This window comes from Pangasianodon hypophthalmus, chromosome 19, assembly GCF_027358585.1.
Source record: "Pangasianodon hypophthalmus isolate fPanHyp1 chromosome 19, fPanHyp1.pri, whole genome shotgun sequence".
Taxonomy (NCBI): Eukaryota; Metazoa; Chordata; class Actinopteri; order Siluriformes; family Pangasiidae; genus Pangasianodon; species Pangasianodon hypophthalmus.
The window spans coordinates 8,032,850-8,166,235 of NC_069728.1; the positions used below are offsets into that span (position 1 = coordinate 8,032,850).

The following is a 133,386-nucleotide window of genomic DNA, read 5'->3' on the forward strand; positions in this document are numbered from 1 at the left end:
AGAAAATTTAAACCCACACCCAGGTACACCCAGACATGTGTTTGTTTGAACTTTACATTTAAACATTTTAATCACAAAGAGTTAAATACCTTTATGTATACCACAAATTCTGGTAAAATTTGGTCATTATGAAAACATTTCAGAATTGTCCTTATGTCCAATTTATTTTCCTGATAAACTCAGAATAAAACCAAAACCCCATAAATGTAGAAATACAAGTTCAGTGACAGTAATATACAAGTAACATACACACAGTATAAACATACTATAACTGTACATCTTTAATTGCTTTATACCTTTTACACCAATTTTTTTTTTGTCAGTTAAACAACACAGTTTATCAGTATGTCACGGAAATTCATGGAAAAACATTTCTGCCATCACTTGTGTTATAGCAGTTATAAACCCTCACCACTCTTTTTTTATCTCTCTTGAAAAAAAAACAACAACACAGCTTGTCATGTTCCTGAGAAACCAGAAAGTGCAAATCCCTCTGTCCTAAAGACAGACTTAAAGAAACAGCTTTACATTTGGCTGGTGCTAACACTGGAGACTTCTTCCATAAATGTTAAATAAATATTTTTTACAGAAAGCTTTTTATATATCAACGATCATATGTTTTTGTTAAATAACTGCACTTTTTTTTAATTGTTTATTATAAGACTTAAATCATATGCAGTGTCTGCCATACAAGTCATGTGAGAGAGCTGTTACTATAGAAAAAATAAGAAATTAAAATTAATATAAACCTGTGATTTACCATGAAGTCAGAACTATTGTCAGAGCTGCTGTTATAGAAAATTAATTAAGATCAGATCTGAACAAATTCAACAGTGCAGTGGTATAGGATCACATTATTGCACCATGGATTTATTAAACCATGCATATCTGTCATCATAATAGCCTGTTAAATCAGCCTGCACTTGCATGTTATTTATTTTCTTTTTTCTAAAAGGCTTCCACTGAAAATACAACACATAGCTGATGTAAACCACATCAGTTTAAAAGACTTCCAAAGCGTCATTCTGTGATTGCTTGAGAGTTGAAAAGGCTGATGGAGATTTAAAGCTACAGGATCTGGTTCTGGTTGAAGAAAAAGCATTGCTCTGCTGTAATCTCACAGCAGACCATTGGCTTAATGTAGCACTGCAATGTACAGGCAGCTTGCCTGCTAACTCTAGCTAGCTAGCTAATATATAATTTAGACAAAAGTGGAGGTCATTTTCAATGTTCTTTTATATAATTTTCACTGGAACTGTGTTCTCTGTGTATTTCATTATCTAATCTGTGTATTTTGTTCTCCAGCATAGCAAAAAGGTTTGACATGAACCAGTTGCTGGAGCACACTATGTAAACTCACACCACAGGTTAAAATGACACAGATCAGGCAAGCAGAGTGCTCAAATAACCGTTCTTAACCATCCTTCTCCGATATGTCTAAAATACAAAAATATGGTGAAACTCACCAACACCTCCTGTTGGCCTGTCAGACACCTTAGTGACTGTCAGGAGTGCTCTAGCTCAAAAATGTCTCATCTGAATTACAGGTACAAACTCCAGAATGAGGATAAATCGGCTGACTGCCATTATTAATTAGAGAACAAATTAGAGAACAAATAAATGTCTCACCTGTTCAGCAAGAACAAAGTCAAAACTGCATCAGTCCTGCATCAGTCCTCTTATAGTGTACTCACATTTTACTTACTCATGCTCTTTCACTCCTGATTGGCTGTGGCTCCTGTCAATCTTTAAATGTTGGCTAAAATTGAATCTTTCACGTGTTTTTGTTTGTTTGTTTGTTTGTTTGTTTGTTTGTTTGCGTGGTTTTGCTGTGTTACCATTCTTGTCCGTAGCACTTTAAAAAACAAACAAACAAACAAAAAAAACAGTTAGGCCCCTGTTACTTCTGTCAGATCCCTAAATATTTTGACAATGACAAAAGTTATTGTTATTTTAGCTGTCTACCGTAGTATATTGGAATTGAAGTTAAATAATAGATGTGGTGCTTGTCTTTTGTTATATGTTATGTGTACTATGTTAAATGTTACAGTGTGGGTGAATGGGAGGTCATACGGGGAGGGCTGGATGTAAGAACTGTTTGTGTGTGCACATATGCCTTGGAGATGCATCGACAATTTTGGTGTCCTTGACAATGACAACAAACCTTGAATCTTGAACCTTCTTTGCCTTGGGTCACTTTAGAAGTATGCTTTTGGTCATTGTCCATCTGCACTGCGAAGAACAGTCCAATGATGTCTGAAGCATGTGGCTGAATCTGAACGGATAATACAGATCTTTGTCTCATCTGTCCATAGGATTTTTTCTAGAACTGTATGGACTTGCCAAAATGATGTTTTTGGCAAATTCTAATCTGGTCTTCCTGGTTTTGGGGTTTACCAATGGTTTACTTATGGTATCTTGTGGTAAACAGTCTGTACTTCCTGGTGAAGGCTTCTCTTGATTGTTGACTTTGACACAGATACACCTACCTCTTGGAGGATGTTCTTGATCTGGCCAAATGCTATGAAGAGGTTTTTCTTCACCAGGGAAACAATTCTTCTGTCATTTACGACAGCTGTTTTCAGTGGTTCTCTGTGCCTGAGCTCAACTGTACATTCTTTTTTTTTCTTTTTTTTTTTTTTCGAGAATCAGTATGATGACACCAATAACTATTTATTGATTCATAGAGATTATGCAAGTTCTCACTCAGTTACCATTTATCCTAGCTTAAAATGATGATTGGAATTTGATAGGCACCTGACAGCCATATAATAAACAGTGATGGACTACAGGCATATGAGGTAATGAGGTCAGCTCTGTCTTTACTCATTCTATCATTCATGTGCTGCCATAAGAACCAGGTGGCTCAAAGCCAGAGGGCACTGGGACTACCGGCTCCAGGATGTTATCAAATCAATTCACTATGTGTCCTAGGTCATCAGTCTATAATACCTGGGTCACCTTACTATTATTAATCAGGCAGGCTAGTATAGATTCATGTGGCATGTACAGGTAGCCCATCTACTGACTAAAGAGTAGTCTAAATAATTAGCTGATCATATAAAATATACACTTTGTACATAGTGATAGCCCAAATTATATGTTTCATATGGTAGACCTGTACATATAGCTTTGACCGCATGCACATAGCAGAAAATAAGAAGTACAAAACATACAAAAAAAATATTTGCATATTTTCAAGGGGTTGGTGAAAAATCCTGCAACCATATGCTCATATGCTCAAAGAGCCAACCATACTGACAGCATTTGAAAAAATCATGACTGAGCTTCCATCTGCTGGTTATAAGTTGTATTACAATGAATTTGCAAACTATTTATTTATAAATGTCTGCCCACTAGTGCCATCAGAAGACTTCACAGGGGAAGAACAGGGCGTCCAGTGGCCTCTCACTTGTACATAATTGTACACAACAGCACATTTTTATCTCTCTTCTAATTTCTTTTAAAGCTTCTAATTCTTTTAAAATGACAATACATACGAAATATGATTTTGTACATATTTCATGTTTTCCTGTATGTTTATAGTTTGACCCACGAATAGCTTAAACAACTGAAAAAATGTTTAACTAAAAGAAACAGCCTGAAACCCTTCTTAACTGAGGTGCTGGGGCGACGCTGGTGCAAAGTCGCCTTCTGTTGTGGACAAGTGTATAAGTGGACAAGTGCACATGCAAAAAGTATTTCAGTAACATTAGTTGAATTTAAAAGGGAATGTAGATGTTTGTAGAAGTCTTCTATACTTGTGAACATACAGTGTCACAAGAACACTGTCAGGGGAAATCAATTTGCACTGCACCACTGTTTCTCTCTGCTAAGCACTGGGCACTCACTAGACAGCACATATGGGAACAATAGAGCATTGTTAATTACACACAGGTGGATGCTCATTTATTAAATCACCCACTCCTTTCTCCAAGAGTACCCCCTGCATTCACAAAAGACTGTTAAACCACGCCCCCTGCTGCCACAGGCAACTACAGTGGAGAGACTTTGCCAGGTTTGGGGTTCCTGAAACCCTAATAGCTTATATCAGGCCCCAGTTTGTATCAGAATTTTAGAATATTAGAATTTGTCTTGACATTATGGTTTTAATCATATCATCAGCAGCCCTTGGTACCCCTAGAGCAATGGAGAAGCAAGTTCTGAACAAAAATCAAGATCCTCAAAAAGCTTGTTAACTTGTTGGCTTACAGATCTACCTTACTGGCTCAGGAACTGTCAGGGTACAGGGTTTGTCTTAATGGAGACAAGGCTAAGATTCAGCAATAATAGCACCTCCTGAGACACTCAGACCTGAATGGCTGGGGGGAAAAAAGCTTAAAGGAGAAACAACAGACAAACGTATGGAACAAGACACAGAGCAAAAGATCTAGCAAGGACAAAAAAGTATAGCTCAGGACAACAGAGACCACAGGAACAGTCTAAGGACCATCGTCCACAACTCAATCCAAGGTATTTTAAGAAGAAATAAGGCCCATTGTATGGCTTTTCCAGAACCAGATCAGCCTGACCATAGAGAGGTTGTAACCAGGTCCAGCAGGATCTCCCATCCTCCACAGGCTGGAAAAAAAAACTTATGGAAAACAGCTAGATGAACAGTTGACCTGATGTCAAAAAAAAAAAAAAAAAAAAAGAAGAACCCCATTCAGCACTAAAGGTAGTCCAAAAGGTAGTCCAAAAGGTAATCCCTGGCCTTTAGCTTTACAGTAAAGAGGGGATGTAAGGGGAAATCTCACCTCAAGGGGGCGCTCTCAGACAGAGAACGAGCATAAAAATTACACTCTTCAATTTGACGAGCAGTAGAAATGTACTAAGCTCATGTGCAAGAGAAAGCTGTGTGTGTAGAAGGTCGTCTTTTTGTTGATTTTATAATAAAGTGCACACTTTTGCTTCTTCATGGTGCACAATAAATGGGCACACAGCAATACCTGTAATAGCATCAGATTCTCTATAATTCCAAATGCAATGTAGTGTTATAGGTATTATTCAAAAATACCTGCAAGGTGATAGTGGTGATGTAAATAAACTTTTATTACGTGTGAATGAATTGTACAGAAGTAATAGATCTCTGAGAGATGTGATTTGAGGTCAGAGTTGAGGTGGCATTTTGTTATTTTTGTTGTGTGTGCAATGCTATATATTGCAGTGCATGCTGGCATATACCTTCCTGATATTATATCAGCAGGAGACAGGAGAGAGAGAGACAGAGGAGGAAAACAATGTTTCTGAATTACCAGGAGAAGGATGAGAGGAATTTCACCAGGCTGACACAGAAGCATGAAGTCATATCATCAGAATTATATATATATATATATATATATATATATATATATATATATATATATATATATATATATATATATTTGTTATGTGAATTGTCGTTATTGGATTTGTTATATACATTATTAAATGCTCTGTGTGCTGTTTCTTGCATTTCTACTCATGTTTCTACTAAATCCAATCTTTCATTTTTGTTATATCAGATGCGAAAGAATGAAAAACACACAACAAATGTACCTTGGGTGTGGAACTATATTTCACAGCTGCACTGGGTCTGTGGTATCTGTCTGAAAAGAAAATACAAAGATGAATGACAGCCACAAAATGTGATGTTAGTTTTACGGATCTGTTATAAAGAAATCAATGTCTATACAGCGCTCCCATTTTTACTTGCTTAAATAACCCACTTTGTTCTAATGGGCAATTTAATTAGCACTGTAATAGAAGGCCAGTTGAACTTGTAATGAAAGCAAGTTTGGTTGCCTTTAGCTGAACCAGCTACTGAAGGTGCTTCTCCCACTGCAGTAACACTTATCTTTTCAGCTGAAGCTGTTCTTTCTCCTTTTCCAGCACAATGTGCTTTTGACTACACCTACAGGTATTTGGTTTTGTGCCCTGTTCAGGTGGAGCTCTTTGACTGGGCCCAGCATGTGAAGGCCTTGGAGATGAGTCAGCATTGGAGCAGGGGGAAGGATGTACAGGAGAGCCAAGTTGGGGTTAGGTAGATGTGAATTTTAAGCACACATTTACCTCTACAGGTATTCTGTCAGTTGTCCTTGGTCATAAAATCTCAACTACAATTTACTGGGGCTGTTGGTTGGGAGGTAGGCAGGTACAGGGTTTGTCATTTAGGTCTGCCAAAAGTTCATAAACAGTCCTGTTATCACAGATGGAAATCAGTGCTTCAATTTTTGTTGAGTGATGATTCAGTGCAGTGTAGGGGAAGATTCAACAAAGGAGTACGTAAACCTCACTCATCAATTGTCAGATTACTAAGCGCAAGTCATAGTTTCCAGGAAATGCACCCAAGCATGGAAGTGGGACTGATTGTTTTGACTGCATCAATTAATGAATACTCCAGTAAAACCATGACTCACCCAACAATAAATCTATAAGATGCTTACATGCTAAAAAGTGTTAGTAATGATATAAATAATAAAATGGCATTTGTGATATTGACCATGTTAACTGCCTTGGACAATAGGTCAGATTTTCCATGAGTCTTAGATTTTCCTTTCATCGAAGCACATGTTCAGACAACACACCGATGGATTTGATCTAAAATGGATCATCAGGTTTTATACATACTTGTGGAGTCCATGCCAGCTCGAGTGCACACTGTGCTTAAAGCAAAAACGGGACATAACTCTGAAATTCATGTAAATATTTCTAAGATTCTACTTTTCACTCACACTATTGCTGAAAATATCATTTATCATGAAAACCTTTGTGTTAAATTGACAAAGCATGCCAGACAGAAGCACTTTCACTAGTGGTCTCAGACTTTTGGAACCCACTGTGTGTGTGTGTGTGTGTGTGTGTGTGTGCCCAGCTGACCTTAGATTTGGGTAGAAATAGCAAGAAAAAAATATCTAAATGAGCAGAGGTCATTACAGGGGATTGAATGACAGGAGCTTCAGTCACAAAAATAGGTCAACTGGTTAGTGTTTCAACAAAAACAGTAGCTAAAGTGACGACTAAATTTAGATCTACTGGAAAGACATCACCAAATAGAACAGGAAAAATTGGCCAAAAGTAGGCATTCAATGAGGGTAATGCTCATGCATTAGCGTAATATTTAAGAAAAAAAAACCTGAAAAGCAACTGTTTTTCAGAGTGTGAGAAAAAGGTGTAACTTCCTGCCCCTTACTTTCAGTTTGAACTTTGTGAAGCAAGAACTTAATAACAACTGTTGTTGCACAATTGCAGTCAGTTAAGTGTGGAATTACCAGATGTTGTTATTTTGTTATTTCTGTTTTCAGAGTCAGATGTGCAAACTACAAGGCAAACTGTTTATACCACTAGTGTCAGGCCACCAGTAAGACACAGCTCAACACCCGAGTATGTTCTACAACATTTGATCGAACATGTAAAGAGTTAAAACAAGGGTCTGTGCTCGTAATCAATTTCTCCATGGTGTTTTTGTTAAAGAGCTAAACAACATGCCTCAGAGAAAATGTCACTTACTGAGACCTGCACATTTTCTGAGGGCTTGTGATGCTGCAGAAAACTTGCCACCAATAGTTTGCGTCTGCTTTTGTAATCTGTAATGAAAATCAGTGTCTTTCAAAGAGAGCAGACAACTTACGCAACATATTCTTTACCTAGGATGATAAAGACGACAGCAAGGGGCAGACCTTTTTTCTTACAAAGCCCTCTGGCAATGGAATAGCCTTCCAATTACTGTTCATGACTCAGTCTCAGATTCAGTCTCAATCTTTAAGTCTAGACCAAAATCTTATTTGTTTAGTCAGGCTTTTGTTAAATGCTTTCTTCTTTTTGTGTGTGTATCTGTGTGTGTGTAAACAAATACAAATACATTCAGTGGAATGAACATATAATGTGTTTTAAGCATAAATTAATGGTAGGCCTGGCCCAGATTCTGAACAAAGTTGGTCATATATTGATTGGAGGCTACTATTTCTAATTGTATAGTATTGCAGGAGGTTTTTACTTACATGAGGGGCAGCGGTCAGATATGAAGCAGGACAAACAAAGACCATGTTCATTACAATGAATGTACAGCATTTGTTCATTCATCCTTAGTAACTACCTGGGCACACACACGGTGGTTTAAATTAGACAACTTGCTTTTGGGAAACAGAAACAGAAAAAAATTAGTCCGAAAATATTGCAGACAGGTACAAATGCTGTGGATGGACAAATTCTTTCTTGGACAGCCTTAGGACTGCAATTGCTATGAGCAATTTTGCACTCATGTCTCACCTCTTGGTCCAAAGAGGTGTTGATACAAGTGAAGGAGGCCATCATTAGGCTGAAAAACGAAATAGACCTATCAGAGAGATAGCAGAAACTTTAGGAGTGGCCAAATCAACAATTTGGTACATTCTTAAAAAGAAGGAATGGAGAGCTCAGCAACACCAAAAGGCCTGGAAGACAGCTAAAGTGGATGATCTCAGAATTCTTTCCTTGGTGAAGAAAAACCCCTTCAAAACATCTAGCCAAGTCAAGAACACTTCAGTAATGTAAACACAGATAGTTTACCTCAAGATGCAAACCACTGGTAACACTCAAGAACAGAAAGGCCAGATTAGACTTCTAGAAGACATCTAAAAAAGCCTGCCCAGTTCTGGAACAAGACAAATGAAACCAAGATTAACTTGTACCAGAATGATGGGAAGAGAAGAGTATGGAAAGGAAGGCCTCATGATCCAAAGCATACTACATCATGGTTGTCAAACATGGTGGAGGCAGTGTTATGGCATGGGCATGTATGGCTGCCAACGGAACTGGGGCACAGGTGTTTATTGATGATGTGTTTATTGACAGGTGTTTATTGACCACTGATAGAAGTAGCAGGATGAATTCTGAAGTGTATAGAGCTATTCTTTCTGCTCAGATTCACTCAAATGCTGCAAAACTAATAGGATTATGCTTCACAGTACAGATGGATAATGACTCAAAACATACCGTGAAAGCAACCCAAGAGCTTCTTAAGGCAAAGAAATAAAATATTCTTAAATGTCTGATGACCTCAACCCAATTGAACATGATGTTCATTTGCTGAAGACAAAACTGAAGGCAGAAAGACCCACAGACAAGCAGCAACTGAAGGTAGCTCCAGTAAAGGTCTGGCAAAGCATGTCAAGGAAGAAAACTTGGCATTTGATGATGTCCAAAATAATTAAAAATAATCATAATATTTATGATTATGCTAGTTAGTCCAATTACTTTTGAGCCTGTAAAAATGGACGGACTCTGTAAAAAATGGCTGTAATTTCTAATTCCTTGATTGCTTCATTTCAAATCCACTGTGGTGGTGTACAGAGGCAAAATTATGAAAATTGTGTCACTGTCCAAATAGTTATGGACATTTTAGGTTTAAATCTGAATACAGATACAGATAAGGATATTTGGAGCACTAAACAAATACAGATAGTGGCATTGCATTTGTGTGTGTGTGTGTGTGTGTAGTGTGTGATTTAACATTACCTCTTGTGAGATAATGTGAATGTGAACATGAAACAACAGCTTAATACATACACGGTATATAAAATGTGTCACCCTGAACTGCAAAAACATTTTCCCCAAAAACTACGTAACAGGATTACCATAGCTTACTGCACGAGTGTCTGAGTAGACTGCAACAGTACATACACAAAACAGCTGCAAATTCAACTGACAACAATGCTCTGGTGATCCCTTTACAACATCCAATAATATTTGGTTACAAAATTTTCCAACAGTTTCCAAACTCATAAACAATATTTTCTAAAGTTGATGTATGAACAGATTAAACATAAATCTCAGTAATAAACACCAATAAATGGTAACATTTTATAATTTATTTCTTGCAGCAGCAACATAACACTAGAATTAAAAAAATAATTTTAATATAAATCTATACAATTATCTGAACACTGTACACTAAGTAAAAATCTTTGCATACTCAGTAGTAGGGCTAAGTAACATTTTATATTTCCCAGTCTAATTTACTCCCCAGTTTATTACATAACTTAAACACACAACTTAGTTCACATAAAATCCATCATGTGTCATTCAAATATAGTTATGTTTCATGCATCAGTTCATGCATCTATTATAACTCTTCACTTTTCTTCTCTCCACTTATTGTATTTTAATTTACCTGAACCATGTTTGATAATTTGGGACATCATGAATATTCTTGAGGTCAATTTCCTGATGCTGACCACACCGTCTTATATGTCTTACATGTCTTAAATGTCTTATATGTCGCATGAATTGAGGTTTTTTTTTTCTCCCCCAAATCAAACAGTTCCACAGGTGGGGCTTAGCAACTTATCTTAATAATCTTTGACTTTCATTTACCAGTCCAGACCATAAATGCTGCTAAGTTTAACTGTCTTTATTTGATGTCCCAGTACATCTGAATTCACTTTAATTTATTATCATATAAAAAACACTTTTAAAACTATACAATTTATTCATTTTTATGAAGCTCTTCAGAGGACAGTAAGGACTTTGTTAGAAATATATAAAGTTACATTTTATGTAGTTTATGGAGATGTGTAACAGAATGAGTTTCCAAAGGCAGTAAATAAAGAAACGTCAGTAAAAGACTCCTGAGTTTCATTGACTCTGGCCATGGTGCTGAAATGTTGTTAGATGTTGAAATGGAATTTGTCCCTGCTGAAAAATCTAGCTTGGTCTGACCAGCTACTGATGCTGCACTGTAGATGAAGTATTCCTAAGAAAATAACAACATTAAGGCAATTAGAAAATCTCTATCATTTATTGATCAGTTTAGTCAAGTAATAAGGACGATGGTCACCAGCTTGAGCGGATCAGTCTGTATTTTGGCAGTTGTTGTTTTTTTCTTTCCAGCATGGTTTCACCAGCAGAGAGCGTGCTACTCCAAAAAGCTTATGGCATCTACTCGGATGAGCACTCCTACTGATTTCCTAATCAAAGGGATCAAGATTCCTCTACAAACACGCGCCAGTGGGAATGAACTTCACAACATGGAAAGATTACTTTAGGGGCGTTATCCATCAGCCTTCATTTATTTCACATGGATCCATTACACAAGAGGCCCACCAAGTGATAAAATTAGCTTTACCTACCACTCCCTACAACCTACAGGCTATACAGGAATGGACAATACTTAGGTAGTTGCACTTCGTTACAAGACTTAAGTATTATTTTGGCATATTTATACTGACACATTTTGTATTCAGTTTCAATAATAATCTAGTATTTTTATTTAGAGCTCCAAAGTACTCCTTACAAATCTCGAAGATCTGTTGTTCTGTCATCTAGCCAGTGACTGTATGCTATTAAAAAATGGGCCAAGCCCAAAATGGCAAATTATTAAGCTTTTAAATGGTCTTAACAACAAATCATTGGTCAGGAAACTACCAAGAATTAAACGAATAGTTCAATGAAGTTAATATGGGATAGCTTTTCTCTTTAATTTCTTTAAATATTTAAGCCTTGTGGCTCTTGATGGCTGCATCAGGTGTGGCAGATAACCAAATAATCACTAATCAGAAAAAAAAAATTCACAGAAGATATTTTTGGAAAATTTTGTACACCCAGACATGTGTTAGCTTGAATTTCACATCAAACATTTTAATCATTATCATGATTTTACCTTTGTGTACAAGAACACCACATAAGTGAATTTTCTTGTTTCTAGCTTTTCCCCAGACAGTTCACTGCAGCAAAAGTAAACGAGCAAATGGTGGCACAGGAGCTCTCAGGGGTGTATTTGTTTCATTCTTGCTAATTTTCTGACCAATGATTTGTTGTTAAGACCATTAAAAGCTTAATATTTCCCATTTTGGGCTTGGTCCTTTTTTTATTTTTATTTATTTATTTATTTATTTATTTAGCACAGGAGTATACATCAATCTAATTGGCTCAATTTAGCATCCAATCTGTGTAGAAAAAAGAAACCCATCAGGAATTGTCAATTCGTCACTAGCCTTGAGTTGCTCATGTGCAGTGTAGTTTGCACTGTCGCTATCAGTGTGCGTTTGAATATGGATAAATCACCAAACTGCAGTGTGGAGCCTGAGGATGAGTGTCCTGACCCTACCTCTGCAAAATGTGTCAATATGCTGCACTAAGCAAAGACTCATACAAAATGAAGTATCTGCTGTTGCCTCCCTAGAAGGTATGAACTCCATCTAATTTGAAAAAGCACACTGACGTTGGATTGGTTAACAGAATGAATGAATAAATGATGTTTTAAATGAATTATGTTTTCAGGCAAAATGCTTGAGTCTTGTTTGTAGTATGAAGAGACGAGCAAGTCAGTATCATCCGTGGTGCTGGACGTTGTCATACTTCCCCACTTGGCTGCTGATGAAGAGGTTTGTGTGTTCGCACACTGAACTTCAACCTCCATAACAATTAAGTTTAGCCAGAATCTGAAGATAGCAGCTAAAGCAGTGCTGCCTAGCAACCATTCTATATGTCCAGGACCAAATCCTGACCTGAACCTCATCTCTGTTTGCTGACATAATGGTTTATATCTTATCTTATCTTATCTTACCTTATCTTATCTTATCTTATCTTATCTTATCTTATCTTGGAGACATTCTTGGAGACTCTCCTTTGCCTTACAAAAACACACCAGAAGTGAGAATTTCCTTCTTATTTTAAAAGTCGTTAGATTATTTGAGAAGCAGAAGTAAAATGAGATGAGGAGTAAACATAACTGCAAACTCACCCAGAATTGCAATCAAATCCTAATTGTTCAAAACAGCCAAACATGATATTCAGTGCTGTTTTTAAGTGCAAGCAGGAGCAGAAAATACTTCATTTTTCAAAATATGACCTTTGATTTGCTACTACAAATGATGGGTTTAGGTTATGTAGTCATTTATTCCACAGTTCATATATAGCCGCTACCTGAGGGCTGAAACAGCTGGTAGCTAGAGAGTAAGCTGATATAACGCTCTTTAAGGGAAATCACTTCATCTAAATCTAAACGCTTGCTTCCTAGGTCAGGTGTATTGTCTCCTGTCCTATAAGTGACCACTTGTGTGATGTAGGTGGTACACACAGGGCAAGTGGACCATCTCAGAGCCGCTCACGCGAGAGCAGCAGTGCTCATTGCCGCGTGCGCCAGTCTGCTCTGTATTTGGGGGTTTGTCTGGAAAAACTCAGTATTATTATATGACACATGAAAACTGGGGATAAAATCATGCATTCTGCACTCGCTTTACCTTACGCAAACCTCGCCTTTTTAATCAAATGACCTAATCATTGCCTTGAATTTGACTATTTGGATGTATCTCCTACCTCATTCATTGCATTGGCACTTCCTGACTTACCTCTTACTATGTCTGAAATTGAAGCATGGCCGTGTAACACTTCAGTGCAAGTTGCCAAGGCAAGTAGGCTCTTGCCATAGTTGTTCCATAGCCTATACTTGCCCCACTTTTAAGTTGCTTTGAATGAATAAATGCAAATTATATAACAAGCTGGACCAGTTAGCTAGTTTGGCACATGTACAGCAAAACTGTAGGCTTATATAGAGTCATAAAACAAATGATATGAATGGCATTTCATTGCCTCTGAGCGCAAACCGCAGAGAAGACTGACAGGCACGTGCTTCAAACCTTTCCACATGCCACAACTGCTTCAGCATGTATTCCTTACTCTCAGGACTCTACATCCTTTCAAGCATTATATTAGCAGAATTCATGGCTTCAGAAGAAGAAGATCTTCATATAATCATAATAATAATTCTATGTGGAAGTGGGCTCACTTGACTTATTATAATGTCTTCAGTGCTACAGTTGATCTGTCTGCACCTGAAATCAGATACGTGTTGAACCTCTGGGAAATTAATCACCGACTACTACTAACGAGTCCCAATAGATAGGTCTTGTGTAGTGGCTATCTGTATGGTCTTAGGTAACTGAATTATGTAGACAGAATGACCTAAGTGCAGCTTGTTGTGCCCTTGAGTGAAAAAGGGACTCCAGGGTCTCCATGTTAATGTGTGTAGTGTGGCAGTGGTAAGAAGTGTCTGGTTTCATTTTGTAAGATTCTTCATGAAATGATCAATTTAATAAATAATAAGCCTAATTATTTCGAAGATGCATGGAGCAAATAAACCTTAGGTGAGGTTCACTTCTCTTGTCAAAGCAGGACGCGTACATTCCTAACAGTGCTTGTTGGTTTCCGCCAAATAATTTCATTAATGACAATAACACAAAGAAATTCGGGTTGAACAATTTCTGTTCGTTCAGCTGAAGGCTAGAAGTGGTAGAGCAGATCATAAAAGATAAAAAGAAGAATGAAGCTGACCACGACAGGCTCACAGTAAAAATATGAGGACCAGCTTAAGATTCATAGTGATTCATATAACACAGCTTCTCAAATATTACACACTGCGTCAGAGCAAAGAAACATGCAGCACATCCTAATCCCAGATCCTAATGTAAGTGGACAACTTGTCATTATGTCCTTGTGTTTGGTTTCAGCGGAGGCTAAAAACGAATCGAGAAATACATATAACCATGTCGGGTTTTCTCAAATGGTAAAATCTAAGAGTAGAATAATTATAATAATAATAACCTGCAGGAGAAGACTCGACATGCGACTTAAATATCAGGAGTGCGTCCAGTACAACACCAGAGCCCGCATTTTGTGCGTTTGTGTGGTTTTGAACAAAGTTATCTATAAGAATTTGAGAAGAAATTAGATTTCCTGAAATGTTTTGGCGAAGGCTCAAAGCACAATGCATCCTTCCAGCTGTTTAGGGTTATTATTTAACTGAAAGCACACACTGTACACAACAGTGAAGCATCAAGTTCCAGTGATAATGAGGAACCTGCAGGATAATTTTCAGACCCCATTTGTGCAGTCCATTACAGTCCCTGGTAAATGAGTTCCTATTGTGAAGAGGAAAAAAAAACATGACACGACAGGGAACAGGGAAGACTGGTAGAGTTTTGCAGACGAAAATCCAATTATGATGATAAGGATGAGGATAATGCTTATCCTTCTCAGTAGCAGTGATTGTAATAATGTCTATAACAACAACAACAACAACAACAATGATGATGACAACAACAACAACAACAACTATAATAATAATAATAATAATAATAATAATAATAATAATGCGTATTTTATTTCTTATTGTACTAATACCAGAAAATGTAGGCTATATACTCCTTTATTATTTAATATTAAGAAATTATTTATGATTGGTTTGAGTAATAGCAGCAGTAGGTATTCTAGTACTGGTAGTTTGTGGTAAAACTTGGAGTTAGCCAGGTAGACTAATTTTTTTTTTTTCTTAGAGTGCAATGCTTTTTTTTTTTTTTTTTTACACTCCCTCCTCCTCCTCCTCTTCCCCCCATCCCAGAACTTTTGAAGGCTTTTTGTTCCCGTTGAGCTTGAGAGGCCATCATTACCGCTGATTAGCGCTGAACAGTTTGACAGCCTTATTGACTGCCAGAAACACTCTTTTCAGCTAACCTCTCTGCTTTTGTCCCTGCACAAATTCAATGAGCTTCTCTCTTCGTTCTGCTACTTCGACTGTTCCTCCATTTATGTCGCAGTGACAATTAGTTTGCCACAGCTTGCCACCCATTCCAGGAACAAAAGCGACATAAAAGAAGCTCTTGCTGTGTGTTATGACTTGGGCCTATGTCAGAGAGAAATAAACCACACGCATAATTGAACCTGAACTTCAGCAATAGGAAGAAGGAGCTATGATAATACCAAAGTTTGTCGCGGCATTGCTCAATGTCTGAGCCAAAGTTAGATGACCAGGCGATGTTTTATCAGCCTATAGTGCAAACCTGTGAACTTTCCTACATTTCTGTAGGTCTTCAGATGCTGTTACACTAATGAAAGAGTGGCTTTTGTAGACGAGTGGCTTAAAATTGTGAAAATTACTAAACGAATTAGGAGTATAACCAGGGTCAACTGCCAGAGGAAATATCTGAGCTATAATAAAAAATATGTTATATAAAACTATTCCTGTGCATTAAGTTATCATCTGATAATTAGAACCAATAATAGTAAATTAGAACCAGTAATAATATAAAGCCCTTATTATGTAGGTCTGTGGAACAGTGTAGTGTGTTATTCAGTGTTTAATAAATCACAGTGCATGTTTGAAAAGGTGTTTTTTTCCTTCTCGGATGTACACTATGGTTTTAACAATGGAGTTTTTTTCTGTGCTTGTCAAATGCAAAATCTTTACCATGCAAAATACTGGTATCACATATTCTTTCTTTCTTATAACAAACAATTCATAGAAATAATTAGAAAATCATTTCAGATTATAGAAAAGAATCAGTAGCCTGTAACCTGCATTGTTTAGAATAAAGTGCAGAGGATCCAACAAAGAACGCCTTAAATATTTGCTTCTAACAAAATAGCAAAACATGAAAAGAGTATCCCAAGAATGACAGAGCCTACAATATGTGCGTGAGGAGTATGGAATTTCTATTAGTGATATGTATTCAGCCTTCTCGTTTTGGAGCCGAGGCGCTGCGCCCTTTGGCTGACCTTCTCCTGTCAGAGAGAATTAGGGAGCGCAGTGCCACAAGGCTACAGTTAACACGAGCAGACACGCAGTAAGGTATCACCACTACAGCCCACATTTAGCCATCAACGCCCGTGCATGGAGCACACACCGTTTAAACATGGACTCCAACAACGCCGAGGCAAACGGTCCAGTCAGCTACCCGTCTGAACAAAGAGTCAGCTTTAAAGCGCTCACTGAGCAGATCTGAGCATGCACTGTACTTCTTTTTAATAAAGAGTTTACCAAAACCCGTATCACGAGAACTAAATGTGCTGCCTAGTCTGAAATGCCAGGCAAATCATTAAGGCAAGTGAAATGACACGGTCGGTTTCCATCAAATGGAGTAAATTCAAGTCTTTACAATGTTTAACACAGACAAGATAATTAATTTGGGTGATTATACATGAGTGCTCCACCTCAATTTTAACCAAATCAGACTTTTATCAAAAAAATAATAATAATAATAATAATAAATAAATAAATAACTGGCTTTGTTTTGTTTTCATATTTTAAGAGAGGCAAGCAGTAATAATAATAATAATAATAATAATAATAATAATAATAAGTAGGAAAAGGCTATGAAAAATAAGTAGGCTGCTATAATAATAATAATAATAATAATAATAATAATAATAATAATAATAAGTAGGAAAAGAATAAGAAAAATAAGTAGGATGCTATAATAATAATAATAATAATAATAATAATAACCTGAAGTATTAATGACAATACGTCTTTGATCATCAAACATTTTATTAACTTAACGTCCTTAATTAATTCAAACATATGTCCACTATTCATCGCACTCTAAAAGCCCAACGATTTACACCAAAAACGACCGGACTTGAAATAAGCAAGCAAATCAACGTTTCTATTAGAGCCACGAATTTTAATACTTAAACATCTTAGAAAAAAATGTCGACTCAACATGAAGTCCTTCTGAAAGCAAACAAAAAGGTGGTTGTTTTGCGTTGTTCATATTTCTCCGATGTATCCGATTTCCCTTAATGTAATCTGAACACGGACAGGAGGATCTCTCTCTCTCTTTCTCTCTCTATCTATTCCCCCGAATCTCTTCGTGTATTTCACACTTGGTTATGGAAAAAAAAAAAAGAAAGAAAAAAAGATAAATACATTTTTAAAGATAGAGCATTCCGTTTATCTCTGGCTGTTTTGACAGCCATCCAATAACAACAGAAACATAGCCTGTAATACGTTAAGGCAGGCACCGATGTGCTTGTTTGTCTTGATGATTGTCTGTCTCCAATTCCTTCGTTAATGTGTTAATTTCTGCGTGGTGATCCCGCGGGGAGGCTCGCGCCGCGGCGTTAGATGTCACATTCGCTGTCACTCGACGTGATGGAGATGGCGGAAGCAGCAGCTTGGCTTGACAGACCGGCTTCCGGGCTGGACGCGTTACCGAGCCGGTCCGCGGCGCCGTCCTCCGCCGTAACCGAGCCGTTAGTCAACACCTGCTGTTGTAACCTTTTCAGGGGGAATAATAAAGGTTTAGACCTGTGTCAATACGCGCGGGAAACTCTTTTGAAAAAATAAATAAATAAATAAATAAAATAATAATAATAATAAACTGTGCAGCCTGTAGGACATGCTTCAGTTTCCCAGAGGTCGGTAGTTTTAGTTTTAAGCATGTTTGTGAGAGGACAAGCTGATGCAGAATGATGTAAGACAAAGTAAACCGTCATGCACTAGCAGGATGCCCCGGAAGAACTCAGTGTATCAGCGCGCGAGCATCAGACAAATTTCAGCAGCACGAGCTTTTTTTAATTTTTTTATTTATTTCTTTATTTTCAACGTTTGTATGCTATTATGGGATTGTATGCTGTCATGGGATAAACATTTTAAAACGTTTATCAGTCGAATGTTGAATTCAACTGATTTCAGATGAATTCAGTTGAATATATATAAAATATAAACATATAATACATATATATTGCATTAAGCTTCTGCATTTCTGCCTGCATTATTAAGCTCCAAAAGATTCAGCAACTGGACTCATTTGGAACAAAGAAAGCAATACAAGCATAACACAAAACAAAACAAACGCGTAGCACCTCATTAAGATGAATCTCTATGTAATGATCAAAACCATAAACAGACTACAGCGAGGAGGCAGTAATCAAATAATAACTGGGCTTATGATTTGGATGGACTAGTGCATAAGATGTGTGCTGTCCATGTGTTTCTGTTGTGGCCTTTTCTATTTTTGTGGCAGTGAAACGACAGGCTCTGAAAATACTGCACTAGGCTGATGTGCTGGAAATATTACAAGGCTAAACTTTTTTCATGCTATCACTCATGTTGTCAGGTTATTAAATAATGTTTATTTTATTTTAAATAGCCTAAACATTGTCTTTAGTTTATAACAGCACAAGTCCTAGTGTTAGCTGATATGACAGTTTTTAAAGTATGTAAAAAAAAAAAGAGGGTTTCAATAATAATAATAATAATAATAATAATAATAATAATAATGGTGATGATGATGATATAGTCATAGGCAATCATGTCAAATGTGTACCTGGATGGGCTTAAGCTATTTTATTGAGTAATATGTGTGCACAGGAGGCATGTGTTATTTATTGGGAGTTGAAGAACACACCTGTTCTTCGCGGCTGCTGCTCTGTCCCTTTGTCTTCGGTTTTTAAACCAGTTGCCCACTTGAGTAGGAGTAAGTCCTGTGGCTTGTGCAAGCTCCCTCTTTTTGCTCGGGTTCGGATAAGGGTCCTGCAGATACCATTCCCTCAGCAAATGTCTGGTCCTTTCTTTGAAGCAGTGCGTCTTTTGTTCTCCGTCCCAAATAGTTTTGGGCAGTGGAAACTTCTTCCGCACCCTGTATTTATCTACCGGCCCTAGCGGGCGGCCCCGGAGCTTTTCCGCCTCCCGGTAGTGCGACTCGAGCCACAGAGCTTGCAGTTTGGAATGCGAGTCTTTGGTGAATTTGTGGTTCTCCAGGATGTGGTAAAGCTCGCGGAAGTTGCCGGTGTGGAAGGCCACGATGGCGCGCGCTCGCAGCACCGACTCGTTCCGGTTTAGCACCTCGCAGGCGGCGGGCGCCACAGGCAGCGACCACAGGAACCGACCGAGGCGCTCGATGTCGCCGCTTTCCTCCAGAGTCTCACACACCCCCGCTACCTGCTGGGGGCTGAAATTCAGCATTGGCAACTGAAACATGAAGGCTGCACTTTTTCCCCGCCTCGAGGTGCTCCGTCTCGCGTGCTCGCGCACACTTGTGTCGCGTTATGGTGCCTCTTCGTCTCTCTCCCTCTCCAACGCAGACAGGCAGAAACGCAATGGCGGAGAGAGGAGACGAGCCGTTAGAGGATGCTGAGATGAGAGAGATGGATGGTGCCACACTTGGCCGACTGTCTCAGCCTCGGAAGGCGATATGGAGAGCTGGAGTGAGCGAGAATATAGCGCAGCAGCGGCGATATTTTTGAGGAGGGGGAAAAGACGCCCTGTCCTTGTCTGATTTTCTATTGGACCTGGCAGATTGATTGCGTAGTTGCCATGAATTCCTGTCAATCACTGTCAAGCTGTGCCAATCACGTGGAATGGGGTGCAAATAGATTTCAGCACCTTTCAGCACCTCCCTGTGCGTTTTCGCATTCCTGGCCAGTCTTTATTTTGTGTGCATGTCTTCATTGTGTTTTGGTGTAGACTCTAAAATGTTTCATAGCTTCTGGACAGAATATTGGAGAGCACTGTCTGCGGTGTAAAATCTTGTTTAATCCACAGAACAGCCTGTCTGTCAGAAGCAGATCTCAGCTGTCACACATGGTCTTTCTCATGACGCGGCCCAATACACATGTGAGACGACAGAGAGACTGTCCTTTTGCAGTTCACATCTGATCCGTGGGTAGAAACCACGTCCGAAACGCTCGGACAAGGCAGAGGCTGTGAGATTAAAATGACAGAGCAGAATAAACCAGTTCGTCTTTCTGGGTTGTGAACTGTGCAAAGCAGCGGTCATACATGAACTGGAATGACGTCAGATTGAGGATGTAGGAGGACAAATTATGGTGCACTCAATTATGTATTAAACAAAAGGGACAGCAAGGAAGGTCGACAGTCAAGTGCAAAACTCATTGATCAGACAGATTTACAGCACACAGGATACAGCGTGAAATACAGTTTACAGCCTGGCATCTACTCATCATTTACACCAGTCATAAACTGATCATCTAGGCCTAATAGACCAGAACCTACACTACTGGCAATTACATTCACTTCGTTTTGGTTTAGACTGTTAGGGATATGTATAAGAATATCCATATTCCATACAGGCCTAGTTCATGGAGCTACTGTGCAGAAGTGTGTGCAGAATGGTGTAGCAGTTCTGTTAGATGATAGTGATAGATAATTGTGTTCTGTGAAATGATAGTGATAGATCATGGTGTTAAATGATAGTGATAGATAATTGTGTTCTGTGAAATGATAGTGATAGATCATGGTGTTAGATGATAGTGATAGATATAATGTTCCGTTAGATGATGGTGATAGATCATGGTGTTAAATGATAGTGATAGATCATGGTGTTATTGATAGATATAATGTTCTGTCAGATGATGGTGATAGATAATGGTGTTATTGATAGATATAATGTTCTGTCAGATGATGGTGATAGATAATGGTGTTAGTGATAGATATAATGCTCTGTTAGATGATAGTGATAGATATTGGTGTTAGTGATAGATATAATGTTCTGTTAGATGATAGAGATAGATCATGGTGTTAAATGATAGTGATAGATATTGGTGTTAGTGATAGATATAATGTTCTGTTAAATGATAGTGATAGATCATGGTGTTCTGTTAGATGATAGTGATGGATCATGGTGTTAGATGATAGTGATAGATATTGGTGTTCTGTTAGATGATAGTGATGGATCATGGTGTTAGATGATGGTGATAGATCATGGTGTTAGATGATGGTGATAGATCATGGTGTTAGATGATAGTGATAGATCATGGTGTTAGATGATAGTGATGGATCATGGTGTTAGATGATAGTGATAGATCATGGTGTTCTGTTAGATGATAGAACGATCCACAATATGAAAATATTGTCAGGCCCAGCTCGTCGTGTGAGAATGCCGTAAAACGGGTGGACAGGCGCAGTTTAGTGTCAGCCACAGTTCGCTTTGTGGTCGGGATGAGACGGTAAGGAAGACGGAGGATAGATAGCGCAGATGGTTTGAAGTGTCGGGTCAGATTATTTCACGGCTGCCTGCAGTAGAAAGTTCATTCTAACGGAAAGCCCCTGATACTGTGTGCGCAGATCCACAGAGTTCAGCTGAAGAAAGCCCCCTGGCCCTTTCTGCATGAGGAATGAGCCGGAAGTGGAGCCACTGTCTCAACCGAATAATGAGCAAATTTATGATCATTCTTAGGGTTATATTCATTACAGTTTGTGCAGATACATAGTTACATATTATATAGGCACAATTACAACAGCAACAACAACTACTACTACTACTACTACTACTACTAATAATAATAATAATCATCATCATCATCATCATCATATTATTATTATTATTATTATTATTATTATTATTATAAAAGTGGCTTTGTAATAATATAATATAATCGTATTATTATAAAGTATTACTATTATGTTTATTTAGAATGACATTATTATTATTATTATTATTATTATTATTATAGGAAGAAGGAGAAAGGGAAGAAAAGACTCTTGGTCCTGAGACTGTATAAACTACTATGGTCGGATACACTACCAGCATACATAAATCCTATGGACAATAATTTATTTATTTTCCCAGGAAAATGTAATATTTTATATTTATTGTCTTCAACACGTGACAAGATTATGGTTTTGTTACAGGAACACAGACAGCCCACCAAGACGAAGTGTAATCGAAATGAAACTGGGCCAGTGCCTTGATAAATAATAGATTAAAGTGCATCCCCAGTCTACAGACTAAACCTAGACTGTGGGACTGAAGAAAACGTTAACTGAGAGAGTGTATGTAGTGCTTTAGCTTTCAAACATTTAAAGGCGCCATAATATTTGATATGATGTCTGATGTACATGTGAAATAGCCATTGTGTCACTCGTAAGGACAGCAGCATAAAAGCGAAGCAGGCTTGTAATAAAATGATTAGGCTATTGTGGTCCATCCCTCCACCATAATTTCAACAACAGCTAATCAAATACTATTTTTGCACAGATTTGTTTCGGTCATTGGGGCTTTTTAATCGCCCAGCGCGAACACAGAGCTCATCCGTTAATCATAACCAAATACTCAAACGCCAATGAAATAATTCTAGCCTTAGAATAATTGACAATGTCTCGAGAGCGATTATTTTGTCATTGTCATAAGCTTTGTGCTCTCGGGGGACCAACTACCCAAAGCCCAAGGTCACTCATTAGAGTAGAACTAATGCGCGAATGTGCTTTGCAAACAATTTAACACTTAAAACTGAACTTTTCAATTTATCCTACACGCAGAGTAGGCTTCGAACAAAAAAACAGAGCTAAAAATAAAATATCAAATTCATTTAAAAGTGGCACTGCTGATCTATAATTAGGGCTTGGTAAAAATTAGTAGAAAACCTTAGATGCTTTAGATAGCTGCAGTGTAGAGACTTAGAGGCCAGAAAATAAGCAGGGAGTAATTTCATGTTATGTCATTCATTCATTCATTCATTCATTCATTCATTCAGTAAGCACTTTATCCTGGGCAGGGTTGCAGTGGATCCCTGGATGGGGTCACCACATCATCACTGAATATATCAACACCACATTTTTATGGAGTCATTGTCTCATTTAGCTTTCCTCTTATTTTCCATGATGAATAATGTGTTAGAGTAGGCTACTGTAAATAATAGCACACAACCAACCCTCCAAAGTCATAAATTCTACTCAGATTTTCTTCTCTAGGCCTACCAAGTGCCTACCTTTCCAAACACAGGCATGTCAGTCTACTGAGCATTAAAGCATCATTTGTGAGATTTTTTTCCCCATTCATTTGTGCTTGAGAATCACTTCCTGGCTTCAAGCTAAACCCTTTTTTCCTAGACAGTTAAAAATATTACAGCCATAAAGTCACAACTCAAAGATAGTTCATTCCTGTTTACCACAATAGTTTTATCATTTAAAGTGATGCGTGTTAATTATCTAGCAGGCTAGGTGTTACAGTGATATATGAATAATTTCATATGTCTACTACGACTTGGGCTGATTTTGCATTCTGCTCCATTTAATGCAAAAACATGTTTTGTTGTGTATTCCCACAATTCATTTCAAGAGCAGCAAACCAAGTGATCCCATTGGTTTACCTTCTGACTACTGAAAATAGTGACATTGCTGTAAACAGGTTATAGATGATGACAATGGCTGTGTCAGTAGAAAATGTGTGCATAAAAAGGGTTAGCAGTTTTAAATATTTATTGTGAAACCTGGGCAGGTGTCTAAAGCAGTTAGTGAAGATGAATGAATGAATGAATGAAAGTCAGTGCTTCCATGTGAAATTAGACTATTATTATTATTATTATTATTATTATTATTATTATTATTATTATGCATTTTTTTAATACTTTTATATAAAAGTATAAAAGTTATTCCTAGGCCATATTATACAAAGACTACAAATGTCCACATTCATCATTTGTTCCCAACACAGTAAGAATTTACAAGCAGCTCCTGAATATAGAACCAGCTGCAACACTGACCTGTTAAAGTAAATGAATGTGGACTGTAGCAGGTCAAAGGGTTGTTTATTATTTAGTTTAAACTTAAAAAAAGCATAATTTTCACATTTTCCTGAACACATGCATACCTAAGCCTTAACTTGCACAGCTGTTGGTTTTTGCAGATGACCATAATCACTTTCTTATATAGTAGCAGTCACAGTCTGAAGCAGCACCCTGCAAAAAAAAAAAAAAAGCATAAAATAAACAATAAACAAATTAAATAAAAATTTCCACCAAGCAATATGAGCAACTACATACCTTTCTAATCACCAAAAATCATTAATGCTATTTTCTCTGAAACCCACATCTGGCAAAATTATTAACACCTCTAAAGACTATTTAAATACATGTGAACAAACTGTCATTTTTGCAATCACATTTTTAAAAAATACTGTCTTCACAAACTCTGTTGATACTGTTTTTGCTGTTGACCAAGCAAGAGCTTTCATACATGTAAAAACAGACAGATGGCCATTAACATGCACAACAGAGGTAATGGATATAAAAAAAAAATCTATAAACATTTAAAAATTACCATTAAGAGCAATCTGAGTCATAATAAAGTTTCAAAGGTCTGCAACATTTGAAATTTTACCAGGAAATAAATACATAACCTCCCTGCCAAAACCTTCCCATGCACAGTAGAAGGCACAGAAGAACCAAAAGATGACAGTTTCAGAATTGCACAGTTTAATAGATTTTTGCCATTACAATTGTTGGTCAACACTTCCATTATAACAAACAGTTTAAAAGGGTTGCACAAAAGAAGCCGTTTCTGAATGCATACCACAAATTGCATAGCGTGAACTTCAGCAAGGGTCATTGGAATCGTGGTCAGATGAGAACAAAGTTGGATATTGTGCCTGAGCACACTATCAGTGTGTTTGGAAAAAATGTGGACTGCATTCAAGAAAAAGTGTTTGATACCAAGGGTAAAATATGAAGGTGAATGACGATGATTTGAGGCTGTTTTTTCACTAGTGGTACAGGAGCTCTTGTAAAGACGGAAAACAAACTTGGTGAATTATCACCAAGTACCAGGATATCGTAACCCATGGGTGCAAGGAGGTTCAAATTTGATTATATATGGATCTTTCAACATGATATTACACAAAACACACATCCAAATCTGCACATAAATGATTAGAGGAACCCTACTGAAGCATATTCTGCATGAACGAGTGGTCTAAAATTACTTTATAAGTGTTCTCCAACCCTCTTAGGTAATATAGGTAGAAGCTTAAAAATGTTGTCTCCAGGGATGGTTTTTATAAATTATGTATGATAGGTGTGCTGATTATTTTGAAAGAAGTTTTGCAGAAACCTAAATCTTACAGTATGTTGGATTTTTGTTGTTATTGTTGTTAAAAAATTATTATGGAGTCAGAGGGACAAAAATAACATTCTATAGTATGATGAATATTAAAATTGTTGAGCTGCTGTTTCATGCATGGTGGCATGAAAAATGTCCGACTACACTGTGACAGATAGGGCCAGCAGATTATGAGAGGGAGAAGGATTCAGACATGATAGAGTTTTAGATTTATTCAGTCAGCCGATTCATAATGGAGTTTGTATCAGAACCCAGCTGAGAAGTTGACGAGCTTGAGAACTCAAGATATAAGGCTAGTGAGTAGTGGGAGGTGTTTGTGTGCCTCTCTGTATTTTTGTATAATAAACTCGGTTACATCAGCTGAGAGCGAGCGATTCAAGACCTATGATGTGGGTTTTAGCTAGTGTGCTTACACAATCCGGGTGAAGATTTTTTGATGGGCTGAGGAACAAAATACACAGGGAACACAGATCTAGTTTTAAAAAAATGAGAATGACCAGACATTATAATTTTTTCTCTATAATATATTTTAGCTAGCTAACAAGAAGAAGTGGATTAGTGGCAGAAAGGTGCAGAGCCTCCAAATCTACCAAATGTTCTCTTGTAAGTAGCTTGCAATAGTATTTTTCTACCAGATTGGGTGAAATTCCAAAATCTTACATCCTTTAGCTTTAAAATAAAATAAGTGGCCCATCCACCTCAAGGTTCGATGTTTTGTGCATACTGAAATGCTTTTCTGCTCACCACAATTGTAAAGAGTGATTATTTGATTCTCTATATCTTTCCTGGCAGCTCAAACCAATCTGGCCAATTTCCTCTGACCTCTCTTATCAACAAGGCATTTCCACCCACACAACTGTCACGCAAATGTTTTTTGTTTTGTGCCCAATTCTGTGGAAACTCTAGAGACTGTTGTGTGTGAAATTCCCAGGAGATCAGCAGTTTCTGAAATACTCAAACCAGGCTTTCTGATACCAACATCCATGCCATGGTTAAAGTCACAGTGATCACACTTTTCCCCTTGCTGATGGTTGATGTGCACATTAACTGAAGCTCGTGTCCTGTGTCTACATGATTTTATGCATTGGGCTGCTGCCACATGATTGGCTGATTAGATAACTGCATGAATGTGCAGGTGTACAGGTGTTCCTAATAAAGTGGCCAGTGAGTGTATGTATGTACGTATATTGACGTTTGGACAATTATGACATTACCATAAAACAAATATAATGCCATTAATCCTATTTCATAATATATTTACTATTTTCAAGCTTGTGAAGATCTTAATTATTAGATAAAATCAACTTTTTTGTTGATTCTGTCAAGTAATTATGTGATTAGTATATCTTCTATACATACTGTTATATTGGATTTGATAAGCAATGTATAAAGACCCATGCCCAGAGAACTACACTATATGGCCAAAAGTTTGTGGACACCTGATCATCACACTTCTATGTGGCTCTTTTCTCTCTGTCTTTGTCAGTGATCAGTGATATCAGCTGATTGTGTACTGTATGTAATCTTATTTTTGCTGCTGATTCTTGGTTAAAAAAAAAAAATTTATGAGGGGGGATAGAGAAAGAGACTGTGTGTGCCCTGAGTGTGTTCAGTTATATTTTACTTTTCTGGCTTTGTATTTGATTCATATGCATTTTACCAAAATTGTTGTAGTGGGCACAGACAAATACATTCAAATTCATTAATTGCTCATTCCTACTAATGCATAGATGACAGAGAGCAGAGAAAAGTAAGAGCTTGGTTGATATTAGTTTACCCATGTGCAAATTTGTCAGTTGGGTAAAAGAGTGCTAACCAAGTTCAGCATTAATGCTCTGAAAAAGCAGAGACAACTCAGAAAAATCCACATGACCCAGTAAGAAGAGAAATACAACAAAGCAACAAAAGCACAACCATTTCCATTGTTAATTTTAAAGTATATATATATATATACATATATATATATATATATATATATATATATATACACTGGATATATCAGTTTTTCTGATAATAGTAGAACACTACAGTGTTTAAATACAACATATAGCATATAGCATGTACTATTACTTATAGGATATTTGCATCATAGTATACATCATAGTAAGCAACCAAGTCTGCTATTTATGGATGTATGACATTTGAGGCTATATATGTAATGAAGTAAAAGGCCAAGAGTTTGTGAACTCAGGTATGTCTAGAAATCTTTTATTTTATAGCCTCATGTTGTGGTAGCTTGACCCAGAAGCCTGAAGACACTCCCTACAGCTTAGCTCCAAACAGACTGTGCAGTGTTGCTGCGAGACTACGCAATTAAAACACTGACTAGAAGGATCTCAGCATAACCTGAGCCTGGCATGAGACAAATTAGTTGCCATGCAATTTCAGGCCACTGTATCAACAATTTCAAGTAGATGCAGAGAGCACTGCTTCCTGATTTGAAAACTGGTCTTACATGAAGGATCATTTACATAAGTGCTTGGGCAACAGAGGATTACAGAGACTTCACAGTTAACCTGTTTCCTTGCCTATCTATTAAGTGTTTTATTAGGACCAAGCATTGCAGGTTCGAGAGTTTCAGGGTTTGGCATGCTGGGTCTGCACTGTAACCCAAACCTCAGTGGGATAAAACAGCCCATGGTGGGTTGGTCCATATTGTACCCAGCAGAGGGTTTCCAAATGAACCCGCACTGGTTATTTTTAGCCCAGCTTTTGTAATGTGTATAGCTAAAAGAAAAAATTGAAAAGTAGCAAATTAGACACAGGCATACCAAGTGTCCTTTGTGCAGCTGGCTAATCACAAGGTCAACCTTTAATAGAAGTTTGTATGAAGAATAGCCTTTCCTAGAATACAGGGTGAATTTTAAAGAATTCTCGATTCAGGGATAGGCTAACAAGACATAGTAGTAGTGCCCTGTAGATACTTCACAAGAGAAATTCACAAGTGTCCATTTCCAGCACAATAATTGAAGACTTTGTGAGTTTACAGAGAAAGAAATGTGCTAAAAAATTTTTTAGCCTAAAGCAAAAAAAAAAAAAAAAAAAAAAAAACACAATACATCCTTTCCTTCAGAATGTGGCTGTCCTTTTACAGTGTCAAACTCCCATGTATGGTATGTATGTTTAATATAAGTCAGAAAGTACTGTCACGAAGGTGGCATGTGTGGATCTAGAGCTGCTGAATAATGGAGGAGGCAGTGGCTCCCATGCATGTTTCATAATGCCTGCTCTCCATGTCCATGCTTAGGGACTGGCAGAATTTGTGAGTGTCAGCTTGTCATACAGACGGGATGAGCATACACTCACTTCTGCCTGAAAGAGCATAACTCCATTTCTGCTTTCACAAGCATACAGAAGCCTCATGTGGCTCTACCTGGTTCTGTACTATAAATCTGCTTGCTAGACTCTTTCTTTCTTGTGTCAAGGTTTTAATGGGCCCAGACATCAAACTATTACACTTAGCTGGGAGGATTATCATCTTGATTCTTTCATCGCTAAAAGACTTAGGGAACTCAAGCTTGAGCTGTTCTTGCTAATGTGCCGCCATGAAAAACAAATCTGAAAATAGCAATTAGAAAATAGTTTCAATTAGAAATAGCAGAATGAGAAAATGAAGTTTTAGTGCTTCTGCAGTAGTTTAGTTCATCAAATTCACAAAATCAGATTCGCAAATCTGTGAAAAGTCCTGGATTGACAATTTGCACTACTCAATTTGTGGGAAATATTATGAAGGTAAAGGTAGGTTTAGGGACAGGGTTAGCTATTGTACCTTTTCTTGTTTGTATTTTTAAACTGAACAAAACCCTACCACATCATCCTTCATTCAAACTGGTACAAATATTTAATGAGAGCAGATTTCTGTAACAGTGACACAGCACCTTAAATAGTAAAGATGCCAACAGTGCAACTTCAGTTTATCCAGTTTTATGCAGATTAACATTGCAGACACTGATCATGTCTGGATTCTATAACACAATGAGATAAGAGGTCTTTACACTTATTCCCTAAAAGCAGGTCCCTCTTAGTATTAGCATCTATGAAGCAACTTAAAAACCTTGGCCTTTGAGCCCTACGCTGAGCCCTGGTTCCTGATTCATGTGTGTTAGTGTGTGAGTGAAGAAAGGCAGCACTTTAGGGAAGTATGTAATCTGTCATTCGGGATTGTTGGCTGCTGACCTCTGACTGACACACGCCCTGGTGACCTGCAGTGTGGGACAATAAAGCCATCTTAGTGTAGCTGAGCCTCTTGAGTTACATGTACTGTACCACTCAGAAGTTCACGCCAAAGGGGAGATGATGTTCACAGGTGAACAGCCTAGCCCACACAAGCATGAGTGACACACACACACACACACACACACACTTGTACTATCCTGGTGAGGACCTTCCATTGACATAATTATTAATTGCAGCTAATTACTGCTATGCCTGCACCTAAACCCTAAGCTTAACCTCATCAACCAAAAGGACATCTACTGGCCTTTTTTTTTTTTTTTTTTTTTTTTTTGTAAATAAAAGCTTATGTTTGGTCTGTTTGTCTTGTTTTTTCTTTGTGGGGACCAGCCAAATGTCCCAGACCAAAACTGTCAGATATTCCTATTCCTGGCACTGATGTCCAGCCTGAAGGACTGGTGCGAAGTTAGTGTTCCACTTCATCCCAAAGGTGTTCAGTGGGGTTGAGGACAGGACTCTGTGCAGGACACTTGAGTTCTTCCACTCCAACCTTGATAAACCATGTCTTCATGGACCACTTCTTGCACAGGGGCACTGTCATGTTGGAACAAGTTTGGGCACCTTAGTTCCAGTGAAAGTAAATTTTAAAGCTACAGCATACTAAGACATTCTAGATAATTGTGTGTTTCAAACTTTAAGGCAACAGTTTGGGTAATACCCACATATGGGTGTTATGGACAGGTGTCCATATACTTTTGGCCATATATTATCTTCTTGACAATTCAAACAGGTGTTTGTGGTCATGTTTATCAGTATTTTGCATCTTTTCAGTGCTCCAAATAGCCATAAACAGTCCCTTCCAAAAGTATTGGAACAGCAAGGCCAATTCTTCTGGTTTTTCTCTACACTGAAGACATTTGGATTTGACATCAGAAGATCAATGTGAGACGATAGATCAGAATTTCAGGTTTCATTTCCTGCTATTGACGTCTAGATGTTTTAAACAGCATAGAACATGGCATCTTTTGTTTGAACCCACCCATTTTTCAAGTGACCAAAAATATTGGAACATGTTACTGACAGATGTTTCTTGTTACCCAGGTGTGCTCTGTAAGATTGATTGTTTAAACAATTAATAGCTCTGAATATCTAAGTTTGGTTTTCACCTGTGAAGAGTCAATAGATACACACACACACACACACACACACATACATATATATATATATATATATATATATATATATATATATATATATATATATATATATATATATATATAATAATATAATATATATATATATATATATAATATATATATAATAAATATATATAGCTACATCACCCAAGTTCATAACTGGTCTCAACTAGAGATAGGACTGTTAGTAAATAGGACTGTTTTTTTAACACTTAAAAAATTTTAGCCTTTCTGTGATATTTTCAAAACAATCTGCACAGCAAATTCTTCGAGCTTCAAATCTGAACTCTCACTTGCACTTGCATGAAAGTTAAAAACTTCCCTTTCACATGACCTTTTTTTGTTGCATCCCATGGGATTCCAGTTTTGCTGCACACCTCTAGTCTCAACCAGGTGCCCTTTTGGTTACATCCCTAAGCAGCCAGGATCTGGGATATTAGGCTTTAAGAATCTGAGTTAAATGTACTACAGGCAAATAATAAACAGAGTCAAACAATTTATCAAAAGATGCACATGCCAAAAACATGCAACCCTCTTGCGTTCTAGTCTGACTGGAACAGTTGTATCACAGGTTTTGAGATCATCCCATTAGGCACAAGTGACAAAGCTTATTCAAGCATTTGAAGAGAAAGGACCCGGGTGCATGTTAATATGATCAGTGGATCTTAAGCAGAATTATGACTGGCTTGGGGGATAAGCTCATAAACCAAACATTATTGCCTAATCATGCCCTTGTATACGGCAGGAGAGAGGGTCAGTATAGCCAAACAGTAATGATACCAGGCTTTTTCAGATTTGGGTTCCTGGAGTAATGCCCAGTGTGTTAAGTGTGTTGGGGTTCTTTGCCTAAGACACAAAACAGTAGCCCAGGGAAGGGTGATATGTGCTCTAGGCTACCTTAATAGTGAGTGACTAACCAGCACTGGCAGACACAGTATTTTGGAGAGGGTTTCATTCTGCATTGTTTGTTTGTGTTTGGCCTCTTAGCCTAACAAGTGTAAACACAGCTTTAAGCAAAAATTTAATAAGTGAAAAGTGTTTATGATCTTCCAGCTTACTGCTGAAAAGGCCCTTTGCTGTTAAATAATAATACAGGTCCATATTTCGGCTGGAGCTGCCAAGGGCAATCACTCACATAGCTGTCAATGTTCTCTTTATCCTTAACCTATGCACCCAAATGCTTTTTTTTTTTACCATTTACCATGCGTAGCACAACATTTTAAACAACCTTGCAACTGTATTGAAGTAAAACTACACAGTGCTTTCATGTTAACTAAGTTCAAACAAGCCTGACAGAGCTCTTTGCCAAAATGCATTGAGCAGCCTCTTTATCATGAAGCCATATTACAAATAGTGCAGTGAGAACAAATTATTACCTCTCTTCATAGCCTCTTGGGTTGGAAATGAGCTCAGAGTTCCAGTTGTGTTGTGTGCCATTAGTGACTGAGAGCACTGCATAGTGCACTGGGGGGAAAAATGGAAAATAGGGTTAGTCTTCCTTATTTCTTTGAGACATCCTAGATTATAAAGCATTTAACAGCTAAATAATGATTATATGATGAAATCAAGTTTGTTATGTTTGCTTCCCAGTGTCTTCCAAGGTGCTCAGCAATGCTGAGTGAGCTGTTTGAAAGGATACAGTAGCTTCATATGCATCATGGGAGTGCTGGGTTTTCACTCCGAGATAAAAACAATCTGATACTTTTGGACACTGACCTGCACTTGGATTGGCACATCAAGAACATCCCAGTATCATGCAAAATGTCATAAGAGACACTATGCCCATCACCAATGTTCTTTCCTCTATTCTTAAATTGTTGCAACTTTAACATACTACTTAGTGTAAATTATTTCAAATTTCAAATCACGAGACCATATTACCATATCAAGTAGGTAAGTATGAAGGGCATTTGCTCCAAAGTTAGCAGATAATTTAAACCACACATATTAAATTTTATTCAATTAAATTTCTATATAGTGTTTTTAGTAAGAAATATTGTCATATAACAGCTTTACATAAATCTGGATCTAGATTTAGATCCCTAATGAACAAGCCAGAGGTGACAATAGCAAGTAAAAACTCTCTGAGATATCATCAGGAAGAAACCTTGAGAGGAACCAGAGACAAAAGAGAATCCATCCTCTTCTGAGAGACACCAAATAGCAGGATTATTAATCATTACTCTTGTACAACTGTATACTATAATTTGAAAAACTACTAAGTGTGTTTAACTGATGCTCAGTATCAGGGGTGGAATTGTACTTAAGTATTATTTTGGCACATTTATACTTAACTTGAGTGTTATTGAATTTGAATACTTGTATTCTTAATTTCTTTTTCAAGAAAAAGTTTACTTTTTACACCTTACATTTTCATTTAGACTTTCAAAGTACTCATTATAAATCTCAAAGGCCTTTTCTTTTCTCATCTAGCCAATGACTGTTCACTACACATCGGTCATATGGGTTCAGTTTAGCATCAAAGCAAATTCATCAATGTGGAAAATAACAGGAATCCAGGTGCTAATTTGTCTTCGGCTCTGACTTTCTCCTGCTACACAATGTAATTAACACAGAAGCTATCAATGTGGCTAAATATGTATGAGTTTTTGGACTGCAGTGTTGACCTTGAGGATGAGCGCCCTACCCCAGTAAAAAGTTTCAATATGCTAGAGTAAGCAAAGACTCATATAAAATGAGGTGTCTCCCTGAAGGCATGAACTCCATCTCATTTGAAAACGCACACTGAGGTAAGTTAGGCTAGGCAGCAAGTCAGATTGTAGTTAATGGTAAATATTGATTATTTACATATTTTACTTCTGATTAAGTCATTAGCAAACTACTTAGCTATAATTTGAAAAGCAAACTTGCATATGAGTAGCGTGTGACAAGCAAAATTTTAGAGATGGAATGCTATTTTTTAAGGCAAAACAGTGTAGCTGCATTAAAACTAAAATAATCTTGTAACAGTTTTAGATATGAAATTTTAAAAGGAAAATATGACATTAACTTAATTTCATAAGTTAAATCATTTACTTTTTAATACTTGACTACATTTAAAAGTAGCAGATTTTTTTATTTTTACTTGAGTATATATTTGGCTCGATACTTTCAACTGAGCAAGATTTTGACACATTCTATACTACAGGCCCCTCTGAAAGTATTGGAACAGCAAGGGCAATTCTTTTTCCAATTTGCTACACACTGAGGAAAGTTCGAAACAACTTAGAATATGGCATTTTTTGTTTAAACCCACCAATTTTTCAAGTGATCAAAAATATTGGAACATATGACTGACTGGTGTTTCTCGTTGCCCAGGTGTGCCCTGTTAGATTCACTGTTTAAACAATTAATAGCTGTGAAAGTCTACTCTTGGTCTGAGCCCCGGGTTTCGCCTGTGAAGACTGCATTTCTTGTTAAAAAGGATAAACCAACATGAGGACCAGACAGCTGTCTATGGGAGAAAAGCAAGCCATTTTGATGCTGAGAAAAGAAGGAAAATTGATCAGAGCCATTGCACAAGCACTGGGCTATACAACACAACATAACAAGACAACAACAAGAACAACAACAGCAACAACAATAAGACAATACAACAATTCAGAATGTCCTGAAAAAGAAATAAACCACTGGTGTACTAACAACCAGACATTGAACAGGTTGGCCAAGGAAAACAAAAGCAGTTGATGACAGAAACATTGTGAGAGCTGTGAAGAAAAACCCAAAAACAACAGTCGGTGACATCAGCAACAACCTCCACAGGGTGGAGGTGAAGGTATCACAATCCACCGTTCGAAGAAGACTTCGAGACAGAAATACAGGCAATACCACAAAATGCAAACCACTCATCAGCAGTAAGAACCGGGAGGCCAGATTGTAATTCAAGAAGAAATACAGAGATGAGTGACGAAAGTCAAAAGACAAAAGATTAACCTCTAGCAAAGTGATGGAAAGGCCAAAGTGTGGAGAATGAAAAATATGAGCTCATCAGTCAGGCACGGTAGAGGTAATGTCATGGCATGGGCTTAACCCAGACTTTCACCCAATTGAGCATGTACTTCATTTCCTGAAGAGGAGACTGAAGGGAGAAACCACCCAAAACAAACAGCAACTTAAAGAAGCTGTGGTACAAGCCTGGAAAAGCATCACAAGAGAAGAATGCAACAGTTTGGTGATGTCAGTGCGTCGCCGTCTTGATGCAGTTATTGCAAGCAAGTGATATGCAACCAACTATTGAGTGCTATATACTTTAATTTAGTTTAAGACTATCTGCTCCTATACTTTTGCTCACCTAAAAATTGGTTGGTCTGCCACCAAAGGTGCCATCTTAAAAGTTGTTTAACACATCTAGATGTAAATATAAGGAAATTCTGATCTATCATTTTATATTTATCTTTTGCTCTCAAACCCAGATTTATTCAGTGTATAGAAAAAACAGAGGCAAAAAAAAAACAAAAAAACAAGATTTGGCCTTGACATTCCAATACTTTCAGAGGGGACTGTATACTTTCCCTTAAGTATAATTTCTCAGTACTTTATCACCCCAAACCATGCTATAGGTGTAGGGTCAAAAAGAGTCAGAAGTTTATGCTGTCCTCCCTCATGGTTTGAACACAACATTTTGAAAATGTCTGTTGGCCTCCACATCTTCCTGCTCCCCAGTGTACATCCAGTGTACAGCATCTTGAGGTCCGTTCATGATTCCTGCAGTGAGTAACAAATTATTTTGCACTCTGTAAATGAGAACAGTCATGAGTGTGTTGGGCAGAGAGACAATGTCAGCCTTAAGAATGTGAGATCATGCCATAAGCTCGGCGACAGCGCCGCAATTCTGATGTCATGTGACTAACAGTGCTGCCTTTTCTAGGCTGAAAAAATGCATGGTTCACTTTGAAATATTTTGATTCATATTGGAAGGCATGTACGGTGATGGCATTATGCCACTTTACGAAATAAACCATAAACCTTCATTCTTTAATGAGCTCTTCTTTGCTTTATGTGACAATCAAGAAATTGTACGTTTTTTGCTTAAAAGTTGCTAGTGGCCCAAATACTAATATTGTCTAAAAAAATAATCTCTGCCGTTTAAATCAACAAATATCAAAAACTCAATGTTGTGTTCAAATTTCACACAAGTGTAACTGTGATTGAATGTTTGCCCTGCTGGCTCCGTATGTAAAAAGAGCTACAGTTCAGAATACTATTGTTGGCGCCCTTCTTTTGGACACAGTAGAGAAGGGAACGTTAAGAACAATTTCTTTCCCCTCTGTACCTCTTTATTTCAGAATAAGTGGTATGTGAGGGTGGGCAGGAAAGGAAGGGGGAGCAATCCAAGCAAAAAGAAGGATTGAAGAGTAAAAATGGGCAAGAAAAAAAAATGACATGCAGCAGTTGTTAGTCACCTAGCAACAAGTCCTCCATCAACCCCCCACCCCCACCCTCATGCTCCTGCAGCCTCTCTTCCAAAGTCTCCCCACTGTGTTCCTTAATTCAGTAAATGTGCTACGGATGTGCGCACCTCCTCCTCTCTCCCCCTACATCCCTTGCCCCTGACAAAGCACACTGTGAGGTGGGCTGTAGGACATAGGCCTCCACCTTACACACATCCACTCAGCCGTCCCATTGACCGCCGAGGCCTTTCTCCCAGCATACAGTGGGCTTGGGGACAAAGCATTGAAAAGAGGGGCAGACCAAACAGGGAAAACATTTGCTTGTAATTGTGATTGACTGCATAATTAAAATGATGTTCTTTTTTTTATGGGGGGCTCTAAATGCTGGGGAGGGGCAGAGGGACCCTTGTTAAAGCCTGCACTTTGTCACCTTGTAATGAGGAGAAAGCGTTCCTGCTGAGAAGAGGGGCAAATATTGAGATCGCTCCAGGAACAACTCAGAGCGCCTCTTCAAGTGTTTTCACAAAGAGGACAAAAATGCAGGGAGATCTCACCCATCTCACACTTACCCTCAGAAATAAGTAGGCAGTTGTAAGGAAACAAACGAAAATAGGCAGGAAAACTGAAAGGCATACAGACGGAGAGGGGGAGATGCTCAAACTCACACATATTGTACAAAATGGGTATCTGGGAACCTTCCATAGAGATCTGATTCTACACATTTAATAAAAGGTAACAAAGCTACACTTTGTCGTCTTGCAAATACGTTCTGCACTGAGAACATATTGACAGGCTTTGAGGTTTGAGCCAGTATATGAAAACACATGGGATAAAACTGTTATAACTGCTAATGGGATGTGCAAGTTTGTGTGTTTGTTCAAGAAACTGGCTACACACTAACACACTGGACAGTTTCTGCCTCCATAGATGCTTCAATTGAGACTTTCAGAACAACCAATTGGAGGCATTTGCCATCAAACTCCCACCCCAGGGGGCTCATAGGGAACATTCATGCTCACCCCCCTTCAAGGTCAACTTGTTTTTCGCTGCTTTCCAATTTCAGGATTACCTTGGCGACCATTCTCTTCTGTCAGTGGGCTGTCTAAACTGTTTCTCCCCTTTGTCCCAGACCTCTGTGGGTCCACTGAGGAACAGGGCTGTTGACATTGGGTGTCAGCTGGGTACACGGTCCCTGGCCCTGAACCAGAGGGACAGAGAATGCAGTTACCGCCAAACATACAGAAAGTCTGGGTAAATTATGTGATTTTTCCTTATGCATGTTTTGTTTTTCTGTGATTATTTAGTGATAAGCCAAAAAAACCCAGACGCCATGTCGATGAAAATTTCACCACTGGTTTAACAACAGTAACAGTACAGGAATGTGTACAGTATGGTCAAGCATGGCAATGGCATCTTGTGTGAAATTCAGTGCACAAGAATGGGACAAGCTGAAAAAGAGATCAGGGAAACAAACAGGCATAAAAAAACCTGATGTCAATTGCTTTAATCAGAGAGAGGCAGATGTCCATTATCAGTTCAATTTTTTTAATTAATTTTAGCACAGGCTATTAATAAAGAGCTACTAATAATATATGTAATATGCAAACTCCATTTGCAATAGCTGTACGATTAACAAAACACAGACTCATGATACACACAAAACTAGAGCAGTACCTAGTGAACCATGTAGCTATTGGAAAATCTTGTTCCATGCTATGTTTGCATAGTAGTGTTCTGGTGGAAAAGTTTATCTTAAGATCTGGTGGCATTTGCTGAAAAAATGTGGAAGAGTTCACTTTGTAATTGCCTTTTCTTGTATTTATGGCATCTGCCTATAATTTGCTGTGCAATGTGAATTTGCATGGTAGTTGCTATGTAGCTTTTGCATTTACCTCTGTTGAGAGAGGACCATGAATTATCTTTTTGCACTAGGCCTAGACACTGGATGTGACAGGCTTGCCAAAGGCAGTATAGTGTATTTAAAGGCAGGCTTGTTGGAGCGTGGCAAATACATCGGGGATTAATAAAACTCACTTGCACAGCATGCCACATGGGCATGTATTGAGCCCTGTGTTGAATTCCTTTCTTGCAAGCAGATTCACTGGCAGTCAGCTTTTATGAGAAGTAAGGCAGCTTAATAGGGAAAATTAAAATGTAAAGCTTAGCCAAACCTATCACTTGCTCCATTTTAAAGCTACTCATTGGAGGCTCATGTTTTGAGCATCACCTCTTTAAATGGCTCAGAAAAAAAATTACCAGACCTCCCAAAAAGAGGAACCAGCGCAGGTGAAAAGACCAAGGACTTTTTAAAAAATAAATTCAGTTGTCCTTGAGTCTACAATGTACCTATGATCACTTCGAGTGAAACAGTAAACACATAGAAAAACTTCTTATGAGGTCAGTGAACACATGAAAAAAAGCACATAATTGCCTAAATTATTTCTACATCCAGGTCTTAATATGCTTTATGTAAGTGAATATTGAAAGGATGATCTTTAACATGTTTTGGTACAATCTTATGAATATCTGATTTACAGTGTTAGTGGTTTTCATTAGTTGAGCTAATACTGAAAAAAGGGTTCTGAAATAAGAGAAATGTTCGCTGCATGGTATGTTTAAATGTATTTAAACATACACACACATTTTCAGGTTATTTTCCCACCATTTTAAATGAATTTATTCACATACAGAAAGATCAACTGTATGATATGCTACACTGTCGTTACTACTTGATTATAATTAGCAGTCCTGGGCTAATACTTTTTTGTCAAAAAAAACTGACATCATCCATATATCATATTTACACAAAGAGAAGTCATTGAGTAAATAAGTGTTTGTAATTAGTCTGCACAGCAGGATTTATTTTATGCTTTATCTGATTAATAATTTGTGTCTGTGGGGGATGACCTGCTTTAACATGCGCAGTCCACTGACTCAGGGCAACTTTTTTTTTTTAGCAATACAATTTTTAATTTTATTTGAGTATGAGTACGAGATGGCAGGAAAGTACTGGTGACTAAAAGAATTTTTTTTTAAAAAAAATTTTTTTCCATGTTTCCAAACAACAGTTACATTATTAACACTTTTACTTTACCTTGATAATCACATGGTAAAAAACCTGAGTATTATAGGATGAATACACTTATTATTGCCTTACTTAGTAATAAAATTCAATTAAAATTAAAATGAGTTCTAAAACATCAAGAGTACATAACAAACAGAGGTGGGCGTTAGGGTCATGGCCAGGTCAGGTGAGCTCCTGCTATGACAAGCCCTCGTATCTACAGTAATGTGTCTGGGCAGCAGGCAAGTAGAGTTGTGAAAACCTGCTTTTCTTCCCACAGCTCATCACATATCTCTCTGCACGTATTCTCAGCTGATGCCAATTAAAGAGATTTTATCTTAGTTTAAAAGGAGCGCTGGTCCTTTTAACCAGGTAGCAAGTGACTTCCTGTACACTTCTGTCCTTTCGTAAGAATCTTTTCACCTGTGCAAAGAAAAGCCCATTGATTGTATCCATAGCCCCAGAGACTGAAAGAAAGATGTATATCTGCTCCGACCAGCATTTCACTGAGGTAAACATTTTCTTCAATCATATGAATCCCATTACAAAAAACAGGTATTTTGGGTATTTTTGCATTAATGTTGAACAGACATCATTCATCTACATGCAATAAGCCTAGCATGTATAGTCTTCAAAACACGTCAAGGTCATTTTCCTCGCAGAAAATTGCTTTATGGTTTGAAATGCAATTTTGATCATAGAAAAACAAGAAGTGATTTACATGGCATCCTTTGTTGAACATCAACAATATGAAAACCATATTTTTCTCTCATTTTCTCTCACCACTGATTTTTTTTCTTTATCTCTTCTCTTAAACTCTTCAGTCATTCTCTCTCTCTCTTGCACACACACACACACACACACACACACACAAATTTGGCACCATATATATTAGAGTGTTGTTTTACGGTTTTATTTTGTGCAGTATTGATTCCTATACTCTAGATGTAAGTAGTTTTTTCTTGAACCAAAATGAAATATTGATGTTACCTGTGCGTTTGAAGATCTGTAATTTTAGCTTTCAGGAGAAATTAAGAGGAATTACAGTAATTGATACATAGTTTGAAAAATAACTTTTGCTATTATGTTTGTGCGCATAATTTTTCTCTAATTGAAATAGAAATATAGATTTTCACATGTAATTAAAATTTTTGTCAGTACTACTCAAATATCAGAGTCAGAAACAAGGATGAACAAAAACTGTAGAAGTGGATGTTCTCAACACGAAAGATTATAAATATGTGCCAATATGTATGTAGCATACAGTAGCTCATAATAATGAGCGAAAGAAACCTGCAGAGAATTCAGGCACTCAGGGTTGAGTATGTGTATGATGATAAATGCTGAACATGCTCTCAAAATGACTCACAATTCTTGAGAAGGATAGATTAACACACACTAAGCAATGCTCTTTGGAGTAGTTGCTGAATTTTCAACCTAGTCCTATTTTTCCTACTCCTACTTGGTAATTTCATTCATTGCAAAGTCAAGGTCTGCGTTTGTAGTTTTTTTAAATTTTGCCCTTTCCTATAAATTAATGTCTGTTTGCTTCAAAACAGTTTTAAGGTAGTGTAAGAAGGGTAAAGGATTATATATTCTGTTATATTTTTAAAACTCAAAGTATTAATTTGACTTCAAACCACATCACTGTCAAGTGTAGCAGAAAATAACAAAAAAGCACAAATAATTTAAATCCATTTTACTGAAGTTTGCAATTCAGGATGACAGACACAGATGTAGATTTGGCACCTCCAATATGTCTATGCTCACACAGATCACTCCTTTGTTACTTTAGGTCAGGAAATAAAAGGAACTTCCTGATCTCTGTTTAAGAGTGACTGGCCAGCTGCTGACAGCAACAAGTCAAATCCGCCTGAAGGGAAGTGTCTTTATGCTGGATCTCCGGATACTCCACAATGTCCAGCAGCTCAATAGGCATCCAAGAGGCAGGTGCACTATTTACTAAAAAAAAAAAAAAAGAAAAAAAAACACATTGAACAAGGCTCAGGGTGATTTGGCTTCTTTTAGGAAAGCATTTATTGGACTGTTAAAATAATCTTTTGCTAATTAGTAATTTAATACATATATTTTTGTATATAGTACATTTAGCAGACACTGTTATCCAGAGTGACTTACAGAAGTGCTTTGTAGTCTCTATCAAAAAAAATATCTGCATGTTAGTTCAGTAGGTCAGGGACCCTGTTAGGGGGAGGTTAGTACGGCAAGAGAGTCAAGAGATTTAGTAATTTAACATAATAATAATAATAATAATAATAATAATAATAACAACAACAACAACTCTTTGGTGGCAGGCCTAAAGAGGGACACAGGGCAGATTCACATCATTGATTTGCAAATATCCAACAACATAGAGTTTATGAACCACACTTGGTGCTGTGCTTAAATCAGGTTGCCAGAGAATCACACCGTATCCTGGTGTAGGTCTCCCACTGTTCAGAGGGAGGTGTCAGCTAGGTTCCCCACAGAAGTTTCAACTTCTGTAAATTGGAGTGACAGTTCCAATGCTAGCAGTCAACAGCTATTGTAATAGAAGCTATGCAATATTGTAAGTTCTCACTAGAATTCTATTAGCGCATCTGCATTCAGTGCTTGAGCAGTACTTTATTTGGGGATTCAATACAGGCATCAAGTGCTGCCATGTGACCCAGCCCAACCTACTTGTGATCCATCATATTAGCTCAAATGTTTACCATGGAGCACGAGTGTGGTTGAGCACTCTGTCCAAATCTTACTTTAAAGCTCTCAATTAAATCATTGCATTGTGGCAAGGATTCTGTCAGTGCTGTGTGAAAGAGCACATTTGGCACTGTGGGTTCGGTAGCACTATCCAATTCCACTCAGACTACTACCCTTTGGAGTGGCTGCCATGGCAGAGGCTAACCCATTTTTGGATGTTGAAACCAAAAAATTAAATGTGGCAGTTCAATTGCTGGGTCATTTTCAGCCTGGAAACATAGCATGGCTGCAAACATAGTATGCTCATGCATCTGAGATGAAGAACATGTACCTCCGAGTTGAACAGTCTCGTGAACTTGTGAATCATTGATTTCTGCTAAGCCATGTCTGCCACCAGGTCGTTAATTCACCTAGAAATTAACTTAGATTGATCAATGCCAAGGATCTGAGCATATTGCCGGTGCCCCGGTTCAGTCAGTGGCTACATAAGCCCAAGTCTTGCAGCATGGCTCGGTTAAGCATATGATGAGAGCTTTGTTGAATCAAAAACGAACTCCAGTCACAGAGTTGCATGTTGCATGAAATTCAAACATAGGTCTTCTGGTAGGTCAGTTAGATGGCAGGGAACCAGCTAACTTAGCAGAGTCCACAATAAACAGCATGTGATATGGTAATGGTATGATATGGTATGGTGATGGAAAACCACTCATCCTCACTAGTAGTCACAGGCGTGCTGGTTGGCTAGATGGCAAGAGATTTGAAATACTCTGAGGAAACAGTGCAGAGGGAGAACCTGTTGAGAGGTGAGAGGTAATTGTCAACATGGAGCAGGTTTCTAGAGACCTTTTTGGATCACAATAAGCAAACACTTACCAATGCAAACCAATGTACCCAGTTTACCAGGTACATTTCATACTTTGTATCTACACTCTCTGGTCTTTATGTCAGTCTTTCTTACACCAAAACCCTTCACAGTTGCTATCTGTCACCTCTCCTCATCCCCCATCAAACAAGGGAAAGAAAGCACCATAAGACCCCTGCTGTCCAGACATTATTTTGGTGGTGGACAATTATCAACACTTACATGACAGGAGCAAGGTGGGTGTTGCGGGTTTATCAGCAAGTTTATCAGCAGAATTACAGTTCTTATGAAACACTTCAGTGTCACTGATGAAGTACTAGAGGGTGACAGACAGAAATTGTGCTTGAAATGAAAAGCCATATAATCTCTAACTGTACACATACAAGCAGTCCCGACAAGGGATGTGTGTCGAATCTAGTTGCCAGAAGTGTACAGCATTAAAAAAAAACAACACAGCAACACTGCTGTACCTGATACACTGGTACCAGCAGCAAACCCACTAAGATGCTACTGTCAGTCTCAGTGTCAGTGTCATTGCTGTGCTGAGAAAAATTCTACAACCAAAAAAAATATTTGGACAGCATTGGTCCTGTAGCAGTCCTTTTCCACTGAATTGTGAACGTCTGACTACTTGTGTATAGCAACAGATGGACTACAGTAAGTTACCCCCCACCACCACCCCACCCCACCCCAAACACACACACCCACACACCCACACACACACACACACAGAGGGAATAAACATATTTTCCTTTTGAACAGCTGAGATGTATTTTTTAAATATATGCATGCTTTCATTATATGTTTAGCTACTATACAAATGGAAAAGCTAGATCTGTACAAAAACTTCTGTCTAATTGAGGCTGTAATGTCTATAGTAAATTGTGTATGCAACACAATTTAGTCTCGTGGAATATTTCCATTACAGTGTAGATAATGTTTATGTATGTATTCTGTGATTAAACTGAAAATATAAAGCTTGAACCAAACACCTATGAACCTATGGTTTCTTATACAAATACAAGACCTATTGTGATACACATATGCGATGGTACAGAGCGAGGCTTGAAAAAATAAGGCTATTATACATCATTGTTGATGTGAGATTGCTGACAGACAAAGGCAGGTAGTGCTATTAGACCTGAATTTGTACTATGCTCTTCAAACAAAGACCTCACCAGCTTCTCTATTAATACAACCAAAAGGGCAAGGACGAGGTACAGAGAAAAAAAGATGAACAGAGAAAGAAAAAAGAGCTTGTTCATGACAAAATGCTAAAAACTATATTACTGGGGGAAAAAAATGAAAAAAAAAAATCAATGATAGCAAATTAATTTTATTAATGTGATGATTTTTTTAAAGCACAATAAACCTTACACTGTAGTTTTAATATCTACTTTGTTGTATAGATTTATTGTATTTACAAAACAATGCAAATATTAATGCAAAGGTTGACTGCAATACCATAATACTGCATATATCAGTAACAAGTTTTTAATTTTGATATAAAAAAAAAGCTACGTATTAGATTTAAGTTTTATGCACAAATATTTTATTTAAGTATTATTAAGTATTATTCTGTTTCTTTGGAAAATTATTACAGGAAATCAATGCAATCCAAGGCAAGGAAACCAATGTGCTTGCCATTTTATACTTCACAAAATATGATTTTCGGTAGTTTTTACATATAATGTAAGATTTTCAGTTATTTATTTACAATTAATTATGCACATTATATTTCTTTATTTTACTGAGCTGAAATTAAAATTAATTCATTATTTACTTAAATACTTGGGTAAAATACTTAAAGGATTCGGCTTAAATGCCTCATCATCCGCTCATGAAGGAATTCTGACCACCTTTGCCCATTTCTGTAGAATGTTTAACAAATCTATTTTGTTAGTACCTGCCTGCAATATTTTCTAATGAACCTAGCGGTTTCTGTTTTCCAACAATTTAGTAATATAAACCACAGCAATGCTAACCATGATAAAGCAGTTACTAAGTATGAATAAATTAATGCTGTTAACATGTCACACAGCATTGCATGAACACCCAGTACATGTCCGTGTTAATGAACGTGGGCCTTTTTGTCTCGAAAGCTACTTATTTGTCTGCATGGTCCAGCCTGCATGGAAAAAAAGGCTTTGCAACTCTAATGTGAATGTTGCAGTAGGCTAAGATCTTCATTTTGTTTATCCAAGCTAAGCCTGATTTCAATAGGGACAAACGGCAAGCAAAAAAGGGCAATTTTTCCTGCAGTGGTGGTGACCGACAGGGGTCAATAGTGCAGAGGGCACAATCCACAATCAACACAATGCACAAAAAAGGCGCCTAAGAACATCTCATAGATAAGACACATGCTATTAACATGTAAGAAGAAAGGACATCAAGCAGGGAGGCTGTGACCCTGAATTCTGAGATTTGTTGAAATGCTCACTCTTTCTCTCCCTTGCATGCTTTTATTACAAGTGTGGAGTACTTTTATTACGAGTGTAACTTCCAGACCCAGCAAGAACTGCAGTGATAGCCTACTGTCAAATCACAGGGCACATCTGCGGAAACAATGTCACTGTCAGAAAACGACAGACAGGTGGCTGCAAGGAAGAGTCTCGGATCTCTGGAATAGCTGATATATTCATTTCTGTGGTGAGTAAATGAGTGTAAGTAGGAAAATGAGAGTTCGGAGAAAACAATGTGTTCCACTCCATGCAGTCATATCAAGGGGAACCATCATTGAGTAGAAAAGCTGCTGCTAGCCCAGAGTCAAATATTTAATTTAAAAGAGTGGACATAAAAAAGCTAAGTGAATGGAAGAGTAAAGCCTAGAATGAGGTCAACAACCTCTTAGGATTTGGAAAGGGCAAAGAAGATGCAGTCAGGGCAATACTGCCTCAAAACAACAAATTTACAGTTTTAATGAACAGACTTCTCATCTGAGTGAATGTGAAATAAGTAAAGAAGCTTAGAGAATCTCTCTCTCTCTCTCTCTCTCTCTCTCTCTCCAGTGTAATACAAGTCAACCTGTTAGCACCTTACTTAAAGGTCATATGGTGCTGGCATTTTATTCACTGTAAGAAGCAATTGTTGGCTTTGACCTTGCAAGCATTTGCCTCTGAAGCAGGGAGATGGCTTCCAGAAAATCAATAGAACATGGAGGTATGCAAACTCTATGGACAGAGAGAGAGAGAGAGAGAGAGAGAGAGGGTTAGGGGATATATAGAGAGACATGGAGAGATTCGCTGTCCTTCATTAAATAAAGATATCCTGAGAATGGAAGTAAACTGGGGGAGAGGGGGCTGACATCAGATCCCAGGGCAGAGCAGACTAACTGCTGTGCAGACTTGCCAGTCTTGTTAGTCACACTTAATGGTCTCAGCATCTCAACAAGCCAAACAGAGCATGAGGACATGGGCTAGATAGCGTAGTCTGCCACAGCTAGGCCTGAGTCCTGCTGGTTTTAAAGTGCAGGGCACAGACTGGAGAATATCACATCACAGCTATACTCAGCTCAGCTCAGCTCACTTCAGTTGTTTATGCTAGTAATCAGTTCTTGTACATTTTGGAAAGTAATATGGGGATGTACTTACAATGCATCAATTACAAAAAATATGAAAACCAAATGAGAGATTTGGGAACATCAAGTGAATCATTCACTGGAGCTACAAAAAAAACAGTGTGTATCTTTTTATTTTTGTCAGAAATTAATTTGTATTGGCTATAACCAACAATAAAAAACAAGTATATAATATTCCTCATACAGGTCAGCGTACAGTAGTAGATGATTGACTTCCTTATAGGTTCTTCTGCTTAATATTGACGTGAAATGTAAGCACAAGTACAATGACTATGCATTAATATGCAACGGGACAAAAAACTTTTAATTAACAAAGTATCTTTAAAAGAAAATCAATTAAACTGTCCATTTTACTCACACTTTAAGCAGCCTGGATGGTGTAGCCTTGGAAAAAATAATGCTAAATAGTAAGTAATCATTACTGTGTATATTTATGCCAGGAGTGCAGTATACATGCTATACAAGACATGTTTAGGCTATTGAAATCAGTATACAACAAAGAGCTACCAAGAATGCCTGTGGAGAGCAGACAGTGTCCACAGTAGCCTATCTGCAAACACTTGCAGCAAATGAGTAAACATTATTATTATTATGGTAAAATAGCATTATCTAAAAAATAATTACAGTAAAAAAGTGATTTAACAGTCTTTGGCCATCCTTACTTTATGAGTTCCAAGAAAAGTAGTGTAATAACAGCATTTTATATCTGCCTTTGGGTGTGAACCAGACAGTTTGCAAAAATAATCTCTTGCTGGTCAAGACCTAGTGTTGACCTATTATTCATTTACATTTATTTATTTAGCATACGCTTTTATCCAAAGTGACTTACAAATGAAGAAATTCAAGCAAAGCAGAGAACAGTACAAGTAGTGCTACCATACAAGATTTTTAATTGAGTGCTAGAGGAGCATTGTACACAGAGTAGAGGAGTAAGAGCCAGTGTAAGTGCAGATTTTTTTTTTTTTTTTTGGCGGGGGGCAAGTTAGGGGTTAGTTAAGTGTTCACAGAAGATGCAGGTCTTTAGCCATTTTTTGAAGTTAGAGACGGATCGGAGTTTATTCCACTACTGAGGGACAGTCAGTTTGAAGGTTCTGGTAAGGGACCTCATGCCTTGCTGAGTAGGAGGCATCAGTCATTAATCATGTAATGTACAATATTTATTCTCCTTGTTTATGTATAACTACTGTATTATCACTACATATAAATGAAGAGTCCTTACTGTTAAAAACAATCTAATGATTATATATATATATATATATATATATATATATATATATATATATATGTATGTATATATATGTATATATATATATATATATATATATATATATATATATATATAGAAATGTATATATATAGAAATGAAGTTATCTAATTCGAATCAGCATGAATCTGATGGACCACAGAAAGAGTGTGCCTGGAGATAAAGATTGAAGCAGAATGAGAAAATCTCTGGCTCCCTCTAGCCATGACATTCAGCTGTGCTGCTGTCAGCCTGAGGTACAGCTGGAAAGAAAACACAAAGGTAGATTTCCTCCCTCAGGAACAGGAGCCAAAACACTGAAACACTATTAAATCATAGTTAATCTCCAGAGGCAGATGCATTATGTGTGAAAGCGCTGTCACTGGGGAGAGAGTTTTTCAGCAACCAAATTAAATTTAATCTGCTATTAAGGAGTCATACAGCCATATGAGCATTTATGGCTTGAGAACGCTCTGCTCAGTCATCCAATGTGCACCGCATGCACCTCAAACACATCACATGATATAATAAATCAGATAAGCCCATCTCAGATCACCAGATGTGTGCACATGTTTGTTTGTATTATGTGTGCAAGGGAACAACCCTGACACAACCCTAGCACTAACATCCCTCTTTCTCTATTGCTCTTACCCCCATGCCTGCTGCTCCAGGGCAAGACCACGTTGAGCTAGCAGCCCAGCACTAAGCCACCATATGGCTTTAACAGCAGCTCAGTGCTCCAGATAGAGCTGAGCATCATGCATGGGTGATCAGCGAGGCCACTAATGCTGTAATTAGACAGACAGGGCCAGGTCAGCTGACCTGCTGAGTTTAGCCTCCCAGTGATCATGCAGCCTCATTAGTCATACCCAAAACAATGGAGGCCTCACATCATAGCACAATGTGTGCATAAGCATGTAAGGCTTATTTGCATACTCAGTATATTCTCAACAAATTAGGAATACTGGAAGGTCACCTCCAATAGAAATGAGACCTTTATTCACAGTTATCTCTTTTTTTTTTCATTATTAATTCATTTCTGCTAGGATACTAAATTACAATATGCTATGCAATGGGAAAAACAAAGCCAGTTCTAATCAGACTGAGACTCTGTATCAATAGTTTATAGTCTCAACCCATTAGGATGTACGGTGCTAAGGTTACAAAGTCAACCACCACCACCACTACTGATCACAAACGTTAGTGATTAGTTAAATCTATGACATGGATTTTGTGTATTACGTAAAATTTTTAATACGTGTTTAAATGCCATACATTGTAGTTGGGATGTTTTGGTAATGTGTAACACCTGAACACATTTTAGATAAAAACTAAACATAAATGACCCATTTAACATATTTTCATGCACTTCATCTATCAATCAATAAAGAGTGGTCTTTTAAAGAAAAGAAAAAAATGATATGACCTTGACTAGTCATATCTTAATCAGTAGAGAAGAAGAGGTAAAATCTGTAATTCAATAATTTTGTTTCAAGACGGACAGACAAATTAACAAAGACAAGAAAATGAAAAGCTTCAGTTACCAAGTTATTTTGGTTTCAACCTATTCAAAGTAAAAACAGAAAATTTGTAAGTTGGATCATCCTTAGGCTACTTACTCATTACAAATACAGTGCATCCGGAAAGTATTCACAGCACTTCACTTTTTCCACATTTTATGTTACAGCCTTATTCCAAAATGGATTAAATTCATTATTTTCCTCAAAATTCTACAAACAATACCCCATAATGACAATGTGAAAGAAGTTTGTTTGAAATCTTTGCAAATTTATTAAAAATAAAAAATGAAAAAAATCACATGTACATAAGTATTCACAGCCTTTGCTCAATATTTTGTTGAAGCACCTTTGGCAGCAATTACAGCCTCAAGTCTTTTTGAGTATGATGCTACAAGCTTGGCACACCTATTTTTGGGCAGTTTCTCCCATTCTTCTTTGCAGGACCTCTCAAGCTCCATCAGATTGGATGGGGAGCGTCAGTGCACAGCCATTTTCAGATCTCTCCAGAGATGTTCAATCAGGCTCAAGTCTGGGCTTTGGCTGGGCCACTCAAGTACATTCACAGAGTTGTCCCTTAGTTATCTTGGCTGTGTGCTTAGGGTCGCTGTCCTCTTGGAAGATGAACCTTTGCCCCAGTCTGAGGTCCAGAGCGCTCTGGAGCAGGTTTTCATCAAGGATGTCTCTGTACATTGCTGCATTCATCTTTCCCTCGATCCTGACTAGTCTCCCAGTTCCTGCCGCTGAAAAATATCCCCACAGCATGATGCTGCCACCACCATGCTTCACTGTAGGGATGGTATTGGCCAGGTGATGAGCGGTGCCTGGTTCCCTCCAGACATGACGCTTGCTATTCAGGTCAAAGAGTTCAATCTTTGTTTCATCAGACCAGAGAATTTTGTTTCTCATGGTCTGAGAGTCCTTCAGGTGCCTTTTGGCAAACTCCAGACGGGCCGTCTTGTGCCTTTTACTGAGAAGTGGCTTCTGTCTGGCCACTCTACCATACAGGCCTGATTGGTGGAGTGCCTTCTTCTGGAAGGTTCTCCTCTCTCCACAGAGAAACACTGGAGCTCTGTCAGAGTGACCATCGGGTTCTTGGTCACTTCCATGACTAATGCCCTTCTACCCTGATCGCTCAGTTTGGCCGTGTGGCCCACTCTAGGAAGAGTCCTGGTGGTTCCAAACTTCTTCCATTTATGGATGATGGAGGCCACTGTGCTCACTGGGACCTTCAATGCTGCAGAAATTTTTCTGTACCCTTCCCCAGATCTATGCCTCGATAAAATCCTGTCTCGGAGGTCTACAGACAATTCCTTGGACTTCATGGCTTGATTTCAAACAAACTTCTTTCACGTTGTCATTACGGGGTAATTTAAACATAACAAAATGTGGAAAAAGTGAAGCGCAGTGAATACTTTCCGGATACACTGTAAGTAGCTAGGTAATGCTGAGTAAAAAGTTAAAATATGTAAAATATGTAAAATGACCTACTTCTTCTTCATAAGCAAAATTCCAGAAAAACTTGCTTAGTTTTCCCCCACCAAAAGAATGGAAACATCTATAACTTCACTGACTATATAAAAAAAATTATGTTCAATACAGATAGTATAGCATACATCAATTTTCAGTCATTGAATCATATTCTAATTTTAATTTACTCTTGGTTGTTCCCAGTTAAAGCTCCCAGTAGGGCATAAAATGGATAAAACATATTCCAAATAAACTCAGATCATGGCAAGCACACATAATTCTTCACTTCATGAGCAAAGTCCTGTAAATTTTAGTACTATTAATCTTAGTACTGTGAAAAAGGTTGTATATTCTGTTTCTAGGTTGTATATTCTGAATTAAGATTTTAAAACACCACTCCACAGCAAATTTGACAGTTAATATGTATTAATCATGAAGACATCAATGAAGACATGATTAATGTTTATTAATGATGAACAAAATGAGACCACAGGGAATGTTTAGCACATTCTTCTGATTAAGTGAAGTATTTACTCATTTATCCAAAGTCACTACTAATTCACTTCTAGCTTCTTTTGTACCCGACATGGGCTGGCTAAGTAACTTCAAAAAAAAAAAAAAAAAAAAAAACAATACACAATTGTGTGTCAGACCATGGATTTTGAATTTGTCTACTGTATCTAACAAATTGCTGTATTTACTAGCAATTACGAAAGAGGCAAATACAGTGGGAGAAAAAGAGTTATATATTTGAATAACTTCATGGTCATAACAAACATAACAAACATCATGGTCAACATTCATTATTTAAACACTCACCCACAGACAGATTCCAAAAAATGTTAAATTAATATTATGTCTACTGGTATGGCCACTATACATATAGCCAAATGTATGTGGACACCTGACCATCACACCCATATATGGGCCTTCCTGAATCTGTTGCCAAAAAAGTTGACACACACAACTATATAGATGTCTTTGTATGCTGTAGCTTTAAGGTTTCCCTTCAGTGTAATTAAGGGGCTCAAACGTGTTCCAGCATTACAATGCCTCTGTGTACAAACCAAGTTCCATAAAGACATGGTTTGCCAAGGTTGGAGTGGAAGAACTCAAGTGTCCTGCACAGAGCCCTGATCTCAACCTCACTGAACACCTTTGGGATGAACTGGAACACTGACTGCACGCCCAACCTCCTCACCAACATCAGTGCCTGACCTCATTAATGCTCTTGTGGCTGAATGAACACAAATCCCCACAGCCACATTCTAAAATCTAGTTGAAAGCCTTCTCAGAAGATTGGAGGCTGTTACAGCAGCAAAGGAGGGACCGACTTTGGAATGAGATGTTCAACAAACACATATGGGTATGACGGTCAGGTGTCCACATAGTTTTATCCATAGAGTATATATAGTTCAAGTTGGCATCATCAGTGGGAACAATGTTGCTCTTAAAAATACTTTACACAGAGGAACTGTGGAACATGTAGTGCTTTAAAAATATTACATAAAGAATACACAGAGAAGTGTATGATAAACTGCCCCATCCACTAAAATACTAGAGAACATCACACTTTCTATAAGCAGCGGCTTGTGACCATAGATTTGGTGGGGCAGGACGACATTAATAACAACAGAGCCTTAAACAAATTTAAGTCAAGAGGTTGTCACACATGACTTATGCTATAGGCTAATATCTAGTGAATTGTTTAGAGTAACCCCGTAATATGCAGTCGACAGTGTTCAACTGTGTTCAATACCACTCCATAATCCTCCTTTCCCTCTCCAAATCTTCGCAATATATCTTACATCAGAAATGGTTCTGTACAGCATAGACACACTGCCGCACTAACAGTTTGCCTTTGTTTGCAGAAATTAATTAGATTTAATTCAGATTATTTGCTATCAAATAAGATCTTGGTGGCCTCAGAGCTTTTAAATGATCCCCCTGGCAACCCTGTCATTGACTGTCCTTTCCATAGCTCCTCTTCCACTGATAATATTCATAAAGCGAGCATGAGGCCGCATGAAGCCTGTAGGAATGGACCTCTAGTAGAGCTTGTTGCAGTTCTCATATTTGACCACTAGGTACAATAATAACTCTGCGGTGCTAAAAGGGGCAAGGATCTTGCTGCCCCGCAACATCTGAAAAAGGTAGGCAAATCAACTGAACTTTGGTTTGGTCACTCTAAAGGGTAATTAGCATTCCAATGGAATTTAAATAAACGGAGCTATATACACTATATTACCAAAAGTATTCGGTCACCCATCCAAATGATCAGAATCAGGTGTCCTAATCACTTGGCCTGGCCACAGGTGTATAAAATCAAGCACTTAGGCATGCAGACTGTTTTTACAAACATTTGTGAAAGAATGGGCCGCTCTCAGGAGCTCAGTGAATTCCAGCGTGGAACTGTCATAGGATGCCACTTGTGCGACAAAGCCAGTCGTGAAATTTCCTCGCTCCTAAATATTCCACAGTCAACTGTCAGCTTTATCATAACAAAATGGAAGAGTTTGGGAACAACAGCAACTCAGCCACGAAGTGGTAGGCCACGTAAACTGACGGAGAGGGGTCAGCGGATGCTGAAGCGCATAGTGCAAAGAGGTCGTCGACTTTCTTCACAGTCAATTGCTACAGAGCTCCAAACTTCATGTGACCTTCAGATTAGCCCAAGTACAGTACGCAGAGAGCTTCATGGAATGGGTTTCCATGGCCGAGCAGCTGCATCCAAGCCACACATCACCAAGTGCAATGCAAAGCGTCGGATGCAGTGGTGTAAAGCACGCCGCCACTGGACTCTAGAGCAGTGGAGACGCGTTCTCTGGAGTGATAAATCACGCTTTTCCATCTGGCAATCTGATGGACGAGTCTGGGTTTGGAGGTTGCCAGGAGAACGGTACATTTTGGACTGCATTGTGCCGAGTGTGAAATTTGGTGGAGGAGGAATTATGGTGTGGGGTTGTTTTTCAGGAGTTGGGCTTGGCCCCTTAGTTCCAGTGAAAGGAACTTTGAATGCTTCAGGATACCAAAACATTTTGGACAATTCCATGCTCCCAACCTTGTGGGAACAGTTTGGAGCGGGCCCCTTCCTCTTCCAACATGACTGTGCACCAGTGCACAAGGCAAGGTCCATAAAGACACGGATGACAGAGTCTGGTGTGGATGAACTTGACTGGCCTGCACAGAGTCCTGACCTGAACCCGATAGAACACCTTTGGGATGAATTAGAGCGGAGACTGAGAGCCAGGCCTTCTCGACCAACATCAGTGTGTGACCTCACCAATGCGCTTTTGGAAGAATGGTCAAAAATTCCTATAAACACACTCCTCAACCTTGTGGACAGCCTTCCTAGAAGAGTTGAAGCTGTAATAGCTACAAAAGGTGGACCGACATCCTATTGAACCCTGTGGGTTAGGAATGGGATGGCACTTAAGTTCATATGTGAGTCAAGGCAGGTGACCGAATACTTTTGGTAATATAGTATATATATATATATATATATACACACATATATGTATATTCTGCCCCACCTGCCCCTATGGACATATATATATATATATATATATATATATATATATATATATATATATATATATATATATAGGGGTTCTGCCCCACCTGCCCCTATGGACAAGCCACCACTTTCTTTCTATTTTTAATAGTGCATTGCACTATTAGGCATTGTGAGAAACACTGTCAGTGTTATTCAATTAGGGGTGTGCATACCTGACACACGCTCAAAGGGAATTGGAGCTTATTTTAGCCACAGAGAGTCAAAGTGTCTTCCCTTGATGTTCAAAGCAAAGGGTAAGCAAACAGTCTCAATATGTTCACTGACCAATACTCATCTACAACATTTTGTGAGTGGCAGACCAGTGACAGAAACAAAGGACATCACTGATATCACACAAATACAGAAATCAAATCTGTAACTAATGACTAAGAAATCATTGATATTGATGTTTACTGCTGAGAGCTACTTATTGTTCATTTACAGTCTGAGCAATCAAATCATAGCAAACCAACAACGCTCATAAAAAGAGGTAAGTCGGTTGAGAGGTAGAGACTTTGTAATATTAGACTGCAGAGTAACGATATAAAGAAAAGGTTCCCGAAAATGGCATATTTCTTGACATGATAGCACCATATGGATGGCATAGTGAAAACTGTGCCATTTATTATGCATATACATTTGTATGCAAAAGTTTGGGTACCCCTGGCAAAATTACATATTTTGTTGATTTTTGAAGTTAAAAGAAACAAACAACTGTTGCAGCAAGCTATTTATTAAAAAAGAACTCTGCAAATAGTATGCACAGTTGCTTTAATATTTGAATAATTAAAATATATTTTTGAAAAAACCCACAATAATATAGTAATTGTGGCATGTGTAAGATTTTGGACATCCTTCTAAGTCGGTATTTAGTAACACCCCCTCTGGCGGACATGACAGTCTCCATACACTTTAATTCTTGTTTAATACATCTTCACCCACTCTTCTAGGTCTGAGAAATTCTTGGGCCATCTTGCCTAATATGTAGATCTACCTGCATATTTTCAATGATGTTTAAGTCAGAGGACTGTGAGGGCCATTTAAAAAGTTTCAGCTTGCATTTCTTTAAGTAGTTTATTGTGGATTTTGAGGTATACCTGCAACCTCGTTTTGGATCATTGTCCTGTTGTAGAAGCCAATCTTTTGTCAGCTCCAGGTTCTTGACTGACTGAATCACATTTGCTGATATTTACTGGAATCCATTCTTCCATCTACCCATGCACTGTTTCAGGTGCTACTGACTGCCAAACAACCCCAAAGCACGACAGATCCGCTCCTTCTTCAACAATTGCTGCTCCTTTGGAAACTGTAGCCAAAGAGTCCCATTTTTACTTCATCAGTCCACTGCACTTGTTTCCAAAATGCCTCTGGCTTTTGTTTTGCATATATCAGGTAAGGTTTCCCTCTGACAACTCTTCCATGCAGACTGAGTTTGTGCAACCAACACTGCACAGCAGAACTTTGCATCATCACTCCTGCATCAGCTAAACCTTCCTGCAGGTCCTTTCTGTCATTTGGGGATTTTGCTTTGCCTTTCTGGCCAACACACAGGCAATTCTTAGAGTGTTCTTGGCCTTCCAGATTTTGCCTTGACATCTACAGCTTCCCTTAACTGCCATTTCTTAATGACATTTCAGACAGTGGAAACTATGAGCTGGAAGTACTTTGATATCTTTTTATGTGCCTTCCTCTGCTTTGTAGCCATGCTTAGAGGAGCCTGTTTGAAAAGGTTTGAAGAGTCACTGAATTTATTATGCTCTGAAACTGAAAAATTATGCTCTGAAAAGTTGATCAAAAATAAAAAAGGAACTGCATATTAACATCTGCAGAAAAGAAATATTTTTTAAAATAATTTGCTGCAGTGGTTCTATTTATTTCTTTTGACTTCAATTCAGCCACACTGTCATCCAACTGGTTTTCCCAAGCCACCTCATGTATTCTGGATTTGCATTTATTTTTCTGTGTTTGAATGATGACCCATAGACAGTCGTACTTAGTTGCAATATGTTGAACAGGGAAAAAGAAAGTTCACAAATGGAGAATATAAATTTCCCACTGATTTGCCAAGACTTCTTACTTTATATAGAATCATTTCAAATGTAACATGCAAAGAGTAGGAGCAACTGTAACAAACACCAGTGAGGGATTTCTTCATCATATTCACAAAGAAGGTTATAAAAAGGCCCATACATTGATCTATAGTCATTTATTCTTGAATAGGAATTGCTTTCAGCACATGCTACATATACTCATGTTCACAGACTTCCTTTGTCCTCTTTATTATACCTGTATCTGTCGTTCCATAGACAGTATTTAAGGCAGTATACAAAGTGTGTAATTAGAGGTAGCAGTAGGTCTTCTTACAGTAGTCTTAAATCTGGAAGCCCCTGGTGTTGACGTTTCATGAAATCAGCATCTTTTTCTTCAAAAAATGTGTAAAATGTATATGAGGAAAAGAAAGGATCCTATTTAGAGCCTGGAGGATCCACAAACATTGCCCCAGTTGGTGGCTCCACACTGAAAAAGCATGTTTAATACAGGCTTAGTGCAGAGGTAATTTGTTTCTCACAGTATATTAAAGTCTTATTACTAGGTATAACTGCAAATTATGCATTCTATTACATGGTGTGTGTAGCTATCAATGCAGCTTCATGGAAAAGAGCTGCTGTTAAATTAAAATGATCAGAATGGCAAAGGGTGATTACATCTCAAATAAAAAAGTATCCACATCATTTTAGGTCACTTACTTTTAACATGTTAACACATTCCTATGCATCTATTTACTTATTCCTTGTAGAAAGACATGATTAAAGAAAGACCCAACAGGCAAAAAAGGAGTATAAAACACAGTTTTATCAGCACCAAAAATAATGTTGGCCTTGAGGATACTCACAGTGCTGTCACTTTGGTTTGGGTTGAGTCTATTGTACATTTCCTCCACAACGCTGCGTCTACGAGGACAAAACAGGAAACGGCATGAGTTACAGTACATATAGCTCTCCTGGTTTAAAAGTAATTATACCATGTTTTTTCTCTTTTAATTGTGATATCTCCTCATTTTGCTGTGAGGTGTAGCAGTAAAGTGACACTGCCAATCTCATAGCAACATTTCACAAACTGTGTAAAGTGTAGAGTTGCAGTGTGTCTCTTGACCTACATTTCAGCAGCTAACTCAGAAATGACCAACTGTGAATTATTAAGGATGAAGAGGTTCTCAGCCAAACAGATGCATGATTCAGACAAATTTCTCTCTCTCCCTTTATATTTTATTTTATATATATATATTTATAGATATATATAGATATACATTTTACTCCATATATATATATATATATATATATATATATATATATATATATATATATATATATATATATATAGATAGATAGATAGATAGATAGATATATAGATAGATAGACAGACAGTGAGAGAGAGTTACAGATCATATTATGGAGAGTGTTGGGAAGACTGATGAGAATTCTCTGAGCTGGGAAGTCATTTGTTTATTATGTCAAACTATAAATCTAAATGACTCTTGATGAATCTGAATCTGTACATGGTTTAAAAATGCATCAGCGTGGCATAAATAATTTAGTTAGGAAGGTAATGAGAAGAGAAGATGAGGAGAGTGGAAGGGGAAAAGAAATGTACTACAATTTTTTTTTTTTGCGAGGTCCTTCTCAAAAAATAAATAAATAAATAAAAACCCCATAAAATTAACATTATAACTTTCAGTTAATTTGTTGGGCATCACAGGAATACTTTAGCATTTGTCTTCAACTGGACCTTAAACTGAATCTTCACAATGTTGTTTGAACTCTATTTTTTTTTGCATGTTGTGTGTAAAAAGCACTCACTTGCTAGCCAGCTCTCCCCCAGGTGGAAGGTTGGGGATGTTCTCCGTCGCTAACACACACATCACATGGGCTAAGTCTGGAATGCTGTCCACGCCCTGCTTCTTAATGAGTTCTGAGGAATCACAAGGACTTTTGGGGTAAGTCAGGTTAGTCCAGGGAAAGCATGTTATATGTCTACACAAAATCCGAACTTAAAAAAGGACTCGTTTGTGTCTAGATCTCATAATGAAATAATGTGAGACTGCACGAAAGCTGAGCTTAGTGGGTGAGTCATCGTTGCAGGCAGCCTGTCAAAGGTTGTCTTCTATGACTCATGCTACCCCCAACCTGTCCCAAATAGAGGTATAAATAAACGCTTTTCAAGTAAATGTTTCTTTCTGTACTTTACTTAGCTCACCTGACTTCAACAATCAGTCCCCCTGACATGTATCCTCATATATTTCAGGTAAGATCACTAGATTTGAATCCTTTAAAAATTATAGCCTACTTCAGTTGTTAATGCAAGAAATAATAAACATCTCATTATTTAATAATAGCAAGATACACCGATGAAAAAACACAAAACAAGGCATTTTGTCTAAATAAGAAAGCTCACAATCTCAAGAGTTCAATAAGTAACTTTTATTTCAATCATCATTAACATCTAAGAATAACATCACAATTTCGTCTCTACATAGCCAGTGTTTGGGTGCTAACATACAAAAATAGAAATCAAACAAAATGAAGCATAGAGTGCTCATTCCCCTTAATGAAATGCTTTTCTATTGAATTTCCCTTCTATGAAACATTTTGGTAAAATAATTTCAAATCAATGCTATATGATTACCCACTGAGTGGTAATGAACGAATGCAGACACACACAGAATGCAGATGCTAAGAAAGGACTCAAAGACTGTAACACTTGTCACCACCCTTGGATAAAACTGAAAAAAGGAAAATACTGAGATGTCAGTGGAAATAAATGTAGTGTGCGAATTTGATCTCTGGAGATGGACTCAAGGCTTAAGAAATGTCTGATCAACTCACAAAACCTTCAGTTTACAATTAAATAAACAAGCTTCATGACACTGGTACACAACTTACAGATAATTACAATAAATACAGGGAGGAATTATAGCTTCGTTCATAAAATTAGTAGTGCTTTTTGGCTGAATAAATTGGAATGCCTTTGTGATTTGGTTCAAAAGAGGTAAATAATGTTGTTAGAATAAATAATTCAAATAAATAAGTGTCATCGGTTGCTCATCAGTTATAATCCTGAGAGAAAAAACATATGAAACATTGGGACGACCACTCTACTAAATGGGAATATAATGTATCTATCCCTTTAGAAAAGTTCCCTAAGTTGATATGTTTAAAGGTAATACACTTGGTATGTTGTTTAGACAGTGTTACCTAACCAATGCGTTACAGTTCAAAACCTGTCCAACAAGCCCAGCCAGAAAACACTTGAGTTCCAAGGTTAAAAACTCTTAGAACCAGTCACAACAAACAAATCCAAGATGGTGTCCACTACAATAATCACTGTAACTGTTGGAAAATAACTCAATGTTTAGAAAATCTGTAATACATTGGGCCTCATTTATCAATCTCTATCAAAAGGGTACGAAAAAATCTCAAATACAATTTATCAAAGGCATACAAATCTCTGCTTTGTGCAAAAATGGCCTCATCTGCTGATAAATTTGATAAATTTCACCTGAGCCTAAGTGGAATGGGCACGTACATAATGCTCAATTACTAGACACATGAATCCATTTACTAGCTTTTATTTAAAAGCTCGGCTATGGATAGTTCTGCACAATGGCGAGAGTAAAGAACAACTGCTTCAGGCGTTGGAAAGTCAAAAAAAGGGTCACAGCAATACATAAAATGCTACGTCTTTGTATTTTTTTTTTTTAAGTCAGTGGATCCATACTGACCTTTTAATGGTGTGACCTGAGTTTTATAATAGTGAGTGCATTCTCCGTGCACAGTCTCAATTTAACTCCACATTCAAGAGCCAAATAAATCAACCATAGGTCTATGAAATATAGGTTTTAGATGAATGGTTAGAACAACTGCACTCATTGGTAATATTTCAAGAAGCACAAATTATATTTTCATTACATACTTGTATGCCATAGATCAGGTCACTATCTACACTGTCTACAAAACCTCACACCAGCACATCATTAATAATACCTCGAACTGTTGTGCATTCTAATCATAGCATAATCTCACACTCACATTTATAAATTACAAAATGCGAGCCCATCTCATCATATCACTAGAAAATCCTTTCCAGATGAAGTAAATCTCATCATACACTTGTGCTTTGGCATAAGATACAGATGAGCTGAGTCATTTGTCTCTTATGCCAAAGAGGAAATTGAAATCATAATCAAATCTGATTGTACACACACTCAACAAATATGAGTTTCTGACTGCACTTCCAGTTATTATGAGACCCACTATCTGTAACATGTCAGGTAATGCTTGTCTCCTATTTAGCATACTTCCACAAAAGGAACAACGGTCCTAAAGTGGAAATCATGGGAGGTGAATATCACCATTTGTTTTAGTCAAGCTACTAGTACCTGGTTTTGTATTAACTAGTACCTATTTGTGTGTTTGTGTGTGTGTGTAAATGTAAAATCCTTGTTTCCTCATTTAAGTGTTAGTGCACTATTCTGCTATATGCTACAAACTTATAGAATTTAATTCCAGACACACCTGCACGCACAATTCCACACAACACATGATCATTCAAGCTGGAAGAATGAATAAATAATGTCTGATACTCAAATGTTGACCACTACACACATGGTCTTTCAAGATAAATAACTGAAAAAAAACCCCAATCTAAATAACACATGCTTCCCAGAAAAGAGCAAGAAAGGGGAAACACAATCAGAGGCACGAGCCAGTCTGAGCAATATTGTGAAACACTGAGAGATGGCACACTTCGGTTCTTCACTTCATTCACATTCCATTCAGTCCAATTGACAAACAGAGGAATGCACAAAAATCTTTATTCTTATTGATATTGTAACAATTATTATTATTATTATTATTATTATTATTATGTTAGCTTTAATAGTACTAGTAATAACAACAACAATAATAATAAAAAAGCTGTAGTTTTAGATCTACCTGCAAATTATATACTGTGTGCAGGTGCTACCAAATATAACATGGAAATACTACACATCATACGAAGATTTCTTTGTATGTTCTTCAAGAAACAAGGAGAACGTACCACATTTGGGTGGTTGAAGTCATAATATGGTCATTTGAACTGCTGCAATAAATGGTTGTGCCACCTACATGGAAAAGCTTTAATTATGAATTTCCAGAGATAATTTTTTTGTTGTTGTATAATTAGGATAGCGAGACAAAACTGTGCTGACAAAATGTTGACATCAGTGGATTAATTAGTAACAAATGAGCTATTCTAATAGCACATGTTCAGTATTTTGAATACTGTGTTCAGCTCTGGTCTAAGAAATTCTAAGAAAAATGAATACAGGAGTAGTACGTCATTCAGAAAGTTCTTTCAGACTAATTTAACACAGCTCGGGTCTGATCGAGAGCAGTCCCTTCCTTAGTGTTGTCAGGGAGACCTGTCTGCTTTGCATGCAGGAATGCATTTAAAAATCATCATGCTACTGGTATTGTACATGCCCGTGGACTATTTTGAAATAGCTTTACTCTTGAGCCAGCTAGTTAGTTCTGACAACTAGCGATAAGGCAACAGCATTCCTTGTTACAGGCAGAAACCAGAATCATGCAGAAAATGAGTATCAAGGCAACCCAAAGCAGTCACAGCTACAGATGCACAAAATGCACCCCTGGACCTGACGCATCATTCTGTGTCTGTAATAATTTAGTAATGCTACAGCAATAAATCTCGAACATTTTGTTTCATTCGTTTAGCACATCAACTCGGGAAAGTGCGAATAAACATGGTGCCAAACTCAAACACATGCTTCCACAAGAGAATCTGAATATGATACTGTAAGGCCATCGGAGTACACGAACATGAACAGAATGTATCACTACACTAAGCATTTTGTCGTTTCTTAAACAGATAGCTACCACAAAAAAATGTGGTTGTGAATTTGGTTTGTTTTCTATATTAGACACTTCTAAATATAGCAGCTTTCATAAGTAAGTATGGAGCTAGAAGTCGAGTCAGCTTTCTGAAGCCCTGTTATATGACTGGACTGCCTCAGTGAGGAGTCACGGTGAACCCTGGAATAAGCCAATCAACATTTCAATGCATTACACACAATCATTTGTTAGGATTACAGATTCAAACTGCGGGAATACCTTTGGCACAAAGTTATCAAAGGTTTCTATGAGTTTTTATTCTCACTATAACGTTTTATCGATCCTGATAAATGAGTCTCGTCAGAGTTGGGCTTCCTAAAAGTTTCATAATGTGGAAATCATCTTACAGTGATCTTTGTTCTATGGCACTTTTTGGGATATCATGTCATGGCATATTACATAATAAAATACATCTAGGTCTTTAAAGACATCAACTGATTGGCATTAAGGGCACTATTTTCCTAAAACTGCTAAAACTTCTAGATGAGTTTTAATGTTCACTGTTGCAATATAACTTATTTATTAGCCTTTTTAGATGCTCCACCTTCTACTTTGTTCTGCAAGTACTTATCCAGCTCTGCTTCTCTCTTCACAGCTTCTGGATTGATCTTGGGTGCACCTGGAAAACATACCAGTATCACGCTCATGTTGTCACGGCTACCCTGTTCATAAACAGAGTGAGGAGAGAAAGAAAAGGAAACAGTCACACAGTGCCAACTACACACACACACTGACTCACTGTTTACTGATCTAATTAACATGCTAGTTTTTATAATATATCTATCTGACCTGAAACTATTGAGCAACTTTATCTGGCAGGTCGTACCTTGTACAAACAGGTGTCCACTATTTCATTACACACCGTCTCCAGGTCCTCGGTCACCTCTAGCCGTGAGCGCACATAGTCACATAGTTCCTCGTTGGTCATGACGTCCCAGATTCCATCACAGGCTAGTACCACAAACTCATCCTCTGCATCTGCCCTTTCGATCTCATACACCTCCGGCTCTGGAGACACCAGCTGCTCTGTGGGGCCTTTCCCATGCACACACTTGTAGTCAAAATCTCCAAGAGCACGAGAGACAGCCAGAGAACCGTTGACCCGCTGAATCATAACGGCGCCGCCCGCATTCTGAATCCTCTCCTTTTCTAAAGGGTTGTTGGGCTTGTGGTCTTGAGTGAAGAAGTGGACCCGGCCACCACGGCTCAGCAGAGCTCGGGAGTCACCGCAGTTGATGAAATAAAAATGGCTTGGAGAGATCATGATTCCCACGGCCGTGGAGCCACTGCGGTCAGCGCCATGCTTGCGCTCTGACATAGCCCGCATGTGCTCGTCGATCTGCAGGAAGCCTGTGCGAATGCCATTCTTCACGCTCTCCACCGACGGCTCAGGATGAGAACCTTCACTGCCTCCACCTGGGCCTCCGCCTCTGAAATCCGGGTTGCTGGTGATGTGCTCCAGCAGGTGTTCACAGCAGTACCGCGCCACCTGAGAGCCAGCGTGCCCATCATAAACGGCAAAAAACGCCCACGTGTCCAGGCCGTGAGGAAGGCCAATGACTGCTGTGTGTGCGTCCTCCATCTCGACCCGCCATCCCTGCATGCTGCTCAGGCCATAGCGCACACTGTTTCCCTCCCCGTGTGCGTTCAACTTCTCCATCTTTGGCTTGTCCAAGAAAGCACCCATTTTTGTCTGTTTTAACCAAACACAAAGCAGCATTGCAACCAGAAATACCTGTTAGGTGTTTTTCCTGTTTACAGCTTTGCTTTAGATGTATAATAATGGAATGAAAATATTCTACACAGTGCTATTAAGCTTTTACATCAAATACGCAAAAAAGGCACTTTAGAAAGTAAAAATGGATTTTTTTTTTTTAGAAATATGAACAATAAACACCTGTCAAACAGCCACGCCCACAACTGCGTTACTGGCTAGACAACATAGCAAGATAACTTTTTTGTTTTTACAGCAAGCGAGGTACTAAAACAAGATATAGACTCATAGATATCGCCTCATACATCGAAATAACTGTCCTAGAGTACCACAGCTGGTTAACTTGTTTTCTGTTCCTTCTATATAAATTAACGTTTATTTCTAACATGCTAATACAGACCAGAAGCTAGCTAGCTAACCCGACTGACTTATTTTAATCCATTAAGAGAGTTACATATTAACGTTACTTACCAATCCTCTTAAAGGTCTTTGTTGAACGTGAAGCCGAAATGCAAAAACTGCAGAGTTTACCTCTTTCAGCACCACACTGACCAGCTGTCAGGCTAACCAGCAGCTTAACTAACCTCCCTAGTCGCTAGCTCCAAAAGTAAACGGTGAGACAGGTATTAGCTAATCAGCTGGCTAGCGTGTTAGCAGACTTCCTCACTAGCTGGCGAGATAGGAGAGGTGGAAGAACGGAACTGGGAGAGAGAGAGAGAGAGAGAGAGAAAGAGAGGGAGAGAGAGAGAGAGAGTCCCTTTATATCCCAACAAGCGAGAAATACTAAAGATGTGCATTACTGTAGTCTAATACGGTGGTCTACAGTAAGGTCCATTTTAGCACCTGTGTTTTATTTCGCTGCGGTTCTGGCTTTTCTCGCGCAGAGGGAGGGAGGGAGCCTGTGCGCTGACTCCCACCTCACATCAGCACATCTCCGCAGCGACGCTCAGAGCCCCGGATGTAAGTCGCCCATGCCAGTAGGCTGCTTCTGCTGCCAGAGTGACGTCATCGCGTCATCGCCGGTGAACTTTACACCGTATTTAAGGGCGCGTTATTGAACCGTATCTGAGTGCTTTCACATCTATTAGTCTGTTCACTGAATCAGAAGGAAACTAATACTTCAATTAGTTTACTACACTACATGGCCAAAAGTATGTGGACCCCTGACCATAACACTCCTATGTGCTTGCTGAACATCCCGTTATAGATTTAGTCCACCTTTTGCTGTTATAATAAGCTCCACTCTTCTGGGAAGGCTTTCCACTGGATTTTGGCTGTGAGGATTTGCACATTCAGCCACAAGAGCATTAGTGAGGAAGTCTGGGGCTCAGTCGACGTTCCAGTTCATCCTAAAGGTGTTCAGTGGGGTTGAGGTCAGGGCTCTGTGCTGGACACTCAAGTTCTTCCACACCAACCTTCGCAAACCATGTCTTCATGGAGCTCGCTTTGTGCACAGGGGCATTGTCATGCTGGAACAGGTTTGGGCCCCTTAGTTCCAGTGAAGGGAAATCTTAATGCTACAGCATACAAAGACATTTTATAAAACTGTGTGGTTCCAAATTTGTAGCAACAGTTTGAGGAAGAATCACATATGAGTGTGATGGTCAGGTGTCCACAAACTTTTGGCCGTAGAGTGTATTGGTTTAGTTTCACACTGCATATAATTAAATGAACAAAAAGCAAAAAAAAAAAAGTTATCTGAGGGGTGTGTAAAGCCGGAAACATAGGCTACTCAGAAAACTCTTTCTTTCATTGGTCAAAAATGAAAAAGGAAATAAAAATAAATGTAAACAAACCTTTATCAAGTGCACATAGAAATCCCAAAAATCATCTGTAAAAAGTGAACTTGGATCCAGTGCTCAGTTAACCATTAGATAATTATATAAACTGAATAAACTGCATATGTGGAAGCACCCTAAGACTAGGTCTATGTTTTACTATCTAATTTTACTATCTATCTATCAGTAACTATTCTGCATTACATTATATTTGAGCCTTATAGCACAGAGTCTCATCATAGGCATGAAACTATTCTGCATACACACAAGAACACGTTCAGTGAAAGACAGTGAAAGGTAAGAGCACTAGTTATGATTGCTATTTTTTCAGTCAAGTCTTTTAAGTCTGCAATCATACATGTCTTTGAAATTAAGAATAGAGTTAGATTTTAAAAAAGCCATTTTTAATCTACCTCTATTCATGTTTATTACACCTACTTTTGTGTTTCACGTGCCCATTCTAAGTGACTGCTGCTGATGTGTCGTATCATCGAAGTGGCTTTAACACATTAGCCCCAAAGCACACAAAATTTAGGGGGCATTTCGCCAAGTGAACACTTGTGTCGACTGTGTAAATCTATATTCTGGGCTAGAAAGAAAGCAGCCCCAGCATCTACTTAATACAGTTCTGTGTAGTTTTATTTACAGCGTTGGTGGTCCTATTGTTCAAAAATCCAAAGTAATCCACTTTAAGCCATTTGCTAACAGCAAGACAATGTGGATGTCAAAAATTGAGCATTATTTTTTATGTAACAGGGAGTTCTTAGCACTGCTAGTCAATTTATACCAACTGGCCTTGATACTAACATATGTAATTGTACAGTTATTATATGTGAACTGCATCCACATATGTTAGAAAAAGACTTTAGGTATCAAGTCTTTCAATCCAAAATGTGTAGCCTGTACAACATCCTAATTTAGTCCATATGTCTTTTTCTTTCTATACAAATGTATAACACTATAGTTCAGGGGCGTGACCACATGGGTGGCACAGGATGGCAGCTTCCACCATTGGGATAAGCTTTGGTACCCCAACTCTACTCTTAAATCATACTTCGAAGAAGTCTATTATGCATACTAAATTCATGCAAACTAGATTTAAATCAACACTGTAGCGCTTTGGGCATTTTTACCAAATACTTTGTGTGGTACTATAGAGCCTCAATACAGCAATATCATTATGTATCATTTATTGAAGAAAGAGAATATTCTGCAAATGCCATTTTATCTTTTATATAATTAGGTGGTGCCACACTATGGGATTGCACAGCCTGACCAAAACTAGACAGCTGAAGATTGGAACGTTGCCTGCTCTTTTTCCAATCTTCAACTGTCAAGTTTCAATGGGCAATGTGCCCACTGTAGCCTCAGATTCCTGTTATTGGTTGACACAAATGAAAACTGACACGGTCCCATCCGCCTCAAAATTCGCTGTGATGTGCATTCTGAAATGGTTTTCTGCTCACCACGATTGTAAAGAGTGGTTATTTGAGTTATTGTAGCCTTCTTGCTCAAACGAGTCTGGCTATTCTCCTCTGACCTTTCTCATCAACAAGCTGTTTCAGCCCACAGAACTGCTGCTCGCTGGGTGGTTTTTTTATTCACACCACTCGGCAGTTTCTGAAGTACTCAAGCTAGTCCGTCATGTCACACTCAAAATTACTGAGTTCACATTTTTTCTCCCATTCTGATGTTTGTTGTGAACATTAATTAAAGCTCTTGACTTGTATCTGCATGATTTTCTGCATTGTGCTGCTGCCACATGATTGGCTGACTGGATAATTTCCTGAATGACCAGGAGTCCAGGTGTTCCTAATAAAGTGGACAGTGAGTGTATATATAGTACAGTTAAGAGGGGTCTACTTTTGTGCCCTGTAGTTACACTGCTGCAATTATATGTTAAATACAGGAGTAAATAATTCATCCTGGGCTGGAGGTCCAAATGAAAAGCATCTTATGTTAAAGACTGGCCAGTTGTCTACGGCTGACCGCATTATATCTCGTAATGTGGTCTGCACTTAGGCTAAGTACCTTGTTGCTTCAAACACTACATGCATTATGCCCAAACATGGGGAACAAAAAAAGATGCTGCATTTCCACTATTATATGAAACATACATTATCTACCTCTTTCTCTCCCACTCTCTACCTTTCACATATGATCAGCTTTTACTCCTGAGCCACAGCACCATTTCTAAAATGGAAAAAAGACTCCAACAGACCTTTCTTAGTGTAAGATTATCAAGTGAGTATGGTTATTGACTTCTCTTCAACCTCTGATGACCTGTCCATATATGTTTGAAGCAAATCCATGAATAACTAGGAGCAACCTTCCAATTCTATATTTTTTTTTCAGGGAGTACATCATTTAAAGAATTGCTTCTATGCAATTCTTTGGCCAAAAAGGCTAACCGTAGCCTGTAGTCGGGTTATTCTTTGATCTTAGGACCTAGACAACAAATGATCAAGGACAGCAGTGATTTCAGCAACCTCTGCACACTACAGCATGAGACTGCCTGCAGACAGTCAGTCACGTGTGAGGTTTCTGGAGTGTCTGGGACAAAGGGCCACACAATGTTTTTGTGAAATACCAGACAGTGTATTTGGACTTTTCTTTTTTTGAGGCAACAGCTAAAGGAAGGACATACACCACCAAGGCAATGTTTTCACAGCGCTGACACTAAATCAATGCTTAATGCTTTACGGCCTATAAAATGATTTGCAGTACATAAAGTAGAAATGCAAAGTGTAACAAATATCCTGTAAACATAAAATGGGATACAGCACTTGCTATGTTGAGGAGTACGGTACTGTTTTATAAGAATTGCTGTAGCTTGGTGTATTCTCTCTGAACCACGTCAGATTATTATGGACTCAGTAATCAATATCTTTTTAGATAGCATTTCAGTGCTTCTCCACCTTGTTCCTGTAGGTGTATCTTTTATTAATTTATTAATAATTGGAAAATAGGAAAATAATCAATGATGGAATGGTGTGAAGCAGCCCAGTGTGACACAAAGTTGATTATTTTCCAATAAAAGCATGTCCTGCAGGGTTTTATTCCTGTTATACCACAGCAATTTGCCAACCTTAACATTTTTTATTTATTAAAGAATGACATGTCATACTTTTTCCATTGATAGTTACATTTAAGGTTGTGGAGCGTTCTCAAAACAAGTTACTTCCTGTTATTGAATATAACAGCTATAAACAGTTGTTCCCTTTTCCTCTCTTTATTGACATTAATAAGAAACACAAATGCAGCTTGTCATGGTACCAAGAAAACACAAAACTTCAATGTCCCGAAGACATTCTTGTGCTGGAAAATTTAAAGTTCCATCTTTACCTCTCACTGTTACAAAGGCTGATATTGGAGACTCCTTCCAAAGGAAATGAGATTAAAGCAAATTAAAGAGTCACAAAGGGCTTTACCATGTCAACAATTACAAACAACAACTTTTTTTTTTTAAAAAAAAACTTCTTTATATGGAGCATCCATCAAACGAGAATGTGTAAGTTGTTACTGTAGAAATAATAATGTATTAGAACGAGTAAATCAGTATAAAGATGTGATTGTATTGTGTTGTAGAAAAACCTTCTGAACAGTCAGAAATGAGAATTCAACAGTGCTGTGGTATAAAGGACAAAAATAGTTCTTACAATTTATAAAGTAGACGTTGGATTGATATGTCATCTAATTCTTTTTGTGAGTGAGCATGTGCCTTATTCAAATGTACAGTGACAGAACATAATGGATTTAAAAAAAAATGTTCTTATATCCTGTATGAATCTGCACGTGCGGCACGGTGGCACACTGGGTAGCATTTCCAGCTCACAGCTCCAGGGTTTCTTGTATGATCCCGAGCTCAGGTTACTGTCTGTATGGGATTTTCCAGATCTACTGAATGAATGAATGATTGAATACTGTGGCATTTTAAACTTCTTACCAGAATATTGTAATGTTTTTCCGGCATTGAAATCTCTGAATGATAAAAGACTTCTTCGTGTATTACATCTCACAAAGACCAAGGCTAAAAACTGCTTGTTGTGGTTGGTAAGCATTGCCCTATTCAATTGCTATTGAATTATTAATGGCATGTCTTTCTGATGGGCATTTGTTGAGTATTTGTTGTCAGGTTCTCAAATAGATCTGTGCCACCAAAAAAGATTGTGTGTAATGTGTAGACTGGACTCTTGGGGAAATCCACAGCAAACAGTTTATGAATTTGATTTCAAAATCGGTGCTAGCATGTAATCTAAACAACTTCTCACTCATAATGATGGACATTTTGTGCTCTGGTTTGTGATTTCTGCAGTAGCAGCAGAATAACATTTACTTCAAGTATTCAAGTATTTTGTTAACATTGCCATTCTTAAGATTAGAGAACAATGGAACAAACATCACTGTCTGCATGGAACAACCATAAAACAGGCCAGAGCTGCCAGTCGCATCTGATAATATCAAAGACACATATTTCTTAATTTCAAAGAGAGATTACAATCCAAAGACTCTAAGAATGATCAGCACTGATATTGCTCCACACATTTAGGGTGCATGTAAATTCTTGTCTTTATTGACCATGAGCTTATGGCACTGTCTCATTTATTGTTGTCTATAAATTTTCACAATTCATACGACAGCGTTTTACATTGTATTCCTACCATAATAGATAAAATCATAATTTAATTCCCTTCTCTAGTGAATAAAGTCTTTGTGAAATAATTATAAGGCATTAATTTGCAGTTTTACTTTGATATTGTGATAATGTCATATTGCATTTTCTGAATTATATTATTATCTTCATGTAATTGTTTAGCAAAGCGACACCATTGTGCCACTTAAAATCTCATCTTAGGCTTTAACTCTCAAAGAAAAAATCTCTCTTTATTTAACGTGTGTGTAGTGGTCTTTTGTTAAAAAAATAAATAAATAAAATAATTTTTTAAAAAGAATAGAATAATTTGCTTGAGTATCAGTTTCAACATTGTAGAAATAATTAGAAATGTGCAATTTATTCCTAATTGTTTTGTAAATAAATAAGAAGAATTGTGAATGAGAATCAATACATTTTCAAAGCTGTAATTCATGGAATGTTTCCCCTTTTGTATTTCTTTCTTTGTATTCTGTTTTCTCTCCCTACCTCTTATGCTGGCCTCTAATGTCATGCAGATGTAAATATGGCCTGTCATATTCCATACCATTAAACAGGTCACAATGATTCGTGTCTTCCTCATAGTGCAAGTAGGAGGGGTGAGACAGGGAGGGATAAGAATAGTGATGCTTCCAATCAACGCTTCATGCTCCTGATGCAAATGACATTTAAATTAGGGAGAAGCCGTAGCTCTGTGGCACACACATGCACTCTCAGCATGGGATTGCATTATGTGCAGGAATGCCTAGATGAATTAATTCAGGGCTCTCTCATTTCATTGGCCATTAAGTTGGCCCGCTGCCCCTTCGCATCTGCATAATCAGCACTCTGAGAAAATCAGGGACTCACCTCTTCAGGCTGGAATATTTTCTTTGCATTAATACAGAAAAATATATGCAAACACATCCATTATGTGTGGTTACTGCAAGGGGGTTAGATGCAAATCAGGTTACAGGGAGAGTGTGTATATCCATACACCATGACTCCTCTGTGCATTAAATAATTTTTACTTCAGTTTATCACCAGTTTTTGATAAATAAAAAAAGCAGCTGGTATGTTGATGCGTGAAAATGTAGAATTTTTTCAATAAGAGATGCAGAGAATGTTTTTACATGCTTAAATGCTGTAAAGATTATGAAATGTCAGAGAGTAACCTCTGCCAGATGGTTTAAGCTGTTAGTCAGAATTTATTCACACTCTTCATGATTAGGTATGAGGGCCACCTAGTGGTTTCACACTGCACATGATGCCAGTGGGTACTAATGCTTTAAGATCCCTTTTAGGCATGCTTATACAATAATAACATTTATAGCTCCTTCATTTCTTTTTATATGTTAAAGTGAAAAGAACATGAATTTTCTATCAAATCAAATATCTCAAATTAAATCATTATAACAAACTTATGGTTTGTGTAATTTTATATAAGGAATTACATACAACACAGCATGCTGCTATAAGAAAAATGAAGCGAAGCGACATTACCACCCCAAAGTTTATTATTTTCCAATATCAGATCATCTCAAAGAGTTTTATTTCTCTTATAACACAACATTTTGCCTATTATTGTATTTTTAATTTATTACCAAAAGACAGGCCAAACTTTTTAGCCATTAGAACATCAGCAAAAAAAGTTAGTTCCAGTTATCACTTACATTACAGCAGCTATAAACAATTGTTCTCTCTTTTAAGGCAAAAAAAAAGCAGATTGTCGTGTTACTGGGACACTGCAAAATGCAGAGTCCTATATTCTGAAGCCTTTCAGTTGAAAACTTAACGCTTGAGACTCCTTCCATGAATGTTCAATGTCTCCTTACAGAAAGCTTCACCATATCAACGATTATACATTTTATTTGTTAAATATCAACAGTTTGTTCATTATTAGACTTATTGGGAGTGTTAGTTACTATAATAAAACAGATGCATTAATATAAACCTGTGATTTGCCTTGCAGTCTGAACGACTGTCAGAGCTGCTCTAATAGAAATTCTGGCAAATTAGAACTGAAAATTCAACAGCAATGTGGTAATTGCAAGACGAATAGCAATTATTATATATAATAGTAACAATAATAAATTACAATAATAATAAATTATAAATATTATTATAAGGATAGTATTGTTATATATAACAATAATAAATTATTATATATAATAAGACTATTCTTATAATAACAAGTATAGTAGATTTATCAAGTTAATTACATTCTTGTTTATTATCCTGATGTGATTATTGGTGCTGCAATGAAAGTTTTGAGCTGGGAAGAGTGTTGCTGCCAATCCATTTGGAGCTCTTTCCAGTTTATATTCTCGTATGAGCGTTGACAGACTTGCACTCGTCCCAAGAGGTGAGCTAAAGCTGGATTATTTAATCATTGGATGGCCACTTTATCTGACAGAAGTGACCAACATCTGTGGCCAGATTTGACAAGATGCCATTCAAATGAACTATTTATTTGTGCTTAGCCATGTTGACAGTTTACAATACCACCAGGAGATACACAAATTATGTAAAATCTTCAAAAGCAACTATTTTTCTTTTGTTCACTGTTTAACATGGTCCATGGCGACGAGAGCAGTGAACATCTTTGAAAATAAAAGGATAAATAGTGTTTAAAAAAAAGAATAACTTACGTCCAGGGACGTAACAGTAGCTTTACAGTTTCTTTACAAAATGTAGCTTTACATTTTAGAAAAGATATTTATTAAGAAGTCTTTAACTAAATATGACTTTATGTCTTTAACTAAATTAATCTTTCAAGACCAAAATAACAGAATGTCATCTGCTTCCTTTTTTATTTTGTTTTGTTATTTAACAGTAAATCCCAAAGCCCTTTTCCTGGTGGGAATAATAGTTGGTTTGATGGATAGTTTCCTTGGCAGGAACTGGAGCAGAAGGGAGACTTTGACCTTTGGGACTCTCTGAAGCCTGTGGCAGACTTCAGAATGTAACATGCCCACTCCTAAAGTGACCGCCTGATAGTGATCTCACTAAAATAGCACTCCAATATAGATGGAAAATACACACTCTATAGATGACCATTAGGATTGAAAAGATGACATGTTGGAACAGGATTAAAGATCAAACATATCTACTTTACTGCAAGTTATTACAGCAACAGACTTCATTACTACTTGATGTAGTACTATAGTAATGAATTACAAGACACTGAGCTGTTACAGCCTAGAAAATGTCTAAGGCAACAGGGAACATTAAACTGATTGCCCATGCACTGTGATTCTGCTTTGTACTCAAATAAAAAACTTTCAAGAATGATTTGATAATTACTCAATTATGTATTAACTCAAGAGTCTTAATGGCTATATCCAGCTTCAGTTTGGCGTATTTTTATTACCTAAAATGAAGTCTTTCCTGTTTGGCTGTTTAAAATGTAAGATAAGTTTCCTGTATTCCTATCTGCTGTATCATGTCATGTATTTGTATTCAAGAAAAATGTCACATTAATTTATACTGTCACAAATAGACTTTTAGTAAGATTTCATAATATCTAATTTAGTATAAATTTCACATCAGATGTGAAATTTTTCCAGACCTGGGGAAAAAAACAGATAGCAAAAAATAACGTGAATGGAATTGTCATGGGAATTAAATGGGAATTAAGAAAATTTTGCATTAAGACATAGAAGAACTAAATATTAAATCTTCCATTGAGGCAATGATGTGATTAATAGAAAATTAATAAAGGATAATTCATTCTGAAAATAAACATGCTATGCTAAGTTTTACCACTATGAATGTTAAATGATTGCATCAAATGAGATCTCTCCTCGAGTAAGTAATCAGCATGTCAGTACAAAGACACAGTCCACTCATCCAATGTAATTGTTTGTTTTCTGCTTAGAATGTCCTCTAAGCCGGTTCCTTTTTTTGCCTTTTCAATTTTTCTGAGTGGATTTCATTAACTTTAACTGCTATTATAAACATTTGCACTGGAATGGCTATTATTTACAGAGAGAGATAAGTGATGATGGCTGGCCTCAACTTAAGAGCTGACCTCATATCTTAAGTATTATCTTAAGCACTGAGTCACTTATGTGACCAGAATTTTAAAAAATAATAATAATAATTAAAAATAAAAAAAGGGAAACTAGTAGCAAACAATTTAAAGCATTTTGAATTTCAAAACCCATTTTATTTTTGATGCTAAATAGTCAGGCACAAATGCATAAATATATTGAGATATGATGACATATTAGGAAGTAGGAAAAGATTATATGTGTCACTGTAAACTGTGAACATGGATAACATTTGGACAAAACAGACCCATGAAATCAGTTAATAAGGTTAGTTACAACAGAGTGCAAACTGATAACTTTGCATTTATAACCACCTCCAGCTTTTTTTTTTACATCCACTGAACATGTTTTGGATCCTCTTTGGATCTGTCCCATTCTTTCTGACATCTCATTTCTAACTCCCTTACTGCCTTGTTTAAAACAGAACTGGAGACTGAGAGAATCATGATAAATCACTGACTTCTGTTCCTTTCTGTTGGATCTTTTCAAATTATTTATGCTTTGTATTGGTGTCTTGTTGCAAGATAATCCCTCATGTCATTTCAAAAGCCATGCAAAAACCATGCAAGATGCAAACATTTGCACTATCAGCATTATCAGCATTAGGTCCTGTCAGTGCATTCGTTTAAACACGATTAAACACAAGATGGCGACAGAGCACAAACATACACAGATCATTATTGTAAAGACTGAGTTCAGATTGTAACATTACGCTCAGGGCAACTCATGATGAGTAATCAGAGACTAATTAATGTATTACCCCTAATTTCGGGTTTAACTCTCTGTGATCACTAAAGTCTAGTAGCCTAATTCTTCTTGTTATATTATTTGAAGTACTAGGCAATAGCTATGTCACTGGTTCAATTAGTTTAATTAATTAATAAAATGTAGGATTCATTGGGATATGTTCTGCTTGGTGGCTAACAGTGCATTATATATTATATATTATATATATAGCATAAAATCATGCAGATACAAGAGCTTCAGTTAATGTTCAGAAAAAAGCATCAACAGCAGCAGCAGAAGACCAAATCAGGTTTCACTCCTGTCAGCCAAGAACAGGAATCTGAAGCTGTCATGGGCACAGACCCACCCAAACTGGACAGTTGAAGTTTAGAAAAAGACTAGATGATTTTTTTTTTTCTTTTAATCTTCAACTGTCCAGTTTGGGTGAGTCTGAGCCCATGACTGCCTCAGTGAAACCTGATGTGAAACCTTTGGTGTGTTGTGTGTTCTGAGATGCTTTTCTGTTTGCCAGGGTTGTAAATGAGCTGTATTTGCATGATTTTATGCATTGTGCTGCTGACACATGATTGGCTGATTAGATAACTGCAGAAAAAATGAGAAAATGTTCCTATTAAAGTCTGTGTGTGTGTGTGTGTGTGTGTGTGTGTGTGTATAAAAGCAAAAATGTTTTTTTATTTTATTATTATTATTTATACATATATATATACTATTTAATTTTATTATTATTATTATTATTATTATTATTTTTAATATAATTTATAATTTATAAATGTATAGTATATAAATATATACTGTAGTATATATATATATATATATATATATATATATATATATATACTATTTTATTTTATTAATATTATTTTTTAACATAATTTATAGTATATAAATATATACTGTAGTATATAATAGCATACATATATTATTATTATTATTATTATTATTATTATTTTTATATATATTATTAATCTTTTTTAATGAAACATACTACCACTAGGTCAGGATGTTAATATGGGTAATGTGGCCTATGTCCTCTGCACAGTGACTCTCTGTAAGGAATAAGGCAGGAATGTAGTTTAATGAGAGGAAAATGGAGAGGAAGTTGTAGCTCCAGTGTCCTGAGTGGAAACAGTTAACAGTGTTTTCATCCTCAGTCCTCGCCCGTCCTAAGCCTCAGACACAGTGACGTCAGCGTCCAACCGCTGAACCGAACGAGCCATTTTCGCAGGCGCGTGAGGAAGAGCTCAGCCCGACAACACGCGCGCGCTGCTTTGTCATTTTGTCCTCTGGGTGTTTACCGTCTGCTCGTATCATTTAATTCAACGAAGAAAAGAAAAAAAGAGTCGGTGTGTCTGAGGCGCATCGCGCAGGCATGTCGGTGAAGCCGAGCGGAGAGTCAGGATCAGAGGGCGGCTGGTGCGGAGCCGATGTGGAGAACATGGAGCTGTTCGGGAAGAAGAGCAGCTCGGCCCGCTTTGACGACTCGGAGCGCGAGGACGAGCACAAGCAGCACTCCCACCATCCGCCTCACCCCGTTACCATGGAAACTGCATCTACAGGTAACGTTAATTCTGCTCGAGAGTGCGGTTTTACTTAACTTCACGCTTTCAGCCTAGTGCTTTTGCTAAGGCTCATTCCTAAACTCCTGAGAGCTTGTTTTTTTGTAGAAGCGCTCATTAGATGGCTCGAGAATAACAGCTGCTCCGCCTGCTAACTTTGTCCCTGTCCCGAGGCCCTTGCACAGGATGCTTTAAGCAAGGCAGTGAACCTGCTCTCTGGTTAAATGTAGTTATCTCCAGAAGTGATGTGGTAAGCTTTTGGGTGGATTTTTGGCCTGCTCTGTCACGTGCAGCGTGTTCTAAGTGCTAAGGAGGTATTGTAGTTTATTGTAGTGGCTATGTTAGAAAGCATTTATAGCTAACATTTAATATTACACTTTAATATTATAGTCTGCACCTCGACTGTCCTCTGATACCCCAGCGTTAAATTACACTATATGGCCAAAAGTATGTGGACACCTGACCATCACACCCATATCTGATTCTTCCCCAATCTGTTGTAACAAAGTTGGAAGAACACAGTTTTATAAAATGGATGTCTTTGTATAGGATGTCTTCGTATTACGATTTCCCTTCACTGGAACTGAGAGACCCAAATATGTTCCAGCATGACAATGCCTCTGTGCACAAAGAAAGCTAAATGAAGACATGGTTTGAAGTGGAAGAACTTGATTGGCTTGCACAGAGCCCGGACCTCAACTCCAATAAACACCTTCAGGATGAACTGGAACACCAACTAACAACATCAGTGCCTGACCTCACTAATGCTATTGTGGCTGAATGAGCACAAATCCCCACCGCCACGCTCCAAAATCTAGCGGAAAGCCTTCCCAGAAGAGTGGAGGTTATTGTAACAGCAAAGGGGGATTAAATCTGGAATGGGACGTTCAACAAACACATATGGATGTGATGGTCAGGTTTCCACAAACATATAGTGTAGAATGTAAATAGTCACTCAGCAGATGTAGCATCAGTGCATTCTGTTGTTTTCTGTTTAACTGTTCTCCCTATAATTGTGAAGAAACATTTAATCTAGGTGCTGAAACTATTAAACTTAATTTTGGGCGGAAAAAACAGCTAAACAAAAACATTGGTTTGGATTTAAAATTTAATATAGGCTTTATTCTTTCTTATCCTGTAAGGGAATAGGTGCAGTGTTCTCCTAAACAGGAACAGGCCTACCTTTTATAAATAATACACACCATTCATGATTAAACCTTTGTGTTTTTGAGAATTAAGAGCAACAGGGACAGTGTGTGTGTGTGTGTGTGTGTGTGTGTGTGTTAGAGAGAGAGAGAGAGAGAGAGAGAGCACAAATGAAAAGACTATCAAATACCTTCAAATATAAAATTTTCCACCAACAAAGTACAGTTTGTCAGCTAGTTTCTCTGTTGCTCTTTATTTCAGATGATACAATAATTTGATAATTTCGTAAATAATTTGATAATTTCATAAATTGTCACTACATTTATTTAAAAAAAAACAGTTTTCATTCTTATAATAAGCAAATGGTTGATATTTAAAGTATCAGATTCATGTAGAGATTCACCAGTCCTACTTGTTCCCTTTTATAAAATAATACCAATATTAGACCGGGCGGTCTCAGCTGATATCCGATACTGATCCGGTACCAGCGTCTTCTTAGTGATAGAGCCGACTGTATGGAAGCTTCTGTTAGCAACATATGCACAACATCACCAGCATAATGGCAGCACGCTGTTGATAATGTGTACTATGATTTCTTGGAGGATCTGTGTCACTGTGGCTCAATTCAGATAATATTCAATCAAATATCAGTCCAGGGTTTTAGGCCAGTATGAGCTCGATATGGATACTTGGAACTAGATCAGATTCCCTAGTTGCAGGAAACTTAGGTTGCAATTAGCTTTAATGTTGTGGTTGTTGTGGATGCAACAACTTCTGTATCTTGGGTTGTTCAATGGAAATGATTACATTTTTACTTAAGAAGATCTGTATTGTCCATTATTGTACAGCAAAAAACTTTTCATCTCCTGCTTCTCTGTTGTTCTGTGTTGTGAGCTTGGCTGATTGATTTCTTTTCTTGTTCAGAGAGGCTAATGGAAATCTAACCTCCATGGAGGTGAAATATAATGTCTTGTTTGCTTCTTTTTGCTCCCAGTCCCAGGAAGTAATAAATAATGAGTGCAATAAGTGAGCAATAATGATGAGTGATCCTATCCGAGGATATGATTATGATACCTGAGGGCCATCTGAGTATTTTTTTATTCAAAAGATTGTTTTTTTTAGTAAATTACTGACATAATGTTGACAAACTCAGCTTATACTGCACACCTGATTCAGGTAATTTTCTGATTGTAGCTGTTTTAAGCTTTTAATTTGGTTGCATTCTCTCCATTTTGGGGACTCTTTGAGGCTGGTATGAATACTGCAAGAACAAAAAATTGAACTCAGATTTATGATCTAAATAAAATATGGTAAGACATCTTACGGAGTGCTTTTCAAATCCCGTGCAGAAGCTGTCTAGCTGGTGCTAGATTTTCCACACTGCCTGAAGGGTAATCATGTCCAGTCATGACTTCAGAACATTTTGCCAGCCTTAATACTGTAACTGTTTCTTCTTTCTTTTTGTTGCTGTCTCCTCTGTCCTGGGTGTTAACGCTGTTTTTAAGAGAAGTAATATTTCTGCCTAAAACAACATCAGATGTTGTAACTGAATCTTCAGATAGAAATGTAGGTCTGTTTATAAAGCCTTTGTTGCTATGTTTGCCCTTTCATCAGGGCCAAAACGCACAGATAACTTCTAGAAGTGTGGAAAACAGGAACACTGGTGTTACTAAAGTGGAGCAAGTTCGGTTAAGGAAATCACTATCATCTGTCTTTTGTCTGGAGCTCTAGTTACTGAGTGTAATGTTTAAGGGTATCACTTTATGCTTACATCATGGTCCTGACTGCATGGCTCTGTCTAATATGACCTTGTGCAGGAGGATTGATTTGTCCTTTCCTGGCGTAATGTAAGAAACTGCTTCTCTCCACATGGTCTCTATAATTTATTTTTCTCACAGATTAGGCAATAACTGACTGCTGACTGAAATTCACCACATTTCCATCCAGGTCGATTATAATCACTGAAGTAATATTTTACTATTAGCTGTCTTGACACTAGCTGTAAGAGAGCATACTTATCCTGTTGGGCTAGAAAAGCTAAGATAAAGAGATTTCTGGTTTATCCTATAACCCTCAATTACAGTCCATTTCATGGACTTAGATTAACAAAAACTGAAATGATTTCATAGTTTTCTTTTTTGGACTATTATTGCATAAAGATCATCACTTGATACACTGGTAATTATTACTGGTTCAAATTATCAAAATGGTTCCAATTACTAGTTTAAGTGTAATTTATTGCAAACAATGATTTAATAGGAAAATAAAGCCACAGTGAATTTATTTTGTTATTGATGTTAATTTTAAGGATTTCAATAACTGATCATAATAGTCTAAAACAAGCAGACTAATCAGTTTAATTACTCAGGGTTTGAGAAATTGCGTTAAAATAGTGTGCATATAAAACAAGCCATTTATATCTTTAACTATTAAATAACATGAACTCTCACAATAACTTCCAAAATGTTAGATGACTCTTGTGTGAGTTTCATATCTGAATGATGTATAGGCTAGTTCCTGAGTTCCTGCAGCCGAGACAAGGGTAAGGAAACACCCACAAATGATGTTAGTTGGGTCAAGTTTATCTATAGTGGTCTAATGACAAAAGGTTTAATATAATGAGCACTTTATGTATGCAGTCACTTCAGAATGACTTCAGAACTAATGCCACATGTACCTCTCTTACAGCCCATACTGTATTTACTCAACTGATGTGAAAATATAGTTGTATGTTCTGTTTCAGGAACTCATAAATAAAGCTAGGAGAAGGAGAGCTCTTTGTAAAGAGTGTGAGAGCTAGCACCACATGTGAACAGAGTATGAGCTTATTGAGAGATCTATAACTCCATAAGCAAACTCTCATACATATAAAGTGCACAGAATATGAGAGATGAATAAGACTGATTGGAGCTTCACTGTGAATGTGCAGCACAGTTACTAGCTAGGAATAAAAATCACATCAACAGGGAGCATTAACAGGGAACATTAACAGGAAACCGTTTTTTTCCCTCAGTTAGTTTGTGTTGCTCTCCATCTGCAGTTATTTTCATGCTAGAAATAAGGCTTAATAACAGAGTAATAAATAACAGTTTTTTTATTTGGGCAGTTATCAGTATAGCTGGATGTATAGAATGTCCACAGACATAAAACCCAATGAAAATGAGAACCTCTGAGCCTCTTCTCACAGTTTATGAGGGCTTATGTAGTCCCTTAGCAACCCAAGCATTGATAAACATTTCTATAATAGCCTAAGTGAACTAGGTATGCAGAGCTGCTGGAGAAGATGTGCATTGCTCAATTCTCAACAAGCAAAATAAACGTATATGCTTTCAACTGATACACATGTTAATCAATAAGCTAAATTGCATGCTTGTGGTTATTCACAGAAATACACTAGTAAATGGGTTGTTGGCATTTCAGGATTAACTTGCACAATCACTAAACGGTTGAAAGTAAAGGTTTACATTCCTTTGGAATAGCATAAATAACACAAAAAATGTCACTTATAGCAACCTCACACTCAGGCCCATGTTTTATTTCTGTGCATAAAAACAGTCTATGAAAGATTATGTCTTTCATATAGCAAAATAGCATGTATTGCTTATTTCGTGTTTTTGCCTTAATGAATGTGAAACTTGGGACATTTCTGCCAAAAAATGCAAAATACAGGTTTTTGTCAATAAAAAATGTTTCATATTACACGCACAATGCATTTCACAATGATGGTATGCACAAATGAATATAACCAAAGGGCAGGTATTAAATATATGGAAGCCTATTTCCACCAGTTAAAGACAGAATTACATACTTATTATATATATAATAAGTCTGAATAATGAATATGTTTATTAAATTATGCCTTAGTAAAGTAATTAGAAAGTTTCTCAAAATGACAGCTTATTTTTGCTATGGCTTTATTTACATTTATGGTTAAGGGCCTTGCTCAAGCAGTTTGGCAGTGCTGGGACTTGACCTCTTAACCTTCCACTCAGAAACCCAACATCTTAACCACTGAGTTACCACTTTACCACATTCATATTAGATATGCGCTCTGCACAGTCACACCTCTCATCCCAACAGCATTTAAACAGAGCCTTTAAAAAGGTTTTCTTACATATTTACCTCAGTAACAACATACACGTCTTCACGCTTTTCTTTTAAGTTTACATTGTATTTTGAGCATGTATATTGTTTTATGACACATCTCACCAACTTTAAACTTTGAGGTTCGGTTTTCAGTGACTCTTCTCCAAACTCACTGTGGCTATTGGGCACAAACAGCACACACTGTGGAAAACCTATACTACATTGCCCCTATGTGTGAAAGTGTGTTTATGGTGCCCTGCATGGCATCCTATTCAGGCATCCTCATCCCTAGTGTTCCCAGGATAGGCTTCACTTCTACCATGATCAGTATAAAGTGTTTAATGAAGAGGAATGAATGAATTAATGGGTAATTTCCCTTGTATTATAGTAATACTATAGGCAATGGGTATTTTTTTTCTCTTGTATTATGGGATATACTTTCATTCAGTAGCCAGTTGATCCTGGTCAGGACTGTGGTGATTTTCAGTTCATATTTAGTTCATTGTGCACATTGCAGTTCCTTTCCAGTCAGTTAGACCATCTTCTTTTGTGTGAAGAGTTTGATGTCTTTGAGGTTGCATGTATTTTCAGGTTTAAAATTGCTGCAGGTGTTGTATCAGTTGATAGAGGTTTGCTCAGATTTAGCCATGATTAGTGAGAAGTAGAACCTTTTTTAAAGCGTTTCTCATAAGTACAAATGTAATATGGATTCAGTTTCACACGGAGCAGTCTAATGTCAGAGTCAGTACCAGATCCTAGCAGCTCACTTTCTCACAAATAACACAAGCTGCTGAATGAATGACAGTGGCCTGTTTGTATTGAATTATCCTGTTTCTGGGTTACTGTCTGGCTCACACAAAAGTGGATAAAACAGAAATATCTCAGACAGAAATTCAGTCTATAGGAGTGTTTTGTCTCATCGTTACTGACTGACTGCTCTCATTTCTTATACACAACTAATCGAGGGATAAGACAGGCTTATTGATTTGGAGATGTAAGGTCCGTGTATAGACACAGAGATGCTAATCTAAGATACACGTCTTACATCTCCTGACATCTCCTTATCTGGCTTTAGAGAACGTCTTCAAAGTCTTTACCCTAATGAGTTATGTCTGTGACTAGGTTTGGGGATTTTATTCACAGCTTTGTTGCGTTTTGAAATTTGACATTAAGAATGTTAAATAATATGTTAAATATAATTCAATGGAGTTTTAATGGGCTGATGGTGGGTTCATGTTCTATAGACCAATCAGAAGTAAGATAAAATCTACAACATCTACATTTTCCCCATAAATATTTGAAGCTGATTTACCTTAGTGATTCTACAGCAGCTTACTGATTTGAAGGTAAGATCTTTAAGTTTCATTCATTGCTAGGTAGAATTCTATCAGCTAATGTTGACTTGCTGACTAAATAGTGAAGTAAGCTAGTTAGCTAATTAGTGAGCTAGTGAGAAGGTTACCAAAATTCTGTAATGAATAATGGGACCTTTTTTGGAACATAATATGGTAGCGAAAAAGTTAAACTGCTAGAGGCTGAATGAAAGTACTGTAATAGGCACCACATCAACATGACAAATATTATATACTTAATAAAATACTGTGTTTTCCCTGTAATTTAGTCTCAGTTGTATCAGAATGCTTCATTTTCATGTTAAAAATTGGCTGACAGGGGAGGATGCCTCCGGACTCCCCTAAAGCACCTTGTGGTGATCGAACTTGTCACATTTTTCACTTATTGTGCGTTTTCATGCCTGTGATTGACAGCTGTGAGGTTATGTTGACCCGTCTGTTATTGAGCTCCTCCATTTGCACATGAATAATGGAGTGGATGGTGAGAAGCATAAGAGCATCAGTGTCAGACAAATGAACCGGAACAGACCAGAGGAAGTCGTCTATCCAGCAATTACTCCTGGTCTTCAAGACACAGTGTTCCCAGTGTTCCACTAAGGATGCATATTAAAGTGTACATTAAAGGAAAAATCGTTTTGAAAGATTTTGAAAACAGAAAAAGGTGTGATCCAGTACCGTTTCCAGTACTGTATCAGTGCATTTTTCTGTTTTTTTTATTATTATTATTATTTTTTTTTTTTTTTAAATGTTTTATACCTTTCCTCTAGCATTTGCCCTTGTACTCTGAATGTGTCATCAGATTTTGAAACCACCATCAGGGGTAGAAAAAATCACTCACCAGGCACCTGGGATAAGGAGATGATGTATCCGGGCTATTAGGTTGTTATTCACTGTTACCCCGGGCAAGTAGACACAGTAGGCTAGTGATCACCAGTGTTTTTTCTTTTGTTCAACAACTTTAGACTACTCGTTATCATTTACTACTCTTAGAAAATCCCTACTCGTTATTGACTTATTTTAGTATGTATATTTAAACAAAATGCACTTCAAGCTGGTGCTTTTACTAGATTTAATTAGCTACCTAAATAAATTCCAGTGTCACACAGTCTCGTAACTGTCAGCTAAACAGACTCAAATTATATTTTTTATGTGCGATGTGAAGAGAAGACACTATGGGTCATTGCCAGAATCAGCATGGCAAATAATTTGTGCAAGGGTACAAATACCTCTGACACTTGGATAAAAAAAGGATAATGACTATGATTTGTCCCCCTGTGGAGGAATTTATATGCTCATATGTGTCTGTATTAATGCATGTAAATAGCTAAGTAGCTTAATTACATTATATTACTATTTTCAGCCAAGTCAGTTAGGTTTCTGAGTGACACATTAGAGCTTTCACTTGACAGGTGGGATAGCTAATGGATTTTTGACTTTCTGACCCTGCATCTGTATATCCTGGCCTTTTTATTTCTTCTCTTGGTTTCAACTGTAAAGAAAACCCTTAACCCCTAAGCATTTTGCCCTAATTTGTACTTTTGTATTAATTACAAAGAACAATCTTTTAGTTTATTTTTTTAAGTTTTTTTTTTTTTTAACTTATTACAGTCTTTTATTCTTCACTCACCTCTATGTTGCCTCATAAAGATGTTTACAAGTTAATATTGCATATTATCAGAGAAAAAAAAATCTAAAAACTGTCATTCTAAATTTTTAACATTTTCAACATCTAACTTTTTTATCATTTGTAAAAAAAAAAAAAAAAACATACTTCTGAAACCATGTCAATAAAAACATATAACACATGTTATATTTTTACTAACATTGTATTAATATAATATTTTTTGCTTTTTGTCTTCCATTTTAGTCTTCCAACAATAAAAGCGTATCCTTTCTTAGCTAATGCTTACAAAAATCCACAGATAATATCCCAGTCGTTCATCCAACTGTGTACTCTCCAGAACAGCCATTAGTAAGGCTTTTGCTGTCAGTCAAGCTTTGAATTGTAATGTACACAGAGGGTTTGTTTTGTTTTGAAATTCAACGCTTCATTCATTTGAGAGACTGCTGTAAAAATTCAGGCTGTAATAAAATACCACATGAGGATCGCACTGTCACAAAGTCTTCCAAGCATGTGTGCTGTCACATGTGTACTGCACTGGTGTTACTCTCTGCATGAAACATCACGATACATAAAAATAGTGGGAGGACAAAATCAAGTGCGGAGAAATTTTAATTCCCACTGTGATATGTGAAGTGCCTCCGAAACAGCCATTAGCTCTGACTAAGAGCTACTGACCTGGCTTTTCAGAGGCTTTAAAGCTTTGAGAATAGGTTCACTTTGGCTCACATCCAGGACCGTGGAAACATGTACATGTGCACTGCGATGATCAACAGCATCTACAAGAGGCTTCGTGTTTTATTGATTGACTCGCAGGGCTTCCATTATTTTGGTTTTCGAATATTCTGCTGAATAATGGGCAAAATGTTTGAATACTCTTTAAGGATAAGAAAAGCTTAATTTCTCTTACAATATGGCAAAATATCTGAATACTCTAAAAGGAGAAGAAAAGCTTAATTCAATTCAGCAATTAAAGGCAAATTCAATATTAAAGGCTCACAGTAAATCTAAATGAACAGCTTACAACTTGCATACTTGTTAATGGAAGTTTTGTAGGACGAATGATGATAGGTTTTCTTGCATTCAGCAAGAATTCAGCATTTCAGCAATGCTAACTATCAAACCAGAGCAGCATAGTAAACTTATTCAGATTATATTTGGTTGTTAAGGCTTTTTAATTAGCGGTCTAAAACACAGCTTGTAAATAGAAATGCATGCTTAAGTTATAAGGACTTTTTTCCTCTTACAATATGGTTACGCTTTGTTTTACTTATGGCTAATTCTAGTGAAGTCGCTTTCCGGAGATCACACAGGAACTCGCATTGGCATGTTGCCTCTTCAAGCATGCAAATTGTGCTGTTGATATAGGCTAATTCATGTTTGCAGAGACTACACCGAATGTTACCAGACTATTTTACCATTTTGTAAAAATGTATTTATTGGATTTTTAGAACTTTATGAATATTTCTTGCAGCACGACTGGCTTGTTGAAACACGTGTGGGGTCATTCTTGAATGTATATGCTTGGATGCTTGGCTGTTTACAGACATAGATAACATTCAGAACTTGGCTAGTTAACTAATTCCTTTGCTTTTGCTAAAGGATGAGAGCTTTGTGACAGCAACCTTTTCTTGCTTCGCTGTCCATTTCACTTGGTTATTATTTCACTCTTTTACCAGACAATTAAGCACAATAATATATAAAACAGATTTAGCCTGTAAAGAAATATAAATATTTTAACAGTAACGTTTGAATTCCAGTATTTTGGCCTGGTTATATGTACTTTAACTTGCTTTGTCTCCTTTAAAAGTGAAATAATGATGAAATATCTGGACAGTTGTGTCTTCTGGAAGCTACATGACTGACTACCCCTGTTGAGATGCACATACACGAGCACAAACTGGTCTCACATTTCAGCAGCGAACACTTTAAACACATTATTTTCATCAGAATACATTAAAAGCTAGCAGGCCTCTTAGCCATGAGGCAGAGAAGACTAATCCAATTCCAATAATGTGCATAATAAATCCTCTAAAGTTTAAGGCTAGTCTTGTTAGTTATGCTTCATTTCCCCTTAAAAAAAATCACAAGTCATGGAGAACAGAACAGTCTCTGTGAGTCAAAAAAGACTAACTTGACTGGAAAGAACCAACATCACAAATTATACATAGGATGACAAATTAAAGCCTTTCAGACAGAAACACGCTGTGCGGCCTCGATTACCGAACATCACTATTAGCCCAGCGGTGCAGTGCTTACACTAATAAACAGCCATCTCACCAATTTCATCTGCAGTGCGTGATTAGCTCCGATTTCCCTCAGCCAAACACTGTTGACATTTATTATGTCTCATTTTTGACACATTTCTATGCTTCACTGTCAGGGCTGGAAAAAGTGCTGAGAAATAGTACGTAAGTGAGAGTACAGATAATCCCATAATCTTACTCGATTAAAAGTGGACATATGTTTTTAACTGATCGAAGTAAGTAATGCCATGTTTTCATGTGAATGGTAGCTTTTATTACTTATCTAAAACTGTTAGAAGATGATTTTCATTTTAAAGCAATGACACTACAGGTGACTATTGGTATAAACCCAAATTGCTGTCCTTCCTATGAGCACAATATGCATGACAAACACTAGATGGTTTTTAATGAATCAATCAGAAGTAAAATATTATGTAAATAAACAGTATTTACCATTAGCTAGAATCTGAATTGGTGCTTAGCCAATTTATACTAGCTACTAGAATTGATGCTAGTCTAACCTAGCATTAGCAAAGAAAACAGGCTAATTTAGTTAAATGTAGCAAGTTAATGCTAGCAAATTAGCAAAAAAATTAATGTAAACTTACGTAAATATGTTTTTACAATTGTACTGGAGTTCGTGCCCTCTAGCAAGGCAAAGGAGACGCCACATTTTATACGAGTCTTTGCTTACTCCAGCATATTACTCCAGGAGCGCTCATCCTCAAGGTCAGCACTGTAGTCTGATGGCTTATCCATATTCAAATGCACACGGATTACTGTAGCATTAACTACATTGAATGGCATGAGAAAGTCACAGCAGATGACGATTTGGCATGATTCTTGATAGTTTTTGGATGCTTTAAACTGAAAGGCAAATGTGCAGAGGCCTGTTTTATTGATGCATATTACAGCATACGGTTACAGGCTTTATAAGAGAAGACAAGACCTTTGAGATTTGTAACAGCTGCTTTTAAAGTCTAAATAAAATGTAAGGAGTAAGTTTTATTTCTTGGAAATGTAATTATGTAAGAGAACAAGTATTCAATTTCGAATAACATTCAAGTAAAGTACAGTACTGTGCAAAAGTCTTAGGCACATGCAAAGAAATGCTATAGAGCAAAGATGCCTTCAAAAATAATAAATTTTAATGTTTCTACATTAAAAAATACTATAAAGATCAGTAAACAGTAATAAATGAAACAAAGTCAATATTTGGTGTGATGATCCTTCGCTTTAAAAAGAATAGTAGTTTCAGGTAGAATTTGTGCAGTTTTATAAGGAAATGAGCTGCAAGTTTTACTGAGCATCTTGCAGAACCAGCCACAGTTCTTCTGGAGACTTGGACTGTCACACTTGCTTCTTATTATTACAACTTTTTATCTGAAAAGTGTCTCTTATGTAATATGCTGCTTTCTTTACTGACTATAAACATTTTTCTGTAACATTTAATTTTGTGCTGGAAAATAATGTTTGGAAATCTAAAATGTTTTTGTACCGAATCAATAATGTAAAAGTCATAAAATACAAATCTATAACAAAATTTGTACCAAAAAAAAAATAGGGTGCCTAAGACTTTTGCACAGTTCTGTATAAATACCCCAAAATAATACTTAAGTATAGTAATGAAGTACAATTGCTCAAGTATTTTCCACCCCTGTTTGTTGTTGTAGTATTTGTTTCACAGATTCCACACACTTTCATTTAAGAAAGGCTTTATGAAAGGTCTGGACTAACCTGTGTATACTGATAACAGGAAAGAGATCAGTTGGATGAATTGGATCAGGCTGGCTACTAGTTTGTGTTAGTCAGCCAGTTGTTCACGTACAAAGCAGACAGATTAGTGGATTAGTAGAGTTGACTTTGACACCTATCTCAACCCTGTCTGAACATAATTTGACTTCTCTTATTGGCTATGCTATGAGCTGAATGACATTAACAGCTGAAGAATAGACTCAGGTGATTAAGTGATTAAAGGGAAAATTATGGCTATACATATATTGTAATAAACTGCTTTTCTGCCTTATCCACTAGCAGCCGATTTTCCCAGACATACCTTATTTGTTATAAACAGACACCAAATATCCCTTAATTATACCTGCTATATGTAAGATTTGGAAATTTCACCCTCTCCAGTGGAAATCTGCTGTTGCAAGTGACTCGTGAGTTATGTAATGTGGGTAGTGTTGTGCCCTTCTCCACTGTGAGAGTTAATTTCATAGTGCCAAGTCACTATGCATTCAGAAAGAATTTAAGGCTATGTTTCAAACTGCATAATGCAAACTTCATAGTATGCTTAAACAGAAGAAGACACCAACATACTTTGTATTGAAAAAGTATCTCAGTATGACTACTGTACTAATACTAGTCAAGTGAAAATGTGGTTTGAGATGCAGTCCTAGTATTTCCAACTCTGGATATAATTATCTGCTGCTGTTATTGTTTTTTCGTCCATATTACAGAAGTGTTATGAGAATAAAAACATGATTGTGCACATCAGTGTGACTGTCCCATTTCCTGTCACAGTGGCAAGTGAAAGAGCAAAATCTCCCACGTTCAACAAAAGCTCGTCTTTTAGACAGCATTAGCAGTTAGCTGACAGTGTGGCACTGCGTGATCCAGCGTAAGTCTGTTTGTGCATTGTGAACTGATCATCAGTACCACAGTGTATCTGTGCACAATCTGCAAGATCAAAAACAAAATCGTAGGGTCTACAGAACGAGCCAGTTTTCTAAGGTTAGCTGGCTGTATCTAAAGCTCTGATTGCTCAACAATATCACAGTACACTGTTTGTGCCAGATCTCTGGGTCACATGAATCACTCTCAGTGGTGCTTAATGCATTTCTAAGGCTGATGGTAGCAAGCTAGTGTGCTGTTTCTAATTGTTTAGTTAAAATACAGTAGAGAGAACAAAAAACATGTCTAGTCGCTTCTGAGAGGTTTTTTTTTATATATCCAATCTGTGTTCCCTGGGTATTTTGTGATCTGATCTGTGTATTGTTAATCCTATCTGAGTCCTGTACAGACTGTGAAACTCCTCTTATTAGCCACTAGCTGGATATTTAACAGGATATTTAAACTAAAAGACACAGATCAGTGAAGATGAAACAATCTCTTTGGCTGAAACAACTTCAGAACTGGGAAATGATACAAATGACAAAATGAGAATAAATTGACTGTTTATTCACTATCTTCCCACCAAATTATTGAACAAATAAATGCCTTACCTGTTCAGCAAAAAAAAAGCTAAACTTCTATCCCTCCTTTTTCCTCTTATTATCATCTTATATTGGACTCTCTCATTGTCTCACTTGCCGGATTGGTTGCCAGCTTTTGCTTGTCCAATGTGTAAAATGCATTGACATTTGACCTATCTGAGCAGGCATACATGGGTGTACAAAACACATGCAGAATCCAAATGATATACAGTATGTGTTTTGTATTTTATATAGTCTGCATTCTGCCTACATCTGCGTACAAACCACACATGGAGAATCTTTATCCTTGTGAAGATGAGGAAAGGCCCATAGCTTGTTTTCAATATGGATAAAGCTCAGTGTCATCTCCACTGGACTGCTGCTTCAGGGTCATGCAGGCCCACCCAGTCTGTTCCACATCGCTGCTCGCTGTAGTCATACACACATACACACATACACACTAATGAAAGACATGGCTAGCTGGGACCTAAAGACCAGAGGCTTCCCAACGGAAATTATAGAGTTATCTGTCACAGAGCTATGATTTCTGTGACTTCTAATAGTATATTCCCCTTCTCATACGCATATTCAAACACATGAAAAGCGAGGATTACTAATGCAGATTAGTAAAGATTAGTCTTTCTGTTTTCCTGTAAAAACCAGCAGAATACTCGTCAGTAACATACAATGGAGGACAGTAGCCCTTATGCTATGTTGCTCCTGTGGGAAGGGATATTAACAAAAATTAAGTAGAGATGGCACTGCTCCGATACCCAGGATCGTTAATTTGCTCTTGTAACAAATGGAAAAGACTGGAATTGGATTTGGAATAGTTATTGTTATTTGGAACTAGAAATGTGTATTTTTTTATTTATGTTTTATTATTAATTATATTTATAATATTTGCAGTGTAAGTGAGTTTTGTCAGTTTAACTGACTAAAAAAGGTGTGGTTTTGTATAAGTTGTGTTTTTAGCTATGTAATATTTCATGTATTTTTTAAGTGCTTCAGATGTAAAAATTAATTTCAAAGCTTAGTTGTTTTTAAAAAAAATAAAAATATTGGATGGGTATCGATATCTGTAAAAGTAAAAAGTGGTATTGTGTTATCTCTACATGTTAGCCTTCGCTTGCTCCGTGGTCCCTTTACACAGCCAGGAGTTCGGTCCAAAAATTTCTGCTTAATTTAAGAAAAGGTGTGACTGGAACATGATTTCAAATGACATGAAAAGGCACTGGTGATGGACTGGCATTCGATGGAGTGTATTCCTGCCTTACACTAAGTATAAGTCTTACACAGTGACTCTCTCCAGGATAAAATGGTTACTGAAGGTGAATGAATGAATAAATGAATAGATGAAAAGGTGTGACCAAACTGTTAGTGATTTTTAACTTGTATTTATCAGCATATTGAGGTTGTCATACCCTGAAATCAGAGAGAGCACACAACAGCAGCACTTAAACCCTAGCCCACTGTAAATAGCACGTCCGTAATTTAGTGATTCACAATTTCAGCTCACAAGCCATTAATTTAGCTCAGCAGATAACTATTAAGGGTCTGCAGGAGTGGGATTTTAAACCACTGTCATGAAATATTGGTAGCTCAATGCAATCAGACAACTGACCTTAAATTGCATTCTTAATAACGGTGGTGTAAATTGTAAAAGACAGAATGCTCCTAAAGCCCCTGGCTGGTCCTTTCCTGTTGTGTTCCCCATAATGTCCCAGTTTCATTATTCTGCCTTTGATGCACAGCACAACAGAAGCATGCTACTGCATAGACAACTCTTGGTATGTGGTAGTGTATGAAGCTAATCTAATCAGGATAACTTCAGTGCTGAATGGCTATGAGGCCTACAATAGCAAAGCTCTTCAGAAGCATTAGTCGCTTAAACCTGATGGGAAACTGTACTGAGAGGCCACATCAGCTGTTCCCTTGGATCCTTGTGAAAGGGTATTGTCTTTCCTCTGTTTCCCCTGGCTCTGCCAGCCCTGTTTATAACTAGTAACTCTGTTATGGATAATCTTTATTAACTGTTTCTCCAGTTCCCTTACTGCTATTTCTTATCCTTTAGCTAGTAGCACCTTTGCCTGAATCACTGCTCCTTCCAAAACCGGATTCAATGCTCCTTTCTGCTTTTATTATAATTACACACAGAAATCTCTTTTTGCTCTCCCTACATCACTTTCACCTCAGCTCAAAGCTGTGTGTGTTCCCACTTCCTGATGCCCACCTACAGAATAAACTGAATCATCAGAACAGATGGTGAAGCCCTGCTGGCAATGTTGATTTTTTTTTTTATATTTTGCAGGCTGTACATCTTGCATTTTCATTCATGTAATTCATAGATCCTCTTAGTATAATTCCTTTCTAGGTGCTTTAGGGGAGGAGTGATTAGCTGGCGCAAAGCGCATTAGTGTTAGCTCTGTGGCTAAAGCCTGAAGCTCCAGTAGCTCAGCCTTCCTTAAAGGTACACTCTAGCATTTTTCAGGCTGGAGTATACCTTTAAGGAGTGTGTGTAATGATGCATTTTCCTCTACTGAGAAGAACCATTTAGAAAGGAAACCTAAGGTCACTTGGTGAAATCCATTAATCAGTGTTTAAAGGGTCTACTGTATATCTTATTATTTTCAGAGTGTCAATTAAACACATCTCAAGTTAAATATACTAAATATTTAAATATATAAATATAGCATCTGAAAAAATGCTATATGTTTTTATGTTTTTCATATATAGTTGTGCCTTTCATTCCTCTCCAACTCACAACTTGTTTTTATTCATAAAGTAGATCCCCAATGTCAGTTAAAGCATATCAGAAACTTTTGTAACCTGTTGCTGTTTCAAACCAGAGTAGGAATATTAAATAATATTTAAAAATTATTTTTTTAATAAGGAGAGATTTTGTCACCACTTATTTTAGGAAATCATACTAGGTACATATTTCCTATTTTGTCAGTATTGCTGCAACTTCACATAGTTTAACAATCATCAAAAAAAAGGAAGAAAAAAATGTTCCTTCAGCATTCTTTTTTTCTAGTTATGTATACTTCTATCCATGCACAATCTGATTACATATTTTTAATTGTGCTATTTACACAATTGCTATTGTGTAAATACACCTTATCCTGTGTGACAAGCATGTATGAGTCTTTGTACTATTGATGTGTGTGTGTCCTGCAGTTGTATGTCTGAAGGTCTGATGGCAACACACACCACGTGAGTCAGCTGGTTTGACACCTGACCTGTCATTAACACCAGGTCATAACATTGTCATTAACACCAGGTCATGATGATGCAACCAAGGAAATACATCACAGTGGACTCGTTGTGTTAGATCTAGCCATTTTCAACAATGTATAACACTATAACCTGGTCAGGCTGTGCCACTGCAATGGATTTATCTCCCCCATTTGGGAGTGTATTTCCAATACCTGTTAGTTATGTTCTTTTAATGAATGAAATCGCAACTAATGAGATATCAAATTTATGTTACCGCAGACGTCTTGGTGGCTGGAAAGGCAGAGACTGAGGAGAAAATTGAGTTTTCTCCACTTCCATTTCATTTTCCATATACTCCTGAACACCTTATTTTAATCCTTTGATGTGAAAAACCATCAAAAGAAATTTACACATCAAAGTTATGCAAAGCATTTGCATCCCTTCACTCAGAATTTCGTCTTCCGTTATTGGAATTTTAATATCAAGCATAATATCAAAGAAGATAGCAATGTGATCTGTTTTGTTTCAAATCATTATTCATTCGTCCATCTTCAGTCATGGCTTTATCATTGTCAGTGTCAGGGTGGATCCAGATCCAATCCCAGTACGCTGGGCACAAGGCAGGAGAATTCACCCTGGATGGGAGGCCAATGGCAGGATGCTGTTCACCCACACATTTACACACTCATTCACACCGAGGGGCAACTTATTGTAGCCAGTCTGCCTACCTGCAGTGGGAGGAAACCAGAGAACCCAGAGAAAAGCCACGCAAACACAGAGAGAACATGTGAACCTCTGCACACACAGTAACCCGAGCTCAGGACCGAACAGGGTTTCACGGTGGATGTTACAGCCAGACATTAGATAACCTTCATTACTGATGTGCACAGATATATTTGCCTCAATTGTCTTTTCTAACATTGAGATCATTATGTATATCACCGCTGTCTCACCTCCTCTTTCTGTCTCTGCTCTTAATGATGTGGATGAGTCATGAGTTCCTCCACAGCATGCCTGATGTTGAGGGTGGAGTGTGGGCTTGAGAGTGTGTGGTGACGTATATTATAGCATTCACACACACAACTACTCTCAGCCGGAGCGGGTAGCCTCCTGTGTCGCATTCTTGTGTTCATCTGTTTTTCTCCTAACAGTCAGGTTTTCATACTCACTCTCAAGACCTTTTAGCCATCTGTCTTTTTCTTTATCTGGAAAATGTATCTCACTGAAACACTCATCTGAATTCGGTAACTTTCATAATTCTGAAAAGCACTTTAAATACAGTGCCTTACATAAGTATTCACCTCCTTTGAACTTTTCCATATTTTGTTGTCTTATAGCCTGGAACTGAAATGGAATTGGGATTATATGGCTTGATTTAGTGAGACCTGGTCATTATTTGCCCTAATTAATTGAATGGAGTTCACCTATGTGCAACTAAAATGTCACATAATTACACCTCCTCCTGGGAGGCCCTAAATTAAAAAAAAAATACCAATACAAACAGCATCATGAAGACCAGTGAGCTACGGGTCAGCTTGTTGTCATATAAATACAGCATTAAAGGCATCAAAGGTCTTAGAATCAAATAATTTACCACATAGTACTGAAAAAGCATCATACATTTGCAACTCTAGTAGGTCAGAATCACAAGCATATATATAAAATTAAAACACTGATAAATGGATAAGGAGATCAAATCCATTTTGATGACCTGTCCACCATTTTGGGCTAATAACGCTCTGATACAGATATATTTAGTGTTGAAATAGTGCATTGGTGGAAAGCGATGCAATTCTGCCACTCACTGGCTTGAATTGTCCATGACATCACTGTGAGAGATGTTCTTCTTCTGTAACGTCATCTCCTCCAAGCAGTGGAGGCCCAATAACAGCAGGGGTGTTGTTACCAGTGGCCTTCTTGACTTCTCTTCACGTGGATCCTTGTACTTTTCAGATACTGTGGGCTAAAAATAGCATCCCAGTGGTGCTCCTTAACCCCATGTATGTAGGACAGTGTAGAGCTGGATGAGCAGGCTTTCTGCTGGAGGAGAGTAAGGGTTAGTAGCACACTTGACAAAAGAAAAAAAAAGCATCCGGCGATGCTTCCTAATAGCTGGGCGTACAGACAGATCAAATGTGGTTGTAAATACTCACCTGTTTCTGAGCTTCAGAAATATCCAGTAAGGCTAAGCAACACAGCTCATTTTCTGTACCACAGCAGGGCTATTTATGCCACCTACACCTCGACTAGAACACCTCCACTACACTTGCTACCTGTACTGTTATATAGGCTACATTTAAACTCACTTCTCACCGTTTACTTGTTATATGAAACAGATGCAGTGCCAATATGCCACATTATAACTGACATTTATGGATTCTCAAAAAAGATTGCACTTAGACTGCTATCAGTTTGAACACGCGTGTATTCAAAAGGACTCCTTTACTGCTGCGAAGTGAATTTCTATAATCCCTTGCCAGTAATTACCACTTTGGATCTTCATATTTCTTATATTACACATGTGTAGAGAAATTAACTGATGTCTCAATAGATGTGCTAAGACTGTAATTAAGAGGATGGAAATATTTATCGTAAATAATCAGCCTCTCAGAGTCTGTGTGTGTGTGTACGTGTGTGTCTGTGCGTGTGGACAAAGCACTCTGATGAAGCACTTCCCCATTCCTTGTGTAACATTCCTCGTTGCAGTTGACCCACAGACAGACATGAGCATGGAAAATATACATCTGCCAAAAACAGTGACATCGATTGAAAGAGAGCGAGAAGGAGGAGGTAGAACGGGAATAGGTAGAGGGGGAGGGATAGAGGGAGGAGAGTGATGGTGCCATCACAGACTACAGGCAAGATCTGTCACCGCCACACCCCAGACAAGCACTCTGGGTGTACACTTAAACCTAGAGGCACAAACACACTCGCACGCACGCCCATACACTCATACACACACCGTCTGTCTTTCTTTCTCATAGATGTAGAGGACAAAGTCACTAACATTCTCAAGGACATTTTCAGATGACAGATGTGTAGTCTGTATACAGTAACAGGCAGAGGCCAGATTAGCCTGTGGATGGTATGCTGCAGATACACATTACCTGCCCAAAGAATCAAAGTCAAAGTGTTTCTGTATGATATAGAAACTATATTGTAGCCAGATTTATTTCTCTGGCTTATTTCATTATGTTGTATATAGTGCTTTGTTTTAATCTCACATTCTATGCAATTTATGATTTTTAGGTCTTTTTTATATTTTATGTGTTGAAATATATTGAATCTACAGAGATATAATTACACAGCTCAGAAAAATGCATTTTATTTAAAGAAAAAATGTAGCCTGTTATTGTGCATAAGTACTGATATTGTTGTCATTGTTGAGTAAATATCCATGGTTTTCAGGTTTGCTCACTTTGCCCTTTTCTGTTGTCCCTCTGTTTTCTCTCTCCCACAGATAAATCAGATGCAGATCTCCTGAAGAAGTCCATCATTGATATGGGTGACCCTTACACATCCCTCCTGTCTGGCTACTCCTCTCAGATGGACACCTCCTACTTCTCGGGTGATGTCAGTGGAGGGGAGCAGAAGCAGCAGGCAGGAATTGATGACCTCATCTCAGGCCTGGATTGCCAGTCTGCCATGTTCAGCTCAGACTCAGGTATCGAGATGACCCCGAGTGCTGAGCTTGGCTACAGCTCCCACAAGCTGCGTGACTCAGACAAGACCCCCGATTCCACCTACAACTACATGGATATCAGAAGCAGAGAGGATCCCCACAGCCAGCCGCAGTCCTTGGAGGATTGGGGGATCAGTGCCGCTTCAGAATCTGCTCCTCTATCCAGCCTGAGGGGAGGGCATTACTTGGAGAAGAGTCCTTCACCTGTGGAAGTGGAGACACTGGGCCCCTCTGCAGCTGCGCTTGACTCACACACTTTCCCCTATGTAGAAGAACCATCAGATGATGAGCTCTCTGACTACCAGCCTGACCGCTCACCAGTTGCTGAGGGCAGTGCCAGTCCAGTCAAGATCACCTTGACAGAGACGCCACCCTTGTCAGTCTCTCCTGTGGCCATCCAGCGTGCCTCTCCTGTCCCTGTTTCTGAGAAAGAGAGCATCCTGAGCCTGGGGCTGCAGGGCGTGCCCACTGTCACACTGTCTGAGCCAGAGGATGAGAGTCCAGGATCTTCCACTCCACCACTGACAGGTGAGCAATAAAATAACATAAATGCACACAACACAATACAGGACGTTCTTTGTCAAATGTCTTTGACTCATCGCAGGCTTTTTGCCAGACTGCTGGGTAAGCCAGCCTAGAAGAGTCTTGTTTTCTCACTGACTGACTAACAACTCTCTATTGTTAACTCATTCAGGCGTCACCCATGACATCTGTATGGGAGATAGAGGAATAGACCTACAATGTTGGTCAGCAATCTATCAATAAAAATCAAAGAACTATATTAAGAGGTTTTTTTCTATCCATATTCTGAAAAGTCCCACCTCAGATGCAGTAATTTTTTTCCCCTGCACTTTGGTTGTCTGGTTCAGTCAGTTTACTAATTGGACAGTTGAGAAGTCAGATTGTGGGGAAAAACAGACAACTATCCAGGACAGATGGAGACATATATCTTAACTCTGATCATCTCAGGTTTCCCCATTTTGCTATAAATATGATTTTTCAAATGTCCACTTAACAGTCTACTTTAATAAGAAGTGGTAGCCAGAAGCAGCTTGCTCACATGTACATTTGTGTTGACAGTGCCATGCCATATACTGTACGTCAGGTTGCAGAGATTAGAGGCAAGCCAGCTAAAATTGTGTTTGTGCTGATTCTACTTGGACATTGATGTACACAGACATACAATGCTACAAAATCTCAAAAACCAAAATGACACGAACAATAATATTAACAGCAGAAATCAGCACAGACATATGTGTATAATTTATGGTGAGGCAATAGTGGCATGTTGAATAAAGTCTGTGGTTTGTGCAAGTCTGAGCTGAGCCGCTGTGCCTCTGAGTAACTGATTCCACACATGCCCTCTCAGTGGGACATCCTAACACAGCAGATGGCCACAGCCAAGCAGGTGCTGAACCTGCAGCAAACATTCACCTCTTTCCATTCTTTTCTTCCTCTGTCACTATAGAAGAGTCTGACTCTCCATCCGATCCCATGATCCAGGCCACTGATGTGAAAACCCAGGAGAAAGCTCCAGAAACTTCCTTAATGTTCTCTCAGACTGCGCCCAAATCTCAGAGTCCTTCCTTGGAGCTTAAGAGCACCCCCACTCTTCCCCTGTATGCCAAGGTTACAGATGCCAGCAGTGGAGACTCAGGTGATTCAGAGATTGAGCTTGTGTCTGAGGAGCCAAGCCCACAGGCCCCCAGCTCTGCCTACATGACCTTCAGCAAGAGCCCCAGCACCCCTCCACCAGCTCCTGCCACAACTCAAGCTCCTGTTTCTGTCTCTGTCCCTGCCTTTAACCCTCCCCCTGGCCTTGCTTCTGCCCCCATTTCTGCAGCCATGCAGTACAGCATTCTGCGTGAGGAGCGAGAGGCTGAGCTTGATAGTGAGTTGGCCCTGGAGTCCTGTGAAGAAGAGAGCCCTAAGAGATTTCCCCAGGACTCATCCATCAAGGTAAGCAAAGTCAACTTGCAACCGGCTGAACCTCCGTCCACCTCAGCTACAGTGACCACTGCTCCCCCTGTGAGCCCTGCACCTCCACCTGCTGCTCCAGTCTCTGTTGATGCTCCTAAAGAGAAGGTGGCAAGTGAGGGAGAGGACGAGAAGACAAAGCCCAGCAGCAAACCTTCACCCCCCAGTGCAGTCCTGCCTGAACTGAAGGTGGAGCAGCCTGCTGAAGAAAGGCAAGCAGAGAGGAAACATTCTAGCGCCGAAAGACACCCCACAACTCCTGCTATCTTCCAGGGAATAACTAGAGAGAAGGGTAAGGCACTGTGAAATCAAATTCTTAATTTAAGAAGTGAATATGATTGGCTTATGCAAAATTAATAGCAAAACAATAACGTAGTATTTGTTAGATAGATTATAGGTATATTTGCAAGAATATATTTATTATAATTTACCAAATGACTTTCTTTTCTGTAGTCTTAATCACTGTTTTAGCACTTATCTAGTGCAGTGAGTTCTGTAATGCCCTAAAACATAAGCTTAGAATGTCTGTGGCAAAATGGCCACTCCTTACTATAAATATATGGGTGGAAAGAAGTGAATTTGGCAGCAAAACCAGGAAGGAACATCTGAATGCTCCACACCCTTCTTTAGTACACATATTTGGCCTGTTTAACTAATTTGGCATGTTATTGTCAAATAGTCATGAAAAGGCATGCTTGAAATGATAGAAATATCAGTATATAAATTACTGAATTCACTATATTTTGATTATTTTCTGTATATTTTAAATAATTTTCTTAGCCTTAGTTTCATATACATATGAGACAGATATGGTGACTAATTGTAGTCCATAAACGTGTTGTCCAGGAGTGTCATATCCAAATACATATAACTACCCTCAGAATAGCTAATGTTAGGTTATGTAAAGTTTACGTATGTAACTGTGGTTCTACAACTGAGGGGAGGACCATCTGGGTGGTTACCTTCGGACTGCTTGCCCAATAACTTTCTTTACCAAATGGGCTGACTGGTGTTCCCTAAAGTAAACAAATAGTTGGTCAGTGATCAACCAGCTGGCAGTAATTTCTACTTTGAGAATACTTACTGGATACAAGGCTGGTCTGGGTACATTTTCACCTCTAAGCACAGATAGGTGGATAGGGTTTTTTTGTTATATTGCAGCATCAACATCTTTGATAAGAATGCTGGTTTTGTTTGAACTCTGATCCCCAATGCAGACACTTTCTGTATTGATAATGCATTCAGTTTGCCTACATGTATGGCAGAAGTGATAGCCAATGAAAAGTGAAAAAAGTGAAAGCCACTTCAAGTCTATATCTGTATCTTTAAGTATATCTTTAAGTCTATATAAGCTTCTTAGTAGCAATTCCAGCTCCCACTGTCGAATCGCTGTTTTGCATGAGGGACAGAGACATTCATCACCTTTAACTAGGTTTAAGGGTTAAAAGGTTTGATGAATTTATGCATTCCCAGTAAGCTCCTCTGTCTCCTGTATGCAGCCAATGCTGCTACATACGATTTTAGGTTAGACCCAAAAAGAGACGCTTCTAGTCGACTTAGCAAAATCTCTAACGTCCCATTTTTGGTGCAGGATAAGGGGTTTATGCCTATAGTTTCACACTATGAAAAAACTGTTTTCCCAGGGGCCATACCATAATTTTTTTATGATGTATGGTATATTGTGCCACATTGACCTGTTCATGTAGGAAAGGTCTGGTCGGATGGGTATTTGGAATACAGGGCCCATCAATAATGTCAACCAAAGGCAGAAACATGGTCTGTTTGGCTAGAATGTGGTGCATTGTCATCCATAACAGTAATGGCACTGGGAGGGTCATCAATTAGGTCAATCAGGCACCACTGCATCCTGGCCCAAAGCCTCTGTTTCTCCCCTATCCTTTGGTATGGGCTTGCTGCACAACAGTGCATCTTCTGTCAGACTGTATCAGCCTGATAAGTAGAACAAGAGACAGGAGGTTGTACATCCTTGATGTAGAAAGTCTAGATAACGGTGGGGTATGGTTACTTATAATTTTCTGACTACCTCTATGATCGAGACAGTTCTGTCTTTTGAATTTTGCATAGTCTATGTAATTGACTTTCAGTCCTAGAGCTTACGTTTGAGATTAGGAGCTCTGTCATGAAAGGCGGTTGTTATAAGAAGTCTCTCAGAACTAAAATGGGGCAAATTCTCACGACTTTATTTGGAATCAGAAAATATCTACTCTTACTACTGGAAGCACTGATTGCCTTCTCTTTTATTAACATCTTTCGTGCACTCTTAAATGCATATTAGGGCCCATAGTAGAAATCAGCATATTGTGAAATAGCCCAGCCACTTGCATGTACAGATAGACCACGCCATAGTGCCATAAAGAAAAATGTCATATTGTATTCAACTTTACTTTTGCCAAGGCAGCCTTAATACCAGCCTGTAGCTAATTCAGTGCCACTGCTGTGCTGTGCTCCTGCTTTATACACCCATCTTCAGTCTGTATCAGTGTTGTGCTACCAGCATTCTCTGCCAAAGTGGGCCTCAAGATCACAGAAAGAGTTGCAGAGATTGCACACCAGAGTTGCAGAGATTGCACATCAGGATCTGACCTCTGCATATGAGGTGGCTGTACTAGGCTGTTTTGAGCACTGTACTCTGCCCCCTAACAGCTCTTGCATTTGCCCCATTTCCACTGCCAGCTCCTCTAATCTGCATTTCAGTGCAGTAACGGCACTCTCTTCTCTTTCATGGGATGGCTAAGCAGTAAAGTCTTCTGTCTGCGTTTGTTCCTGCCACTGCAACAGTGAAGGAGTTTACTTTTTTTTCCTAATGGGCTCTGCAGCCACTGTTGCTGTTTGTTTTACTCTTTATTATGTCTGTAGACCACCAGAGGACGGTGATGAATAGACTGCAGTATTTTCATAGCCTATGAGGTGCGCTTTGTGCATCACTAATGGCATTATGCTGCAGTTAGGGCAGGGCTCTGTAAGTGCCTGTCGCATATCTTCAAGTCCAAACAAGATGGACATTGATCATGTCCATCATACAAATCCATCGGGGCTTGGCAGAACAAACGTGCCATCCTGCCCTACCAAGAATAGTTGGGAAGGTTGACAAAGTTTCAACAATTCAAGCTGTAAGTTTATGGACGTTCTAAGATTTTAATATTAATTACTCTGAGTCTGCAGTATCCATGCTTCTGTATGCCAGATTAAACCATATGCCACTTGTTGTTCAGAAACACAGTCAGTCATGGCAAAATTAATAATAAGTCAAATATTAAAAATGCATTCACGTATGGTGCACCTTATTACACATTCGTTATTGTTAAAATATGCACCAAATAACATTAGTGAAACTTAAAATATTAGAGCAGTTATACTCAGTGTTTTGAATTCACTTCCCCAATAAATCAACAAGATAAGAATGGGAAAGACAGACTGAACATGTGAGGTCATGGTCATGTTCACAAGATGACCACCTTGCTATTAATACTCAGCAAGGAAATGACCAGTAGTTCTGAAGGAAACCACACTGGCTGTCCAGAATGAAAAAGAAGCAGAAGCCCCTCACCAGCAACTCTTTTACTAGCGTATAATGGCTTGCTTTTCTGAGAGAGAAATAATAATCCAGTTATTTTGGATAAAGTATTTGGAGCTAAACCATCTGCTGACTGTGCTAATGCCTAGGTATTTTCTAGCAACATTCACTGAAGTATTTCAGTATTTAAAAACATAAAAAATCTATATGACTATGTGGAACTAGAATCAAGAATATCAAGAATATATTTCCGACTTAAGACTAAAGTCTTAAGTAATTCGATGGAATCTAACCAGTATTGCATTAGACCATCATGAATTTAAAGATTTAAATTTAATTTAAAGACAATCCCACAACACTGGGCAGAAGATGGGAGAATTCACCCCATATATGATGCCTGTCTATTGCAACCAGATGTTCCAGATTAGGAAATGTATTTTCACTAATTAAACTTGAGGCATTTTTAGACAGGTACATATTTATGCAACAAAATGTAGCAAATCTAAAATGCTGTTCGTATCAGCGGATATAGACTTAAAGTATTGATTATATCTCTGACTGCAGAGTCATTTCTTGTGCTACTTTATGTAGGAGAAGATATTGTGCAGTCACTTTCTGGACCATTTTCTCTCTGCTCCCAGAGTACTGAAGCATGAGAAGGGCAAATCGTGGATACTGGATCATCCTGTTTATAGGACAGTGAGGCGTAGGATGAGCAAGGGAAGACAAAACTAGAGAGAGGACACCGTGCTTTACATAACACATGACCTCTGTACCACTTTATACTCTTACAAACACATATTTAGACACATGGGGGCCAAATTTCTAGAAGGCATTCAGCCTGTACTATTGTGTAAGAGCAGCTCAACATTTTGCCTGTGTATACAGTAAAACAATGCTTAGTTAACTAAAATTATGTTCGTTTTAGTTTACTATGTACATATAACTAGTTAATTATGTACATACATAACGTTAGATAAGTATTTATGCATAATTTCTACTTTTTTTTTTTTGCAATGTCATGACAGTAAACCAGTATTTCTGAATACTTGAGTAATCTTCACATGCATTTTTGATGACTTCCTGCTAAAAATAATACTTAAATATTTTGCTGGAAGGTTTGATGATTCTCTGGAGTGCTTTCACTGAAATAAAAGTATGTAATAGTAGAGTGCTTAAGGATGGTGAAGCTGGGAAATAAGCTGAAAAATAAAGCTCTGCAATAACAAAAAGATTACTAATACCACAAATACCACTGAATACTGAAGACTGAAATGACCCAGCTCTCAATTTTTCACCGCAAATCAGTCACCTCTGGTTGTCCTTGTGTAGTAGTGGGGTGTGTGCGCCACACTGAGCAGGATCTGGAGACACTGCAGTGCACGAAGAAGCATCCAGAAAACATCCTTCATGTCTCTGCTTTATATTTACAGGTGCTGGAATTTGTGTCTAAGCTGTAACAGAGTCCCAGAATCTGTGGTGCTTTCTCCATTAATAGTAAGCCTTTACTGAGAAACTGTACTATTTAAACAACAATAACCCCAGCTCTTCTTTGAAAAGATTATTATATCATAATATTAACAGGTTTGTATGCAAATATTTACTCACACTTTATATTTGTGAGTTTATATATGCAGGATGTGGCACACTTACAGCATCGCTGTATGACTCAGGTTCAGTGTGTTACTTCCTTAATTTCTACAGTGTCATCGATGAGTGGTGCTGCCCTCCCATGTTTACATATCCACACTACAGCTACAAAAGTGGAAAGCACACATTCAGGCAAAAGGAGACAGACAATTGATTATAGCAGTTTAATTTTAGACTAGGATAATTTGCTGTTACTGGCTGAGAGTGGTGTAATATCTCTGTCAGTGCCTGAGGCTGTGAGACAGCTGAGAGGGTGCTAAATGGTGACATTTAGTGTGATGAGAATTTTATTTTTCAGGTTTCTTAGCCACTGAGTGTAAGAGACGAGAGATGGTGAGAGTTATTGCTTCTTATTTTTAAAGTTGAGAAAGAGACAAACACTGAGTTATTAAATATTGGACTTTTTATGTTAATGGAATTACTGTCGTGATTGATCATGTCATCGTGTCATTGCTAAGAGACAGCTATGAAATGATTAGGGCTCAATTGGGAAAAAATTGAATTAAAAATTAAAAATGTGTACATGAATCATTTTCATCAGACGAGTGAACTCAGATCTACTTATATTTTATCCACATGAATAATATAGCAATGAAATTGTTATAGATATAATTAATAGAGAAGTACTGATCCTACTTTTTCCTTTATAGATGTGAGTTTACTGAGTATTGGCAAATACCTGATACTGATTTGGCATTGCGAGCCTAGCCAATTTTCTGCAAGATTCTCTTACCAAGTTATGCAAAATATTTTAAACATGTCCCAATGGCGGCGGGCTTTGAGACAACCTGTGTCCTCTGTTTACATGCAGTATAAATACATCAGTGGATCAGATTGCCCAGATAAACAGTAGTTTAGTCATTCCAGTCAAACTGAATTGTAGCTGCAGCTGAAAAAGATGAAAAACAGCTATTTTCTAATTGAAAGGGAACATTTTTATATTAAAATTAGCGATATCCTGCGGCTCTATCATACATGGTCACGTTTACACCACGGTCATGGTTATGTTTACTCAACACTCCCTATTTGTAAAGTTGTCTTCAAATGTAGCCAGAGTCCTTGTCCTTTGTTAATAATGTCTTTGATATAACATATAATTTTTGCACCATGGACAAAATGGTTGCAAGCCTTGACCTGTGGTGTTCTCTCATCATTGTTCGATGAGATCTGTATAGCATCTTCGTTTTTGCTTTGCAAGGTAATTGTCCATAGAGTTATATAACTATTTTGCACTGCACTGTAATGTATTTTGAACAGTTTCTTGTTTTCGCAGGCTACTGAACCTATTCATCTGCCAAGCAATCATAAATAAAAAAACTGATAGCCTGGGCACATAATTTGCTTGTCCCAGATGTCAGGGCTAGTGAATTGTCCATCCCTGGTGTTCAATTTATTGATATTTATAACTTTTGGAGTTCAGTGCATCTGGCTAGTGCTGACTACAGAGAGAGCTGACTTTGCTGAGGGCTCCGGGAAGCAGGCTATCATTCAGAGAGCTGACCTGTGTGTAAAGCTATGATCAGTGACCTAAAGAGAAAAACTCTTACCTTCCATAGAGAATAATTAGGAAGTATGTTATTGTTAATCAGCACAAGTCATCTGCCAAAGTCATATAATCTGCCAAAGTCATTTTTAACACAAAAGTGCTATGAATCTGCAAAATCCATGTTTTCCAGCTACTGTAAGCCTGACTGACTTAAATTCTCTAAATTATTTTGCACTAAGGATTCATATTACCTTATTGATTTTGCATGAAATTTCTCTTTAAGAAGTGCCATGGGCAGGTCGTTTTATTGCTTTCCATTAGCTTGCCAGCTTCCTTTTAATGATGCTGTAGAGTGTAGCAGTACTTACTCCAAAAATGCATAGTCATGGATGAGAAGCTTGAGGCTAATTTTATTCCAATTTTCCTTTAACTAAGTCCAATAAGTCTCAAATTCTTATGAGTGACAATGTTATAAGGTCTAATATCAGTCATGCTTCCACTGCATTAGCTGTCACACCTACGTATAACACATTCACACATGAGCTCATGTACATTTTGTCATTTGGTCTACAGCAGGACACAGTAATCTTCCTTTTCTGGACACATTTTGTAGTAATAGGAAAGAGGAGGCTAGTTATCTAGTAACAGATTGTGCTATGTCCTTTGCATCAGTGTATATTGTCCTAGATACAGGGTGTGGTGCAGCAGGCTGGAGCTGGACTGTACATGCTGCCCTGCTCACGAGAAGCCTCTAGAAGCCTAAGACACTGACAATGCTTGTATTTCCCAGTTTCAGCCAGCAGAGTGCTTAGTGCTTAAGCAGTACCGTTTCGCTCGGATTGCAGAGTTCCAGCCCATATTTAACATTACGCCAAACGAATACATTCTTCTCCCCAACAGATTTTTTTAGACTGATAGTAGTATTAGTTAGTGACCTAGTGAACCAGTATCAGGCTGTATTTATTGATATAGACTTCAAAGCACCTCTCTAAGTCGCTTTGGATAAGGGCGTCTGCAAAATGTCATAAATGTAAATGTAAAAATAAATGTACCTTAACATGATGTTGTTCCCTCACAGAGATTGATGTGAATATTAGGGTTAAGAAAGAGATGGATGGAGGTGAGATGGAGGATTGGGTTTAACAGTAGAGCAGCAACATACTGGACTCAGTAAGAATTGTTATTCGGGGGAAAGAAGTGAATCATTAACAGAGCATAAACAGTTAAAGCCATAGAACTGCTGTGCAGGAACAGTCTCACTGTTTTGAAATCGCTGTCTTTTTTGTGTCTTTCCTTTTTGTTTCTGTCTAATAAATCAACTTCTTTTTAAATTTTTCTTAACTCAATACTTTTAGAGTAAGAAGAATAGTTCATCATGTCTTATTGCAAACCTTAACAGCAGCTCTCTATTGTGTGTTTGTGAAATTATTTTTTTATATTTCAAAGGAGCAAATGAAGCACTGGCTTTAAAATACTTCTAAGGCTATAAGCCAAGTTGTCAAGACTTCGTTGCCTTCAGCATATAAAAATAATGAATACAAACACACACTTGTCATGAACAAACCTGGACTGTTTTTCATGACAGGTATTTGATCTCTGAACAAAGATAATCTTGGTTATCGTTATCTTGGTTATTTTTGCATGCATTTTGCTTACACACTTTTTGAACGTGTAAATTATTGTCATTGAAGTAGATCATTTGCTGTGTACATAGATATGTGCACTAAATGTCAGGATGCGTTATAAATAGTTTGAAAATTCATCCTCTATAATGTCTTTTGAATATGTTAGTCATCTATCATTCCTCTTGCTCTGGCAGCATGAAGTCCCAGCTAGGCTTTACTAGGCAAGGCTTTTGAGTCCTGATAATATTGTTATCAGTGCACACAGTTTCATTATGTTTTTGTGAATGATTACAGCACAAGTACACAATAGATTAATTTTTTATCCCTTAATATCCTATTCGTCTACATAAAATGCGCACAGTTGTTATTTACATGGGTCTGGTTTTATCAAAGATAAATAGAAAATCATTAGTTGGTAATCATAGTGACTTGTGAATCTACTAAACACAAATTTAGTGTCTGAAAGTGATCTGCTTTCAAAATGTACAATAGCTCAAAAATTTCCAGTTACAGGTGTACAGGCAGAGAGCCAGTGATCCACTGCAGTCTGCCACCTCACTGTGTGAAAATGAAAAACTGGATATCAGGTTTTCAGTTATTCACTTCTATACAGAATTGTTTAAAATAAGACATTTTATATATTAAGTGAACCAGCTAAGATAACACTAGCTTCAGTAAGTGCAATAGCTTTTCAGCAGTCTTCCTGAGACGACAAATTGCTTAGCAGCTGTAATATGACTTCATTTTGGTCATTGCCTTTAATTATAATGTGAAATCATCATGTTCATGACATCATCATTCTGACCTCTTCAGGGTACCAGGTAGATTTCAACAAGTCATGATATGGCTATGATCCAACAAAACTATGAGCAAATGAATGCAGGCACAGCTTTAATTGTGGCACCCCGGTTGGTTTTAAGATATTTCCAGGCATATCACAATGTGTAGCAATATGATGTTAATATGACATCACGTTGTGCAGTCTTGCTATATGGTTGTCCTTCTGTGCCAACAGCTGGAAGCTAACAGAAAGTGCTGAGTCATTCAGCATATCCTGTCTGATGTCACATTACACTTACACATTCACACATGCATGTACTAATCCTTTTAATGTTTTGGATCCTTGGTAGCAATTAAAAGAAATAAAATAGATTAGAGCCATAATCAGATAGAATGTATACATGAGACTGATTAAGCACTTTTTCTAAATGTCCTTGTCCTTATTAAATGGCTCTGTCCTTTATTGCAGAATCTTCCACATCAATCCTAATTAAGCGTTGATTACTGCCGAATGTTAGACTGGCTTTGGTTATGTTGTGTCCTTTTACAAAACACTCTTATTATCTCTTTTCTTCCTCTTATGTTTGTGCATCCTCCTTCTCATCTCCACTAGTCGGCAGCATGTACACAAGCCACCAGTACCCCCCCTCACCACCCCACCCCCTCCCGTCCCCGTCCCTTTGCTCTTTATCTCCTCCCCTTGTGGCTCATTCATGCACTGGTGTGGGGTGGGGAAAGTGAGAGAGAGAGAGAGCTAGAGAAAGAGAAGAGAGAGAGAGAGAGCTGTGCAGCAGAGCAGGAGCAGAGGCACAGCAGCTTAGCGTGTTAGCAGTAGCCGAGCGTCACTCCTTCCCCTCAGCATGCAGAGCAGCACCACGGCAGCCGCAGACTCCACCAAGATGGAGGGATTCTGGAGCAACTGGAAGTGCCAGGGTATTGTTTCTGTGCATGTGCATGTATGTGAGATGGTTTGGGGTGTCTAGAGAGAGAGACAGAGGATGAGGATGCGTACGCACATCTTGATTGGCTGATTAAACAAAGAGGAGAGACGAGTGCGGTTGCAGCATGGAAAGATGCTTGAGGTTATGCAGATAGACAGGTTTAGACTAGAGCATATGGTATGGTCTGTTGCGTCTCCTCGTTTATGTGTCTTGTCTGCGTCAAGGCAGCCGCCATGATGAGCATCAAACGAAGGGGGGGTCTGAGACAGTCGGACACGCCCTTCCTCAAACCCCCCCTTCACATCATCCTCGCTTTTTCTGTGCATCCTTTCAGCACACACAACACAAAGCAATAAGAATGAATGAATTTTCCCCTACATAATGATCCTGCTATATAAATGTGTGTGTGGGTTTGTGCTCCTCCTGCTTTGTGTCTGGCTGTCTGTAACGTTTAACACCAATGGCGACTGTATGCTTATGGGAGGTTGGGGTGTGGCTACCTATAGCAATCCAGCTCCATTTGTACACAGCTCCAGGTCGCCATCAGCAAATTTGCCATCCTTTTGTGTAATAGACAGCTGGTGGTCTGTGGTCTGTGCCAGACATGTTTAGAAGCATGTATGTGTAGAAAACTCTCCCTGTTTTGAGGCAGGGATGTAACTGCTGGTGGATGTGTCCTAGAATATTCTATGGAAGAGGGCCTGTGGTAGCAGTAACTGGCTAGTTTTTGAGCCTAGGTGGGCTTTTAGTTCTTTATTGACAATACACTGACAACTATGTGTATGTGAAGTGTGGGCCTCTGCAGTACCACAAAGGTTAGCTCCATGTAACTAAATCTAAAAGTATGTAATAAAATGTATGTAATTGGTGATGTTTTATGTGCATCATACCAAATTAGTCTTTAAACTTCAGCTTTGCCAAAGATAGATTTTAAATAATGCCCTGTTTGGCTAGTTTTGATCACTTAATAGGAAATACAGATGAATGCTATGGCTTTTGCCAGTAGCTTCTCTTCATCATTAGTATTCCCCCTCCATATATATGTTTACAAGAGTGAAAGACTTATCATCAGTACTGCAAAACTAATTAACCCAATAAGTGTTTCACCTCTGACACTCTTTTACCAGCTGCCTTCATATTTGTATGGTTGTATCTCCTGTCTTTATTCAGTGAGAAGGGTCATTTTTAAGTATAAAACACATACAAGCCTGCTATTACAGGAGGCTTTTGCTAAGTGAGACCTTGTTGATTCACTTTTATTCTCTGTGAACAGGAATCTAAAAAAATAGATACTATCTTGTAGAAGAGTAATAATTTTTGCATGTGTGGAAATACACTGTCGTAGGCTTGTATAGTGGCATGATGTCATTGTCCTTTCTGTATCGATTGTGGGCTTCAGGAAGACAAACCTCAGCAGTGAGGTACTGCTGGCTCTTAGATCAGCATTTTCTACCTTCGGGAAGGCTTTCCAGAAAAACCTGGGGTGTGAGGAGCCATCTTGGCTGTGTCACAAACCAGGCCATTCTGGTTTTAGCTGGCACAAGAGGAAGTGTCTGTTCATGACTTATGAAACAATATGACTTATATAGTCTATCAGAATATAGTCTAAACTAACATAACTCAAATACTAAGCTACACACTAACCATCAGTGTATCGAGTTCTATGAAAAGCATCATGTTTTTTTTTTAGCTTTCAGAAAGTTTCAATCAGAAGAAGACAGCCTTAAGGCTAGATGAGACCAAAAAGAAAAGAAGAGCACCACCATCAGCAGAGTGACAGAGCCCAGTGCATCAGGCCCTCCACATCAGTGTGTTGCAGCACACTCTGCCTTTGATAAATCCACCCAATTTAGTTAAATGTAGATCTCCATCGGGAATAGGTAACCTAGAATTTAAACAGAGGATCCCTCTGATTGGTAGTTTTATTCTGAAACACTCACACCAGCTCTACTATCTACTAATAACAATTTAAAAAGACCATTATAGTGGCAACATTTATTATAACACCACAGTCATTATGCTAAGCACCAATGAGCTCATGGGTCAGCGATTATACTATTTTAAGAAGGTTCCCATTTTAGCACTGCAGATGTTTACCACAAAATCAGTGTTATTTCTTGTGATGATCATCAGTAAAGGTTTTAGGCTCAGTCCAAAGATTATATCATGGCACAAGGCACAAATGCAAAAAGAGTGTTGCCTAGCACCCTTGCAATGCAGTAATTCACTATATTCTTATTATATAATACATTCAGTAAATATCATGCTGATTCATAGCACTGCAGTGTGTGTCCTCATCAGTCTGGCTGCAGGCTGTGGCCAAAGGAACAGTTGTTTTTTTTTCTTATTAGACAGAATTTTGCATTTTAGCATGCTGTAGTAGTCTTAAATTTGTCTGGCCCTCTGTCTGCAGTCCCACAGAGGGCACTAAGCTCAAACCCCATGTGTGGCTGCAATAGTGATTAAACTGGGCCTTTAATTACAGGTGAAATTATCAACCTTGCTTCAAAGGGTATATAGTTGCAGGATCAGGACCTTTTAAAAGTCTGGAAAATTATATATGTTATTTGTTAGTATGTAAGATACTGAAAGATAACAACATCTGATTACATCATCTGATGATCACGTTCTGCACAAAAAGGTAATGGTGATCACATAATGACTTCGTACTTTATCCTGCTGTGCCCATTCAGCAGTTACCATGTGCATGAAATGTAATCACAGTGCCTTCAGTTCAGAGGTTCATAAAACATTGTGAATTTATTGCAAGCATTCATTTGTGTTACTACTGAAGGAGAACGCAGAACAAGAATTTCTTCCTGCAGCAGAGGAGTGGTGTGTCCTGTTTACATATACCCACTTGTAAATGGATTTGAACTACTCTGAAACATTATATTTATTTGATTTGGTTAGTCCATAGATTTGATATTGCAGCTTGTGGCATGTTGCTCTGGACCGTCGGCTGAGCAGTGTTGTTGGCTGACTCTTCCTCTCAGTACTTCTGTCTCCCTGCCAAGGCTGTTGTCATTCAAATCGGTTGTGTGTAATTACATTAGTCATCTGGTGAGGTATCTGGTACTTTGCTGAAAGGGTTTATATTTCTTTTTTGCTGGCAGACACATTGGATTGGTCGGCTTCTAGAAACAGAAACAGTATGTTAGATGTTTCTGACTAATAGTGCAAAACAGAGGGCAGTCTCAATGCAAATAGCTTGATTTTGCACCAGCAATGAAATTTAGTAAGCGTGAAACTCACTTCTAGTAAGGTATTTGCATGTACAAAATAGTACAACCGAGGTGCAGGTAATAAATTTGTTGTTGCCTGTTTCAGCCGTCTGAAAAGAAAATATTATTATATTGTGACCCAGTATCTGAAAGTATTGACAAAGTTTCTCGAAATTATGAAAATATTATCGTGGTAAATTTGGTTTCAATTTAGATACTTACCATACGTTCGCACTTTTGATGCCAACAGCAAGTAAATAGAATATATATATATATATATATATATATATATATATATATATATATTTTTTTTTTTTTTTTTTTTTTCACATTTTCCAAAACACACATTCACACATTCCTAATGTATTTCAACAGTTTCAGCAGTCAAAGTGTCCCATTGCTTGTAATCTGTGTTATAGTTGAGTTTTCTCATCTCAGAGTCTTGCTGAGCTCTGAACTTGCCAGGCTATCTAGAACATTTAGCACATGCAAAAACCTCTTTGTTTCCTCCCACTACTTTGAACTTGAACTCATTTACTCAATTCTGAGTATATCTCTCCGATTGCCCTCTCTGATTTTCTCATACTGCACATTTTTGCTGGCGTACACACACTCTTTATTTGGGATTTTAGTAAATTGGAGCCTCTATTCGTATGAAAAGTTGGTTGAGGTTGAGGTTAGGGATAGTGCTAAGATTAGCAGTCGTATCTTTTCCTCTGACTTTATTTGTATGAACTCCAGCTAAATCTGACATAATGTGTGCGGTATAGTCTACTAGCCATGATTGGAACAACACAGCTGTAGGGTTGAAAGATATTGATTGGTACCATAGACTGGTAACAGTGTAGACAGGAAGGATGTGCAGAGTTACTGTTTCCAAACATTTCAAAGAGAAGGAGTACTGAACTCTGAAATAAGATGGTGTACATGGTTAAATGTCAATTCTACATTTCACAGTAAATGACTTTTCAGGTATGTGTTTGTTTAATCAGTTGTTAAGATGTGACTCTAACATACTAAAGCTTGTTTTGTTGAATACTGGTATGTGGTGTTTTAATATGGTGTTCCTCTCATGGTGTTCCTCTAGACTGATATGTGGAGCATCTAGAGGAATTCTTTGTTGACGTTAGAGCAGAGAGGCAATAAATACAAAGAGAGGAAATTATGTCATTTTCCATTATTGCCATTATGTCAGTTTCACCCTAAAAGCCAGTGTGTCCCACTCTGGGTTTGCTCAGTGAATTGTTCAGTAATAGTTATACAGGTTTTTGCTACATGTGTACTTAGTATGTGTTCTATATTTAAATAATTATGTTTTGTTACCTTGAAAATGTTCTCCCTTTAGGGCTTTCTTTTAGCACCTTATTAGCATCAGCACCAGGATGCATGCACTGTTATGGTGGCGTAACAGCTATAATGATGAAAGTGTGTCTAATTGGCAGCTGAATTAGTGGTAGCACTAGCAGGTTAGTTTGTTCTGCAATGTTACTGACCCTTTTTTTTCCTACCGTCCCAGTTCTTGCCTGTGCTTTCCTTTCCTGTCTAATCCCTCCCTCCCCTCTCCCCTCATCAGTGCCTCGTTACTCTGTCTGCCAGGCCTGTCATCTCTGCTTTACTGAGAGAGAAGTAGGCTGGGATTGCCAGGGAATGATGGAACATGGTTACTATGGAAACTGCATCAGTGCTCACTCCACTGCACCCATCTCTGTTTCCGTGGCGACCGAGCACCATTCAGAGGAGACACATTTTAGCATGCAGGCTTTAATTGGAAACTGTGCAAATTCTGGGAAATGATGGGTCTCAGGGAGTGAGAATGTATGTGTATGTGTGTTTACTCTTGTCAACATTTTTTGTGTCAAAAAAAAACATGCTTTAGTGCTTGCAGGCAGTTCACTATATGCGCATGGTTACTAGAGATAGATTTATAAATTTTATTGAAAAACTTTATTAAAGGCTGTAATAAACTGCTCTGTATACATAATAGATGCTCTGTCTGGGTGTTTAGAGAGCAGCCGGCGTCTGTTTATCGCATACTGTGGTCTTAACCACGCCCTGCCGCTACACACACACAAAGGACCCCAGCGAGCATGTGCAAACCCTGTGTGGAGATTTCTGGAGCATCAGCTGCTAGCATAGCATGGCTCAAAATAATGCTCCAGTTTTTACAGCTTGCTAGCAGAGATGGAGATCTGGCACATATTTCTGTCTGGGAAGCATACCATAAATTATAAAATGTGTTAAAAAATAAGAGAGAATGTGAGAGAGAGCTTATAGATGGTAGATTGAATCATATATATCCTTATTGGCTATTTTGCATCCTAAAATGAGATGGTACATGTTATAGATTTCTGAAAGGGTGCCATTTTGACTGTTGATTAGTTAATAATATGTTATAGGGCTGTATAATGAAATGTGAATTAAAGGAAGGGAGCAGATTGCTAAGGGAAGAGAGTGGGGCTACAATGAATTGATATGCTAATATATTTTAATGTGCACATATGGGGACCTATTTGTTTTTGCTGCGAGTCAGGTTGGAGTCTTTCCCACCACATTGCTGCCAATCTTGCATTTTTAAAATAAATAATTACTCATCACTTTAGTGATTTGGAAAATGTTTCTGAAGCATTTGTCATGCAAACTGTCAGGATCCATAGAACACAGGTCTGCATCATATATCTCATCATGTTAGCTGCCAGTGCTGAGCATCTGGTTCCGGTCTGTTGCCATGACCACCGTACTGCCCTTTGACTAGGAATGGAGGGATGAGATGTGTGTGTAGGAGCAGGAGGGAGGGTGCTGGATGAAATGAAAGACAGTTGGATAGAGAAGGGTGACAACGACAAAAACAGACAATGTTTGCCAATGACTGATTTGTCAGATATTTACTGTGATGCTATGTGAAGGTCAGCGCAGTTCTGACTGAAAGATGAATTTCTCACGCAAGATCATAACTTGTTTACTTTCTCTCGTTCTCTCACTCTCTGTCTCACTGTATAGCGATGGAGCTGTTGTACTGGCGTGATGTGAAGCAGACTGGCCTGGTGTTTAGCAGTGTGCTGCTGCTGCTCTTCTCTCTGACTCAGTTCAGCGTGGTCAGTGTGGTGGCCTACCTGGCCCTGGCCGCTCTCTCCGCCACCATCAGTTTCAGAGTCTACAAGTCCGTCCTCCAGGCAGTGCAGAAAACCGATGAGGGACACCCCTTTAAGTAAGACTTGTTCTATGCATGCATGTCTCTGTATATTTGTTGCATTATTTGAAAAAGCTTTTAATTTCATATTTAAAAGATACATTTTACCAAGATAGTTATTTCATCAATAAGGTCCTAAAATAATCTCAAATTACTATATGTATTGTCATAATGATTAGTTTGGTGCATTTTACAATGGAAGCATGTACCATTTATTATCTGCATTTTTTTTTTCAAAATCAGATTTCCTCTTTGGAATATTAATATAGTTTATCTAAAGGTATCCAAATGCCAAATACTGGACCCGAGGAGAACCACCCTGCTGCAGTAGTTTAAAGCTATCCTAATTAAAACAAGGATCTGGCTACACAATCTGCAGTGTATGTAAAGCATAAGCTCATTGGTTGAGCACACTTCTGCTGTGATTGGTCAGAGTAAAGTAAGCATTAGCGAAAATTCGACTGAGTGTTTCAGAGTGAGAGATCCACAAATGAATTCTCGTGTTTCAAACACATGCCACTTGACATGTAAATAGACATGGATCAATCCACAAATAAATTTCGCTAGCAACATTATGCACTCCATACACAGTTGTGAACCAATTTTTTGTTAGGGAAAACTACCTTGTTTAATTTATTTGGGGATCTCAAAAATCTCTCCCTAATTGGTCTTGGCCAATTCCCATCCACCAGCCAAGTCTCCCCCTGTCATACAATAGCTACCAAGCGGTGAGTATGAGAGCTAACACATGCTTCTTCCAAGACACATTCAGCCATCCAAGCGCATCTTCTCAAACTGCTGCTCGTGCAGGGTCACAGGGCAGCGTAACACACTTGTAGGAAAGTGCTATCCGCCCTCTTCTACATTCATGAGCTCACAGATGCCTACGGTTGGCTATTGGCTCTGTGATTGATAGGGGGAGAGACAGTATACCATCCTTCCCTCCCAGAGAGCACGGCCAATTTTTTTCTCTTGGACTCCCAGCTACAGATGGGATTTGATTTCGTGTTCGGCGGATGATGGGGAACACTTTTCTCTCACATCTCACAGGAACCCTTATGTTTTATTTTTGTTGCAAAAATAACCACCATATTCTTCATAGTCTTCTCAACACAGAACAGCATGTGTGTTTCCTTTAGAGACTGAGTGCATATGCATTGTTGTGCAGGTCATATCTGGAGATGGAGATGTCCCTGTCACATGATCAGATGCAGAGGTATGCCGAGAACACCCAGCACTACATTAACAACACTCTGAAGGAACTGCGCAGGCTCTTCCTAGTGCAGGACCTGGTGGATTCACTAAAGGTATAATAATAATAATAATAATAATACATCATGTGTGTTGATTATAAGAGTATGACAGTATAAACAACTTCTTTCTCCAAGCCACACCTCACATGAAACCTTACTTACATCCTGTTTCTAGTACACATAATGGCATACACACTATAAACACGTATCAACATACATAAAATTATACAAACAGCCATTGTACATATTTTTGTACAAAATGAACTGTACATGATGAACCTTTGAGCTCAGTTTTATAAGGTGATTTTAAAAGAGGAGAGAAGAATATTTTCAGCGATTAAGAGTCCTAAAATTTTTGGATATAATACCGAATGATCTTAGCTTTCTCTTCTGTGCTTTTTTATTATCTGCACATTGAAATTGAAATTGTATGCACATCCCATTGACATCATCTCCACAACAGTCTGTTCTATATGCATGAATGCTCCAAGATGGTTACACGCGCTTGCTAATATTAAGCTCACGTTTGCTCAGTTCGCAGTTGTCATGTGGCTGCTGACCTACGTGGGAGCGCTCTTCAATGGCCTCACTCTCCTCATCATGGGTGAGAACTCCTTTTATTACAAATACATTCATAAAAAGCAAACATTAATATTTCGGTGTAGTTACAGAGGATCTAACTAGTCTCTTTCACTGTCCTGTAGCTGTGGTGTCCATGTTTTCCATGCCTGTGGTGTATGAGAAATACCAGGTATGTATTACACATACATTGTTTCAATTGTGCTTCTAATTAGTCTTATCTAAAGATCATCCTCATGTCTGTCCCTCACTTTTGTCTCAGGCACAGATTGACCAGTATTTGGGACTCGTAAGGACTCAAGTAAACACGGTGGTGGGGAAGTAAGTCCTGTTGGTCCTCATTGCCATTTTCCAAAACCCCTAATGTATCTATGGCAAGCCAGCTCAGGTTAACTTTGTCATCCAATCCATATACACATATGCAAGAGCAGATCTTATCATCCCTCCAGAACCATATTGCATATAAAAGTGATTTAAATTTGTATATATTAGGACTGTCAAATTCATTTAACTACCTAAGAGATTTAGTACACAAATGCATTTGAATACTAATGAGCCTATAATTATATACCATCACAGACAGCATGACCTTTAGCACTACACTATGCATTTGTAGCTCATAAACCACAGAAGAATATTATCACATTCATAAGCAAAGATAATGAAGAGGTACTATCATTTTATTGTAAACTGAAATTTCAGATTAATTTTTATTTATTTATGCACAATAAGTTCTTGTTCTTGATATTCAGCTATTTTTTTATTCACACCTCTCAGACTTACAATTAGGCTAAATACCAAATAGCTTTCTGTTCACTATATGTGCTTACTACATAGTGAATAGCATAACGCTGTTGTATAACTTATGTAGTGCACAGTACGGACATTAAAATATCATCTGAGATTCAGCTACAGAAAAAGTTTGTTGCACAATTTGTTGCACAATGTCTAGGTCGCTGTTTAAAGTTGAGCAAATCTGTAATATTGACCATGTTACCATGTGCCTGTATAGAACATGGAATCTCAAATATTTGCATGTAGACTTTTTTTTTTTACTTTCAAACACAGTAATGTTCTGAAGATAGCATTCAAAATTCAAAGAGTAAAATATTTTACATATTTTACATACACTGCATACGTTACAAGACACGACAGGCTCGGTACACCAGTCTGCAAAAAGTCCAAATAGTCCAAATGACAAGTGTAAGCTGAGAAATTAAAAAAACTACAGTTCCAGTAACCTGAAAAGTGTGTGTTTGCTTCTACAGGATCCAGGAGAAGATTCCAGGAGCAAAGCGAAAGGCTGAGTAAACAACCCAGCGCCACTGGAGAATACAAGGAGACCATGACCAGGCTTTCCCTTATTATAGGGAGAGCTTCTCATTAGGTCATGGGTTTCCTCTCACACACACGCACACACACATTAAGAAACACATATACACACATACATACATGTACAGATACACATGCACATTATGTACAAGTTACTGGAGCATAGTTCTACTTTGTGCACACTGTGGTGTTTAGAGCAGCAGCCGAGCCGTTCAGAGAAGTCCCACCCTTGCCCAATAACCATAGAGGAAAAAAAAAAAAAAGACAAAAACGTGCCGTCACTCAAGCACTAAGCTCTAGTAAATTTAAAACAATGACATATAAAAGAGTTGTAACAAAAACAAAACCAAAAAAATCTGTGTTTTCGTGTTGCTTATTAAGTGCATGAAGTCAAGAGTCTTAAGTGCTGATGCGTTTCTTCTTTTCTTCTGGTTTCCTGTGCTCTGGGCTTTCTCAGCTGCGCTGAAGACGTTTCTCTGTAGTGTGTGAACGATGTCTTCAGCTTTAGTGCTCTCCTGTGATAGTCTCTTCTTCTTCTTCTTCTTCTTTGGGGTAAAAAGTCCAAAAGCAGCTTTTTTGTCTGTGGCACTGGGTGGGTCTTCTCTCTTCTCATTATACCTGGAAACATATACACTTAAATATTACTATCAGCTAGACGCGTGGACATGCCAAGGTTTACCTTCTTTGTGTGGCAAAAAAGACAATATTTAGCAGTGTTCTGATTAGGTATGGTAAACTAACTTGTAGTGTTTTTTTTTAATATAATTTGTTACAGGAACTACAGAGATTCATGTTTTTAGGTACTGTTGTCAAACTTCTTTTAAGTGAACTGCAAATGAATGAAAGAGACGGAGGAGGAGGAAGCTTAAAGCAAGAGAATGCCAGCTTGGTGATTGTGTCCATCCTTGTACTATGTTGAGTGTAGTTCTTCTTAGCCATGGACTCTTAACTATTTGCACTTAAAATGTACTCACTGCTGAATGCGAAAATAAATGTTCTTAAATGTATGCTGTCCAAAATCTTTTTTTTTGACTCCTTTGGCACACAGATTATTGTGATTCCATAGTGACGTTCTGTCAGTAAAACGGAAGTTTTAATACCAATTTTGTCTTAAATGTTTATTTTATGACTTCTGCATTATTGAGTCAGTAAAAAAAAAGATTTCCAAACATTACTTTTCTAACAAAAAATTAAATGTTACTGAAAAATGTCAGGAAAGAAGGTATCGTATTACATAATATGCCACTTTTCGGATAAAAAAAACATAATAAAGGCTTCAGGTTTTACCTGAAGCAAGTGTGATAGTCAAAGTCTCCAGAAGAACTGTTGCAGATTCTCCAAGATGCTTAGAAGAACCTACAGATAATTCTAATAAAACTGTACAAAGTGTACCTGAGACTACTGATGTATTTTTAAAAATCAATTGGAGGTCAAACCAAATATTAACTTTGTTTAGCTTGTTACTGTATACTGCTCTTTATAGATTTATTATTTGTTTGTTTCATTCAGTTTGAAGGCATTTCTATACATGTGCCTTCTGGTATGTGAGGTTTACATAGTGGAAGCTCCGTGGTTAAGCTGATTTGGGTTGCTGATAGGAGTTCACCTCTCACCGAGGCAGGATATCAGGATGGTGTCCGTCTGTCAGCTCCCAGTGCCATGCTGACACACACACACACACACACACACACACACACACACATACATACATACACACACATCCCAGTGCCAAGAGCAGGTGGCATGGACACGGATGCTGTGCTGTTCAGATATGGCAATGAGTACATCAACCCATCATTATTCTCTAAGAGAATGTGTCTTAAGAAACGTAAAGATAAAGGTATGAGTAATAAAGTTTTCTCAAAGCCATACAGACTTTCTCAAGATAAGGTTCATGTTCTGCATAGCTGACAATTAACTGAACTTCAATATACCTTCACATCTGTCATAAAATAACAGATTTGGAATATATCGTATATTTGTATAATGTATCTTTCCCTGTAGGAGAACAATGGCAGCTCAGAAGGATGTCAGATATGTTTTCCTCTTTAGAGCAGTCTGCTGATCAGATATCTGAGCTTCTTCTTCCCCCTGCTGGTGAAAATGATTGCACTTTTATTAGGTTCCAGAAATCTGTGTCACCTTCCACTAAGAGCGCTTTATTTAAATAATTTAATCCAAAACATAAAATAATATTACATACAGAATTACTGAACAATGCAACAGTGTATTTAGCCATTTGAAAAATATTTGCTTGAAACTGAAATATTTAGCCTACAAGTGTCATGTGCCTCACTGTTGTGAAGCCATGCATTTCATTCAAATGATAACACATGCTCCTAACACACAGTATGAACTGTCACTGACAATTAGGCCTACTTAGGATAAAAATAGAGAATGAAGCAAAATTAAATTTATACCATCAGGGCATTTAGTGTGTTAGGTATCAATGATGTTCATTATGACAAGTGACAAAAATGATTAGTGTATGTACAGTGTATGTTAAAATATCAACAATGTAAAATATAAATATTAGGCTAATGTTTTTGCATTATCACTTCCAAATGTGATATGAATAGTGTCTAATAACTTCCAGCCTATGTCATCTTTATATCTGTCTGTATCTGTGCTATCCAACCAGAAAGTACATTATATGGACAAAGGTTTGTGGCCACCTGACCATCAAACTCATATGTGCTTGTTGAACATCCCATTCCAGATTTAGTCCCTTTTTGCTGTTATAATAACCTCCACTCTTCAGAGAAGGCTTTCCAGTAGATTCTGGACCGTGGCTGTGGGGATTTGTGCTCATTCAGCCACAAGAGCATTAGTGAGGTCAGGCACTGATGTTGGGTGAGGAGTCCTGGGGCGCAGTCAGCGTTTTAGTTCATTCCAAATGTGTTTAATGGGGGTGAGGTCAGAGCTCTGTGTAGGATCTTGACTTCTTCCACTTCAGCCTTGGCAAACCATGTCTTCATGGCGCTCGCTTTGTGCACAGAGACATACAAAGACATTCTGTACAGTTGTGTGCTTCAAAGTTCATAGTAACAATTTGGGGAAGGAACACATGGGTGTGATGGTCAGGCGTTCATATATTTTCGACCAAATAGTGTACATTCACCAAAAAACCTTAGGTAAGGCAAACTGTATTAGTATGTAGCTTAATAATGGAACCTTGCTTGAAAAAACTTGTTTGATAATATGACAGAATCATTTCCCTAACTGATTGGAAAAAAATAACTGTTACTGGAAGTCTCAATCTACTGAACCCTACCTCATGTATAGAAAAAATGGCACACTTCTGTATCTGTGTGTTCATTGTTGTAGGCTAATTTTACTAAAACGTTAGAACCTGAGACAAAGGAGGGCGAGGCATTGGGAGACATCATGCTACATCAAATTTTGGCACAGTAGTGCCATCCTGTGGCTAATACAGCTGCTGTTGTATTGCATTGAACACTTCCAATAGGAACAAAAGAGAAGGGATCACACCAGGACAAACTACAGCGTCCAACGTGCAAGTAAGATATAGGTGGGATTTAAAGATTCATGTGCAATGACTCCATCCAGTTGTCTCAAAACCTTTTTAAAAATATTTTTATTATCTTATTTATTTTAATATCCCAATTAGATTTTAATTTCAGAATTACAGGTTTTCTTTATTTAATCAGTTTAATCATTTTCTTATATTTAATCATTATTTACTCTCCATACCCAAACTCCATGTAAAAAAAGTTAAACAAGAAAAGTTAAAGTAGGAAAAGCTATTCTGAGTCACCTCATGATTTACTCCTGAAGATTCCCTCAGAGCTAGATTTTTTTTTTCTCTTGATTCTCCAGGCAGTCATGCAATCAGTATTCAGTGTCCTTTTTTCTTTTTTTCTTTCTTTTTTTTTGGTGACAGATTTAAGATGTATAAGATTTAACTCAAACCATTCACCCAAGGACACAGCATTGTCCAACCTCACATCCATCCTCATAAATTCAGAAGGAACACACACACACACACACACACACACACACACAAGCTGTGGTTCCCTTGGCCTTGGGGAAGTGTCTGGACTGCCGCTGTACCTGTAGAAAGGTCAGCTGAACCTCACAAACACACACACACACACACACACACACACACACAAAGTGAAACAAAGCAAAGCAAAGCAAAGTCTGACTGACATATGACAGCTGCTGGGTCTCACACACCCTACAGCCGGAGCAGAAGACAGACATAGGTTGTCGGATTTCTCTCCTTATACCACTTTTGCTGCTATCAGTGTGATAGTGCGTCCTGTTGAGAGTCTAAAACTGTACAGTCTGAACAAATATTAAAAAATAATTTGCCATTAATAAACCCAAATACCCTAACACATGATACATTTCTGAAATCCTCAATGTGTTGAGTATCGACATGTTAAGGATAAAAATCTAGGCTTATATCATATTCTTAAGAAGCATGGCTTAAACTTGTGTTAAAATGACACATTTGGTGATTTGAGACACATATTTTCATTAAATGAAGTCTTTACTTTTACCCTCAATTACATGTTTAAAAACTTTATTTATTCAAATTTCAATAACAGGATTTGGATGCTTTTTGTTTGGTAGTTTGTTAATAGTTATAGTGTTAGTATAATAGTGTTAGTCTTACCAAACATCTTTTAAACATGGTTTTTAAACACGTTAGATATAACTGAGTTGGTCAGCACACTTCTATGTCTTCTTTTCCTCCCTGATGAGTCAGACAGGCGTCGAGAAACACTGCTACTCTGTTCATAAACTTGTCACAGGTACGGAGATGCCACGTCCACATGACAAAACAGCCCAAAACCAGAACTAAAAATATTCCCCTTCCAAGAAATACACACAGATTTTAAAGGCCAAAATCATGACTAGCATTGCCAAATATACTGAAATGTTTAAAAGTAAAGTCATACAATTTAACAAAGCATTAAATCATGCAGTTTCCCTCAATGATTCTTAACCAAGGTCCTAAATTAATGTTGTATGATTACATATTGAACAGTTTGTACAATGTGATCTATGATGCATCATCCCCTGCCAACCTGTCACACCATTTCAGGTCAGTCTATGCTGAGTGTGAAGGGAAGGTCAATGCGATATTTAGGCTTGATGATGTACAAGGCTCTGTCCTCAACAATATGACACCCAGCAACAGAGCCATGCCAGAATATCCCCCTATCGCTCGAAAGTGAATGATGACTCATACAGAGGCGTACATAAAAATCGTCACCTTCGGTGAAATAAAGAGAGGAGTCTGAGAAAGTCTAATAAATACCAGCAGAACACTGCAGCCCTCAAGGAGCATGGATGACATGTCAGTCGCACTGAATTCCTAATTCCCTCTTCCTGGAGATGGCACTGTCACAACCTGTAAATGTAAAAGAAGTATTTGAATAGGGGAAGACATTCTGTGGAAAATAACTTAAATCTATTATCCATTCAAGCTTGAAGACTTGTCTCACTTGTATCTATTTTATGTACTATCCATGCCACACTCCATTAATCACAATTTTGAAATGTTAACAAAATGCAATATAATAATGGACTGAAAGGTTAATCCATTCTCATGCAAAGTGCACACTTATCAGACAGATCCTCTCTGATGTCATTGCATTATTAAAATCATAATAGATCAATTTTGGTGGCAGAGTCCTGGAGGAAAAAACAGGCTGGAAATGACTAGATTAGGCTAAAAGGATGTGAATACAACCCCTATCCAACAGGCAGGAAAACAGTAATCATACTTTCAGAATGATAATAAAATGATATATAATTCACAAAAAAAATGATGTACAATTCACAAAAAGATTGTATATTATTTATCAATATTTTTGTTGTTTATTCAGTAACATGACTCACTGACTGTGAACAATGCTTGACTGGGACAAAAACGTCTCCCGCACGTACACCCGCCCTCTCCCAGACGAACGCACAGCAAGCCTGTTTGCTTACATACTGAATTTAGGAACAAAGCAGTTCATCCTTGTTGCTCTCAGTTTCGTCAGCATCCACCCTGACCACAACATCCGCTGTTATTACAATTTTAATCATACTACAATTAATATGCATACAGCAAACACACATACACTGTTTATATTGACATATTTAAATTATTCATATTAGAGGCTTATTTGGAAGTTTCCAATGGTTCATTTATCTAAAGTGAGCTGTAGCTACAATATGTTCCTACTAGTCCATTACTACATGTGCACAGATGGACTTGTTTTGTTCATATGGACAGGACAGAGGTCTGAAGCATGACCCAGTCTCTAACAGAACCAGTACCAGCTGCACTTCTCTGATTATGAGTCTCAGAGGACAAACAGGCCAGAAGGCCACCCAGAGGCCTCCATATGGCCACCAACTGCTCTATGTGAGGGGCATTTCTGACCCCAAATACTTTTTTCCCTCCTTTGACTTTGAGCAATGAACCGTTTTACTGTCATATTTAAATGTGGGTGTAATGTAGTCTCTTTTGCTGTTGCGCTGTAACTGGGGTATAGAACTCCACACAGTAATATACCTCTTCACAGCAAGTGGCAAACCATCTTTCTTTGCTTGCTTTTACTCTTGAGCCTGTTGTTTACGCTCTACCATACCATTGCAATTTGCCAAATTATTAGTCTTTTTTTAAATGGTACGAAGGCAATGAGTATTAACTACTACTGATATTAGCCATTATACCTGTACTTATTTATACTACAGCGCTGTTGAATGCTCGATTCTGATTAGTCAGGTGTTGATTCATTTTCTTCACATAAACAGATTTTAAAAAGTGTGTAATTTCTTCGAAAAAGTGTGTTTTTTTCTTCGGAAATCTTTATTTAGCATTTTTTAGAAGTTGCAGTTCCAGCGTCAGAGGTGAAGCTGTAACTTTAAGCTTTCCACTGGGACAGAGGGTTTTGCGGTTTGCCAGTAACAAGCTGCATTTTTTGGCGTATTAACTTCAAGAGAGAGAAAAAAGAGAGAGAGACTAGTGAGGGGAGACAACTGTTTATAGCTGCAGTGACATACATGATAACAGGAACAAACTTGGTTTGCGTATGTTCCCCAACATTAAACATAACTATAAACAGATAAAAAGTACAACTTGTCATTCTTTAATAAATAAAAGATTGTTAGTTTTGGCAAATTTCTGTGGTATAAAAGGAATAAAACATGACAGGGTGTGCTGCTGTAGGAAAATAATCAATGTTGGGGTTGTAATGCATTACACCATACTGTCATTGATTCATTTTTTAGTTTTCTTATAACAGCACAGTTTGGGTTCTGTGTTTGGAGTGTTTAGGACTCTCCCATTATGGGATGTATCATTCCATAAATAATGATGATGGTCCATTTGTGCGTAATGTGTTTAATATTGGAATAATTGGATTTGTGATCATATGGGGGTCTGTGAAACTTGTTTTATACTGTAATGGGTTCATGGCTGGAAATAATCTGAGAAGCTCTAATCTAGAAATTTTGCAGGCTAACACACAATACGGTTTCTTTACATATTACTTTACACCATAATCTCACTGCTTAATAAATGCTCGGATTTGAGAGCCTTCTATGAATTTATGAAAATATTAATGTCTCATGACCTTAACAACTTGATATAAAGGATGTGCAAAGAGTGCATGTGTATGCCAGCACGTCTGTGTGTATATGTGTGTGTGTGCGTGTGTGTGTGTGTGGTTGGGGGTTGGATTGAATGGAAACAGGGTCAGCGAGCGGAGGCTGGTTATCAGAGCAGAGAGACAGAAGGCAGTTTGCTGTAGGCAGGGGAAGCAGTCACTCTGCCTCTCTCTCAACTTTACCGCACACTGCCACCAAAACTGCTATCTCTTACACTCTGTCTGTCTCTAATTCGTTTAGTGTCTTTCCATATATCAGTCTCTCTCACGCGTTTAATCTTTTCACCATTTCAAGGTTTACCATATGGAGTCACGGCATCATGGGTATCGTCCTTTCAATCCAAGGTGAGGATATTTTATTATTTCTTAATATTTCTTAAGATTTATTGTATGCAGTATTGTCCCCACAATGGTGTGTGTCAATCACGTTTTGTTATTACGCACTTTGATACACTCTCTTGCTTAAGTATCTTCATTCATAATTCTTTCATCAACTTATTATAATAACTCCTTTGTTTTCTGATTATGTGACCTTTTAGCTTTGTGGGTTTTTTAATGTCTTCTTCTACCTGTCTTATTCCATTTACATCTCTCCCTTCTCTGTCTGCAGTTTTCTGCCTAACTCCCTGCTTAATTGTCACCCTTTCCACATTTTATGCCTAGCTGGAATAATTGGTGCCTTCCATTTAATTTAATTTATTGGACACTAGTTCTTCACTACTTTTCACTGTAGATGAGATTTGGCAATATGGTGCGATTATTGTCTTTCTTACTGCACACTGTCTCCCATACCTGCACTTTAGCTTCTTTTTCTTCTTGAAACAGAATTGCCACAGGTGCTTTAAGTAGTTTCTGCACTACTCAAGAGTTATGTAAGATGAAGTGAGGGACCTCAAGTTATTTTCTCCGTTTGAGGTCCATTTCATCTGAAGCCTATCCTGAGGATGTATAAACAAATATAACTGGAATTGAGAGAGAAGCACTAACGAGCAGTGACCATGAGTCTATTAACAAACTGAAATTTGCTTTAGTAGAAAGCCAGAATATATAATATACTGTATCTAGGATCTAAGGGTGTTTTTTTTTTCATTTGTTAACCAATTCATTTTGTACAAAGAACTTAATAATGCCACTGAAATATTCAACCTGGTGGAAATATACCTATACCTCTCTGAAATCTTGTTGTTTTTTCCCTCGCTGTGCTACCCTACCATAGTCATGCAAAGCCATTCCTGGCCTGGATGAATTCCTCCCATCGGGAAGCTGAGCAAGGTCCAAACTGTGCGGCCTCCATGGGCCCCAGCCGGGTGTTACTCCAGGAGCTTCTCTGGCAATTCGAGCAGAGAGAGTGTCTGGCTCTGGAGGAAGAGCGCCAACGTTGCTCCCATGGCGCTCTAGGATATCGCCGGCCTCTCACCAGGGACAGCTTGCTTGCCCTAATACCAGCGTCTGAGTGCAGACTGCTAGAACGGCTCTGTGCCCGGATTCCTCCATCACACACAGCCACGGTACTCTTCAGGTATGTATGTGTAGGTTTGTGTACATGTGGTATCAATTGATCATTAATAACCATAGTGTGTGTGTGTGTGTGTGTGTGTGTGTGTGTGTGTGTGTTACCTCTTTTAATTACCTCTTTTAAGGTTCCGTGAGATTTTGGCTCACAATTATGTCGTTCCCTGGGAGCTCGTGTGCATCTTCAAACAGGTGCTGAGGGACTTCCTGAAAAGGCAGGAAGAGGTGGGCTACAGGAAATCTTTTCCTCCAGCCCCACCAATGCTACTTCCTGTATCTCCTCCTCCTGCAGACATCAACACCCGTGACCAAAAGACTACAAAGTCATCTTCTCTGGAAGGGAAAGAAAAGCATCGGGAGGAGATCCCAACCATATCCAGCTATGTGGACAGGCATTTACATAGTGCTTGTTCCCATACTGTCCAAAGGCACTGTCTTCCCTACTGTCGCTCCTTTCCCTATGACTAGCCTGAGGCCTACAGCGCCAAACTGTGAAGGCCAGAAATAGCTCAGAGACACCCTAGTGACCACAGTGTCCTTCCCATAGGCAAAAACCTTCCCCTGGACACAAACAGGACAGCACTAGTGAGATCTGGGTTTGAGTAGTTACATTATTAGAGACCGGATTTTATGGGTCAAGGGAAGTGCTTGGACTAAGCTGGATCTTGACTAAGGCCAGGCTTATATACGTGATACTGTGAGCAAAAAATGAGTCTATAAAGTTTACCAGTCAGGTGGTTTTGATTTATTCAATTTCCACTGATAAACTCTATGGGATTTGCTAAATATATTGTGTCCACTGTGTCTATTTACTAGTCAGTAAATCTGACCATCTGTAACACCAAATTTATACAAAAGTACTTTCAACATCATGAGCCATATAAACTCAGTAAGCAACACACAGCTGCCAGCCGACTTCCACAGCCTAATCGGCCCTTTTTCTCAGTTATATTTTTGGATTACAAAGCACAGATTAGCCTGAGGGGAGAGAAGAGCACAGCTCTCTCTATGCTTCAGTACATCTCTGTATGCACTAATCACACACACTACAACCATGTGTGTGTACATCAATTAACTAATGTGGTGTTTTCCCTTCTTTGTGTAGAAGGCAGGTGGAATATGACATACTGAGTGAGAGAACTAGAATAAGCTACAGATCCTGAGGAAATGTCAAAAAGGGGACATTTTTTTCCATGAAATACCAGCTGAGCCAAACCTTTTTTTTTTTTTTTTTTTAATGCACTGCTGCTACACAAATGGCCTTCCTTCAAGGTTTTCCTTTATGTAACTGTCCTTCTTTGGTTATAAACGGATCACAGACCAAATATTGCCACTATCGCCTACAGTCAAATGTGTTTCGTCATTCCTAAAATTTGTCATATGTCATATGTAAAATATTGTTTGACTGAATAACTGGCAATAAAATAAAATAAAATAAAATGGCAAAAATAATTGTCTCACTGCTTAATTTTGTCATAAATTATTCCTACAAGGTGTACTTTCAGTAAACATTGCCATCTTGTGGCTAGGTGACAATATGATTACATTTGTAAAAAGACATAAATAAAATGTATTCCCCTGGCAGACTGCTCAAATGTTTAATAATAAATATTTGACCTGTATATAGGACGGTAAAAGTGTATGCAAAAAAAAAATAAGTTACAAAAAAAAGCGACTTCATGAATCATGTAGTTTTACGGCTGAAGACTTTTATTTTGACGCGGTGCTGTACTAATAGACCGGAAGCCTAGTTTGCACTTCCGCTCTTCTGTGCGTCTCCTGTCGCGAGCTAGCATTCAGATTGGACAGTGACCTTCTCCGGGTGATCCGCAGCACTTACAGTTTAGAGGTGAGTGACGAGATATTAGTCTCAAAACAGGTTTATAAGACGGCAAAATAAATTTTAGACTAAAGAGAGTAGTGAAATTCTCCTGTTTGGCATAAACAATATGTTTTTAATGTTTCTTGTTAAGTCCAGGCCTTAGCCGAGTGACACTAACGCTAATGAACCGGGCGCGTGAATGTTAGTTACGATTTTGAAGTCTGTGACTAAGAAAAGATCCAAAAGCCATTTTAGTCAGATTAAATCAACAATTCACTCGAGTACAGTAGTTAATTTTAAAGTTATTTGCAGACGATTGCTTGGTATCAACCTGCGTTTTTTGCCCAACCGTATTCCGTCAGATTCTACCTTCTGCACTATGATTGGTTAGGAATGTCCCGTGTCCTCAATTCTGATTGGCTAATAAAAGTGTCACCCTGACTGACGGGACTGGTAACCAATCGCAGCACGCGAGCTCATTACGGGTGGGCAAAAAAACGCCAAATCCATGTCTTTCATGTGCTTAAAGGTGCAATAGTCAATATTTTTAATTTCTTACTCGAACAGATATTGTGGAAAATTATGTAGAAATGATTAAAAAATAGTTTAAGCCATTGTCTCAGAACAAGTGTATTATGTAATTGGGGAAAAAAAAAAAAAAAGTTCTGCATTCTGGTCCGGAAAGTTTGTTTGTCTTTGGATTGGCCTCTTGTCATAAATCTGTATAAGGAGAAGTTGCATGTTTATAGAGTTGTAACTTGACTTTCAGTTGAATGTTTGAGTGCGCTTAACAGTGATGTCAGGACGCTCCTTGCTAATGATGACTCTCGTTATAAATTTGGGGAATGGAGTTTTGTGTACATGGGTGGAAATGTGGGTGGGCTCAATAAATAAAAATAATTCAAATTTTATTCAGCTCCACCCTTTTAACTGCTAGAGATCTATTTTTCAAAACTTACCTAATGCACCTTTAATAGCGAGTACCTATTGAGCTGCACAAGCCTTGTGCTGTAGCTGTTGGATTACTTGTTTTATAATCCAGTGACACTACATGGCTGCATTTAAAATTAAAAAAAAAAAAAAAACACTTTCCATTCATGCTGTGTGTGTTTCTCTCCTGATCACTAGATGGCCGGAAGTCTTTTCGGAACCTGGTGGTCTAGAGTTGGCCCCTACTACACCAAGGCATACCAGGAGGTCTGGGTTGGCCTGGGAATCATGACTTACTTTTACTACAAAATCTCCTATGGAGGTAGGCTCTCTGCTTGGACTGCAGATGAAACGTACTTTTAGAGCTTGCATTCTGTCAGAGTCACGAGGTGATTTATTTATTTCTTTTTATCTTTTACTGATTGAGTGTGTTTTTCATTTTCCTTTAGGAAAGAAAGCAGTGAAGTCTAGTAAGTATTTCTCCTCTATTAAAATGTTTTAATGTTTTAACTATCCATGTATAGGCAACATATTTATGTTGAACATAACATTCAGTGTCTTCAAGGTGTTTGTTTTTCTCGCCACAAACTGATACAGACGCTGTTCTATTACGCTGTTCTATTTGCATCCTTAACATGAGATATTCCTAACCACGGAGTTTAAGATTTTTCACTTATATGCAATCTAGACGTGTTCCCTTTATATACTTTTATTTATTTATTCATTTTCTGTGAACAGGAGCCATGCAATCAGTTCATTTGGATCAAAATAGATCAACATCTATTTAATTTCAGAATTTCTCTTTTAGTGTCTTAATGATAACATTCTCTCAAACTGTGGGGTAAAATATTGCCAATTATGGCCTTATCTATTCAAATGGTTCTCTTCCTTGAAAAATAATCACATTTAGATCATATTGCTAAACATGTGCTTCAGCAGATCCACTTTTCAAGTGTTAGACTAATTTAATATGTCTGGCTTTTGTGAAAAATCTTCCTGAATTATTTATTACTAAGCTCTGGACTGATCTTTTGCAGCTCAAAACCTGATTTATGAGGGGGGGGGGAGACTGAGAATGATTATAGCTGTTCATAATGTTGGACTTTATCTTCAGTTAGTGGTCTGGATAAAGAGAAAGGCTTTGTATGTAGTCAGTTAGGTATTGGAAGAGTCCTAGTGTTCCTTATGAGTCAAAATAAGATCATGTATCTGAAATAAGGTCAGCTTGTAAAATGAGAGTATTAAAGAAACAGTTCATCCTAAAATAAGATTTTCATGACATTCCTGTCGAGTCCTGTTTTAAGCTCTGAAGCTGATGTAGGTATAAAGTAAAAAGAAGTTTCAGAATACATCATTTGGCTCATCATATGTACCTTTTGTACATAGTTTGTCAACATTGAAAATCAACATTAAATCTAAAAATCAAAATTCATTCGTTCAAATCGGTTGTGACGTATAATCTGGCATTCAGACTTTGGGAAAACTGAAAGACATGCCTCTTGTCAACATCTAGTGAGAACAAATCTGTGCTGATGATGAAATGATTCCAGTGTGAAGATGGCTGCTGAAGATGGCCACTGTGTCATGTGGCGCCACATAAACAAATCTTACCATTAGAACCTGATATGGTTTGGGCGAGTGTGTACTGATTGAGGTGTTCAGTTTGTACAAGCGTAAGGTGGTAGATATGAGCTTCTTTTATTGAAATCCATTTTCAAAACTACAGAAGGAAAGTGTCTTAGCTGATTGGGACCTGTGTTTCAGCCAAACTACTCCTCTGGCTTGACCTAAAATACACAATACACAGGACCTCAGTAGGCTAAGTAGAAAAAAAAAAACCTTCGTTCATTACCATGCATTGCATTTATTGTGTTCATTTATTCATCCTTAGTATCAGAAAGGTATGAACAAACATAACTGTGCATGCAGGATTAAAATACAGTCCCGCACACGTCTCTAGTTGAGAGCAGTAAACTCGAGTGATGTAGCTGATGTTGAGGAACTGTCAAAGCCAGAATTCACGCACCATGCTGACACTGCTGGCATTTCTACCACTGAAGGTTTTTCCCCCCAGTGTTTTCCATTGGTCCTGGGCGCATAGTGGACGGATTCAGAGGACCAGTGGTTAGGCCACAGTGCTCTCACCGCTCTGGCACGGGTTCGATTCCCGCCTAGGGAACCATCCCCAGCCACTGGGGTTACGTTTCAGAATGGTCTCAGTGCCAGTCCCAAGCCCAGAGAAAATTAGGGAGGGTTGCGTCAGGACGGGCATCTGGCGTAAAAACTGTGCCAAATCAAATATACGCGGACCAATGATCCGCTGTATCGACCCCTAACGGGAGCAGCTGAAAGAGGAACAACAACAAACAGATACAGATTATGGCATTGTGTTAAACCTCTAACATCATTTTACTGTCTGTGTATTGTGTGCATAAACATGCTGTCATTTTCAGCTTAAAAGTTTCATTCAAATGGAAAGAAACTTTATTGTTAATAGACTATCATTTAAGATGCTTGCTTTAGGCTACTGTAAATTTGTATGTTTTATCAGTTTAACTGGACAGTTTGGAGAAACAGAGGAAGATGGATTAGACGT

At 38.0% G+C, this 133,386-nt stretch overlaps 5 protein-coding genes across 7 annotated transcripts in view; 3 read left to right on the plus strand and 2 right to left on the minus strand.

Annotated features, from left to right (window-relative positions):
* Window positions 1–17,278: 17,278 nt before the first annotated feature.
* six6b (SIX homeobox 6b) lies at window positions 17,279–20,142 on the minus strand. The gene is made up of 2 exons (XM_026944598.3): window positions 19,146–20,142; window positions 17,279–18,013 (listed from the first exon to the last, which is right to left on the minus strand). Exons 1-2 carry the CDS (start codon window positions 19,715–19,717, stop codon window positions 17,857–17,859), a joined length of 729 nt encoding a protein of 242 aa, XP_026800399.1. The 5' UTR covers window positions 19,718–20,142; the 3' UTR covers window positions 17,279–17,856.
* A 21,107-nt stretch (window positions 20,143–41,249) lies between these two features.
* ppm1ab (protein phosphatase, Mg2+/Mn2+ dependent, 1Ab) lies at window positions 41,250–64,951 on the minus strand. Of its 2 annotated transcripts, none has more exons than XM_026944482.3 (6): window positions 64,477–64,951; window positions 63,118–63,984; window positions 62,836–62,953; window positions 58,197–58,308; window positions 57,233–57,290; window positions 41,250–41,379 (listed from the first exon to the last, which is right to left on the minus strand). In XM_026944482.3, exons 2-6 carry the CDS (start codon window positions 63,976–63,978, stop codon window positions 41,377–41,379), a joined length of 1,152 nt encoding a protein of 383 aa, XP_026800283.1. In that variant the 5' UTR covers window positions 63,979–63,984; window positions 64,477–64,951; the 3' UTR covers window positions 41,250–41,376. The 2 variants fall into 2 exon arrangements, with proteins under 2 accessions (XP_026800283.1, XP_026800282.1); XM_026944481.3 differs by lacking the exon at window positions 41,250–41,379 and adding an exon at window positions 54,396–56,856 and having other exon boundaries at window positions 64,477–64,950.
* An 11,449-nt stretch (window positions 64,952–76,400) lies between these two features.
* Window positions 76,401–119,896, plus strand: rtn1b (reticulon 1b). 2 transcript variants are annotated; one of them, XM_026944474.3, is made up of 9 exons: window positions 76,401–76,771; window positions 97,099–97,848; window positions 98,789–99,589; window positions 115,536–115,743; window positions 116,894–117,032; window positions 117,513–117,582; window positions 117,683–117,729; window positions 117,820–117,878; window positions 118,826–119,896. In XM_026944474.3, exons 1-9 carry the CDS (start codon window positions 76,585–76,587, stop codon window positions 118,866–118,868), a joined length of 2,304 nt encoding a protein of 767 aa, XP_026800275.2. In that variant the 5' UTR covers window positions 76,401–76,584; the 3' UTR covers window positions 118,869–119,896. The 2 variants fall into 2 exon arrangements, with proteins under 2 accessions (XP_026800275.2, XP_026800276.1); XM_026944475.3 differs by lacking the exons at window positions 76,401–76,771; window positions 97,099–97,848; window positions 98,789–99,589 and adding an exon at window positions 109,101–109,306.
* A 6,749-nt stretch (window positions 119,897–126,645) lies between these two features.
* rd3l (RD3 like) lies at window positions 126,646–129,475 on the plus strand. The gene is made up of 3 exons (XM_026944647.3): window positions 126,646–126,871; window positions 127,743–128,045; window positions 128,167–129,475. The coding sequence occupies exons 1-3, from the start codon at window positions 126,831–126,833 to the stop codon at window positions 128,504–128,506; spliced, it is 684 nt and encodes a 227-aa protein (XP_026800448.1). The 5' UTR covers window positions 126,646–126,830; the 3' UTR covers window positions 128,507–129,475.
* A 288-nt stretch (window positions 129,476–129,763) lies between these two features.
* The window catches only part of atp5mj (ATP synthase membrane subunit j), a 3,935-nt gene continuing 312 nt past the window's right edge, over window positions 129,764–133,386 (plus strand). Inside the window, exons 1-3 of the mRNA XM_026944390.3 lie at window positions 129,764–129,887; window positions 130,989–131,112; window positions 131,240–131,260. Coding sequence (XP_026800191.1) covers window positions 130,989–131,112; window positions 131,240–131,260 — 145 coding nt within the window. The 5' untranslated portion in view covers window positions 129,764–129,887. The remainder of the gene's footprint in view (window positions 129,888–130,988; window positions 131,113–131,239; window positions 131,261–133,386) is intronic.

Coding starts and splice junctions, on each gene's coding strand:
- six6b (XM_026944598.3), bottom strand. CDS start 19,717: ATGTTTCAGTTGCCAATGCTGAATTTCAGCCCCCAGCAGGTAGCGGGG. Junction 18,014..19,145: donor GCAGCAGCCGCGAAGAACAG/GTGTGTTCTTCA, acceptor CCCCCTGAAAAG/GTTACAACAGCAGGTGTTGA.
- rd3l (XM_026944647.3), top strand. CDS start 126,831: ATGGAGTCACGGCATCATGGGTATCGTCCTTTCAATCCAAG. Junction 126,872..127,742: donor TATCGTCCTTTCAATCCAAG/GTGAGGATATTT, acceptor ACCCTACCATAG/TCATGCAAAGCCATTCCTGG. Junction 128,046..128,166: donor ACAGCCACGGTACTCTTCAG/GTATGTATGTGT, acceptor ACCTCTTTTAAG/GTTCCGTGAGATTTTGGCTC.
- rtn1b (XM_026944474.3), top strand. CDS start 76,585: ATGTCGGTGAAGCCGAGCGGAGAGTCAGGATCAGAGGGCGGCTGGTGC. Junction 97,849..98,788: donor TTCCACTCCACCACTGACAG/GTGAGCAATAAA, acceptor CTGTCACTATAG/AAGAGTCTGACTCTCCATCC. Junction 117,583..117,682: donor CCTCACTCTCCTCATCATGG/GTGAGAACTCCT, acceptor ACTGTCCTGTAG/CTGTGGTGTCCATGTTTTCC.
- ppm1ab (XM_026944481.3), bottom strand. CDS start 63,978: ATGGGTGCTTTCTTGGACAAGCCAAAGATGGAGAAGTTGAACGCACAC. Junction 58,309..62,835: donor CTTGCAGAACAAAGTAGAAG/GTGGAGCATCTA, acceptor GTGATTCCTCAG/AACTCATTAAGAAGCAGGGC. Junction 56,857..57,232: donor CAAACCAAAGTGACAGCACT/GTGAGTATCCTC, acceptor ATGCTTTTTCAG/TGTGGAGCCACCAACTGGGG.